The following is a 144,179-nucleotide window of genomic DNA, read 5'->3' as shown; positions in this document are numbered from 1 at the left end:
GGCAGTTCCAAAGAAGAATGGCACGGTTCGCCTTTGTGTTGACTTCATCAACGTCAACCAAGAAACACCTAAAGACAGCTTCCCATTACCTAGAATCGACCGATTTGTGGACCAGACTTGTGGTCACGAGCTCCTCTCCTTCATGGATGCATATAGTGGGTACAACCAAATACCACTCGCTGAGGAAGACCAAGAAAAGACCTCCTTCATCACGGAGCAAGGAATTTATTGCTATAACGTCCTCCCGTTCGGCCTCAAGAACGCTAGAGTGACGTATCAACGTCTGGTAACTGACATGTTCCAGGACATGTTAGGAGATACCATGGAGGTCTACATCGATGACATGGTCGTCAAGAGCAAGAAAGCAGGCGACCACCTCACCCACCTGGAGCAAGCGTTCTCTAGGTTACGCCGAACTCAAATGAAGCTGAATCCAGAGAAATGCCTTTTTGGAGCGTCCTCCGGAAAGTTTATGGGATATCAGGTATCACAGCGAGGGATCGAAGCAAATCCAAACCAAATCCGGGCGTTCTTGGACATGCCCAATGATAAATATAAAAATGAGTAGTTTACCTACGAAATGAACGTTTAAATCCAAAACGTAAGTAAACTAAACTATTCTTTTACGTGTCTTTTTATCAAATCTTTCTACTCTCGAATCTATCGAAATAGAATGGAGTAAAGAAGTTCGTTCCACTCCTAGTGCTCTAGCATGGATTGTTTTCTAATCTAACTAGTCGTTTTTAAGTCAATGAGAGCTTTACGAAAGGGATTATACTACGATGCAACTACCCACAAGATGCAACTAGTCGATTATCTAAATAATTACGGGAATGCTACGTTGATTCTATGATAAGGAGTTAGAGGGGGATTGATTCCACCTTAACTCAACTTGATCCACTAACGATGAATCGTCGTAATCCGAATTGAACTGCTTCGCAGAATAATTGGATATTCCTAATCCCTAATTACACATGGCATTTCTACCAATTCATAACTAGCATGTGAACAATTAAACCCATTCTCATGGTGAACTAATCATTTCTAGAGTGGAATAGAAAATACGACGATTCTACGATAATCGGAATCAAGCTTTCATCAAGGCTTCACAACCCCCTCTAATGGAGGTTTAGCCTTGAATCATTCCGCAATCATTTCCATTTATATTAAAACTAAACATAATATAAAGCATGGAAATTTACTAATTGAAACAATAATGAAATCTAATTGAACTACTGGAATGAAATAAGGACATGAATTGAAATGAGATCTAGAATGTAAATGACAAAATCGAAATGGATAAAAGATACTACTTTATTGATCTAATCAAATGAAGAACAAGATTCAAGGTTTTAATCTAACAAAATGAATTAGATTTGAAACTATACTTAATAAAAAACAATTAAATAAAACTAGATCTAGAAGCTATTTTAATGGCTACTTTCTATTCTAAGCTATCTACTATTATCTATCTATCGGCTACCATTAACAAAGAGCTAAGCTTTTGTTTTATACATCAGATCCAAAATCGTGCATGGGCTTGGAGCCATGGGTTGGGCGAGAATCGGGCCCAAACCCAATTCTTCGATCCAAAAGGCCTCTTCAGCTGCAGTTGGCTTCCACAGACTTTTCGTCCACTTCTGCTCCTCTGATTGGGTCAAGGCTTGGACCATTGCAAAATCTCTTTCCGAGCGGTCGTTTTGACATAAGGTAGGCCCAATTCGGTGGTCCGAGTCCAAAGATATGGCATTCGGAAGTTCTCGCTAACTTTTGCTCCTTTATCTCGCTAAAGTGGTACATTTCTCGCACATAATGGACTTTGAAGCCTTGAAATGCATAAAAAAACACGTAATCAGTATTAACTCTTACTTATTATTCACATAATTGGTCTAACAAAGTATGATTATTAAGGGGTTAAAACTACGAGTTTTGGGCTCTTATCAAACCACCCAAACAAAGCATTTTGCTTGTCCTCAAGCAAATATGAGAAATTAGAATAAGTGACAAAAATGGAGTTCTAACTACTTTCGTTTTGAGTCGCGATTGCATTGACCATATGCAACAAGGCCTTAAACCACTAGGAATTCCCTAGTGGATGAGTTATAACCTCGTGAGAGTTTTTCGATGAAGGTACTCACAAACTTCATCTATACTTACAACGACTAAGAAAATAAAACTATTGTTTCCTTATTCATGCTCAACTATCTATACATCTCTCTAGCAATTGAATAAGAATAGCCGATCAAAACCTAAGTTAATATATGCATAATAATCAATCATCTACAATAAACATATAACAATGAGTAATACTATGAAATGTTTAGCGGTCCGTTCGAAAACTTCGGAATAAGCGTCCTTAAGTAGGTTCTCACAATAGTAGTCAAGAAACAACACTCGATTTTTCCACTCAAGTTTAGCTACTCCGATTAATACGATGGGCACACTTTACCTTAAAATCTCAATGACAACAAGGAAGGGGTCGATCAAACACATCGCCACTTACTATCACACTAACCTATTCCTAATTGAGCTAGAGGTCTTTATTAGGTGTTTGAGGGATTAGGAGATGGTTTAAGAAGGAAGGAAATGGATATTCAAAAGGACAAGTCTGAGATAATAGAGTCTTCATATTATGTAACTTAGAGAAAACCTTGTTATTTACTTTTGCTTCTACATTTTGTTTCCATCCTTAGCCATATATATATATATATATATATATATATATATATATATATATATATATATATATTTTTTTTTTTCTTTGGCTTTTGACTCCCTTTTATTCTATTTTTTGGAGTTTTTTTATTTTTATTTTTTTATTTTTATTTTTTTTCTTTTCTTTGGATGGAAACTTCTTTCTTTTTATTACGGAAGCAACTAACCGATTTTTGTTTACAAGGCTTTTTCTCTTCTTCTTTCTTCATTCATTCTATTCTCGGACTTATTCTAAATTGGGTAGGTTGATTTATTTTTATTTTGTTTTTTTTTTTTAATGAGGGTAAAGGAATTGTGGTTTATGGAAGGGCTAATGAAAAGGCTCGATTAGGGCGACTAGCGAAAAAAAATATACTTAGGTGAATTTCGGCTATATCGATCCAAAGAGGGCCTAAATTCTCGCTTAGGATATGATTTAGTGATCAAGCAAGTGGGCGTGTGATTTCTCTATCCGGATTTTACTTCTCCCTTGTGTCATTTCTCAAATGTTTTCGGCTCATATATAAGGCTTTAGGCTATATTCTCACGGGATTTTTGTAGAATAAGTACTCTAGCCTAGATTTGAAACTTATGCTAACAATCATAGATACTCATGTAATAAATTCATAGATAGATGCAAAGATTATTATTACCTCATTATTAACCTAAGTTTCTAACAATTATTCGATTTGACTATGTGAGACTTCTAGATTGTTAAAAGCATGGAGAAATAAACAATACCAATATTCCTAAGTGTATAGCATAACTTATTTATTTATATTTTTAAATTTTTGAAATTTTTAACTAGAAAACAAATGCATATTATATATATTTATATCCTAGCAGATGTCATAATTACACGTGTTTCTATGCCCCCCCCCCAAACAAGAAGCATGTTTTGTCCTCAAAGCATTATAAATAAAGAGGGTAGGAAAAATACCATTAAAACGCGTGGAATTCAAATATATCTGCAAAACAAGGTTAGAACGTACTAATATAGGAAATAAAAACTGACGCAACTCTATAAGAGTTCCACCCATTATGGGGTTAACAGAATTAAATTGCTTGGGACATAAGCAGACACTAACAGAAATTAAAACTTACCTCCACTCCCGTTGTTATTCGTCATCTTCGTCATCCTCTAATTCTATAAAGAAATGAGGCTCCTTCGCGTCCTGCCATGCTATGACAATCTGCCAGGCTTCACGCCATTTATCATCTATGCTTGCTAACCTATTAAGTGCCACTTGGTCTGATGGGGTGTAGGGTGCAACCTGGTGAGGTTGTATCCGCCACCCTTGCCAAGTCATTACGCGGAAAGATCGAATAATACTATTGGTGGGTCGACCGTGTCTACCCTAATCCAATCCGTGAAAGCGTGTACAAAAAAAGCGAAAGAAAAACATAGCATAATCATTGAAACTAGAACGGCATAAGAAGGTACTTATGCCTCATGGTATGGGCTCGTGCTAAACTAGACATCAAAGTTCGGGAAGGTCATAGAACCGGCGTCCATTGGCTAAAAGCAAGGAAAACGCGCAAGTGGCGTCATTCACGTAAGAAAAGCGCCATTCCCTAAAATGTTTAGCATAATCCAAAACATAGCAGTTCCTATGTTCATGGACGGGGCTACCAAGGGAAAGCGTTATAGTCCCCCTTGGTCCTCTATCTGGAAAATGCCGCCCATAAGCCTCGTGCAAAGACTCATAAGTGTAGACATGCATATTATCGACCCAATAGCACCATGGGTCTTGTATCTCAAATGCATAGCAAGTCCAAGAACAAATGCTAGCAAGAACACGGTAATTTCCATTGGTTCATCGTCAATGTTGATGGAGAACACTTGTTCTCCATCCGGTCTCTCAAAGAAAATGCGTTATTATTATAAAAATAAGATGCAAGTCTTTGGAGAATAAAGTTCAACCGGTCTTACCATAAGAGGGTCCCGACCCAACGTATGTGATCACCTCATGAAACCAAGCACCGTAAGTAGTGCTTTGGAACAAATCTTGAAAGACTGTTCGGTATGATTATAGGAGATGTCATCTCAAAACTACGTTTTGGAATAGCTGCGAAAAGATCCGAGACTACTGTAGCGAAAAACTGGAAAATTTCTGGTCGTCGTAAGTCGGCTGGCGGCCATTAACTTAGAGCTGGCTTAGCTTCTTTGTATTTTGGAATTCAAGTAACTTAGCGGTTGGTCGCGCTCAACTAGAAGCCTAGCGCGCTCTGAGTAAATTTTTCTCGACGAAGTGTAGAGCGGCCTTCAACTAGGGCGCTGAGCTTCAACTAGCTGGCGCTCCCGAATTGCAGAAATGCGAAAATGGAGTCGAAACGTGGGAATCGCGGGTTTGAAGGGTGAGTGATGGAGTTTAGGTGTAGTGTGAGTTGTGAGGATAGATTGTATCAAGTTTATATAGGTTTAAAGTTGCTAGAATGGATCGGAAAGTTGCCAAAAATAATTTCGGCAGTTTCCGGAAATCCAAAAATTTCCAAACTCGAAAACGGAAACAACTCATATCCTGGATTCTAATTCAAACCCAGTATCTCTTATTTGGATTTTATGACTGAATGTACCTATTGAAACTAGATTTCATCCTACAATGATTCTCAATCATAGATATGCCTAAACGGCCAAATTTTCACCTTACTCCGCAGTAAATTCTAACACTAGGGTTTTTTATAAAAAATAAAGCGTGAAATGATCAAACCACCCCCAAACAAGTTTGGAAGGTGGGATTAATATGAAACAAGCACACAAACTGAAAATAACCCCTTATATTAAAATTTTCATTCGGAGGTCCTTTCACTTACAGAATTCAAATTACGAAAATAAAAATTACATTATAATAAAAACAACAAAAATAAATAAAACAACAACTTATACATAAAAATAACAGGACTATCACTGCTCATCCTCTCTAAACACCTCGCCACCGGCGGTGGCGGAGGGTCTGATCTGTAGTGGTGGCTCACGAGCTCCGAAGAGGTCGGGGAGGCGAGTCGTCCTTCGTCGGCGGCGGCTCATGTCTCAGAATTTGTGGTCTCGAGGCGAGTGCGTATGAGGTGGGAAGCGTGCTAGCATATCCACTCTAAGCGGGGGCTGGGCTTCCATCTCACCCCGCTGCCCATCTCTCATCCTCCCTGCGGGTGTGCGAGCTCGAAGTTGTGATGAATGGTCGCCTGTCGAGTCAGGAGGTCGAGCAGAGAGTGTTGAGTGAAGCGATGCCCCTATGAAGCATAGCCATGCGCCAAAGATCGATCCAACACCCTCGGAAAGCATCCGTATCAAAGCAAGTGGCGCCCTCCTCATCCTCCTCCGACTCATCCTCCTCCTCCCTCCTCCTCCTCCTCTCGGTTCCCTATCCTCGGGCAATTTCCAGACTTGTTGGACACACTCCCTATAGATACAGCGGGTTCCCGTGCGGGGTAATGTAAATCCTCTCGAGGCGGAGTTGCCTTCATCTTCAACATGATCTTAGTGATAAGCACGGGAAGAGGTGCCAACGACCTTCGAACTTCCCGATCATGTTCAAAAAAACTCCGGGATACGTAAATCGTACTTCGCTCGGAGTATCCATAGGGCGATGGAGGCAGGTCGGACCGATGTCAGCGACCTTGTCCTTGCCTAGAACATTCCGACCAATCCAGGTCAGGCTGCCTGGTTGGTTGGTAGTCGGAAGCCTCGGCGCCTGACAATGGGAGTTTGGATTGTAGCTCCCATTGATGGCGATAACGCCCATCAAAGGCTCAACCCGATCAAACGGGGATCCCGTGAAAAGCGGCATCAGATTGATTCTAGGCGGAATGCCTAGAATCTCTAACGATCCAGTAGTCAACTCCTCTCCTCTTCTTCCTCACCAACACAAAAATCTTACTCCCCTCCAACTCCCCGGTGTTATAGAACCGCCGTCGACCAAGTCTTCGTGGTAGAAGTCCCGGTCGAAGTACCACGGACTACTCAGTCTCTACTAGCCATTTCGTCACCGTGAAAAGCGGCGAAATGGTCGGCAGTGAACACTTGCTCCGGAATAATTCGGCGTTGTTGAGCCATATAGTGTTTGGAATAAGAAATGGGGTTTAAATAAGATGTGGTGGTGGTGGTTTTACTTGACCGACTTGAAGAACAGTGGAGGTGGTGGAGTGGTGGCGGCAGCACCAATTGGTTTGATTTTTCGGTGGTTTTTCGAGTTTTAAATTGGTGGAGTTTGTTTTGATTGGTGTTTGCAAACAAATATGGGTTGGGATTTGATTTTGGGCGTGGGTTTATGGTATTTCTTTTTAATTTGTTTTATTTTGTTTTAGGTTTTGGAGCTTTGGCAATGGCGGAATGGAGAAGAAGATCGCGAGTGTAGCTGAAAAGGTAAAAGAAGCTTCTCCCTTCCATGGGGGTGGTATGAAGTTGGCCCAAGCCCAAAATCGAAATTTTGATTTTTTGATTTTTTTTTCGCAAATTTCAAATTAAAATTCCCGCCGTTACGGGTCCGATTTTTTTGCGAATGAGATATGGAATTGATCAGGAGAATTTCCTATCCAATGATCCATAAAACACTCTATTCCGACTTCAGATGACATACGTGATAGTGTGAAAACGCCTCGAAATCGTCATGGCGTAAGTTTTCTTAAGCGAATGAAATCTAAATTAATAGATTATGTCAATCCGAATCGTACTACAATCAAACGGCCTAAGCAACTCTAATGGGTCATAAAACATTTTAGAACGGAAACACGAACAAACCACCCCCAAACAAATTTTTTTACAACGAAGCTTAGAAAATTTGTTTGTAGCAGTGGGTCTTTTAAAGTCAGATTCCCGAGACTTCCTAGAATACTATGTTTATTTTTATTTTTTATTTTTTTTATTTTATTTTTAGAAGGAAAAACAATAAGCAATAAAGACATAATTCACACCATAGAGAGACATGACTCAAAAATCCGAGAAAACATGCAAGAGTGGAAAACGTGAACTATGTGAACCGTGGACTTAGGATCCGGTACTTACAGCCACACACTCCATAGGGAGGGCCCGGTTACCTTAATGGTGCACTCACCAATATCTTGAAGTGAAAGGAAATGCACCAAACATAGAAATTGAGTCGTTTATAGTCCGATACTCAAGACTTCATCTAAAACATATGTATGAACATGTAGTTGATCATATATCAACAACCGAAATAGTTGTGGATCATTCCATAAATAAATATCACAGAAAACATATCCAAACACAATCAAACACCAAGATTTCCTACGACGCAGCCTAGTGGAATCCAAACGAAGTCGGATAACCCTATTGTGTAACTTATCAGGCACCTTCTTTTTACATTTTGAATGAGTGGGTGTTTTAGTAATTAAGTGTGGAAAAGTGAATGGTTGTGGAGAATATGGTGGAAATGGATAAGTTGTAGAAAGACAGCCTGTACACAATGAGGATGTGGTTTTAGCACCGAACTCATTCATTGTGTGTGTAGGGTCTGTCTCAACTCTGAATATGAAGGTGTCAAATAGTTTGTCCTTCTGAAATATACGTTTGCTAGGAGGATTTAAAAAATTATGAAGCACAGGAGAAACAAAAGGATCGAGTGCAAACTCGAGATTCCTTTGAAAGGGTGGAAGGAGGGGAATCGAGGTGGAATCTGTGCAAGTTAGTTCTTGATAGGGTGAATTGTCACCTACTTGAAGAAACTCATCAAATTCCTCATCTAGATTGGTCATATCCACATTACTATGGTAGTCCTCTACATCTTTGAGAAAGTCATCTATCCCGTCCTCATCAATATTATGTGTATTGACTAGTGTAGGAATGGAAATGGTGGAGTCTGACTTTCTAAAGGAAAGAATTGTGGGCATATGACTATCAGGGAACGTGTTGTTGAAATAATCTCGAGCAAAGCTCTCGATCATGCTAACCTCTCCATCCATAGGCTAATCGGATGGCGTGTCTTTGTTTTAAAAACATTGACTTCAAATGACAAGATGGCCAAAAGACATGGACATTGAACCATCACGGCAATTAATGAGCGCATTGGCGGTTGCCAAGAAAGGGCCTAAAAATGATCGGGACGAGTCGTTAGCGACTTCGTATCGAGGACTACAAAATCAGCTGGGATAGTAGAAATCTTGAACTTTTACCAACACATTTTCGACTACACCCTTAGGATACTTAATAGACCGATCGACTAATTGCAACGTCATTTTAGTGGGTTGCATCTTGTCTAGACCTATTTGTCTATACAAATAAAATGGGAGTAAGTTAACACTAGCCCCCGTGTCTAATAACGGTCGTCGTATAGGAATCTCCTAAGGTGCATTTATCTGATAGGGCGACCCGGGGTCCTTGTATTTAACAATTCCATTATGTTCAGATAAGGTTGGGAATTGTTCTGTTAAAAAGGCGTCTTTTGGTATATTGGTCTTACGCCTGGTAGTACACAACTCCTTAAGAAACTTAGCATGATGTGGTAGCTTTTTAATAGCTTCGAGGAAGGGAAGGTTTATAGTTAGATTCTTGAAAACGTCCCTAATCTCCTCGTAATTTGTATCCCTAGTTAACATGGCTAATTTTTGTGGAAACGGTGGTTTCACTCTATATGTAGCAATTGTTTCACCTGGATGTTTAACCGTGGCTTCGGTTTCTTAGGTTGTGGTGTAACCGGTACCTCTACATTGGTAGGCTCTTGGTTTCTATTTCGTATCTAGTAATATAGTAGGTGTAGGGACTCTTGGTGGGGTAACTATAGGCATAGTTACTTTGTTATCAACCACTCTGCCGAGAAGCGGGAGAGTGGTGATGGCATTTATCTCACCTACATTTTCATATTCATTACTAGTATTATCGGTTACCTCAAAGGCTGTGTTTGTTGTTTTAGGATTAGGTATTGCGTTACACGGAAACACACCTTTGGTTTGGGCTTTATCTTGAGCCAATTTGTTGGGTTAAATTAGTTACGGATTGTAGAAATTTGTTGGTTGGATTGAGCCATGGTTTGGAAAAGTTTTTGGCTCACTTGTATAAAGGTGTCAAAGGCGATCCGGTTGTCTGGGTGTAGTGGTCACGGGTGGTGTTCTTGGAACTATTTCCGTGAATTATTTATGGTGGATTTTGATAGTTATTATTTTGGGAACGATACCTCTATTAGCATTATAATTATTATAATTACCTTGACCTTGTGCTTGACCTTGTCAAGGTTGCACTTGGTTGTTATAATTATTAAAATTACCACGACCACATCCTTGTCGTAGTGGAGCTTGGTTAAAGCTCTGTGTTGGCCTAACATATTGATTATTGTACCCTTGAGGTATGGCGTTTTGGTTATTTCTCCAACCGAAGTTGGGATTTTTTGTCTCAAAGGCGTTAGGTTCACTATTAATGGAACAAGCTTTGTTCATAGGCTCTGAGGACGATGGGATTCGGGATGCTTTCGGGACTCAACGAAATTACATGGATTTGAATTTACATTCATAACGGGGATTGGCTTTTGTTGTACAGAAATGGCCTCTACCTTTTTGTGAGGGATTCAATTAGAGTTTTAAGCTCGGGATCTGATTTAACCTCAAACATCTTGGTAGCCTTAAGCGTGGAAGAAGAACTAGCGGAGGCGGGGAGTAATCGTCACTACCCCAATTATTATTTCGCTTAGTTTGGTCCTCTAAAAATTTATAAGCCTCAGGGGCTCCTTTGTTTAAGAAACTACCCCATTCATTATGTCAAGGACTTCTTTATGGTGATGTTGAAGTCCTTTGAAAAAAGCCGCGAACTAACGTGTCGTGTCTTTCGCTAAGTTATGATGTGGACACTCTATAAGCAGATCGGTGAACGATTCCAAGCCTCTGAAAATGTTTCATGAGGATTTTGTCGGAAGAAATGAATCTTAGAAAGCATCTCATCCGCCTTTAGGGTAAAATGTTCCATAAACAATTTGAACAAGTTTAGCCCACGAGTCCTGAGAATTAGGCTTGGGGCTTAACCAAGACGCCTTTTATCGGCTAAGGTGAAAGGGAAAACCCTTAATTTAATTTGTTCCGAACCAACCGTAGGATGGTGGAATGTTGTTAGGACTTGTTCAATCCTACGCATGTGTTGGTAAGGTTTTTCATGGTCTAGACCATGGAAAACGGGTAACAAATTAAAAATATTTGGAGGGATTCTGAAATCCCCCGCTGGGTTTGCTAGAACGATGCAAGATTTGGGGCTATCGCTCAAGGCTTTGTAAAAGTCGGAGAGAGGAGTCTCTCTTTCTTCAGCCATTATATCAGGTATGGTGTGTGTGATATTCGCTAGAGGTGTCGTGGGTGGTGTACTAGATAGACTTGATTGTTGATGTTGTTGTGTATTTACGTTCGGTGTTTTTGTTCGGCCAGACCGTAATCTCATGCAAGACTAAGTCGAGCTTAACTAAACATGCAACACTACAAACAATTACGATATACTAGTATAAACCTCTAACGAGGAGATCGCGAGGTGTGGAAGAAAGGAATACGACAAGGCCCTTGCTTTGCCTATGAATAGCGTCTTGTTATGCAGCGTGTTGTAATAAGAGATTAGAACACCGAAAAACTTGACAACTTCGAAGTTCAAATCAAACCGCGTGGAAATCACGGAATTTCAGAGAAGGAAGGCGCGCCAAGGCAAATTCGAGCTAAGTGAAGATAGCTGGTCGGCGCTCTCTTTGAAGCGGGTATTTCGGTGTATAAGCGAAGTCCAGTAGAATAAGATGGCGAATTCTTTCTCTTTGAAGCGTGTATTTCAGTCGCGTTTTCGGCGGAATTTTTCCAAAACTGAAAGCGGCAACCAAAGTATGAATCAAACAAGGGTGGGTGGGTGAAATGGGACTTAAAAATAACTAATTATATTATGAAAACAATGCTAAAGTGCAACTAAGATGGCAGCGGCGCCATTTGATAAATATAAAAATGAGTAGTTTACCTACGAAATGAACGTTTAAATCCAAAACGTAAGTAAACTAAACTATTCTTTTACGTGTCTTTTTATCAAATCTTTCTACTCTCGAATCTATCGAAATAGAATGGAGTAAAGAAGTTCGTTCCACTCCTAGTGCTCTAGCATGGATTGTTTTCTAATCTAACTAGTCGTTTTTAAGTCAATGAGAGCTTTACGAAAGGGATTATACTACGATGCAACTACCCACAAGATGTAACTAGTCGATTATCTAAATAATTACGGGAATGCTACGTTGATTCTATGATAAGGAGTTAGAGGGGGATTGATTCCACCTTAACTCAACTTGATCCACTAACGATGAATCGTCGTAATCGAATTGAACGCTTCGCGAGAATAATTGGATATTCTAATCCCCCTAATTACACATGGCATTTCTACCAATTCATAACTAGCATGTGAACAATTAAACCCATTCTCATGGTGAACTAATCATTTCTAGAGTGGAATAGAAAATCGGCGATTCTCTACGATAATCGGAATCAAGCTTTCATCAAGGCTTCACAACCCCCTCTAATGGAGGTTTAGCCTTGAATCATTCCGCAATCATTTCCATTTATATTAAAACTAAACATAATATAAAGCATGGAAATTTACTAATTGAAACAATAATGAAATCTAATTGAACTACTGGAATGAAATAAGGACATGAATTGAAATGAGATCTAGAATGTAAATGACAAAATCGAAATGGATAAAAGATACTACTTTATTGATCTAATCAAATGAAGAACAAGATTCAAGGTTTTAATCTAACAAAATGAATTAGATTTGAAACTATACTTAATAAAAAACAATTAAATAAAACTAGATCTAGAAGCTATTTTAATGGCTACTTTCTATTCTAAGCTATCTACTATTATCTATCTACTGGCTACCATTAACAAAGAGCTAAGCTTTTGTTTTTATACATCCAGATCCAAAAATCGTGCATGGGCTTGGAGCCATGGGTTGGGCCAGAGAATCAGGCCCAAAACCCAATTCTTTCAGTCCAAAAAGGCCTCTTCAGCTGCAGTTGGCTTCCACAGACTTTTCGTCCACTTCTGCTCCTCTGATTGGGTCAAGGCTTGGACCATTGCAAATCTCTTTCCGAGCCGGTCGTTTTGACATAAGGTAGGCCCAATTCCGAGGTCTGAGTCCAAAGATATGGCATTCGGAAGTTCTGCTAACTTTTGCTCCTTTATCTCGCTAAAGTGGTACATTTCTGCACATAATGGACTTTGAAGCCTGAAATGCATAAAAACACGTAATCAGTATTAACTCTTACTTATTATTCACATAATTGATCTAACAGTATGATTATTAAGGGGTTAAAACTACAGTTTTGGGCTCTTATCACCCAATCCACAGACAAAGAATCAGATTCAGAAGCTGTCAGGCATGGTCGCTGCACTCAACCGATTCATATCTAGGGCATCAGACAAGTGCCGACCGTTCCTGCAACTCCTCAAAAAAGGCAAGCAGCTCTCATGGAACGATCAATGTCACCAAGCTTTTTCCACTCTCGAAGAATATCTCACAACGCCTCCCGTCCTAGCCAAACCAACAGATGGAGAAACACTGGGGCTCTATCTAGCAGTATCGGACTTCGCTATCAGCTCGGTTCTCTTCAAAGAGGAGAACAACTCAGAGAAACCAATCTACTTTACAAGTAAGACTCTCACTCCAGCTGAAAAGAATTATTCTTACATTGAAAGAGCAGTACTTTCATTGTTGTATTCGGCAAGAAAATTCAGGCCTTATTTTCAAGCGCATCCAATCAAGATACTCAGTGACCTTTCGTTGAAGAGAATCCTCCACAAGGAAAATAAGACTACTAGAATGGCAGTTTGGGCTGAAGAATTGGGCGAACACCACATGGAATTCGTCCCCTGCACGTCTTAGAAAGGCCAAGTCGTCGTAGATTTCCTAGCAGATTTTCCCGTCGACGACCCAAGTTAGGAACCAGAAGCAGAGGTCGCACCCACAAAAGCAAACGTCAAAACAGTTTGGTCTCTCTTCGTAGATGGTTCCAGTAACCCCGGTGGCAGTGGCATCGGAATCGTTTTGGTATCCCCAGAGGAAGCTATGATAGAGAAGTCAGTTCGCATCGACTTTGCGACCTCCAATAACGAGGCGGAGTACGAGGCATTAATTATGGGGCTTCGAATGGCGCTACAGCTCGGTGTAAAAGAACTTCAAGTCTTTAGTGACTCGCAACTGATTGTTCGCCAGATTGCAAAATAGTACACTACCCACGAAGGTAACCTTTCTAAGTATCTCCAACTCGTTTATCATTTATTGCCTTCTTTTAAGAAAGCCACCGTACACCATTTTTTGCATGACGAGAACCGTCACGCAGACAATTTAGCTTACTTGGCCACTCAAACACTGAGCTGCGCCCCTAGATAGTTACTCATCGAAGTCGTTGATCGACCTGCCTACCAAGTGGAGCACACCCTAGCAATCAGCAATCTGTGCCCACTATCCGACAGTCAACTGACTCAAACATGGATGAAGCCCATCATAGAATACATCCAGCATGGCACGCTCCCAGAGGAGCGAACCAAGGCCAGACAAATCCTATATCAGGCACGCCGTTACTGCTTAGTCCAAGATAAGTTATTCAGGAAATCCGCCGGTGGTCCTCACTTGAGATGCATTAGTCCAGAACAAGGTCAATTGATTTTTGCTGAGATTCATAAAGGAGAGTGTGGAAACCATGCTAGAGGTCGCTCTTTGGCCCACAAAGCGATCTCCCAAGGATACTTTTGGCCTCGCATGCAGATCGATGCCAAAACATATGTCCTCAAGTGTGTAAAATGCCAAATATTTGGCCACAACATCATCCAGCCAGCTCGCGAATTGATCAACATCGCAAACCCATGGCCGTTCCACATGTGGGGCATGGACATTATGGGACCATTTATCCCTCAGAAAAGCACTAGTTTTCGCTTCGTCCTGGCGGCAACCGATTATTTCACTAAGTGGGTCGAAGCAATTCCATTAGCACATGTCAAAGAATCACATGTCAAAAATTTTATTTGGACTCACATCATCATCAGATTTGGCTTGTCACACACACTAGTGATGGATAATGGTTCCCAGTTCAAGGGCAAAACAGTCAAAGAATTTCTGGCCAAGTGGAAGATCGTTCATGCATTCTCCACTCCCCAGTACGCTCAAAGCAATGGCCAAGTAGAGGCCAGCAATAAAGCCATATTAGAGAATTTGAAGAAAAAGATTGAAAAGAACAAGAGCCAATGGCCAAACCAACTAGAGAACATTCTGTGGGCTCACCGTACCACAGCTCGCTCCAGCACAGGCGAATCACCATTCTCCTTATGTTATGGCATAGAAGTTGTTATTCCCACCGAGCTGACAATCACGACAACTCGATCCGAGCTTGTTGAGTCAGGACACAATGACTCAATCCTAGCTCGAGAGGTCGATTTGCTGGAAGAACGTCGCGACCTAGCAGCCATCAGAGTGGCATCTTACCAACAAATTCTAAAGAGGTCCTACAACAAATGAGTACATCCTCGATCTTTTCAACCTGGTGATCTAGTCCTGAAAAAGACTCAAGATGACTCCAAGCTAGCACCAACATGGGAGGGACCATACATAGTAGACCGAGTCGTAGGCAATGGGGCGTATTGGATCAAGACCCAAGAAGGGAAGCCATTACCACGCCCCTGGAATACTTATCTGTTAAAAAGGTTTTATCAATAGAAAGGCATTATTGTACAATTTGTGTTGTATTTTGTGTAAAGTTCAGTATCTTAATTATGTTTCTCTTATTAACCACTCTGTCCAAACGACATCAACGACGAAACCAAGTTCGAACCAGATGCACCACCAGTACAGGCACACTTTCAACACGCTCTCTGAAGCTAACAGGCTCCTTAGCCTCTCTGAGCCTCGCAAGTCGAGGACCTATACTTCTAGGATCGACTCAGCGAGAACGCTCTCCATGAGCAATACGCTTTCACAAGCTAAGAACGCTATCCGTGAGCAATATGCTTTCATAAGCTAACCTCGCTCTCAATGAGCAACACGCTCTCCGGAGCTAACAGGCTCCTTAGCCTCTCCGAGTCTCGCTAGTCGAGGACCTATACTTCTAGGATCGATTCAGCGAGAACACTCTCCATGAGCAATATGCTTTCACAATCTAAGAACGCTCTCCGCGAGCAGTACACTTTCACAAGCTAACCTCGCTCTCAACGAGCAACACGCTTTCCAGAGCTAACAGGCTCCTTAGCCTCTTCGAGTCTCGCTAGTCGAGGACCTATACCCCTAAGATCGACCCAGCAAGAACGCTTTCAGTAAGCAATACGCTATCCTAAGCTAACTCGCCAGCCATACAGAACAACACTTACAAGCAGAACACCTACTTAAGCTAAGCATCATACTTCTTAGCCACTCCACATCATTAACATAATAAACAGAATAATAACTACAAGCAGTCAAGCAAAAGTCCGCATTCCATATACATCCACCAATCGAACTGCTCGGCCAATGCCAGGAAACCAGTTCACAAATCCACCGATCTGTTGGGTCTACCTAGAAAATCCAGATCGGTTATCTGAATAAGTTGTAACAAATTAACAAACTGCCACCTTCATGGAAGCCAGTTCTCTGTATCAACTAAGGCAAACTGCTCAGGCAAGCCTGAAAATGCAGGTCTATTGTTTAAACTCATAGAGAGGGAGATAGAAACAGAAATAATTAAGCTTCAACACTTATAGTAGACAAGAAGAGGAACCACCGTCAAAGAGCAGCCACAACATGTTTGTCCTCTGGAGCAGCACTGGTTGAGGGAATTTGCCTTGTAGCCCGCAACACAACGCGCATACCCATTCCCTCACCCCCATGTGCCTTCTTCAACTGGCAATATTTCTCATCCAGTTTGGCATATTCAATACAGGCAGTGGTATACGTATCTTGCGCTTTGCGTACAACCCCCTGACATTGCTTGGCATACTCGGTGACTTCTGCTAACTTCCCTTGCAGCTCAGTCATCGTTGCAACCAGCTTAGCGTTTTCATCAGTAGCAGCACGGTACTTATGTGTCATCGTGTCCAGCTTCTTCTTGTCAACTCCCCACGCAGCTCGCACACATCCCAGCTTGACTCGGGAGTTGACATCAGTGTCAGCGTGCTGCATTGCGTTCTTCAGCTTGTCATACCCCGCCAGAAACTACAAGTACAAAATCAAGGTCAGGATCACTCACGGAACAGAACGGCAAATATAACAGATAAACGCTCACCAAACAAGTAGCCATGTCCATGGTCCCCAACAGCGTCTCCATATCTTCATCCTCAACCTCAGCTTTGTCGCCATCTAGCACGATCCCCTTTAGCAGACTGGTCACTATGGGCGCCGAATGGAAGCTGCAATCAGAGCGTTTCACCGCACACTTCTTCCCCGTTCTCCCCATATAGTAGAATTCGCTCCCCACATCCCCGATACGTGGGAGCGAACTCTCACCAGTGACGTGGTGACCTTGACCCAGATCACTAGCTCCCTCAGCATCCCGATCGATGTCATCCACCTGCCGCGCCGACCTGAAGACAATGCCACCCGTCGAGCGACCTGAACTCCTGGGTCGCTTGTTGCTTTTGGCCCCTGAAGCAACAACCTTTCTTTTGCCACGATCTCCATGCACATGCGGGCGAAACTCTATTTCCTCCATTATCAGAGGGGAGGTTTCTCTCAAACTCCCCTATCCCTTGACATATTTGCGACACCTGACCATAATGAAACCTACGCGCAAAAAACGACAGGACGCAGGCTAAACAAATAGGCAACAAGTTTTCTTTTCACAGAAAATAGCCAAACAGAGCAGCCAAACGTACCTGAGTAAAGCGGCAAAGCAAACGAAGCAACACAGTTGGGAGAAGAGAAGCTACAGCAACAGGAAGAGCAAATGCCTTTGCTCTTCCAAGAACACTCCTATTTATGATAAAGTAACGTATCTTCCCAAGACAGGTCATGCTGGCATCGAGACGCCAAACGGCAGGCCACCTGGTAGCCATCATTTCATATCTCCCAACCGCCTATATTCCTACACGTGCCACGCACGCATTGTAGTTCAAGCAGCTCCATGGTAGAGGACGCCCCTTGCGTCCTCAAGATATGTGCGACCTACAACGTTTAAATCAAATAGCAAGCATGACAGGTTAACAAAGTCATAGGTCGTCGAGATTATACCATCCGCGCAACAACTCGCAACGGTATACTCACTCTTACAGAATGCAATCACACATATCATACACGATCCTACTAGAACCAAGCAAGGTAACATATTGTCTATTCACGAAATGAGCGAACTGATGACCTCACAGAAGCTTCAGTTCGCAGACTAACCGAGCTGCTGAGGATACTCAGGAAATCCAGCTCAGTTAGCCACTAGTCATCATAATCGAAAACAAAGAAGAAAAACGAACTGCCCAGGTCACCCCAGGAAACCAACTCTTTTGTTTCAGGCCAAAGGCCGATTACAAACATAAACACAAACTATCATCCTCAAACAACATCACCGAAACTGTCAACAAGAGGGACGTTCAACACTTGTGAAGAACTCGGATCACCAAGAGACGCCACCACTCCCTCAGTTAAGGTCCCATCCAGCTCACCAGCGACCCGAGGCTGATCAGTCACCACACCAGTAGCAAAAGGAAGCACGAACACAGGAGCAATACTAGTATCTTCGAGTGAGCCGACCCCGCGTTCCCCCGAAGTTCCACATGCCTGTTCCTCTTGCAGATCGTCATATTTCTTCTCCAGCTCCTCTATCTCAGCATGAATGACAAGATAAGCATCTTTCGCCTGCAAGGTGGCAATTTTACATCTTTCAGCATAGGCGTTCGCTGTGGCCAGCTTGCCTTTCAACACTTCCACCTCATGCTTCAGCTCGACCGACTCGTTCACAGCAGACGTCCTCTCCAGCGTCAAAGAGGTAAGCTGAGGCTTCAAAGCATCCAGTACTTTCTTTTCAGACTGCTCCACCTCTTGGAGAGTTGAGAGCTCGTCCCTCAGCGTCTTGACCTCCGTCTTCTCCATCTCGGTGGCCCGAAAATTGTCTTTCACCGACGGTACCCAAAGAATGAGGCGGTTTACATATCGCTCCACGTTAGCGTCAAGCAAAAATAGGACGCACAGTAAACCAAAGGGATCTTAGTACACAAGGTACTTACCATGCACAGCGCCTTGTCCATCCCTCTGAGGTTCGATTCCAGCTCCTTGGAGTCCAAATCCTTTCTATCTCCATTCAGCGTCATCCCCTCGAGCAAACAAGCAACTATCGGTGTGGATATGTAGCTACAGTCCGACCTCTTCACATAGCGCTTTTTGCCAGTCACTTCATCTACATACATCAGGTTGCGCTCCAGCTCATCTTTCCCACCGCTGGAGTGACCTTTGCCAGTCTCTTTCATCACAGCCTTCCCCTTCATCTTCCCGGGAGTATCTCCAGCGACCTTGGTCTGAGCGACCTCCGTGGTCTCCTCACACAGTACGTTGAAGTCAGGCATCGGCCTCACCCTCGAGATGCGAGCTGCCGTCCCCCCGGTTCGTCCTTCACCACCAGCTCCAGAACCACCCGCAAACACGGTCTCCACTACCCGTGTGACCTTAACAGGCTGGGTCTCAGCATTGTTGCCCTTCCTCTTTGGCAAGCGACTCCTCTCAGGGATCTCAAAGAGAACTTCATCCAGATCGTAAGGAGCGTCCTCCTCACCCCTCCCCGACCCAGCCCCAGACGAACCAACACCTCCAACAAGTCGCTTCGGCCCAGCACGGCCCCGATTCTTATCTTCCCTCGTCACCAGGTCACTCCTGCGCTTTTCCATCACAGCCTTCCTCGATACTCCCCCTGTCACCTTACCTCGCGCCCTCGTCTTCTGCGCTACCCTTTTCTCCTTAATTGCAGGCCCTCCCCGTTCCTTAAAGAAATGCATGACTTCTGGCAATTTCACCCGTTTCTCAGCTAGAGTCAACTGCGCAAACCTCTCAATCTCCTGCCGATCAGTTTCCTTCTCTAGAGAGAGATCTACAGAGATAACAAAATAAAGATGTTAATGCAAAGCTCATCCAATGCAAGATCAGAATACCCAGATATAGTACGGGTACCCACCAATAAAGTCACATATCCTATTCTCCACACTGAACCCCCTAGCACAGAAGTTCCTAACCAACAACAAAGAATGTTCCCAGTGACCCACGTCAGCTCCCCTTTTTTCTCTCAGACTGACACATCAGATTTTACATAAAAAAATGAATTCTACGCCCTTTTTTTGCGATTTCAATTGTTCGTAGCCTATAGATAAGTAGATAAAAACCTTTCTTAAATCTTATCTCCATTCTTACTCCGTTCTTAAATCTTATCTCCAAACAAAACAAGAAGTTCTTTTTCATTTTAGTACCGTGTTTCAGATCAAAGGCTTAACGTGAATCTTGAAACAATCTCTTTTTTGCCGATTTCTAAAAAACAAAACCCCTTCTTTCCATACTCTCTTTTCAATTCTACACGACACCCCCAACTCAGAAAAAAAAAATTCATCTCTTCAAACCTCTTTCTTACCAACATTATTGAAGTTTTAAGTCTCTCTCACACACAAAAAAAGAGATGCATCGGAAATCCAAGAGGCGATTCTTTCCTTCCAAGTATATCTCTCTCGCTCCCACTAACCCCATTTCATTCTCTAATCGAATCAGAAGACGAACTCTGAAGATATGGAGAAAAAGAACACACTTTGAAGAAATTATACAATCTGTTCTTAAATCAGGTACTCTCTCTCTTTAATTGAACGATGTTTATAGTAGACATGTGAAAAAATAGATAAAAGGAACGCACCTCTATGTTGATAAGAATTCCAACCGACTTGGAGGCTTTGGCAAGGACCAGGAACTCAGCGAGTGTAAGGAGTTTGCCATTGTTCTTATTTGCTGGGTTTCTTGCCATTGTTCTTCTGGTACTGCTATTTGTGCTGGAAAAACAAATACCAAAATGAGTGTGAGAACATTCTTCCTCAAAACGATTAATGGCAGGAGGAGTTCGTGAAGGTGATCTACGATCATATTATGTGTATTTGGTTAGTTATAATCTTTCTCATTTTAGTTACATAAACAGGAGCGTGATTTATTTAGGTTGGAGTACTTATTTATGTAAAGCTCTTAATGATTTTCAGATTTAGAAAAAAGACAAGACATTACTTTTCCATCAGCATCAAATTGAGGATATTTTCTCAAGCACTAGTAATTACGTTTTGGCATCTTAAATAATTCTAGACAGGTATAAGCATCAAACACAAGTTTGGATGAGATACGAATATATTCATTCAAATACAAAATACCATTGATGAGGATGAACTTACGCTTTAAACTTTGAATTTCGCTTGCCGTTAGGTCAAATGAAAATTAAATATTCCTATCTTTGATTGGATTTCAGGGACCAAAGAAGCTCGGGCCATGAAAGTAGTCACTGCAGTTGTGTCACCCGTTAGATCTACTGAAGCCAAACAGAAAAGGAATTTCATGCTTTGACATTTGGACTGAGCAATCTATTGCATCAGCACCATCTCGGATTGCTTGTCGATAAAGCGAGATCATTTTGAAGCTGTGATAGACTCCACTTGCTCCATTGTGGGATATGACCAAGGGATCTACAAAATCATATAAACATAAGAGTGAGCTCCTTTATCCACTCAATTAGTTTCCTAAAAGAGCTGAAAATAAGTATGTCACCTCTTACAGCCAACATTTTCTGGTTATGTGCCAAGCAAGCTGAAGGAAAAGAACTGTTGCAAACATCAGATGAGATGATATGAGTAACGGTACTTCTAAAAGCTTCTACTGAGTATTTCTACAAGAAATATAAAGAACAAAACAATAAAAGAGTTTAATAGACACAACTCACCAATAGCCTCAGATGCAACGAGGGAAGTCTGCAAGCACTCCATCAACATCAAACTCTGAATTATCGACGAACTGCAAGTACTCTTTCGTGGGGTCATAGCTGTAGTTAAAGCTTCCAGGCATATCATTTGCAAAACCTGCGGCAAATCTCTCTTTCTCTCTCTAATGTTATCAATGACCAAAACAATCTTCAATGTCATGCTTCCGTTTTCTTCAATACCTAGAGGTTGTTATTGGCCGGAACAAGCTTCAATTTCACAGGTTTGTATCTACCGTCAAAAAAAGATGCTTCTTTCATTTAATTAGTATATTGGTTGATGTATTTTTCGTATGAAATTTATTGGCGATGCTAAGGGTTTGTTTCTGATATGCGTGTATTAAAAAAAAAGTTTTGTGAATATTTCATTCCTGTAGGGGCTGAATTATTAAGTGAGGAGTTTTAGTTAGTTCAGTTGATTGGATTTATAAGGGATGAATGATTCATTTTTTCTTATCAATATGTGTTACTACGATTGTTAAAGGACTTATGTGAATTTCCTAAGAAGAAACATTAAATACTTATATAGTTATATGGTCTTATAGCCAACCATCAGGTATATATTACATCAGTTACCAAAAAAAGGTATATATAATATCATCTTCAATACAGTCAGGTTATTATCTTTATAACATGACAACCACAATCCTTATGATAATGATAATGATAATAATATTATGGATCCCACGCCAAAGACCATAGAAAGGAAAGAAGCAAGTAGGACCACCCCTCCCCTCTTACAGGCTTACTACAGAGGTACAGACCCCATGCTTCCATTCTTGAAACTTCCTTGAAGTAGAAGCCTCAAAACCGATCTCAGAACTAGCCACACAATGCCAGCAATAACCATGAGTGATCGAACTCGATCCATGCGAGGTCACGCCTTGGCTCGGCATTTCGAACTGGACTAAGCGTGCAACCGTAATAGGGCTGCATTACCCTATTTGGTCCACTCACTCTCCATCACATGTTAGCATTCCCAACTCTATCATATGTGACTGTAATCCTTATTGTATCCGGCAACTCTTGGTGACGCTTTATGCGGTTGTTGTTGGAATGCTTCACTGCATCTTGTCAAGGGTGCTTCTGGCGTGTGTTGATCTGCGGGTGCTTGGACCGCAAGGTTCTCTGTTACTACTATTGTCATTGCAGGTGACATTGAGCACATTTGCTATCGTCTTTGCCTGAGTCCATACACGCTTATAGCTAAGCCGGATTGCACTTGGCTCTCGGTAGTTATTCTATACGGTGTGACTTCTCTTGAAGGTGTACTTCATACGGTACACGAAAGCGACCAAGACGGGTCATTGGGGCCTTTGCTTACGTGATGGCATTGTTGTTGCCCTTTCCTCGCCTGCGCATGCGCGAGGTACTTATTAGTTCATCTCTACAACTTAATCTCAGTGCTATTTCTAAGCCTCACGAAAGATCCTCGCTCAAAAGATGCTTCTCAAAGGTAGATTTACGTAATTGTGACCAAAGTTAGGGAAACGGATAATAGTATTTAATCGCTCCATATTTCATATAGGTACCATGTGCACCGGTATACTAATGGCACAAGTTGTGATCTCACCAATCGGCCTCGAAACCGAGGTATGTAGAAATCAGCTTGACTTTTGAATCCTCTAATATTTTTATCATTTAGTTCCAAGTTGAATTTTAGATGAATCACTAGACACGTATAATCCATCAGCCTCCATGTGTTTATGCACGTAGGATTTGTGTGCTTTCGAGCCTAGAGCTGTGATTGCTTCTATAATGGAGCTGTCAACTTGCAAGTATGCGCTCACACTTCATAGCCCAATGCTTTGCAAGCACCCGTAAGTCCCTTTCATCTCCTAATCCTTTTTATTCATGTTTAAACCTATCTCCTTTTTTACTATTCTCTCTTTCTTCGATCTATTAGATCCATATTGTTTTAAATAAAAATCAGTGACAATAATGGTGTGAACTAGAAATGATTAATTAATTAATTTATTTATTTATTTTGTTTTTTGGTTGGTTTGTGCAGGCAGTAGATTATGGTGTTCATAAGCTATGGGAGCCAACAATATCGGGGTATTAATTCCACTGCTATAATTTAGTCTGTCTGTTTATCAAATCATATAGCTCGCACTTTTAAGAACAATTTAACCATGATATCCTCGACTGCCCAAACTTAGGTTTTCAAGCAATTACTTGCTAACGAGTAAGAATGTTTGTTCTTCTACTTAGTAAGACTTACTAGGAGTACCTTACAGTGTGAAGTTATGATGATTTGCACTTAGTAGGAAGCATGTGGACTAGACCAAAATTTGGACCATACAATATTTAAAAAAAGGTTTGGTATTTGTATTCAAGCCAATAAATATAGTGAATGTTCTTTAGTAACATTGTAATATAGTTGTTCAATCTATGTCTCTATAGATGTTAAAGCAGAAATATGTGGGTCGACTGTTTTTTACCTCGAAATTTTAAGTCGTTTGTTAAAGGAACAAGTTGAAAGAGTCCCAATAAAACATGGGAAACTATAATTTATTTAAATTAGTAACAAATTTTCTTTTTCCACATTGTTTGCATAATGAAATTATTGGGTCAAAGGTCTAAGAATAGGTGTTTCTTTTTTCTATTTTTTTTTTTTGTTTAAAAAAAAATATTATCATTTGTAATTGTTATTATCACAGTTTAGTGCTTCAGTTACTTGAAAGTAAACAAAGTATCTAGCACTGAATATCCAGTGTTTGATCCTTCCAACCATGTATTCCAAGACTATTCCCATAAGAGACCTCAAGTTTATAGAAAACCTGAGGATTTGCAATACTTGTGAGCAAGGAATAGTGAGAGTTTCGATCACAAAAAATGAAAGCGTGAATCCCCCAATTTTTTAAGTTGGATCAGGAAGGACTCTTGGCCAACGGAAATTTGTTTCTCTTAGTGCCTAACTATTCACTAATCTCTGAACTTCATGCTTTAATTCACATGTAATGATTTCAAAATGGTGACGATATGTCCACAAGAGAATGTCCCGTGGGGTTGTCATTCCGAAAAAGATCCTTTAGTAAATTTTACTCTGTTCAGTTAATTTATAATTTGTTTCATTGTCATTTTTTTTTCTTTTTTTTAGTGAAGGTAAACCAGCTTTCTTAATTGTAAGAAGAATGTGACTTCCCATTTCCCAACTGATGCAAGAAAAGGAAAAATATGGAGTTTCAAACCATATATCAAGGTGACGGGTTGAGCTATAATCTTTAGTTATGCAACATGGGAATTACTTCCACATGCAGATGTTGATGCTGAATATTGCAAAGAATTTAGTGCACATTACGTCGTCAATCACTCAATCATGTGCTATCAAGTTGCAGTTATAGAAGTTTTGGCAGTAATTTGGCAAGATAATTGGAGAGGTTTTTCGCATCATGAAATTGGGTTGAAGACCCAGACCCTCATTCGATATCTGGTACACACGTAAACCCAGTAGGCCTGTATACTTTATTTTGCCCTGCGGGTAAGAAGAGAGAATGGAGAAGATAAAGAATTAAAGACAGAAAACTACCGTGTACAAGAAAAGTGCTTTCTTTTCCAACCCAACTCAAGGGATTAATTTTTTTTTGAATTATTCAGGACGTCTACACAGTAAGTGATTTGCAATTTGTTAGTTGTTCTTTGTTTTACGTGTTATTATCTTAAATAAGTTTGAAACTTCAAAGGTCATAACAGAGTGAACACGATCGGTCGCAGATTACTTGGCCGAGAAAGAAGATATTTCTATATATACATGTAATTGTTATTGTCACGATGAAAAGAAATGAGAGAAGGGGAAAAAAACTAAAAATTCACTAAATCATAAATGGACTTAATTTTACATGCTCAGAAGCATATGGGGGAGGATAGACAAGCAAACATAAAAAAGGCAGTGTGCTGCAACATATGCCTTTAGAAGCAAAGTGGAGATTTTAAACGGAATGGATCACAAATACAATAGCAAGAGCAAACGCTGGTCAAATGTTAGTTTTTACTTCATGGTCCCAGTTCTCAGAAGATGTAATAGATGTGCAACTGTATTAGAGAGCCACGAGGCATATACCTTCTGTTTCGACCCCCACCTACGTGGCAAACGTCCATTAGTAGGGGTCTCTATTTTATTCATTTAATCAACAGGGCTAAAGCCCAATTCGCAATATCATGGATCAATGTACAGGCCCATTAACTCATGTGTCTAAGGCTGAACCTTAGCCACATGGCGGTCCACTAATATACGTTGATTTATGTCCAGATTCATTTCTTATCAAAGAGATAATTATCAGTTGACAGTTATATTCTATCACAATTACTCAAGCAACAAGATTACTTGAGCTACAAGGACTCTCTACTCTACCTCTATAAATACCACATTATTTTTCATAAGGAACTACGTTGAAACTTGATCCCTAGAGAATAGATCTTGGGTACGTAGGAAGCCATTATTTGGTTCAGTTTCATCTCCCCCAACATCAAAATCCTCTATTTCTTAGTGCGTTCGTCACCATTGCTCTCGTTGTGTTGAAGCAGTTTATTGCCGAAACATAATTGGCTTCGCCCTGGGGAAAAAGAATTCATTATCACGTTAAACAATCAAGATGGTAAGCACGAAGAAGTAGACCAAATAGTCAACATATTCCTCCTACTAACAAGAATCGCAACCCCGAAATTCAAATCGGCCGATGCATGAACCGTTGAACAATCAAGTTGCTCTAGTAGTAGGATCAATTCTCAACATCCGATCAGAAGGCCAAGAATCCGCCCTCGCCTCCGCCTCCTCCAAGAAAAAGGCAAAGTACAAGTGCGCCACCCTTAACAACCTTGCAACAAGAAAATCGACAAGTCGGTAATCCTCCATGCGGTCCATTTGTCGTCCATGTCAATCCTTGGTTGACATGGATATGGACGGACATTACTCTCACGCCAACTAAGCGGAAAAGGTGATAGTAACAGACCAATTCACCCCTAATACGGTTGAGCGGGGAGTTACGACGAGTCAAAAATTTAAATAGGAACTTGAGAAGGAAGTTGGCAAAGAGGCAAAGGCCCGGTGGGCGATGTTGCAAATTCAACAACATCAAGGCTTACCCCGAAGGGGACGCAGCCATTCCAGGTGTATGGGACCGTCTTGACGATCCACTTCGTCGTCCTCGAAGAACGTGCTATTTCTCAAGCACAATCAACCCGATTGCACGCTCTAGGAGTAATGACCCTTTTACCCGCATTTATGGGGAGAATCGGATTGGCGGGGATAACTACTATCCTAGACATGTTCGATCTCAAAGGAAGATTTACCTCTCGAAGCAATTTCGGGGAAGACCGTCCTCCGAGATATGTCCGACATGATGGGAAGGCGGGCATCCCGCATAAAGCTACAAAACATGGAGAAGTGGTATAATTATTCCGACCACCCGCCAGGGTGACTACCGCCTAGACGACAGCCGGTTACAGGGATAGACAAAGACAATCACCGGTCGGAGCCGATCGTATGCGTACCGCCAAAGATCTCTAACTCCAATAAGAGATAATGGAAGGTATCCTTCTCCACATGGCACGACCGGCGCCCGGTTGTTCAAGCCAATACTTTAACTCTAATGACAACAACGGTGAAAGAGTTGATTGCAAAAGAACTTAATGATAGAGAGTCAAGGGATGTAAGAATGAAAAACTTGACAGTCAATGATGGCGTACTTTATAAGTTTTCGGTCGACATTCAAGAAGCTTACCACCATCCCGACTTCAAACAACCCGATTTTGAACTTTATGATGAGTCGGAAGGAGATCCTGGCTTGCATGTTCTATCGTTCAAAAATAAGTTGGTGTTATGGGGTGGAGATGATCCGCTCATAGTCCATCAACTCTAAAGGGAGAAGCATTACGCTGGTTTAGTGAGTTGCCTTCAAAATGAATTCACCAATACAATGAACTAGAAAATCAGTTTGTTAATCGTTTCCAAGACGCCAAAGAATGTCGACTCACTTCTAAACATCAAGCAATAACGTGACGAAAAGTTACAAACTTTTGTTACTAGGTTCCGGAAGGCAGCAGCACCACCGCCGCCGCTACCGCAAATGGCGATACAAATGCCTCCGAAAGAAAGCGTCACGGAAGAAAGTATAAGGAAAAACTTCATCCCAGATTGGACCGACTTGACAGGGAAGGCCGACCTCGCAGATTTGCGGAAAATCGCCATCCTAGACATGTCCATCCATACAGGGAAAAAAGGCGTCACAGAAGAAATTATAATGAAAACCTTCATCCTAGATTGGACCGACCTGACAGGGAAGGCCGACCTCGCAGATTTGAGAAACCGCCATCCCGCATGTCCCAGCAGAGGAGGATGGAAGGTGTCTGAGAGGTAACTAGAGGGAAGACCACAATCCCAGACAAACTACCGACCTAGATAGGTTGGTGACACGCAAAGAAAAAGACAATCTCCAGTCGGACCCAAAAGTGTGTACCGCCTAAAATCTCAAACTCTTGTAAGAGGTAATGGCAGGTGTCATCTTCCACATAGGCTCGACCGGGGGCGTCTGTTTGTTTAAATCTTCTGGGTGAAATGGATTTTACTCTTCAATACAATTTTTCCGACCATTTGGGAAAAATAATGGAGGCTTATATCGATGATATAGTCGTTAAATCGAACAAATACGGGTGATCATCTTTCCGATCTTTAACTTGTTTTGATAGGCTTAACAAGTATAACATGATACTCAATCCATGCCAAATGTTCTTTTGGGCCTCTCTTCGGAAAATTTCTGGGATACCTCATGACTCGTAGAGGTATTGAGGCTAATCGATCAAATCTGTGCCCGTTATTGATATGCCATCACCCAAAAAATAAGAAGGAAATTCAACGACTTACCGGGTCGGCTTGCCGTTCTTCATAGATTTATTTCTAAATATTTCGATCGTTGTCATCCCTTCTTCCGGACTTTAAAGAGTATGCAACTTGGAACATTAATTGTGAGATGACATTGCAACAACGAAGAAATACTTGGTTAGTCCTCCTATATTAACAAGTCCTTCAACGGTCAACCTAGTGGCATATAGCTGGCAGCTACATTGATGGAAAAATTTATGGAAGACGATACCGCCGCTAATTGGGGTGACGAAGACCGACATGAAAACGCAATTCCTAATCCCATTGACATATGGATTGTTTACTCGGATGGCTCGCATAGTAAATGGTCTGGAATTGGATGTGTTTTTGTTAAACCCGCGGAGAAAAGATTGGGAAATCGTGCGACTTGGCCGCGGCCGCTTCAAATAACGAAGCCCGAGTATGAGGTCGCCATTTTGTGCCTTGAACGGCTTTGACACTTGGGGTCGCGAAAGCTCGGTTATACACGGATTTCGCCTTGTTGCCAATCAGTTTGGTGGGTCTTTTGAAGCAAGAGATGAGCGTATGGCGGCTTATCTTAGTTTGATATGTAGTCTTGCTCGACAATTTGATAGCATCTCTATCACTCAAAGACCCCGAAATGACTTACGTCATGCAGATTCATTGGCTTATCTCTCCGCCGCCGTTAAAAGCGAAGGGTCAAGACACATCACTTTTGTAGTCATCTTTTCGTCAGTTTAAATTTAAACGTTTTACGCTCGCTTAGTTCATTACAATCATTACGAAAAAATCTGACGAAGTTACCACATTTAGCTTCGTCAGTTTACGTTTGAACGTTTTTTACGCTCGCTTAGTTCATTACTATCATTACGAAAAAATCTGACGAAGTTACCACATTTAGCTTCGTCAGTTTACATTTGAACGTTTTTTACGCTCACTTAGTTCATTACTATCATTACGAAAAAATCTGACGAAGTTACCACATTTAGTTTCGTCAGTTTACGTTTGAACGTTTTTTACGCTTGCTTAATCATTAATATCGCTACAACAAAATCTGACGAAGTTACTACTTTTAACTTCGTCAGTCTAAGTTTGAACGCTTTTAATCATTACTATCACTACGACAAAATCTGACGAAGTTACTACTTTTAACTTCGTCAGTCTAAGTTTGAACGTTTTTACGTTCGCTTAGTTCGTTACTATTGTTCAGACAAAATCTGACGAGGTTACCACGTTTAGCTTTGTCAGCCTAAGTTTGAACGCTTTTATGCTCGCTTAGCCTAATTTTGCAAAGTTAAGTATGCATTGGGGCGTTTTTCTCTCTACGATGTATGCATCTCGTTCTATTTCATTTCAACTATATAAATCAACAACATTGTCAGTTTTCCACAGGTATGTTATCTATCACAACAACAACATTCAATAGCAAACGCATACTTTATTTTTATTTATTTTTCATCAAAAGAATTGAAGTTTTAGCTCTATGGTATTACATTCACACAATTACCTAATCAATTGTCTCTGTCAATTATCTTACGGTCGCTCAATTAAATCTTCATTTTCTTCTTCGAAATCTGCATTCGCTTCGCTTAGCACTTTCGGTTAATTATCTTCCGCTTTCATTATTTTTTCTAAAGCATTGCGCCGCTCTTTCTCAACGAAACTTTCCGTCGGCTTCTAAGGCAGTGGGCCGATATTTCTGAGAGACACTTTTCGTTAATTTTTCTGAGCGAAAATTTTCTCCGACTTCTTTATTTCTTCTACGGCATTGCGGCGCGATCACCCTGAGCAAAACCTTTCTTCATCTTCCTTATTTTTTCTAAGGCCTTGTGCCGATCTTTCTGAGTACAACTTTCCGAGTTAAACTTTCCGACAGTTTCATTATTTAATTTCTTCTACTACATTACTTGACATCTTTTCTTATAAACTTTTCTCTGTCGACTCTTTGTAACTATATTTTGCTTGTAATTCCGCCATTTCAACCTGCGACAAAAATACAAATCTTTTCGTCAGTTTTTCAGACTTAACCACAATTTTACGATAACTGATAAATAAAAATACTAACATACATGTTTCATGCTGTCAATAATCATTGACACCGCTTAAAGTATTTTTCGAGTTCATCCACGGTGAACGACACTTTTTTTTTTAGCCATTGGTTTTGAATAGTCACCCGACATTCTCTATCATTCTTTCCTTTACAATCCAGTTCTTTTATTTTCCGCTTTTAGTTAACTATTTTCCGCTATCGAAATATGCATTCGCTTCGCTTAGCGCTTTCGGTTAACTATTTTCCGCAGTCATTATTTTTCTAACGCATTGTGCGCTCTTTTTCAACGAAAAACCGCCGACTTCTTTAATTCTTCTCGACATTAATTGATGTCTTTCTGCGCTAAACTTTTCACCGTCGACTCTTTATGAATATAATTTGCTCGTAATACCGCCGTTTCTCCGTGCGGCGAGAATTCGCATTACGTCACATTTCTTCGCGAAAATTTTTTCCAGCTTTATTATTTTTTATAAGGCATTAAGTCGAACTTTCTGAATGAAAAACTTTCAGAGTTAAACTTTCCGTCAGCTTCATTATTTTTCTAAGGCATTGTGCCGATCTTTCTACGAAAAATTTTCCGAGCGGAAATTTTCGTCAGTTTCATTATTTTTTCTATGGTATTGTGCCGATTTTTCTCCTAAAAATTTTCCGAGCGAAAATTTTCGTCATTATCATTATTTTTTCTAAGGCATTCTGCCGATCTTTCTACGAGAAATTTACCGACTGAAATTTTTTGACAGCTTCATTATTTTTTTTTTTTTCTCTAAGGCATTAAGCCAAACTTTCTGCGCGAAACTTTCTGAGGCTCGTATAACTGTTGTTTCTCCGTACGGCAAAAATTCGCATTACGTTAACTTTCTAAGCGAAAACTTTATTTAGCTTTTTTATTATTATTTTTTCTACGACATTGTGATCTTTTCGTTCAAAACTTTTCGTCAATATTTTTTGCCCGTAATTCCACCGTTTCAACCTACGACAAAAATACAAATATTTTCGTCAATCATTCAGACTTAACCAAATTTTTACGATAATTGATTAAAAAAAAATAATAAAAAAAAATACTGATTTGTCGAAGTTTTTTGCCACCGCTTTGTCCTATTCTCCGAACTTTCTCCGTCTTCTTCGGCAGCCCAAAATAACTCAATAATTGCGCGAATTTCTTTTGCTTAACGGACTTGCACTCCCGCGAACTTAATTGTGGGTTTAAGTACTACTTCATCTTCTTCGACTTTTCGTTTCAAATTCAGACACTTCATCCATCTCAAATTTCGACTCCTAGTATTTTTCGTATTTCCTTAAGCGGCGCTTCGACGCGGTTCAGATAGTAGTCAGATATGCGTCACCTTCTTTCCACCTCACCAAGTCTGCGATCGTCATCGAGTTTTCTTCTCGAGTGTTTTTTCGCCCGTATAATACGGTAGTTTCTACCTAGAAAAAAGCAGATAAAACCGGGTCAGATAGGTCAAAAATCGGGTCAGAAAGCTCAAATACCGGGTTTACTGGGCCAGATTAATGTAACACAGGTACGGTGCCCTTCCTTTGCGGGTGTTGCACCGTATATTGTTTGTTATTTCCTTTTTCCGCATGCACAATCCGGATTACACAATAGTGGTTACGATGCCCCTCCTTTCCTGGCGATGCACTAGATCGTGTTTAAAGTTTCAATTTTAACTTTTCAAACCGCCAGCACGTACAGCGTCTTCTTCATCATTCGTTTTCCGTCCAGAGCTTCCACATCAGTCTAAACGGCAAGCTCTCAACCAAACAATAAATTACACTGTTGAATCAAGCCATCAACGCAACAGGTGCGCGAACCAACTTCAGCGCACTACAGCAGTCACAACTGCTAGAACTCAGGATGGAGTAACATCAACATTTTTCCGACTCCAGATTTCCTGGACTGTTTGTTTCTCCTTGTGGTTCATCCGACTCTCTAGCATCACGAAGAGAAGCCTCGAGTCAGTTGACTCGTTTGCAAAAGGAAGACGACTACTAGCTCGTACAACATCGTCGGTTTCCATGTTCACTTTCACCGATCTGTTGGTCGTGTGGTAAGAAGACGATGCGGCGAGGGATTACCTGGAAGTAAAGGAGACAGAAGACGTAACGGACACGCAGCTTTTCTTCGTCGAAACTAATGGCCGGTTTGGATCGAGCCTCTCTGTTCTCTGTTTATATATTCTTTGAGCTGGTCCCGTATTTCAGTCCATGTGTAATTCTACTACCTAAACCAAACCGACTTCATGTACAAGACTTGATGATAAGCGTTATCCAATCCGGATTTAATTTAGGAGTCCTAGTTTCTGTAGTATTTTCACGTGACATCTTCTCATTATTTCGGACGTATCGAATTCTTATTATTTCGTTCCCCGTAATTCGCCGATTTATGTCCGTTCCGTCGGATAATTCGCGGATTTTTCTCCACAGTTTTCAACGGCCTACTCACTTTCGCCTTGTTACGAAATACGTTCGGTATTGTTTTCGGCACTCATTTTCTTTTTAATATTTTCGCCCGTATTTTATTTATGTGCATCTTTTATTCTATCTATGCGTTTTCGGCCGTTTTTTATTTAACTACGTCATTGCGTCCCGTATACGTTAATTTGAATTTTTTTCATTTCCGCTAATTCACGAATTTTTTTCCGATTGTCCATTTTCTTATCATTTACGTTCACCCGACACTTTGTTATTCCCTCCGCTTATTCTTTTATTATTTCACGTTTACCGTGAGTTATCTTCTCTTCTTTGCCATGTGAACTTTGTTCACCGACAAAGAGGGCGTGTTTTCGACCCCCACCTACACGGCAAACGCCCATTAGTAGGGTCTCTATTTTATTCATTTAATCAACGGGCTAAAGCCCAATTCGCAATATCATGGATCAATGTACAAAGGCCCATTAACTCATGTGTCTGCGTAAACCCAACCTTAGCCACATGGCTTGCCACTAATATCGTTGATTTATGTCAGATTCATTTCTTATCAAAGAGATAATTATCGACAGTTATATTCTATCACAATTACTCAAGCAACAAGATTATTTCGAGCTACAAGGACTCTACTTTACCTCTATAAATACCACATTATTTTTCATAAGGAACTACGTTGAAACTTGATCCCTAGAGAATAGATCTTGGCACGTGAGGCAGCCATTATTTGTTGGGATTTCATCTCCCCAACATCAAAATCCTCTATTTCTTAGTCGCTCGTCACCATTGCTCTCGCGTTGTGTTGAGCGGTTTATTGTCAAACACCTTCAATTCTTTCACTTAACCTCGCGGTCCGAGTCGCTGAAGCCGGATCAACTAGCTTTTTGGGGGTTGCGTGGAGTGCTCTATATGATGAAACAGAGCGATGTACTTGAATCTCTATACATATCCAACACAATACTTTGAGTCAACAAAGATCTCGTAGTAAGTTTTCATGAAGTCCACCTTTTCCGTGTCTCCAAGGCAACTTTGGTCGCCCATTTGGACCATGTGACAAACATCATGGACCTATTTGTAGTCACACAAATTAGTATCATAATATTGCCTATATTAAAGGGAAATTCGTTAGGAAAATGCGAAAGTAGTAATAGCTAAGATTTTAAGGGTAAAATGTGGAACTTTAGAAACCGACAGAGTTTGGCTTTTCAACCGTCCTATTTTCGCACCATGAACTAGAATTGAATAGAGTGATCCGTAAAACTCTTTTTCGATTAGACTATACATGATGAATCTTAATAAATTAGATAATCAACCGAGGAGCCAACCTTGGGACGAAGAAAAAATCCTACCAAGCCGATTTGCATATGTGCTAATACTCTTCAAAGATATAGGAACATTTTGATTCCATTCTCAAAGAGGCGGGGATCCCGACTTCTAGATTCCTCTTCCCGTACATCATCATGGCTTCATAGTTTAAGTTTATACACAAGTAGGGGTACAAGATATGAAATCCACTCCATTACATATATTGATGGATTTTTATTTGTTTGTTAATTAAGGTTTTCGATTGTTCGATTTGAAGAGGTTGATTTCCACGTACTTGAATCTGAGGCTTTTTATTCGCAAAGTCGGGAAGAGATTATAGACCGTGTATGCATTCTTCTTTGTAATAATGCGGTTTGTACTTATATATGTATATGAGTTAAGGGGTTGAATTAAAGAGATTGTAAATTCTTGACTGAATTAAAGAGATTGTGAACTCGCATGAAGAGAAAGACCACTTTGTTATTTGGAAACATAATTATCTTAATAAGCTTTTACCGATTATTGAAGTTCTTCTCAACCGGTTGAAAATTGTCTTTTTCGGCATTGATGAACTTTTACCCTTTACAGATATCTCATGTCATGTATTGTAGGTGGGGATCTCATTATACTCTTACTTCATTTTGTTCTTCCAACTCTTTCATTTAAAAAGTGTATTTAGTGTCCGGAAACTTTTAGACCTCCCAAGATCACGACTCATGGTTTCTTGGGTCAGTAAACTATCATGCAAACATACCTCTTTTTTAAGAAATAAATAAGGGGTAGGGTTAGACGGACCCTACCTGTATTCATTAAGATAATTTTACATATTGAGTCCCAATTGCATCCTCCTCTATCAGTACATCGAGCTCACTATCTAGAAGATGACCGAAAACCAACAAAGATGGAACATATTATATCACAGGGTCTGTCTAACCCTTGCTTATTTCTGATAAATTGACCACTTTGCTGATCTTTCAAAGTGTTTATATCATTTAAGGAGAAGTTCATCTTCTTCCAGCTCAAAATTTTAGTGAGTCGGGTATTTAGGGGACTTCATTTAAGGAGGGTATTTTGCGAATGAGGAAGCTTTTCAGTAGATGCTTTAGCTGCTGCAGCTCATGGTATTTAGGGGACACTAGCATACGTTTTTATTCATACCATAGTACCATGAGACAAACCAACTACAACTTATTTTAATAGACAGGTTTTGGTGTTTTTCTTTTTCATTTTAGTTCTAATCAATTAAATCCCGATGTTTTGTTTTGTTTTATTAGGTTCCATTACGATAAGTTTCTTTCACTAATTAATCTCTTTATCAAATCAGAATGAAGAAGCCCAAAATCAGCTGGCACATAGCCATTTGGTGCAAGTACATACTACATTACTACATACACCCTAAGGTATCAGCTATATCCCGAAAACAATAACATGGATGTACCGCAAATGATTCCATGATCAAGAGAAGGGTCTTAGGTTGGGCGGGCGGCATCTAAGTGTTGTTGTGTGTGGTGAAAACGAAGAAAACTTGCACCGCCTTCTTTGGGAGGGCAAATTCACAAGGTCCGCTGTTTCGAATTGGTTGGCGGGGTCGGTTCAAGTTCGGACTTGATTTCCACATGTTGAGATATGCTCTTAAGCTCTCCCGGTGAAGGCGACCACTAACTTTGGGGAGCGTCATTTGGCACCATTAAACAAAATGTATTCAAGAAAGCAGGAAAACTCTCTTAAGCTATTTCCTACCGATGCAGGCATGAAGATGAGATCTCAGTTCTTGGGGCATTAGTTCTAGATATGCTCAGCCCAAACCACCTTTTCAGGGAACTTGACTACCTTCCACAACCCAACAAGTAAAGAAAAATACTTATGGTTGCAGGGAAAGGACTAGGCTATGGAAATTTGCAACAAATCACAGGGCGGAATGTGTTGCTATTTTGGAAAGTGTTGAACATGCAGTGACTCATGGATGGCTACACTTATGGGTAGAGCCCGATCTTTGCACGCCAGCCATCGCTTTAAAACACAATCAGTACCTTGGAAGCTATGTATGGATGGAATTTTATCCAACAAAAGATGCAAACTATTTGCATTACCCACATTTGGAGGGAAGTAAATATATCTGCAGAGATTGTCGTTAATCGAAGTTACAAACCGTAATGATACTCCACCCGAAAAAAAAATACTAACTTATTGTATCTTATTTTATAAATATGGGCAATCATTGCACATTTAGTATATGAGGTACAATCTGATTTTGCAGATATAGATTTAGAACAAAACAACAAGTAAAAGCGACACCTAAGCAAAAGTTTCAAAGACAAAACATGCTAGGTTACCTTAGTGAAATAGATAAATTTTGTATTCAAACAATTTGTTTCATTCAATTTGAGCCCTCTTTTTAGTTCTTACTTTTGTTATTTGCCTACTTTTTATTCTATTGAGAGCGTGTCAATGTTTGGTAGATGGTTATATTATTCCCAAGATGCAAATATGTTGGATAACAGCGTTCGTTGTTGTTATTAGGGGACATTGTGCATTAAGGATTCGAAAAGAGAACAACATTATGTTGCTTTAAGTAATTGTGTGTATAGCTAGTGGATCGACTTTCTGTATATATGTCTTCTTATCTATTTCTTTATTTTATATTTACTTTGTTTTTTCCCAAGCCATTATTATATATTTAAGTGTTTCTGGTTAGCGTGTTAGTACTAAAATTGGCCTATTTCATTCCTTCAAGCATATGGTATGCAGATAGAGAGACCATTGTGCACAACGAATATGATTCGGTGGTATGTTTTGAGTGTTCTATTCCTTGATTGTTGCATTATATTTTGATAGTGAATTGTTATTTAGGACAATAATAACCTAGGTGACGATGATAAGAATTGTTATTTAGGACAATAATACTTAAAAAAAAATTAGAAAAATATAAACCTATCAAACAAAGTATATATATATATATATATATATAAACAGTGAATCATTAGCTATCAATATATATATATATATATATATATATATATATATATATATATATATATATATATATATATATATATTATTTATTCAAGTAGATATATGCAATAAAGTTCAATAATGCATAAACAAATTTACCGCACTCTTTCAGAACTCTCCACGCCTCAAGTTTCTCTTTCTCTTCCTCCTCATCATCCCAACCAAGAGAAACTTTGTGAACCTCATTAGATCGTGCATCATCTGAGTCAGACATCTCTCCTTTATCTCTCACAGTTCTAGCCGCTACTGGCTAACCAAACGCCCTAACAACTCTAGACCAAAGACTAAGAACGAAGTAAGAAACAGGAGTTCAACAATGGCAGAAAACTAACCTGAAAGCTGTTGGAGTAGTGAATGGTTTTTCTACAAGGCGAAGCAGCAAAATGACGTTTCAGAGAACCAACGAGATTTTTGATCAACCGCCCCTCCAGTTTCCAAGGCATCCTGATTACACCCTAGCCCTAGCCGCACACGGCTTCCAACAAACTGTCCTGCCTTTTCAAATCCTGAAAAAACGGGGTGGCATGTTTTCCCTGCAACTGCTCAGATACTCTCACGTGCCGAACACGTGTCAAACATCTACAACCACCGGCTCACACGTTAACACAGATCGTTCTCCCCAACTCGTTGGATATTTCCACATCCGGCATGCTCCACACACGCTACTGTTTTCTCTCAGCAGGTCGCTTACACGACCTACTGAGAGGGGGCTGTGTAGGGGAGTGATATCCTCTTTCAAGAATATCAGGCACGTACTCAGCATGGTGGAAATACCACACCGACTTAGGGAACCAAGTCGCATCTATGAGCTAAGAGAACGCTCCAGAACGGTGCGTATTAACACGCGAACCAAGCTATGACGTGACTCAGCTTTCCTGTCACAGCCTGATTTTCTAAACAATTACAAAGTGAATATTTGAAATATAAATATCTCAAACATCGCTATGTTTAATTGTCTAAAAACCCAGGCTATGACAGGGTGGATACAACACATGCCAAAACCTAAAACTCACATCATAAAAGAATCAACTTAAACTAAAATAATCTCCAAAATTTCTCAACCATCACTTTATTAAAAGACTATCTTCCATCCCAATAAAAACATCAAACAACTCTAAGAATAACAGTCTTCAACATCGTATTCTCATGTCATATGAATATGAAACTACGTTATCACATACTTCCAAAAAGAATCGGACCTAATAAAAGAAACTAACGGACTGCTCCAGGCAAGAATCCAAATCAAACGCCGTGGTTCCACTGCCTTCCACCTATGTTCCCAAGAACACACCCACGTTGCCAAAACAAAGCAAACATGGGTCAGCAAAATGGAATTTGCTGGTATGAGTAGACTAACCACACAAAAACAATGTCATACTTTAATTATCCAAACAATCACTTTATATTTTTCCATGACTTAATCATTCTCAGCTTGGAAGACAGGTAGTTCCGTCATTTCAACTAGCATAGTTTCTTCCCAAACAAAACTTCTATTATATTAACTTATTATAATAACTTGTTTTAATAACTAAGTAATTGAATTACAACTTACCGATATCCACTTCTGTATAAGGGTAGGACTGCGTCCCTGCACAAAAGATTATTAAGTCCTACCCTCCTACAAACGAAGGTAGAAATTTTATATAACATATGTAGATATCCCATAGGTATTCAAATATAAACCCAAGCACACTCGCACAATCAACACAATTTCTCTTATTAATTAATCAATTACTTTTCTTATACACCCACCATTTAGTACCTATGTACCTTAGGTCATTCTCGCCACATTCAAGGAATACCTAACCCTACATTCCCGTACACTCAAGGAATACAACTAACCCGCAAGGCGAATACCTTAGTTCCTCTCTAGGGCAGTTCAAACAATCTAGTCATTCATGGCACATTCAATGAATACCCGGGTCATTCATGGCACAGTCAATGAATACCCATATATAACGCTAACGGGCCATTTATGGCACATTCAATAAATGCCCACCTAACATATGACATCATCAGTCATAAAACCTTATTTCCAAACTTGAGGCGTGGAGAGTTCTGAAAGAGTGCGGTAAATTTGTTTATGCATTATTGAACTTTATTGCATATATCTACTTGAATAAATAATATATATATATATATATATATATATATATATATATATATATATACTTTGTTTGATAGGTTTATATTTTTCTAATTTTTTTTTAAGTATTATTGTCCTAAATAACAATTCACTATCAAAATATAATGCAACAATCAAGGAATAGAACACTCAAAACATACCACCGAATCATATTCATTGTGCACAATGGTCTCTCTATCTGCATACCATATGCTTGAAGGAATGAAATAGGCCAATTTTAGTACTAACACGCTAACCAAAAACACTTAAATATATAATAATGGCTTGGGAAAAAACAAAGTAAATATAAAATAAAGAAATAGATAAGAAGACATATATACAGAAAGTCGATCCACTACTTATACACACAATTACTTAAAGCAACATAATGTTGTTCTCTTTTCGAATCCTTAATGCACAATGTCCCCCTAATAACAACACTGGAACGCGTTATCCAACATATTTGCATCTTGGGAATAATATAACCATCTACCAAACATTGACACGCTCTCAATAGAATAAAAAGTAGGCAAATAACAAAAGTAAGAACTAAAAAGAGGGCTCAAATTGAATGAAACAAATTGTTTGAATACAAAATTTATCTATTTCACTAAGGTAACCTAGCATGTTTTTGTCTTTGAAACTTTTGCTTAGGTGTCGTTTTACTGTTTGTTTTGTTCTAAATCTATATCTGCAAATCAGTATTGTACCTCATATACTAAATGTGCACAGTTGCCCATATTTATAAAATAAGATACAATAAGTTAGTATTTTTTTCGGGGTGGAGTATCATTACAGTTTGTAACTCAGATTAACGACAATCTCTGCAGATATATTTACTTCCCTCCAAATGTGGGTAATGCAAATAGTTTGCATCTTTTGTTGGATAAAATTCCATCTGCCCTGTAGCTTCCAAGGTACTGATTGTGTTTTAAAGCGTTGGATCTTTGCAAAGATCGGCTCTACCCATAAGTGTAGCCATCCATGAGTCACTGCATGTTCAACACTTTCCAAAATAGCAACACATTCCGCCCTGTGATTTGTTGCAAATTTCCATAGCCTAGTCCTTTCCCTGCAATCATAAGTATTTTTCTTTACTTGTTGGGTTGTGGAAGGTAGTCAAGTTCCCTGGAAAGGTGGTTTGGGCTGAGCATATCTAGAACTAATGCCCCAAGAACTGAGATCTCATCTTCATGCCTGCATCGGTAGGAAATAGCTTCAGAGAGTTTTCCTGCTGCGAATACATTTTGTTTAATGGTGCCAACAACAGCTGCTCCCAAAGTTAGTGGTCAGCTTCACTGGGAGAGCTTAAGAGCATATCTCAACATGTGGAAATCAAGTCTGAACTTGAACTGACCCGCCAACCAATTCGAAACAGACCTTGTGAATTTTCCCTCCCAAAGAAGGCGGTGCAAGTTTTCTTCGTTTTCACCACACACAACAACACTTAGATGCCAGCAGCCAACCTAAGACCCTTCTCTTGATCATGGAATCTGTTGCGGTACATCCATGTTATTGTTTCTGGGATATAGCTGATACCTTAGGGTGTATGTAGTAATGTAGTATGTACTTGCACCAAATGGCTATGTGCCAGCTGATTTTGGGCTTCTTCATTTTGATTTGATAAAGAGATTAATTAGTGAAAGAAACTTATCGTAATGGAACCTAATAAAACAAAACAAAACATCGGGATTCAATTGATTAGAACTAAAATGAAAAAGAAAAACACCAAAACCTGTCTATTAAAATAAGTTGTAGTTGGTTTGTCTCATGGTACTATGGTATGAATAAAAGCGTATGCTAGTGTCCCCTAAATATCATGAGTTGCAGCAGCATCTACTGAAAAGAGCTTCCTCATTCGCAAAATACCCTCCTTAAATGAAGTCCCCTAAATACCCGACTCACTAAAATTTTGAGCTGGAAGAAGATGAACTTCTCCTTAAATGATATAAACACTTTGAAAGATCAGCAAAGTGGTCAATTTATCATAAATAAGCAAGGGTTAGACAGACCCTGTGATATAATATGTTCCATCTTTGTTGGTTTTCGGTCATCTTCTAGATAGTGAGCTCGATGTACTAATAGAGGAGGATGCAATTGGGACTCAATATGTAAAATTATCTTAATGAATACAGGTAGGGGTCTGTCTAACCCTTACTTATTTCTTAAAAAAAGAGGTATCTTTGCATGATAGTTTCTTTAATCCAGACCCTCAAGAAACCATGAGTCGTGATCTTGGGAGGTCTAAAAGTTTCAGACACTAAATACTTTTTTTAAATGAAAGAATTGGAAGAACAAAATGAAGTAAGAGTATAATGAGATCCCCACCTACAATACATGACATGAGATATCTGTTAAGGGTAAAAGTTCATCAATGCCGAGAAAAAGACAATTTTCAACCAGTTGAGAAGAACTCAATAATCGGTAAAGCTTATTAAGATAATTATGTTTCCAAATAACAAAGTGGTCTTTCTCACTTCGCGAGTTCACAATCTCTTTAATTCAGTCAAGAATTTACAATATCTTTAATTCAACCCCAGAACTCATATACATATATAAGTACAAACTGCATTATTACAAAAGAAGAATGCATACCTGGTCTCTAATCTCTTCCCCGACTTTGCGAATAAAAAGCGCCTCAGATTCAAGTACAGGGAAATCAACCTCTTCAAATCCGAACAATCGAGAAACCTTAATTAACAAACAAATAAAAATCCATCAATATATGTAATGGAGTGGATTTCATATCTTGTACCCCTACTGTGTATAAACTTAAACTATGAAGCCATGATGATGTACAGGAAGAGGAATCTAGAAGTCGGGATCCCCCGCCTCTTTGAGAATGGAATCAAAATGTTCCTATATGCTGAAGAGTATTAGCACATATGCAACTGGCTTGGTAGGATTTTTTCTTCGTCCAAGGTTGGCTCCTCAGTTGATTATCTAATTTATTAAGATTCATCATGTATAGTCTAATCAAAAAGAGTTTTCTGGATCACTCTATTCCAATTCTAGTTCATGGTGCAGAAGCCGGACAGTTGAAAAGCCAAACTCCTGTCAATTTCCTAAAGTTCCACATTTTACCCTTAAAATCTTAGCTATTACTACTCGCATTTTTCCTAACGAATTTCCCTTAATATAGGCAATATTATGATACTAATTTGTGTGACTACAAACAGGTCCATGATGCTTTGGTCACATGGTCCAAATGGAGCCCAAGGCTGCCTTGAGAGATTTGGAAAAGGTGGACTTCATGAAAACTTACTACAGATGCTGTTGACTCAAAATATTGTGTTGGATTTGTATAGAGATTCAAGTACATCGCTCTGTTTCATCATATAGAGCACTCCACGCAACCCCCAAAAGCGCTAGTTGATCCAGCTTCACTGACTCAGGACACAGGTTCGTGAAGAATTGAAGGTATATGCCTCGTGGCTCTCTAATACAGTTGCACATCTGTTACATCTTCTGAGAACTGGGACCATGAAGTAAAAACTAACATTTGACCAGCGTTTGCTCTTGCTATTGTATTTGTGATCCATTCCGTTTAAAATCTCCACTTTGCTTCTAAAGGCATATGTTGCAGCACACTGCCTTTTTTATGTTTGCTTGTCTATCCTCCCCCATATGCTTCTGAGCATGTAAAATTAAGTCCATCTATGATTTAGTGAATTTTTAGTTTTTTTTCCCCCCTTCTCTGTTTACTGTGACAATAACAATTACATGTATATATAGAAATATCTTCTTTCTCAGGCCAAGTAATTTGCAGACCGATCGTGTTCACTCTGTTATGACCTTTGAAGTTTCAAACTTATTTAAGATAATAACACAGAAACAGTAACAACTAACAAATTGCAAATCACTTACTGTGTAGACGTCCTGAATAATTCAAAAAAAAATTAATCCCTTGAGTTGGGTTGGAAAAGAAAGCACTTTTCTTGTACACGGTAGTTTTCTGTCATTAATTCTTTATCTTCTCCATTTCTCTTCTTACCCGAGGCAAAATAAAGTATCTGAGGCCCTCTTTGGGTTTACGTGTGTACCAGATATCGAATGAGGGTCTGGGTCTTCAACCCAATTTCATGATGCGAAAAACCTCTCCAATTATCTTGCCAAATTACTGCCAAAACTTCTATAACTGCAACTTGATAGCACATGATTGAGTGATTGACGACGTAATGTGCACTAAATTCTTTGCAATATTCAGCATCAACATCTGCATGTGGAAGTAATTCCCATGTTGCATAACTGAGATTATAGCGCTCAACCCGTCACCTTGATATATGGTTTGAAACTCCATATTTTTCCTTTTCTTGCATCAGTTGGGAAATGGGAAGTCACATTCTTCTTACAATTAAGAAAGCTGGTTTACCTTCACTAAAAAAAAGGAAAAAAAATGACAATGAAACAAATTATCAAAAATGCTTAACTGAACAGAGTAAAATTTACTAAAGGATCTTTTTCGGAATGACAACCCCACGGGACATTCTCTTGTGGACATATCGTCACCATTTTGAAATCATTACATGTGAATTAAAGCATGAAGTTCAGAGATTAGTGAATAGTTAGGCACTAAGAGAAACAAATTTCCGTTGGCCAAGAGTCCTTCCTGATCCAACTTAAAAAATTGGGGGATTCACGCTTTCGTTTTCTGTGATCGAAACTCTCACTATTCCTTGCTCGCAAGTATTGCAAATCCTCAGGTTTTCTATAAACTTGAGGTCTCTTATGGGAATAGTCTTGGAATACATGGTTAGAAGGATCAAACACTGGATATTCAGTGCTAGATACTTTGTTTACTTTCAAGTAACTGAAGCACTAAACTATGATAATAACAATTACAAATGATAATATATTTTTTTAAACAAAAAAAAAAAAAAGAAAAAAGAAACACCTATTCTTAGACCTTTGACCCAATAATTTCATTATGCAAACAATGTGGAAAAAGAAAATTTGTTACTAATTTAAAATAAATAATAGTTTCCCATGTTTTATTGGGACTCTTTTAACTTGTTCCTTTAACAAACGACTTAAAACTTCGAGGTAAAAAACAGTCGACCCACATATTTCTGCTTTAACATCTATAGAGACATAGATTGAACAACTATATTACAATGTTACTAAAGAACATTCACTATATTTATTGGCTTGAATACAAATACCAAACCTTTTTTTAAATATTGTATGATCCAAATTTTGGTCTAGTCCACATGCTTCCTACTAAGTGCAAATCATCATAACTTCACACTGTAAGGTACTCCTAGTAAGTCTTACTAAGTAGAAGAACAAACATTCTTACTCGTTAGCAAGTAATTGCTTGAAAACCTAAGTTTGGGCAGTCGAGGATATCATGGTTAAATTGTTCTTAAAAGTGCGAGCTATATGATTTGATAAACAGACAGACTAAATTATAGCAGTAGAATTAATACCCCGATATTGTTGGCTTCCATAGCTTATGAACACCATAATCTACTGCCTGCACAAACCAACCAAAAAACAAAATAAACAAATTATTTAATTAATTAATCATTTCTAGTTCACACCATTATTGTCACTGATTTTTATTTAAAACAAAATGGATCTAATAGATCGAAGAAAGAGAGAATAGTAAAAAAGGAGATAGGTTTAAACATGAATAAAAAGGATTAGAAGATAAAAGGGACTTACGGGTGCTTGCAAAGCATTGGGCTATGAAGTGTGAGCGCATACTTGCAAGTTGACAGCTCCATTATAGAAGCAATCACAGCTCTAGGCTCCGAGCACACAAATCCTACCTGTGCATAAACACATGGAGGCTGATGAATTATACGTGTCTAGCGATTCATCAGAAAATTCAACTTGGAACTAAATGATAAAAATATTAGAGGATTCAAAAGTCAAGCTGATTTCTACATACCTCGGTTTCTCGAGGCCGATTGGTGAGATCACAACTTGTGCCATTAGTATACTGGTGCACATGGTACCTATATGAAATATGGAGCGCGATTAAATACTATTATCCAGGTTCCCTAACTTTGGTCACAATTACGTAAATCTACCTTTGAGAAGCATCTTTTGAGTGAGGATCTTTCAGAGGCTTAGAAATAGCACTGGAGATTAAGTTGTAGAGATGAACTAATAAGTACCTCGCAGCATGCGAGGCGAGGGAAGGGCAACAAGCAATGCCATCACAGAAGCAAAGGCCCCAATGACCGTACTGGCTACTACGTGTACCGGATGAAGTACACCTTCGAGAGAAGTCACACCAGATAGAATAACTACACCGAGAGGTGCAATCCGCTTTTAGCTATAGCGTGTGTGGACTCAGGCAAGACGATAGCAAATGTGCTCAATGTCACTGCAATGACAATAGTAGTAACAGAGAACCTTGCAGGTCCAAGCACCCACAGATTGAACACGCCAGGGAAGCACCCCTGGACAAGCACCGTAGAGCGGCATTCCAACAACCAGCGCAAAAGCATCACCAAGAGTTGCTTCGGATACAATAAGGATTACAAATCACATATGATAGAGCTGGGAATGCTAACATGTTTGGAGAGTGAGTGGACCAAATAGGGTAATGCAGCCTATTACGGTGCACGCTAGTCCGGTCGAAATGCCGAGCCAAGGCGTGACCTCAAGTATGGATCGAAGTTCGATCACTCATGGTTATTGGCGGCATTGTGTGGCTAGTTCTAAGATCTGGTTTCGAGGCTTTCATCAAGGAAGTTTCAAGAGAATGGAAGCATGGGTCTCAGTACCTCTGTAGTAAGCCCCGTAAGAGAGGGAGGGTGGTCCTACTTGCTTCTTTCCTTTCTATGGTCTTTGGCGTGGGATCCATAATATTATTATCATTATCATTATCATAAGGATTGTGGTTGTCATGTTATAAAGATAATAACCTGACTGTATTGAAGATGATGTTATATATACCTTTTTTTGGTAACTGATGTAATATACACCTGATGGTTGGCTATAAGACCATATAACTATATAAGTATTTAATGTTTCTTCTTAGGAAATTCACATAAGTCCTTTAACAATCGTAGTAACACATATTGATAAGAAAAAATGAATCATTCATCCCTTATAAATCCAATCAACTGAACTAACTAAAACTCCTCACTTAATAATTCAACCCCTACAGGAATGAAATATTCACAAAACTTTTTTTTTAATACACGCATATCAGAAACAAACCCTTAGCATCGCCAATAAATTTCATACGAAAAATACATCAACCAATATACTAATTAAATGAAAGAAGCATCTTTTTTTTACGGTAGATACAAACCTGTGAAATTGAAGCTTGTTCTGGCCAATAACAACCCCTAGGTACTGAAGAAAACGGAAGCATGAAATTGAAGATTGTTTTGGCCATTGATAACATTAGAGAGAGAAAGAGAGATTTGCCGCAGGTTTTGCAAATGATATGCCTGGAAGCTTTAACTACAGCTATGACCCCACGAAAGAGTACTTGCAGTTCATCGATAATTCAGAGTTTGCTGTTGATGGAGTGCTTACAGACTTCCCTCCGACTGCATCTGAGGCTATTGGTGAGTTGTGTCTATTAAACTCTTTTATTGTTTTGTTCTTTATATTTCTTGTAGAAATACTCAGTAGAAGCTTTTAGAAGTACCGTTACTCATATCATCTCATCGATGTTTTGCGGTTCTTGTCCTTGACTTGTTTGGCACATAACCGAGAAAATGTTGGGGTAAGAGGTGACATACTTATTTTCAGCTCTTTTAGAAAACTAATTGAGTGGATAATGGAGCTCACTCTTATGTTTATATGATTTTGTAGATCCCTTGGTCATATCCCACAATGGAGCAAGTGGAGTCTATGCGACTTCCAATGATCTCGCTTTATCGCCAGCAATCCGAGGTGGTGCTAATGTAATAGATTGCTCAGTCCAAATGTCAAAGCATGAAATTCCTTTCTGTTTGGCTTCAGTAGATCTCACGGGTGACACAACTGCAGTGACTACTTTCATGGCCCGAGCTTCTTTGGTCCCTGAAATCCAATCAAAGACAGGAATATTTAATTTTCATTTGACCTAACGGCAAGCGAAATTCAAAGTTTAAAGCGTAAGTTCATCCTCATCAATGGTATTTTGTATTTGAATTGTTGGATTTTACCAATATCTCATGCATGATTCCTACGATATATACAATTACGCTATACCACATGCATAAAATAGTACAGCGGAAACATAAGATCGTACCTTGGTCACAGCTTTCAATTTGAAGTTCCAAGCTTTGATCTACAGGAGAAGATGGTGTTCTTGGCACACTCAAGATCTTCTTCTTCTCAACTTTGCTGGAGTCAAGTTCCAACCATGAACGGGAAGCAACCTTTGTTCACGAACCAAGAACCAAGAACTGACAATAGCTAGGGAGGATACCACCTATGGAATCTCCACAAATTACTGGCTTCTACTTTAGAAAATGTTGGAGGCTACCATTAAAGGAGAGAGAGAGAGCTTTTCTTGTTGTTGGGATTATCAATATGTGAGAGGTGGGGGGTCTATTTATAGAGGTCTCCCACCTCCTCAATATTGGATAGGATAGAGTCCTATACTCATCTAATATCAGATAGGATAGAGTCCTATACTCAGTGGTTTATCCTTATCTTGGTGGGCGTCTATCCAACCTTATTTCCAACATGAATGAATATATTCGTATCTCATCCAAACTTGTGTTTGATGCTTATACCTGTCTAGAATTATTTAAGATGCCAAAACGTAATTACTGGTGCTTGAGAAAATATCCTCAATGAAATGAAAAGTTGATGCTGATGGAAAAGTAATGTCTTGTCTTTTTTCTAAATCTGAAAATCATTAAGAGCTTTACATAAATAAGTACTCCAACCTAAATAAATCACGCTCCTGTTTATGTAACTAAAATGAGAAAGATTATAACTAACCAAATACACATAATATGATCGTAGATCACCTTCACGAACTCCTCCTGCCATTAATCTTTTTGAGGAAGAATGTTCTCACACTTATTTTGGTATTTGTTTTTCCAAAGACAAATAGCGATCGGGAAGAACAATGGCAAACTCCTTACACTTTGAAGTTCTCGGTCCTTGCCAAAGCCTCCAAGTCGGTTGGAATTCTTATCAACATAGAGGTGCGTTCCTTTTTTATCCTTTTTTTCACATGTCTACTATAAACATCGTTCAATTAAAAAGAGAGTACGATTTAAGAACAGATTGTATAATTTCTTCAAAGTCGTTCTTTTTCTCCATATCTTTGAGTTCGATCTTCCGATTCGATTAGAGAATGAAATGGGGTTAGTGGGAGCGAGAGAGATATACTTGGAAGGAAAGAATCGCCTCTTGGATTTCCGATGCATCTCTTTTTTTGTGTGTGAGAGAGACTTAAAACTTCAATAATGTTGGTAAGAGAGAGGTTTGAAGAGATGATTTTTTTTTTCTGAGTTGGGGGTGTCGTGTAGAATTGAAAAGAAAGTATGGAAATAAGGGGTTTTGTTTTTTAGAAATCGGCAAAAAAGAGATTGTTTCAAGATTCACGTTAAGCCTTTGATCTGAAACGCAGTACTAAAATGAAAAAGAACTTCTTGTTTTGTTTGGAGATAAGATTTAAGAACGGAGTAAGAATGGAGATAAAATTTAAGAATGGAGATAAGATTTAAGAAAGGTTTTTATCTACTTATCTATAGGCTACGAACAATTGAAATCGCAAAAAAAGGGCGTAAAAAAGGCGTAGAATTCATTTTTTTATGTAAAATCTGATGTGTCAGTCTGAGAGAAAAAAGGAGAGCTAATGTGGGTCACTGGGAGCATTCTCAACTACTCAGTATTAATGGTCTTAGATAGGGTAGATAATAGAATTTTCAATGGCCACGACTTGTTTTTCTTGTATAATCCTAGAGTGTATGAATCCGAGTTTAAGATGGACCCAGCTAGTAAGGTCACACATTATGCATCTTTCTATTTACTTGTAATGTAAAGGAGAACCAACAAATTCATAGCTATCTCTTTTTCATCTTTTCCTGCTTTACATTTTTGGGATATAGTTCTTGGGGGTCCAACAGAACTTCACGATGCATCTGGTTCCAAAGCTCTTCAAACGATCACGAAATCTCTCCTGAAACCAATCTAAAATCTCTGACTGCAATACATGGGGATTGTCATTCCATGTCTCTTTTAACATGGCACGACTATCAATTTTCTTTGACCTGCCCCCTAATTTATTTAGAAGATTACCAACCCGCTGCTGACCCAATGATTCTGCCCTCAAAATGCTAGCTGGCAGCGCTGCCAAGAACTGTTGGACAGATCTTAAGCATGGTAATACCTGGCCTTCTAGCAAAGCACAAGCAAATGCAGCCACTCTTTGATGATCATCACTCTTGATTGGCATAGTATGCAATGGGAGCTCCCATAGATGTGGACCAAATAGTGGACGGGCCCAGCACAAGACTTGGTCAGTAAAAGGGTCGTAATAAGGTTTTGGATCCTTAAGTCGGGTGAACGTGCATAAAGATCAAGAATATTTGACAAGCCAATCTGCTTTCACACTTGTTACTCCATGCATATACGGTCGTTTTGTCTGCAGTAGTTCACTGTAAACCAAGAACTCAAGAGATGATCGAGCTACGGATGACCAACGGTGAAGGAAAACAGTTTCTTTAACCATACAAGCTTGATAACAAACCGCATTAGCCTTTCTATCTCCACCTGTCGGCCCTGAAACTACTCGGTCACGCCTGGCCACCCTATCAGCCCAGCCAGCACAAATAGCTTGCCCCAACAGTTCCTCCTCATACATTGAGAGAGGATGCTTATCAGAAGAAACTCTCCAAGCATGTTCTACATCCTCAAGGGTTCCATGAGTCCATAAAAACTCTTCATGTGTAGATTTCTGATGAAACACTAGTCTAAGTAGCTGCTTCCTGAGTTTGGACATTTCCTCCATGGTCTTGAAGAATAGTGCATTCTCGTTGCAGAACTCCACAGGGCTCTCTGCAAGCTCAAACAATTGCAAAGCGTAAGCCATGCTCAAAGCGTCACTGCTCGGATTACAAAATTTGCCCCTGGCAACTTTGGCCACTTCTTTCAGTTTCTTCTGCTTCAGTTTCGCTTGCTGGTCTGGCCTTTTTTGGGTACCCGATGTACCAGAATTTTCATTTTGCTGTAGATCATTTTTATCACCACAGCTTGCCCCAGATTGCATTATAAATGGATTTGACAAGCTCAAAGCTGCAGCAGCAGCAACTGCATATCCAAAAACTAAATTTACTTTCGCATAACCTTGAAAATTCGCCAAAATTTGTATTACAGTCAAGAGCATCCTGGAGTGACGAGGACTCATAGGATACTGTGCCATGGCCTTTCCAAGGAGCGAAAGTCTTCCAAAGTTATCAAGCGCTTCAAGAGCTTTTAAGCAGCGTTCAGCTTCCAACAAAGCAGCAGCCTCAGGAGGAGACCAGTCAGTAATGACACTGGACAATTTCCACGAGTTGGAATCAATGTTTTAAATTTTAAACTACAAACGGATTTCAGATTCAAAATTACACGGAACGTATTTATCAAGTACAGCTGGGAGCAAAAGAAAAGAAAAAGATGTTACACTATCACAATTTCCAGTGAATAGTTCAATATTACTTAAGAGTTATTAAGTCCCAAAAAGAGCTTAATCCGACAACTTGTCCATATCAGACCATATGAAGCTCCCATTTCTAGAATAAGAACTACTTCACTTCAGCCAAGTAATCATCAATTTCGCTGGTGTCAATACTCTGCAACAAAACAAGATGTAAAAGCGTCCTACTACTGACAGTTGAGTATGTTTAATGGAATGCAAGTAAAACATCAGACAAATATATTTCAGAGACCAAAAGAAGCTCACCTGAAAGTTTTGTCGTTGCCAATTATTCCGATTTCAATGTTTTTGCTTGATATCTGCCCTTCAAAGCTACAAATATGTAACAAGAAATGAAACATTTATATAAGAATAATCTTAAGAATAAGGAAAACTATAATTAAGTAACCAAGTAGAAGCACACACATCCATTTTCTAGACTTGGCAAAAATAACTGTAATTTAATTTATAATAAGACGTCTTATAATAATTTAAAAAAAAAAAAAAAAAAAAAAAAAAAAAAAAAAAAAAGAGAATTCATCTAGAGAAAAAGGATTTCAGGGGAAAATGTGAAAAAGCACATCTAGAGAAAAAGGATTTCAAGGTTGTTCTAAAAAGGAGGCCAACAGCCCCTTCCTTGACAAATAATTGCGGAAGGTGGGATGTAAACAATTACCCTTCTTTGAGTGTCAAAATAGCTGTGTGGACAGCATCATCAAGCTCCATATTGTCTGTATACCTACAATATTAGGAATTTAAAGAAAAGTTAATCTCTTCTTACATATGCAAGGGAACTGATGAAGCTGTAGAATATAAATTACAAACAATAGCAAATAAAAACCCAGGAACAGAAACTATATACCTTTTCTCCAGAAATGTCTTTGCGTTAGAGACATTTTTCCCCATTGCTGATGCTTTCCATGAGAAGTACGGCCCAGATGGGTCCACCTACAGAATAGTGAAAAAAGTGAGAATTATCAATTACCGAGACAAATGAAACAGTAATATAATATGAAGTTATTGCGAAGACGGTTGAGAATCTGCAAGTGACATATCAAACTTCAAATTAACCAACGTTAAAAAGAAAGAATGTGTAATTGGGACCAGGTACAATGTTGTGGACCGCAAGGGTAGTACTGCTAAGTAACATGGACACTTCATACTGTATTCTCAAAAAAGTTCATGAACTCGTGTCTGACACACTATACGTACGATTTCAAACGAGGTTTTCTTTAAAACCCCACTAAGAACCAAATCTCTTAAAATAGTCATAACTACATGATATCCCGCTTGCATTGTATTTAATTTGTAAGGAGGCACTTATTAAGGTCTTGAGCCCCCCGACTTAGGTGTGTTCTACTTCATATAGGTTACTCTGTCTGACACTCCGTATCCAGGTTGGACACTGATACACGTGTCCGTGCCAATGTAACTTGGAAAAGAAGCATTAATAATATGCTGCTGGTAATATTGTCTATCACCACCAAGCACCGTGACAGAGTTCAAAGGTACTGGTACCTTGGATTGATTTTCAAGAGTTTATCATTAGATTAAACTGGAATATGAAAATACATGAACATTCCTAATAAACAGTCTAATTACAAAAAATTATTAAAAAAACAGACAAACAAACATTAATGATTACCCATTCCCTAAAGTAATCTAAACACATTAACCATTCCCTGTTAATCCAGTAAAACAAGGCTTTTACTAGTCAGCAGACAATAATATGGGGGAAAAAACATCTGAAATAAGAATTCACAGAAGTTACCTGATACAATTGAGGACCATTATCATCAAACCCAGCAACCAACAGAGAAACTCCAAAAGGCCTTACTCCTCTGCAAGAGAAAAGAACACGATTATGTTCCACCTCAGTACATTCCCATGATTCAAGCCATGGTCTAAATGCTCACATCAGGCTGAACTAATAGAGGAAAAATAGAAATGGAAATAAAGGAAAGGGCCAAGGACAAGGAAGGCATACACGATAGTTTAAGGACATGTATGCTGGTCTAAGATCCATAGCACCAAATGCCACAAAATTTAACAAAACATACATGGCAGAAGCTTATTTCATGATAAAGTTATTTCAGCTCCAGGATGTGCCATTTTGGACTGAAGATATTGAAATTATGTCCCTAGAGGCCCAGACAGTATTTCGTTCTATGATCAGAACTGATTGAAGGGTTAAGTAGTCATATGAGACAAGAATGATTAGGTGGACGGGAACTGATATTGGCAAATGTGTTGTCAACGTTGCCTGAATATTAACTATTCAATGCTCAGTTTTAAAAGATTGTGGAGAAACTTAAAGGAGTTTGGGTGATGTTCTGGGTCTTTGCAATTAGTGCATACGGCAATTAAAAATTAAGAGATGTCAAGAAATATTGAATGCCATAAATCAATAAACTTCTGCAAGGATTTTGAAGTATGAAAAGAGATCGTTACCTGATTGAGTAAACTCTTGCATAACTGCTGCAGTCTCCCTAACCAGTTGTGTGACAGGGATTGTTTCCTATTATCACATAAATTACAGTTAAAGAAATTCTGTAATGATAAAATAAATATAAATCGCCGAAGTATCCAAGAATGTTTTAGACTAGAAATACCGTATGCCTCAGGTTGGTATAGTTGTTTACTTGTTTTAAATCATTTAAAAGAGCTCAGATATCTTTTCCACTGACACCAATTTCATCAAAACGTGACAGGAAGATCAACTTTTGTGGTCATTCAAACTGTGAAAATGTAAAAATACTGTACAGACCGTTGAAAACAAATTTATAAAAAAAATCCCACCTCAATTTCCAATGGACCCTAGAAAGTAGAAATCATATATCCATGGATGTGACATTTATCCAAAAAAAAAATTGTTTCATAAACTCTTAGAGCCAAACGATTTACTTTATTTTACACTAAAAGATTTACCATAAAAATTCTTGCAACAAATATTTTTGTGAAAAGAAAATTCTAGAGGAATTCAATTTACTTTTAAGAAAAGACTATTCTAAGGTTTCACCATAAATCCCAGTATAGTTATTAACTTAGTATGCAAGAAAAGGTAAGAAGAACAAGAAGAATAAAATCGTACTTTGTATAGTCTGTAATATTGTTGTGCCTGCTTCCTACTTTTACGAACCAAAACTCGAGAATCTGGACCCATCCCACTGCAGATGATGCATGAACAACAAATCAAGAACTGAGTTTGCATATGCAGGAAAATATATAAATATATATATATTAACAGCTGAGTATAAAGAATATAGAATTAGCACTTTGGACAGTAAAGGATGAGTTATAAAATAGCCATCTAAACATTATAAGAAATTGACACCCACAGCATAGCCGAATGAGACCTCTGTCTCTTTGATACCCAATCCCATTATGTGGTGAATAAGCATAACATTTATTTATGAATATAGTCAATCTAAAAAGTGTATAGGGCAATTTGTCCTCCAGTATGAGAAAATAACAAATAAAAATGGGGGACATAGATGATTATATTAAGAGGGCACTGCTGTTAAACATATAGGGTTGAAGAACACAAATATGGCAGAAAATGAAAGTGATAACCAAATTCAGAGGTTATTGAGTAAGTTACTTTGTCTAGGTAATTGTCTTTGAGTGATGCTTTTACAAAAATTTCAAGCCTCTAAAGAACTTTTGAATGATGGTTATCCCATGATTCCTCTAGTCAAGCTCAAAGTTGACCATCCATTGCGAACCGAGATATTAATTGTTTTCTGTGGAATGTTCTCCTAAATTGAGATTCTAACTAGAAAGCTCTGACATAGAAATCCAACCTGTATACAACGCCAATATTTGTCGTCAAGGACTGAATCTTTTGAACCTGCAATCCATAAAATTGAACATCAGCATGTCAGCCCAGTTTGTTGACTGAACTTGAAAAATACATGATAGACTATACACAAATGAAAATTTCTGTATAAGATCAAAGAAATCGCAAAAAAAAAAACACTGATCATTTTTATCACTAAAATTTCGCCATTTATTTCCTCCAAGATACATTCTTGCTTACTTTTCTGCATTATCAAAATATCAAACATCCATAAATTGACACAATTAATCCCAAGAACCACTTCCAATGCATTATTACAAATCCATCCAAAGCATATGCCTTGAGACTCCTCTAAGGATGAGACTAGAAATAGCTAACTGAGGCCTTTAAAATTCTCTTTCTTCACAGACTTTCATCAAATCCAAAGACACTTGTAAGGAAACCCTATTTTAGAGTGAATGTGGCTTCCAAACCAAGTCACTATTCACTCAAAATCTATTCCATTAAGCTAAATCACACATACACACGAATAATTAGAAAAGTAGAGTAGAACTTACAGATGTTTCATCAACTAAAACCATTAACAGTTGCAAAACATCAAATGTACCACATTTAAATTGAATAGACTCAGAATGGTAATTCATAATCATCAACCTTTCTTTCTTGTGTTTTTTTTATCGTGCCATTATATATTTTTTTTCAACAATATTTTAGATGATTTTTAGGTGGTTCTTGCTGCTGGTATTGTAAGTAAATCTGGTAAAGGTGAGTTCTTTATGTCAATATATAGTTTTATAGCACTCTTTATTATTGGCAATTCCGTTCCTTTGGATCAATGCAATAATATTGTGTGAAATTAATGTAAATCACAAGTACTGGACGTATCACATAACCTCTTAGTGTAGAGAACTTTGATTGTACTAATTTGAGTGGATGTTTGGTGGATTTAAAGAAAAAATTACAAGAGTTAACAAAAATTATATAATTAATTATACAATATATAATGTCCATAGTTCATACTATATATGAGTAGGCAGAAGTAATATAGTCATAAACTCATAATGCTGTCATACATAACTAAAAGGTTGGTGTTTACCTTTATTTAGTTAACACCAATGGTTTAAACTTTAAAACCGTATTTTGTTAAGTCGTATCTCCTGTCCACATTGTTCTACATCGATTACTTTTATCATAAAATATATGTAAGAGAATGCATTTGTCATATTGTTTTGTTAAGTCTTGTCTCCTGTCCTTGAGTACCTTTTTGCGAGCAGAGGGTGGGTTGCGAGACAAGAAAACATCCAATGTGGAAAGGGCAACCTGTTAACAATAATTAAGTAGTAAAAGTTGTTGAGATGAGAAGTGAGTGGAGTTGAGATGAGAAAATTGGGAACTTATGAAGTCAAACAACGAGAAATGAAAAAAAAAACACGGTACGTACCTGTATCGAATTGAGTGAGAGGAGATATCAAGTGAGGAGAAAGAGAAGAGGGCGCGAGTTCCTAACGCGAGAGAAAGAGAAAGAGACTAGCGCGAGAGAAGAGTGAGGAGAAATCCATTTGTGCGAGAACGAGAATGAGGGCAGACAGAAACCAACCAAAATACTTTTTGGGCCACTTTGCCCCCCTGTCGGCCTAGAACGTTCGCTACGCTCACTTGATGAAGCTCATCACTCCAAGCCCACCAACCTGGAACAAGAGACTGCACATACTATGTTACCCATGCTAATCACTAATACAGTGGGATATAGAATGTCCCACAATTTTACCACACAAAAAAACCAAAAAACTAAACGATTTTAATCTTACAATTTAAACAGCCCTTATTGGTTTCCTTAAAAAATTTAAATCAATCCTACTTAAAAAAAATTGAATATTACGACTCCTACAAGGAGAATCATTCAACTCAATTAGCTTGTCATTACAAAAACCTTGAACTCAATTAGATAATTAGCTTCACAATTTGTTCATCTCATTCTACAGTCGGAATCCTTGGGATACACCCATATGTCGTACAGACAAGTAAGTTGAGTGATTTAAACTGTCGAGTCACCCTAATTACAATATTCATCATCTCCAGAGGACATTACGCCGACTTTAAAGACCTCACATACTTGAACTGATCTAACAGTTCTGTTCTGCAATTCGACTTTGTGTTCAGTATGCATGTCAGTTTCTTTGATTTTCACATGCCGTTACAGAATATATATACTAGAGATGTATATACCAATCACAAAATATATAAATTTATATCAATCTCACAATTCAAGATTTGTATAACATATCTTACACCTCTACCTTCTAAGATACACCAAATTATTTGACAAGATAGCTATGGATTTTGCCACAGAAACCATGGTTTAATCTTGTTGTATGCAGTAACGTCCACTAACCAACTGTGTGTCTGATATACCAAAAATCTAGTAGCAGACCTTTACCATGTTACAACTTACAACTACAGAAGCTATAATAAGAAATCTGATCAATAGAGCTTTACCTGCTGTATTACCATCGGCATTAGCCCCAAAAACAAGTTCTCACATTCAGTTTCCAGTTTCAGTTTAACTTTATTGATATATATGAGTTGACAGACATCCCTGTCACCATAAGAAAGAGAATAAAAGTCAGAAAAGGAATAATTGCTAAAAAAGAAAGGCAACAATGCCACACATTTGTTGAAGAGCTTAGCAAACCTTTTTTTAAGGGAGAGAGCTCAGCGTCCTACAGGTAAGTGTTGTACAAAAAAGTCCAACTAAATTCTGTCATGTATTTCTCTATCTTCTTCTACTTTGTCTCATTTATCACACAACAAAGGACTAGTATCTGCAATCCTCTATTTCATATTTTCATGAAGCTGTATAATATAACCTATATATGGGAAGAAGAAGAAAAGATAAAGAACTTGAATCATTGAATAGAGGACGGAAAACAACTGAAAGATAGACAGTTAAACTAAACCTGCATACCTAGGGCTGCCAATCACCGCTACCTTCAGATCGAAGCATGTTTGTACAGTAAAAGTTCCAACTGGAGGCACCAGTATTAAGTTTTCAACACAGCGTGATTATCGAATTTTACACAAATCCCTCCACCACTTTCTCAATTTACTACTTTCCAGAAAAACAAAAACTGATAACAAAATTGAAGTCCATTAAAATGCCAGAACTAAACCAGTTCAGCCTCCAGAAAAAATGATTTTCGCCCGTACTCTATTCTCATCTTTCATCCAGCTTCAATGCACTGAAGCTATGGATCTTCATTTTCTGTATGACCTTCAAAACTGTGTAGCAGTAACCTCACCTACCTTCTGAAGGAACACATGTCTCATCACATCTTTTCAAAATTGTAGGTCAACATGCTACAAGCTTACCCATTTACCACCAGAGGGCCACAAAGAATATGATACATAACTTGCAATTAATCTCTTTTTTGTACAACTAACTATACAGAAAGGAACTAAGTCAGTGAAACCAGTCCCTTTTCAGAAGTATCATACAGTGGGAACTGATAAACCTCCACCCCTGCTCCTTCCTTCGTATCCTCCATTACAGTCTGCTTCCAAGGAAGTAAACCAGAAAAACAAAAGATATTCACAGTGTTGACAATATCTCTGTTAACTCCGAGGTGGATCGACGCTAACTCCCAACTTTTCAAGATTCTTCATATTACATTTTAATAGAAAGAGCAAAGGTGGATTGAAACAATGGGAAGCACCAACCTTTGCATGCTTTAACAAAGTGTTCATGGGATAAGCTGGTGGAGAAATGTGGGATGTTCCATCTGCATTTTCCTGATTCTCACTTGGTGGAAGTTTCACGTGTCCTCCACTTTTCCAATCGTTAGAGAGACCATTCAGTTTGTGCTCGTGCAACTTGTCACTAGCCAAACTCTGTCTTCTGAGCGCTTCAGGCATATAATCAAGAGGATTCAAAGGCATGCAGTCAATATCCTACATTGGAAAAAAATTAATTCCCATAAATCACTCTGTTCTACCTGAAAATTATATTTGCATATTAAAGATAATTTTCTCCTCTTTTTCTAATAGCTAAAATGGGTTCACTGATGAAAAGGTGAGTTATATCAATATCCAAAAGACAAAAGAGGGAGATCCTCCCAACCTTTTGCTTCCTTAGCAAAGCACCAAGGAAAACAAGAGAATCCGAAGTTAGAAATTAAGACTACCAAGCAAGTACAGCAGAGATAGTGATGACAGGAGTTACTGAGCCGTGACTAATATCAGGAGGTGACATCTTGCAAACAGAAAATAATAACACTTCATTATTACATAGACCTACTTTTAGCTTCTAGTACATAAGATATTTTAGATTTTCAACATTGGCACTACATTTCCAAGTTGGAGCAGAAAAACTTAGATTATCTCTTTAATGTCATTGACTCATCTCCATCATGTAGCACCACTTTCATTTTCCATCCTACCACCTCGAAGGGGACCAACAACAACTACAAAACCAAATTTCACTAAATTAAAACAGTCATGCTACAAAAGCTGTCCCTATCAATAATTAAATCCCCATTACCCTCAATGAGTATATATCTCCATATCTCTCCCGTACATGTGTCAAGTTTCATGTACCTAGAAATGTTCCCCTGAAAAATCTTGATTTTCGGATCTTTCATCCAGAATGTGGCAAAGGCCTAACTACCATGTAAATTTGTTGTCCGGTATCTTGGCTTCTGCTTTCTGCTATTGTCAGGAATTTAGGATCAGAATTACATCACATGGCATATATGACATGACAATGTGCTACGATCTAGGTTCCCGACATATCTTTCCAAGTTGATTATATAATCATACTCATATTTCTCAATAATTTGTATATATACCCGAATCAAATTGATATAGGATGAGATACATATACAGTACTAAAACAAGGTAAGCAAATGATCAAAGGACAGAACTCCTGACCATTCTAAAACACTTCTAAACCAAGTTACAAGCTGATGAACTTCATAACTCTTGGAAATAATAAACTATGGGAAGGTCTTCTTTGACGGGACTTCTAAGGTAATAGTGCAATACTTTTATAAAATTCTCTTTCGTTCTTGTGATGCCAACCCACAAACATAATCTTAATATATCACGGATAGAACTTACTTTAGTAATACTCCCTGATAAATTACTACCCTTCTATTTATCAGCAAGACAAGAAAAGACATGAATAATATGCAAAAGCGGTGAGGGACAGCATCAAATCATCAGTAGGATATCAAATACACCATAACATATACATTGTCTCATATCTACAGGTATTTTAAACAGCATCAAATCATAAGTAGGATATCAAATAATCCATTTTATTCATATAATAGAATTAACAGACTAAAGCATAAGCCCAAATTGCAAAGTGCTGATTAACCAAATATCACATATAGCTTTAATAGTACTCAGGGATGATCATTAAGAATATTTGCCATATCTACCAACTCCCTTCTTAGGGTAAACTGAACTAGAACTGGACAGATACTAGGCGCTGATATCAGTACAGCGTAAATGGAGCCCATAAAACTTGTTAAAATTACTTTCTCATTAGGTTGATAAAGAGCATATTGACCAAGTCCAAAAAGCTATGCAACCAATGATAATAAATAACAAACATATTCCCATGACAAGTTCTGACCCTAGTTCAGGTCTGTCAAATTGAACCCGGCACTTGTTACGATAAACTGTTAGTACTTTCCTGTCATGTAATTCTCTTGTCTTTGGATGCAAAGCAATAACACAATTACCGACTATTGGAGGTTGAGCAAGATCTGCTGGAAGTTCATCCTTTTTCGAAGAGCGTAGGTCAGTGTAATGTGTTCTGACAGATTCACGATACTGCTCTAGTTTCTCCTTTTCTTCATGTAGAAACTGTTGGGATAACCTCCGAGGTTTACCAAGAGAGCTGCAACAACATACACGCGCTATATATTAAAAATCATAACAGAATCAACTACAACCATAAGTCCATAACCAAAATAAGCTTAAGCTTAGTCAAAGATATTAAATAATGATTCAAAAGACACTACCTCCTTACGTGTCAACCTCGGAATATGGCCGAAGCCAACATGATTTAAGTACTCGACAAACTCCCTCTTAGCGAACCACGGATAATCTACAGCACTGTGGAACCACTCGAAAGCACACCATCTGCGTAAAATTTGAGATGAAAGACATCTCGAAAGTTTTTCCTGCATTTAAAATTGCGTGGATATAATTTAAGATACTCCACGATAAATAATTTCTGTATGTGTGAAGAAACACATATAATCTAACCTTGAGATCAAGTGCTCTGTTATGAAGTGATTGAGAAAAGTTATTAGGTCGATCATTTCCAATATTCTCGGGAGATTTCAATTCAAACCGCATCAATGCTTTCTTACGCCTACTCCTGAGTCTGGTTGGGAGACTAACTTGGTTTGCGCTGGAAACTTGTACATTTGATACAGCTGAACTAGCTACTAGTTCCTAGTCTGAGTGAATTAGTATTTGAAGAAGATCTTTCTAGAGGTTATTCTAGAATGTACTAATCTACCATTCTAGAGTAATATTATATTTTTATTTCTCCAGTACAAAATGGTTTGCTATAAGTAATCTATTTATTGGTTATGTCTTTTCTACCCAAGATAGTTGTTTTCTTTCATCCTACATTAACATTTCGAATTAACCAGGTTGCGGAAGAGACTTTCCCTACCACTAGTGATGATGGTTATGGGGATTTGGGTGGTTTTCCCTATGCTTGACGAGGGACAGAGTCAAGTTATTTTGTTGTATAGGGTGAATCTATCTTAATTTGTTGTATAAGAGAGGTATAGTTCATTTTGGTTGTATAGAGGGAGCTCAGTTCATTTTGATGTAATACTTTCGATGTAATTGAGTAGCGATTACTTTAAACATTTTGTGGACATGTATATATACATCATCTGTTGTGTATAAGGTTGGTTTAATATAGATATGGTTGTTGGAAAATGTAGGATATGAGCTACGTGAGGTTATGACATGGGTTTTAAGTATAAAAACGTTGATTAAACAAAGGAAACTCTGCCAAAATTTCAATAGAATTGTGATAGTGACTGCCTCGAGATTCATCTCCACGTCCTCGGGATGTGTGATGGGTTTCGGGGCGTGACACACAACCACCATGGAAGCACAACTACAAGCTCTGGTAGATCAAGTCAAGTTCCTCCACGAATCATTCACCACGCTCCAGCAAAAGAACTAAGCTATGCGCGGGCAAACCATTTCCAACACCAACAACGCGTGACTCGGACGCATATCGACAACAACGCAGTCACAAACCTCACTACAACCACTAATCAACGTCTTGACGATCTCACCCAACGACTGGACAAAACAGGCGAAAAAGCCAACACAGGCTAGCCACAACCATCTCCGAACTGGGGCTAGTCATTGCCATCTAAACATGTTCAATTCAGTTATCACGCTCTATGCACCTCCAGACTTACTACCGTTAGTTTGTACTCACTCTTTGGTGTTAGCACAAATTTTTTACAGGTCAATCAAGCTCCAAAACTGGGGCTAGCTACAGTCATGCCAATTCAAGACTAACTATCAACTATAGTGACGCCCCCAAAAGGCTAGCTTTCAACAAATCAGCTTGACGCCCTGCTAAGGATCAAGTTCGAACTCCACGACTACTGATGTCGATTGCAATCAAAGGATTTCAACGGAAACAACCATAGTGGCCCCCAAAAGGCTAGCTATCAATATAGTGACGCCCCAAAAGGAGTCATAGTGGACGCCCCAAAAGGCTAGCTATTAACTATAGTGGCGCCCAAAAGGCTAACTATCAACAAAAACGCCTAAAAGGCTAGCTATCAACCATAGTGGCCCCAAAAGGCTAACTATCAACAAAAACGCCCCCAAAAGGCGTACAAATCAACTTAACACCAACGCCGGGCCATTTTTGATTCAACCGTAATTACCACTCAAAGGCTAATTATCGGTCAAATCCAATCCACAATTACGATCTACGCACTACGAGCCACGACATATGATTTACGATCGCACTACACCACGAGCTCTACGATCCGTGACACTACGACGCATAACCTACCACATTAACTCATAACAAAGCTCTAAACAACAAAGCGACATCCGTTCTACAAAAGCGAAAATATTTTTGCAACAATCTCCATTTTTCAACCAAGTAAGACACGCGGTCTCATTTATTATCTTTCTTTACACCACTTTTCTACAAACGGTAATATAAATAAAGGGGTTGTGGTCACCCTCCCTCTCTCATCACTTCGTGTGGCGGACTTCACGGTCCGATTCCAATCCAAGTCGGCACCCGACCACCACAAGCACTATTTCCTAAGGTCGTGGAAATGTAACCATTTGCGTCTACTGATCAACAACAACATTAATGAGAGACTTTACTCTGTAACAGTCTCCAGGTCTTTACTTTATAACAGACGCATCTAGAAAGGGAGGAGATAGCTTGACGCCTATAAAAGGGAAGTTCCATCTTCTCCACAAGAGGTTGAATCTTCAATCTCTAAGGAACTACGGTTGACTTGATTCGAGTCTAACCAAAGACTTGATACGTAGGCAACTCTTCTCCAAAGAAGAGTGCAGCCACTTCTCCATCAAACTCGATCTCAGGTTGAAGGTACGGTATAAATCCATACCTAAACACATGGTAATCACGCTTACCATAAGATGGGAAACTATGTCTAGACTACAAACAATGTTCTAGTTCAGATCTATAGCGACCTGATGAACATTCCTCGTCTTAACTATTATTTCTCATGATTATGAGATTAATCAAAGAAGTTAGTATACCGCAATTGCAACAACATATGTAGCAACTTGTCTCATGTAGAGGCATTAGATAATCTCTAGTCGACCTCCTTATATCAGCCGCTCAACTCCAAAATGCCTATTTCTCAAAAAGAAGGGCTTAGCCTTTAGAGCGAGGATTGGGCGAACTTAAATCAGAATACCTTTCGCTTCTTCTGTCGGCTAATTCAACAATGTCAGCTATTGCCCTTGGGCTTGGGCTAGGAACCAGAGAACGGAGAAGATCTAAAAGAATTAGCTCGGGTTAAAAAAAAAAAAAAAAAAAAAAAAAAAGTTGTTCATTTGACCTTACACTCTTGATGGTTGAAAGTTCACACGACATGCTCACATGATTAGTAATAGTACACGAGGTTACGAGCTATTTTGGATCTCATGCACGTGCATGATCAGTGCCTTCATTGGCCTATGCTTTGCTATTAATACTTTTGTCATTTACAAGTATCACTTTTGTGAGTTAAGATTTGGACCATTTTAATTTGCAATTATTTCTCATGGCATCATTGCTATTAATACTTACAATGAACTGAATGAAGCTTTACCGAAACCGTTGCCATCAAATCTCACTATATTTAGTTTTGGTTTTACACGCAACCATACATGCCTTACGTTGCTACTTTTGTTCGTTGCAATATTTTGTTGTGCTTAACAGAGTGTCTGTACTGAATGAAGCTTTACCGAAACCGTTGCCATCAAATCTCACTATATTTAGTTTTGGTTTTACACGCAACCATACATGCCTTACGTTGCTACTTTTGTTCGTTGCAATATTTTGTTGTGCTTAACAGAGTGTCTGTGTAGTATCGTAAACTCTAGTTCTGCAAATAGCATTCTAACTATTACTGGAGAAAATTTCACTGGCGAAGCTTTGTCGACCTCGACAAATACTTGGTCGACCTCGCCAAGTATTCATTGTTCTTTGATCAATCTTAATGGTCATACATATCCTATTTGCTTTGCATGACGAGTCAACTCCGTTAAGAAGCCAATAAATTTGACTGGCTTCACTAATTCTTATTATATTCCAATTTAGCATTCTCAATCGTATGGCATCCAGTACTCACACCAGTTGGGAGTCTACCATTTTTTGGTGCAGGAATAAGAATGAGCATGCTATTTCATGACTACGACAACGCTACCGTTGTACCAGTTCAATTTTTACATAATGCGATATTGTAGATCTCACAAATTTGAGACTACGACTAGTTCTAAGAATCACTATCTACCAATTGATCCGGTCAATTCTCCGTCCAGCGCGACCTCACAATTCTAGTCTACTATTGTTGTTTCATGGTGTAGCTCAATCTATTACAGATCGATATGTTGGAGGTCGTCGTCGGTCACATTATCAACCCATGTCAGGTCTCTCGAACTTTAAATTGGAGGCCAACAAAAGAGCGTGGATCGACCTCGCCAGCTCAGAGATGGCATTGGTCAGAATCTGACATGGGCTACCACTCATCCAAATTTGAGTCTCTTTTGAGCTTGAAGTTTTTTGAAAAGGTCGTCTTACAACAAGAACTAGGGGCTAGCTACACGCTGAACTGGGGCTCACAATAGACATACACGCAATTCGATCTAGTGAAGGTCAATCAAGCTCCAATGCACACTGGGGGCTAGCCACAACCATCTCCGGTCTGGGGCTCATTATTGCCATCTAAACATGTTCAATTATGTTATTATACTCTATGCATCTCCAAAATTACTATTGTTAGTTAGTACTAACTCTTTGGTGCTAGGTCGCATTTTTTACAGGTCAATCAAGCTCCAAAACTGGGGCTAACTATAGTCACGCCAATTCAAAGCTAGCTATTAACTACATCTCCAAAACAGAACACTCACTCGAACTCGAACGCTCCATAGAGCTAAAACGTTCTCTACAGCAAAACGCTCACTCGAGCTCACATGCTACTTAGCCTTAACACTTCTCGCTAGTTGGAGACCTATATTTCTAGGGTCAACTAAGTGCAGAACGCTCTCTAAGAGCAAACCATTCAAACGAACTCAAACGCTCTCCAAAGCTCAAACCTTTTGAATGACTAAACGCTCACTCGAGCTCAGGGCTACATAGCTTAACACCTCTCACTAGTTGAGGACTTACATTTCTATGATCAACTAAGTACAGAACGCTCTCTAAGAGCACTAGGCTCCCATGGGCCATATCACTCACTTGAGCAAAATGCTCACTCGAGCATAACGCTTACATAAGCGCTAAAAGGTCCCTTGATCTATTGGAGCAGAACGCTTACATAAGCGCTAAATGGTCCCTTGACCTACGCTCATTTGAGCAGAACGCTTACTTAAGCACTAAGGGTCCCTATACCTACGCTCACTAGAGCAGCACGCTCACACGAACTCCAACACGCCCTAGAGCAGAATGCTCTTTTGAGCTACAATCTTCTCACTAATTAATGACCTATACCTCTAGGATCAATTCAGTGCATAAATCATAACGCTCTCTTGAGCTACAATCTTCTCACTAATTGAGGGCCTACGCTTCTAGGATTAACTGTGATCTCCAAATCAGAACACTCACTGGAGCAACACGCCCACTCGAACTCAAACGCTCCCTAGAGCTAAAATGTTCTATACAACAAAACGCTCACTCGAGCTCAAGGGCTACATAGCTTAAACATTTACACATCTAGGATCAATTCAATACTGGTCAAAGCAGCATCACTTGCATCTTCAATCATTACGTGCCCTGCATGCTTCCCACGTGTGGAATTAATCTTTCATCAGATCGTCCTACAGAATAGGAACGATCTAATGAGAGGGGGTTGTGTGAGGGACTAATATACACAACCAATGTATATTATACACGTGTCCAGCACAACTCATCATAGAATCATACCAAGACCTCAGCCAGGTCGATTATACCAAGACCTCAGCCAGGTCGCTCATGATCAAGACCTCAGCCAGGTCGCTCATGGTCAAGACCGCAGCCAGGTCGCTCATGGTTAAGACCTCAGCCAGGTCTCATAATGCTCAGAAGATGGAAAGGCAATCGTTACAGCAATTCTGTAACAGCAACCATGCACTCATTTATCCTCCATTCAATCTCATTCAAGTCTCACATTAAATGAGATTGACCATAGGTCATGTGCTATAAATCACGAGGGAACTACCAAAGAAAGGGGGTTCCATGCTCACATTCTCTCCATCCCCAACTCAATCGCTCAGCATGAACTACGTCATGACTTGATTCCAGTTCACCAGATAACTGGATACGTAGGCTGTTCGATTATTCAAATTCAGTCATAACATCACCAAACCAACATCTTCCCCCTCTTCCTAGAGTTGTAAGGTTGTGACCAAAACACACATTTACACCCACCTATAGGAGAAATCATTATGTCATTAATTTTGTTCCCAAATTGCCCTTATCCTGTTGTCCTTTACAAATCACATATGATATTTCAAAAAATTTAAAAATTGAAATTAAAACTAGAAATTTGATATATTTTGAAATTAAAATTCGGAATATGTTATAAAATACATGGGTCTATATGGATACCCACCATTAAGCCCATACGGAACACCTCCTCATATGTTTCCTGCATCTATTTTTGTAATCCTTGTATCTTTGAAATGAGGTTATCTACTTATATATAAAAATAACCTCCTCGCTACACACTTCTATAAATAAGATTTATTTCTCTCATTCTCTTCATTATTCATCTACTTTAGTTAGTGTAACGCCCGTATTTTAAAATACGTATTTAGTTATTAATTAATTAATTTAATTATTTATATAAAATCTGTTGGATTGGATTTGGGATACGTGGGCCTGATTTCTGGGCCCGAGTTCGTGTTGGGCTTGGGTTTCGAACCCAAGTATATAATCACATTGTTCTAGAGAATAGGGTTTTTAAGATAATAAAATAATGAAAATAGAGGCAGAGCTAGAAACTTGTTTGCTCGAGCGTTGGAGCGCGACGGCTCGGACTAGGAGGGATTCGTCGGGTTTTAATACAGGTGAGTAGAGTTAACTCTCACCACTACTAGAACTATGATTTTCGTCTGTTTAGAATTTCTTAATTGTATGGGTCCATATAAACCGTTATTGTGAGTAGTTTAGTTTTCTTCTTTTTTCTCGCCTATAGTATATAGTGTCTATATACGGAGATAACAGTTTTACTAGAGTACAAGGTTCGTTAAAGTTTTCTCGCTCTTCATCGTCTGCGATCATTCCGCAAGTTCTTGTTAGTCCGGTTAGCTTATTGGGTCATTGAAGCCCTTCCTTAAAACCTGTTGGAACGGTTCAAGTTGTGGAGCTTCGTTAATGGGGTCATGCGAGCCTGTTCCAAAGAAGTTCGGAACTGTTAGTGTTGTGGTTATTGGTTGATGGAGGTCGGGGTTAAGTATTGGAGGTTGGTTGTCGGTGATGGGATGAAATGTTCAAGCTCTGTAGAAGGTCGCTAATGGCGGCCGAGAATCGCCCCGACCATGAACGAAATCCTATTGAATTGTTTGAACTATTTTGGTTATTGGTTGTGGAGGGTTGATGGGGCTGCCAAAGCTCGGAGAGAAGCCATTAATGGCGGCGGGAATGATTTCGAGATCTAGTTTGGTGAAGTTTGGATTCTAGGATTTGAAGTTTTTGCCTTAATTAAAGTGGTAGGGGTTTGCAGAGGGGTTAAAACCGCTTGGTTGAATTGGGTGGTCGATTGGAATTTTGTGGTGGCGGTTTTGGTGGAGGAGGAGGAGAATTGGGGAAGAAGATGACATTGTGTAATGCGGGCTTGGGCCTGGGTCGGTTTCTCTTGGGTTTAGGTTTGTTGGTTGGGCCAAAACCTTATTTTGTTTGGGCCTTTTCTAATTGGTTTTCTTTGGGCGAACCAAATTAAGTTTTGGACCAATTTGGTTTAGTTCAATGGGCGGTTTATTTGGTTTAGTTTGGGCCCGGTTTAGGTTAAGTTGTGGGCGAGTTCAGTTCAAGTTTTTGGGCCTAAACACTAGTTAGTTATTGGGCCGGATTAATCTTTTGTTTCGGACCAGTTTAGGTTAAGTTGTTTGGGCTAAAACTAATTGTTTTTCTTTGGACCAGTTTCAAGTTAGTTTTGGGGCGGTTCATATAACTTAAAATAGATCTAATTGGGTCTTTAAATGTTCAGACTTTCGGGTTCTAAGGTTTGGGCTTGGCCAGTTGGGTCCGAACCATGACCTTAGCCATGAGCCATGCACATTGACTTTAGCCCTGAACCAGGGCTATGACCCTGAACCTGTCGAACATGGAAACGACAGTTTGACTATGACCATGACATGTTGACTTTGACCGTTGACCATTGACGGTTGACTTTGAATGTTGACTTTGACTGTTGACGTGTTGACTTTGATCGTTGACTGTTGACTTTGACCTTTGACCGTTGACTATGAAATGTTGACTTTTTCCAGGTTTTTCACATATTTGATTTTATGGACAAATGTAGTAATAAAATATTATCGATATTGAATAACCTTGTTTGTCATTATCTAATTAAAATTTGACGTAAGTAGTGTGTAAAGCATATGAATATTGGCACGTAACTAGAGGGGAATTCTGATAATAAGAATTTGATATATATGTTTTTATGAGTATTAAATTATATACGGACTTAGATTCATGAACTTTGATTGTGGACTGTTGACTGTTTAATTATACTACGTTTTATGTTGTATATTGTATGGACAAATCCAATGCTAAAATGCTGTGAAAGCTTGCATAATTGGTTAGTCATTATCTAAGAAAGATTTGACATTGATGTTGTGTATTTTTGACACGTGACGAGATATAAACTTTAGGAGATATAATATTCCTAAAATGCTATAAAAATGTAAGTGATACGTTTGAAGCAATTGTGACATTATATAAGATGTTAGGATATATATATATATATATATATATATATTAAATGCAATAGTTTTGGAGAAATAAATGCATAAACGCTCCATTATTATATATGTGAGATGCTACTATGAGGTAGTATAGTATTGGTGAATATTTTCCCACGGGATTGTGGCGTAGTGCAATAATATATTGGCACGTGAAAGAATGAAAGTGGTTATGAGATATAATTGAGATATTTCTAAATATTGTGGCTTAGTACAATAAGGTATTTGACCTGCACGTGATATAGTGGAATTCTTATGAGTCATAAATGTATGACACTTGAATAAATTACGTAACGAAAATCCTAGAACCTAGCTACCACAACTCATGTGTTTTGGCTCTTCTGGCGTTTCAGTGAATCTGAATGGCCTTCGGGCGTAAGTAATGTGATTGGCCCTTATGACGTTTCAGTAAAGCTGAATGGCCCTTCTGGCGTAGCCGAATAGTGGCTTGATTATTCCGTTAATAAAATAGAGCGAGACGCTCTATTTTATGCCGAATAGTGGCAGTACTTACATAATGGCTTCCGTGTGAGGGTTACCTGGTGTGCGGCATCTCGCTCAGGGTGGTTACGTACGGAGTGGTTCATTATGTAAGGGGAGACATGTGGATGTACATGTTCGGCGTTGGGTAGCGATTGTGGTAGCCAGGGAAAACTAGGTAAGACATAGATACGACGTGATTTTAGGGACACGCAAAAAAAGCCTTAATTAATATAATTATGGTAATATGTTGGTTAATGATATATCTTTAAATATATGATTGTATATGACTTTGCAGAAGGGTGGGTCAAACTAATTACTTGGGCAGAGACGACCCACTCTGTAATTGAGCATGGAATGAGGTAAGTATATAATATGCTTGAGTGATTATAGTTTAGTTCGAACCTAAAGCCTCGATGGAGGAACTACATGCCTTATTTATGATGCATTATGGTTTATTGTGTGGTTAGTGGGAAGTTAAAGGCCTCGGTGGAGGAACTACCGCCTTTTAATTATTATACTTAAGGATGTTGTATTAGTCGTTGAAAGTTAAAGGCCTCGGTGGAGGAACTAAGCTGCCATTATGGATTGTGTATATATTTGTATAAGTATATGTTGTATTTTAGAGCTACTCACACCAAAGATTTTTATAATCTTGACCCGATTTGCATGTTTGCTTATCGGGTGTGTTCATTAAATGAACATAGTTGATAAGTCTCGAGGAGTTTAGTGTTGAAGAAGATTGGTTCTTTGGTTGTGGTTTTGCGTTAGCGTTGCATCTCGGGATAGGTTTTGTTTTCCTTGAGGTGATATAGATTTTCAGTCTAGACAATGTTATTTGTATTTTCATTTGTAATTTTAATTACAGAGTTATTGAAAAGAGATTTGTAACCTAATCTTATTTGTGAATTTTTGTAATGAAGAGGACTTTTGTTTAAGTTAAAATTTTTTATTGGTTTTTAATTATCCGCATATTTAAACTGTTTATGGGTTTTTGGAAGTTGAGAGTGCGTCACACATCGGAGATCGAAGAGTCGGGAACAAATAATGTTTTTTTCGAATTCTGTCGAAATCCGGGGCGTGACAGTTAGTGTAGTGTTCTCTCTAAAACTAGTTAATTTTAACATAATATATTTTTCTACCTTAATATTTAATAATATTATTTCGATTTCTTTAAAAACCAAAATATTTGACAGAATTGTGATGTTTCGTTCAAACTCACCAATAATGTCGATTTGGAATTTTGCCAACACTGCAAATTCACAAACTATGTTATTGTTATTGAAATAAATCAATTCGACATTTGTTGATTCCTTCTTGTCTCAATCAAAACTATAGATCAAATAAACACTTTACCGGAGGTTTTAACAAATTGGTTTAAATCTTGGAGAAAATCCAAATTTCTTGGGGGTGTGATTTTTGGTCGAGTAGAATCATACAATTTTTAAGTTAATATTAATTTCTCACTATGATGTACATTGGGCTTCGATAATACTTTCAATTTGTTTTTCCTGATGGAATCTGTTATTTATCAACTACATGGCAGGCGTATAACAAAATCTCATCTATTTAAACGGAAATGAAATATGGTTGAACAATAATAAAATGATCCGGGCAAACTAGTCAAGTCAACTTGGGTTAGGTCAAAGACAACTCTTTGTCTACTTTCGGAGTGAGTTCGGCAGTTGACTGTTGTAACTTATTGCTAGAAAGAAGTCAAATCCCCAAACAAATCTTTCTTCAGGTTTGATTTTTTACCCACTCTTTCTTTCACTCACATTATTTGTAATATTTAAGCAAGGTTTTAGTGAGTCAATGATTAATTTCACGTCGTCAATCACTCTATTTTAACTTATCCTTTAATCTTAGTAATAATGGATGTATGTGACAATATCTGCTTATGCACTGTGTTTCATCTCTCTTGTTGGTGCATTCTAGTTAGACATTCCAGAAGATTCCTAGATGCTGAAACAACGTAACATGTCAAAGTATTGCATTATGTTTTTATAATTGTTTTCTAGCTTCTTCCATGCTCATAGTACACTCTAGGCACTATATTACTTGTTGGCTTCAGAGGTGGCTCAAGGCAATCGGGGGCCCTAAGCAAAGTCCCAATAAAATTGTTACATCTTATAGATCGATATGATTTGTTTACGTTATTTCATATGAATGCAAACGCTTAGTTTATTTAACAAAAAATTTAAAAGATAACAATTGTTGTAAAAATTGATCCTAACATTTTCATTTTTCTTTCTTGAATAGTCTCTCCCGCAAACATTTTTTTTTATAACAAAAAATTTAGAAGATAACAATTATTGTAAAAATTGATCCTAACATTTTCTTTTTTCTTTCTTGAATAGTCTCCCCACAAACATTTTTTTTTATATAACAAAAAATTTAGAAGATAACAATTATTGTAAAAATTGATCCTAACATTTTTTTTTCTTGAATAGTCTCCCCCACAAACATTTTTTTTTATAACAAAAAATTTAGAAGATAACAATTATTGTCAAAATTGATCCTAACATTTTCTTTATTCTTTCTTGAATAGTCTCTCCACAAACTTTTTTTTTTAATTGAATTTTATTGATAAAAATAACAAAAATACAAAGTGAAGTAGAAACATAGGAGTGTTGTGAGGGAGATCCTCACATACAGAGAGATCTAAGACAAAACACCATAAATACATGAGGAAGAGTGGAAGAATAAAAAAATATCCTACACCTATAACATCGTAGCAAATCATGGCCAAACAACAATGTCACAAACTTGAAATTTCAATAAATTTATTTAACAAAGAATTACACAAGAGAGAGAGAGAGAGAGAGAGAGAGAGAGAGAGAGAGAGAGAGAGAGAGAGAGAGAGAGAGAGAGAGAGAGAGAGAGAGAGAGAGAGACAGAGAGAGAGAGAGAGATTCTACACTAAATTAAACAATATAGAAAAACCAAATAAGGCAAAAGAATGATATAAATAATATTAAAGTGTTGGCTTCAATTTGGTAAATTGTCATAGGGTGTTGAAGAAGTTTAATTAGTTATGGAGGCGGGCCTGTTTATTTATTGGAGAAGGCGAAAATACTAGGGAAACGATGGGGTTTAATGCGATTTTCTAATTTCCAATTTTCCAATGTAAAACCGTTTATCTAACAGATTAAAATAAATAAAAAATAAATAGTGAGCTTTCCCTTGGACTGCGGCCCTAATCGGTTGCTTATTTTGCTATAGGGTAGAACCGGCCCTGGTTGGCTTGCTGTTCGGAGCTATTTTTTCTTGTCATTAAATTCCGTCATTAGAAAAAACCATTCACCCATTGCATGTTTTTCACACTATCACAGGAGTTTGCTATTTTTCGATTGATAGAATGGCTGGTGCTGATATTGTCGCTGAACCTTTTGAATGGGAGTTCAAATCCTTTGAGGACCTATCAAGTTGTTGTGGCTGCAACTCAGACTATGGGCATTGGTAAGGACGGGAAGTTACCGTGGAAGTTACCGTCTGACCTTAAATTCTTTAAAGAGGTTACAATGGTTACGTCAGATCCTGGGAAAAGGAATGCAGTCATAATGGAGAGAAAGACATGGGAAAGTATACCCCCTGAAAAAAGACTTTTGCCTGGTCGTCTAAATGTTGTGCTTACTCATTATGGGAGTTTTGATATTGCTACTGCTGAAAATGTTGTCATATGTGGAAGCATGACTTCTGCTTTGGAGTTATTAGCGGCCTCTCCCCGATTGTCCGTCAATAGAAAAGGTGTTAAGAATTGGTGGTGGCCGATATTGAAGTAAGTATGTTGTTACTTATTCCATTAGTGTGGACGACAATATCTTTTCTGTTGGGAGAGATATTGATGAACTTGATCGCAGGGGGCGCTCAATGCTCCCGAATGTGATGGCGCCCACATAACGTAAATCTCGACTAGCATTGAATGTGACACATTTATGCCTCCAGTTGATCATTCGATCTATCGGCCATGGTACTCTTCTTTCCTATTGGTAGAAAACAACATTCGCTTTCATATGTTTCCTATATTCGTATGGTGAGGCGATCTGCTACTGAACTGAATTTACTTTTAACAATGGGGATATTAGCATTGTCACCAAGGCACGGCACGGGTTTAAAAGCGGTGTATTTGAAAAAACTTAGTTCATGTTTTAAACGGAACGCGCCGGAAAAAAAAAAAAAAGCGTAAAAAAACGTGGGGCATAAAAAACGGGTTTAAAACGGTAAAACGGGTTTAAAACGTATAATACGTAAAAGAAACGGTAAAAACCGATGATAAAGAATATAATAGATAAAGAATTTGATTTTTTTATAAGAGTGGAAAAAAAAATTGACACATAAAATAAAAATAAAAATAATACAAATGAAAGAAAATTCAAATACATGAAAGTATCAAATTATCATTACTCATCTAAATACTAGAAGTTTTAGATTCAGTACCAAAACACGACTCTAAATAAGATACTACTAATTACCAACCATAATGGCATAATCAAGTTCTACAAATAAGTTAATAATTTTAAAATTTCTAATTAATTATTAATAGTCCAAAGTAAAATAGAACTGTCTCAATAAGTCAATCTAACGCCCACTCTTCAAAAAGGTAAACTCAAAAACTCTTTTTTCTTTTTCGTGTTTTCTTTTAGATTTTTTAAAAAAAAAAAAAAAAAATTTAAATGGGAGATTTTCAAAATCTCGGGTTTTAAACGTTTTTTTAAGTTTAAAACGCGTTTAAAAAAAGAAAAACCCGGATTTTAAACCGGAACCAGACGCCTTGTAAATATCTCGGGTTTTAAACGCGTTATTTAAAAAAAAAAAAACGCCGAACTTGGTGACAATGGATATTAGTAATGGTTCAAATTCTGTTAAACTTGAGGTTGATAAATCCTCTTCCCTGCCAAAGATGATCTTTGAAAAACACGAGGAATACATGTATCTCAAATTGGTTCAAGATATCATCTCAAATGGAATTCAGAAAGATGACAGGACAGGAACTGGAACCCTATCAAAATTTGGTTGCCAGGTTTGGTCGTCAGCATAAAATATATGGTTGCTATTTAATTAATTGTTTGGTACGTAATAAATTGACTGATATATTTTATTTCTTTGCTTCTGTCTTCACAAGATGCGATTCAATCTGCGGAAGTCTTTCCCACTTCTTACAACAAAGGTTTGAGCTTTTCTTTGAAGTTTTCATCATTAACTTGCTTCATACATGTATTACAAGATTCCTAAATGTGGTCTCACCAAACCACGTGTTTATCTTTCGATTATAAATCAATTATCTAGTTTGTGTTGATCCATCTGGTGTCTTTTTGCTTATTTAACACCCCCTTCAAAAAAAACACACACACACAAGTTAAGTAATCTTTGCAGGACATGGCATTTGAAAGGTTTATGCTTAAGCTAATGTTTGGTTACTCAGAAAGTTTTCTGGCGAGGGGTAGTTGAAGAACTTTTGTGGTTTATCAGTGGTTCAACAAATGCAAAGGTAATATCATTATTATGAAGTTTGTTACAAAATCCTATGCTTTCTTTTTGTGTCTTTCTTCCATAAATATCTCGTGTGAACTGTGAACTGTGAGCTTATTGATGCTTGTCATTAGTTTGAAGCTTCAGAATGACTTTAGTGTACTTGGCCCAAATTTTCTTTCCACTATATTTCATTTTAAGTGAGTTCATTTTTCTTTTTTGAGCTTAACTATAGCTTGTTTTCTGTTTGTGATGTCTTGGAAGTTCAAATTATGCAAAGTAAGCCCTCATGTAATATTAATGTCAACAGGTTTTACAGGAAAAAGGTATTCTCATCTGGGATGGCAATGCATCCAGAGACTATCTTGACAGGCAACTACTTGAGCTATTGCACACTGCTTTCTTTATTATAGCACTATAGCAGTACTCCCGCGTAACTCAATAGTTCTATTCTCTTCAGCATTGGTTTGACAGATAGGGAAGATGGTGATTTAGGCCCCATATATGGTTTCCAATGGAGACACTTTGGTGCCAGGTGAGCAACCCGAGTCTTTTGTATGTTTTCACTTTCCTATTTGCATGGATCCTCATAAGGAGTTACTTTTTACAGGTATACTAACATGCATGCTGATTACACTGGCCAAGGGTTTGATCAGTTGCTGGACGTGATTGAGAAGGTAAAGAATAAGCCTGACGACCGGCGGATTATTCTGTCAGCTTGAATCCGGCTGATCTCAAATTGATGGCCCTTCCACCTTGCCACATGTTTGCACAGGTTATCCCTGCTGGACTTGGTCATTTTTCTAGGTTATTACATTGATGTAAATTTTTACTTATTGTTTCCTTTATTTCTCTCGCCTTTTGGCAGTTTTATGTGGCCAATGGAGAGCTATCATGTCAAATGTATCAGAGATCTGCAGACCTGGGTCTTGGTGTGCCTTTCAACATTGCATCTTATGCTCTTCTCACATGCATGATTGCTCATGTTTGTGGTATGTGTTGTTCATCTTTAAAACCTGAATTTATTTTGTCAGCAATTTTAAGCTTATTGCATGTTCCTGATCGGTGCGATAACTAATGATGTATCACAGTATCAGTAGTATCAAGAATTATTTATGGGAGTCCCCGAATAATCGACTTTAGAATAGCCAGGCGTGGCCTCTTTTACAATGATGATATTGCATATGTAATGTTGTGTACTCTTTGCACTCTCCTAATAATCACACATCTAAAGGCAGGCTTGGTAGTTTTGGTAGAGAACAAGTTAACGAAAAGGAGAGAGGAAAGACATTGGTGTTGAAGAGATCCTTTTCTCCTTTCCCAGTTTTACTTTTTGTCGAAAGTACACTTTTGATTGGTTTTGTAATGTGATAATTTTCATTAGTTACTTCAGAATTGGCTTTGTTTTCCTTCACTCCCGGATGTTGTTCCCGGTGATTTTATCCATGTTATTGGGGATGCTCATGTCTATAAAACTCATGTGAGGCCTTTGAGGGGAGCAGCAACTTCAGAGGCTTCCTAAACCATTCCAGTGAGTAATAAGAATTGATCTCAATTAATCAATTGAAATCAAGAATTGTTGTCTATTATTGGAAGCTCACCGATAAGTTTTGTTTCTACTAATTTTAACCCGATTCTGAAGATTAATCCTCGGAAGAAGGACATAGATTCTTTCACTGCGCGCTGATTTGGAGCTAATTGGTTATTATCCTCATCAGAAAATAGAGATGCAAATGGCAATATAGAACTCTAATATCTTCTCGAGGGATGTACTTGAAGAAACTCTCTTTCTTATTGCTACCCAAGCAAACTAGATCATAGCTTTTAGAGGTAAGGTAGTAATACTGTCAATGTTTTTCTATTCTATTTGAGCATCTATCTTAGTTCCTCAAGAGCTATCTCAAGCTACGAGGCTTAAATACCTGAATGCCGGTTAGAATGTATGTATATTTCTTTTCCATGAATATTCTTAGTTTCTGATATTTTTTCAATGAATTATTAGTTTCTGACAAACTTAGAATTTTTTTTTTGAATTATGTAATCATCTAAATTCTGGAACTGATTCTGGTCGTGTAATCACATGGATAATATTATCCTCATTGCTGATTTCTAGTCAGTCAATAACTGATTTTGAATCAATTTAGATCGCTAATCTGGAAAAAGATTCAATAGTGAGTCCTTGTTGTAGTGCTATGAAACTATGACAATATAAAAGACACTACAAGTTAGCCGTACAGGTTACTCGTCCGAGTTTTATAATGCTTGATCTGTGTAGGCTGTGCCTTCTTCTAACTTTTTGAGTTGTGTAGTTTACAGGTTATTCACTTTGTTCATCCATTGATGTTCCCAGCATACACTATTCGGATTTTGTTGTTTTTATACTGTTGCCCATTTTATACTGATTCAAGATTGAGTAGATCAACCCTTGTACATCTTGTGCACCTTACTTAAGATATTCTAGACTTCTATCTTTGTATTCCCAAATAACAATTTAGCTGTGCGCTATATTCTGTAATTTTATAAACAACTATTGTTATAATATTCATGTGGAGGTCAAAAGTAGTTGCACTTTCATCACTGAAATTGTAAAGTCAAGCTTTAGTGATTCATTCTTCAACATTATGTTTTCAGGTACACTGCTATACAGCCATACAGGAATCATTTCTATTGACTGTAAAAGTAAGAAATAGCGCACGTTTGAAGGTGATTCAGGATTTTTTCTATGTGCACTTTCATTTATGACCTAATGTAAGCAGCTCTTTTTACTGCAGTAATTCTGTTTTCCCAGGTTGTTTCAGGATTTTTTTCTGTGCTACTACATTTATGATAAACCGAGCAGCTCTTTTTTACTGCCTTAATTCTGTTTCGTCTGGTTGTTTGTGCTACATCGTAGCCTATATTTGCGGTTGTTTGCGCTACATCGTAGCCTATATTTGCTGAAGGTTATAATTTTCTTCCTTCATGGTGTTGGTTGGACTTTAGGCCCGTTGACATGATCGAGAACCTGGATTACTTGGAATGTGCTTTGAGAAAGACCACTTCTTTTTTTTTTTGGTGGAAATAATGGCACTCCCAAAAAAGGGCGTTTCCTTGGAAGAACCTCTGGTAGTTCTCCAGGGCATCAACTGTGATACCTAGATGATTTAGAAATTGTTAGCTAATTTCTACTTTCGTTAGTTCACTAGAATTACGTATTAGCTGATTGTAACTTTGCCTTGATTAACTAAAATTATCTGACATGTGCTAGCCAGAAAATTTGTAGAATACTTAGATATCTGACCTGATTGCATGAACATTGTTCAGGGTAAGAAAAAAAACAGAATAGAATTAGCGAATGGGGTGATTTTATCACTGGGCGGTCAGTCAGAAACCAACTCCTAATACTTAGAAAAAAAGAAAAGATATTTCTCATATATTATTTTTTGCAATTAAGCAGTGCCCGAGTGTTTTTCCTCCAGAAGTGTAACTAACCCTCCAAGCGCAGTGTCAGGATCATCATTCCTCATTAGCGCTTCAGCAACCTCTGCTGGAGTGACATTTGTTATCTCCAGTAGCCGTTCAATCTCTTCAAAACTGGGTGATTAGAAACCTCGAGGTAGTTGTTGGCAAGAACCCTGAACCCACATGGATCACAGTAGGACATATGGATGTGAACGTCCATGCGTCCAGGGCGTAGCAAAGCAGGATCAAGTCGGTCTTTGTTATTAGTTGTGAACACGATAATTCGTTCGTCTCCACAGCTTGACCATAAGCCATCGACAAAATTGAGCATCCCTGAGAGTCAATTGCTGCCAACGCCACAAGAAATTTGTCACTTTATCAAAAGACGAGGATAAATATATGCATGGGATGAATATAAAGATCAGAGCAATAGTAACAAAAATACTAACTGGATTGTGATTGTCGTTGTGCTTTGGAGCTCCATGCTTTCCTTCCTGCGTTACTGGTCTAGTTTTCTGAAAATCAAGAGAGCAGTCAATATCTTCTACCACAAGTATTGATCGATTTGCTGTCGAAAGCAACAATCTCCTAAGCCTGGAATTGTTCTGAATATCTGTTAGTTCTAAATCATAAATGTCGAAGTTCAAGTAATTAGCCATGGCAGCAATCAAGCTTGATTTGCCAGTACCAGGAGGTCCATACAACAGATAACCCCGTTTCCAAGCCTTCCCTACTTTCTTGTAGTACTCCCTCCTCCGAACAAATCTCTCCAAATCCTCCGTTATCATCTTCTTCAGCCTGTCGTCCATTGCTATCTTATCGAACGTAGCAGGGTGATTGAGATTAACCGAACTCCACGCACTTCTGTAATATGTTGGACCATCAGAAGACATTGTGTGAAGCTTAGCAACCCTGTTTTCTTCTTCAAGGGCCTTCGCTACTTTCTTTATGTGAGGTAGGTAAGAATCCAATACCATCTCTCTATGTTTCTTGTGGAAACTAAGTTCATAGCATCGAAGTTCAGACCGTCTTTTTATATTAGAATCGAAATCACTAGCTGTAGGCGTAATTTGAAATCTAGTCTCTTTACTCTTATATCTCCAGTTAAATCGAATACCTTCGAAAACATCTACTAGTTCTTCTAGTTTCCCCATGGAAAATACATAACTCTTGTTGTTTTTGTCTTGACATACTTTAAACCTCTTTGTTGAAGCTAAGCTTTTCGAACCTAAGTAGGTTTCAGCAGCAACATAGATATTGTTAGTTGTTAGATCACTGTATTCTTCAAACACCATTGTTATTTGAGAAGAGAAATGATTGAATAACTTTCGAAGATTTTTTACCACGAAACCTTTGAAATTGAAACCAAAAGGAGAGAGTTCGTTGCTGATGGTTCGAATCATAATCGCCATTGCTATTGCAGATCCTGTAGTTGATAATATCCCCTTTGTTGAATGATTTTTAGCAATAGAAGAAAGCATGGTGTTGTTCATTTTAAGAAGAAAGAACAAAAAGAGGCCGGAGTTCTGAACTTGGAGAAGTATATAGAGAGACAAAAGAGATCACCCAAAAACAAACCAATGGAACAAAAGGCTCATACAGTTAAGACAGCATAATAGCAGCCATCATAAGTAAGAAGTTCAAACTATGGATGTCACTCAAATCCTTTCACTCTCATCCAATTATGTATGTAATCTAGAAAAAGGAATAGTAAGTAAGAGCATCTCTAGGTGGTGGTAGCATACTCTTCAAATTTGAAGAATGCTACCACAGAATCTGATAGCAAATTTCGACCAACTCTAGGTGGTTAAAATGCGGGTCGCGAAAATTCATTGGGGACCCACCTGCTGCGACATTAGTATCGGGCGCAAATTTAAACACAAACTCTAGGTGGTCGAAATTAGGTGGTAATAAAATTCATTGGGGACCCATCTCGCGACATTTAATCTGGCGCTACGCCCGGTATTAATGTCGGCGACATTACCACCGTCCGCCCCAAATTCAAAAACTCACGTAACTAATGTCGCACCAAATTGAAAAAGTTAAAAAAATAACTTTGCGCGACAATAGTAGTGGTAGCCCCATTCTACTCGGGTCTCGGGTCAAAGTCAAAAAACTTGGGGGCGACATTTGCAATGGCGCGACGACATTACTAATGTCGCCCAAGATCCGCATCCAAATTGCCAAATTTGCTATAACAAGATCGCGAACAAGCGGTGATGCACTACCTAATGAGACCACCTAGAGTTGGAATTCCGGGAAAATTCGGCGCATTTCTTCAAATTTGAAGAATGCGACCACGGATACGTCGACCTAGAGATGCTCTAACAGTGCATCACTTTTCAAACACTTAAAAACACTGGTCTACTTTTACCTCCAAAAAAAATTGTCTGCTTCTCTTCTCTTTCTTGGACCTCATCTTCAACTTTTGCATACTTGTTAGCAAGAACAAATTTTTCCATGTTACAATGACCAAAATACCCCAACTGACACTAAATAATAAGTAAATATGAACCTGTTGTTGAAGATTCACCTTAAACCCTTAATAAACCTTTCCCGCCAAAACTTCCATACAAACCCCCACTTCATTCAACACCTCCAAAACTCTAAAACCTTAAATTCTATAATTTCAGTCCACCCCAACATCGTAAAATCTGGATTCCTGAATCATACCATTACAGCAAACCATCTTCTGAACGCCTATGTAAGACTTGAAAATATTAAAGATGCTCAAAATCTGTTTGACGAAATGCATGATCCGAATGTCGTTTCTTGGACATCTCTCATGTCTGGTTATATTAACAGTAGAAAACCTCAAAAGGCTCTTGGGGTTTTTGAAATCATGTTAAAACTCATGTTTTGCCTAATTCGTTTATGTTCACTACTGTCATAAATGCTTGTTCCATTCTTTTCGGACGTTGAAAATGGTAGAAAAATTCATGCCCATGTTCAGATTATTGGCTTAAAAGGTTTTGATACCATGGTTTATAGGAATGTAGTTTCTTGGACTTCTATGATAGCAGTGTATCGCATAGAATGCATTAGGGGATAAAGCACTTTTGTTGTTTAGGGAATTTATTGTGTCAATGTCGCCGAATCATTTTACTTTAGGAAGCATTATTAGTGCTTGTGCAAGCTTGGGTAGGTTAGCTGCAGGGAAAGTGACACATGGAGCTGTATTTTACCGTGGTTATGATGGTAGTAATGTGATTGCGAGTACACTGGTTGACATGTACGCCAAATGTGGTTGCATTACATATTCGAATAAGGTTTTTCGGATGATTCAGAACCCATCTGTTATTCCATATACATCAATGATTGTGGGAGCTGCAAAGTATGGGCAGGGGAATTTGTCACTAGACCTCTTTCAAGAGATGCTTGAAAGGGGAATTAAACCCAATGATGTAACTTTTCTTGGCGTTTTGCATGCTTGTAACCATTCAGGTCTTGTTGACATAGGCCTTGAATATTTGAATTCAATGTACACAAAGCATGGGATAGTTCCTGATGCAAAACATTATATCTGCACTGTTGATATGCTCGGTCGCACAGGTAAGCCTTTGATGAAGCTCACCAGTTGGCTAAGACTATTCGTACAGAAGCCAAAGAAGCAGCATTGTTGTGGGGTTCACTTCTATCGGCTAGTAGGACTCATGGAAGGTTAGATATCACTGTTGAGGCTGGACAAAGGCTAATCGATTCAAACCAACAAGTTGCAGGTGCATATGTGACAATGTCAAATACATTTGCAAAAATTGGGAAGTGGGATAATGCCTATAAAATACGGTCTGAGATGAAGCGACATGGTATCCGAAAAGAACCTGGGTATAGTTGGGTTGAGATCAAAGATGCAACTTACATATTCTATGCAGGAGATTTGTCTTCATGCACGCAAGAAGCAGAAATCGCGACTGTATTGAAGGAACTACAACTGAGAATGAAGGAGAGGGGGTATGTAAGTGTTAGCAAAGGATTAGTGTTTGTCGACGTTGAAGAGGAAGCTGAAGAGACTATTGTTGGTCTCCACAGCGAGAAATTGGCGTTAGGATTTGCCTTGATAAACATTCCCAAAGTGGTGACAGTTAGAGTGATGAAAAACTTGAGACTGTGTTGGAACTGTCACGAGGCCTTCAAGCTTATCAGTGACATTGTGGAAAGGGATATTATCGTTAGAGATTTAAACAGATTTCATCATTTTAGGGACGGATCATGCACTTGCAGGGATTTCTGGTAATCGTACATGTATCAAAATTGTTAATATGGGGGAAATGGTCTTTACCTCGCACAAGTTCTAAATGTGGCAGGTACTCGAGGGCGCTTCTCACACAAGATAAACTGGTGAGGATCAAGATATTAAACAGCTCTAATTGCCTCTAAATGTATATTCTGCAACAAAGAGAGAGAAAACACTAGTCACTTGTTCTTCAACTGTGATTACACGAGCAAGATACGAAAGGAGGTAATCAGCGTACTGGGATTCCAAAGAAATGTACAAGTCGCACATGAAGAATGAAGATGGATCTTAGACACAGCAAAGAAGAAAGAACACTGCTCTGAGATCTTTAAGGTATGCCTAGCCACCACTCTATATTGGACTTGGAGAGAAAAGAACAGCAGAAGATTCAAAAAAGAGGCTATGAAAGAACTCTATGTAAGGGGTTGATAATAGAGATCAAAAGAATTCTGCAGAACAGGATTACTAGGATACAAGATAATCCTAGGAATAGAGAACTTAGTAGCTGACTGAATATCTCAGTAAAGTTCAAACTCCCTGATCTCATCTCCTTCAAATGGGAGCCACCAGATCCAGGAATACTGAAGCTTAACACAGAAGGGAGTCTCAGACATGATGGGGTTAGTTCAAGTGGCACCATTAGAGATCATAATGGGGACACAAGGTTAGGCTATACAACAGAAGGAGGATCAAGGTCTGTTTTAGCGCAGCAGATAATTGCAATTTTGCAAGGGCTGAGGATATGTGTTTAAATTGCAGGGAAACATGGAAGATGCTTTTTCCTTGTATGACCAAGCCATAGCAACTGAGAAAGGAAAAGAGCAGTTGCAGACGTTGCCCATGCTATTTGTTCAGTATGCACGATTTCAATATCTGGTAATAGATGCTTAACTATATCTGGTCGGTCTCCTTTGAGGTGTATGCATTACATAGGGGTTAAATATGATTGTTATCTTTTATTGACCATTTCTCAGAATCAATTTCACTGTTAGCTGTAGTATAGAACTTCAGGGTTTTTTTTTATGATAAAACACAATTCATAAATTAGTGAAATGATTACAATAGGTTACAATGTGGTTTTGTAGCTGCAGTATAAAACTTAAAATAGAAGATTGATTGCATCTTGTTAGAATGGATTCAACTATATTTGTTAAACTGGCCAATAATCAGTTGTGGATACCTTTGCAAGATGTCAGCAAGAATCTAAAATTAGGAATTCTACACATATCTCTCTCTAAAAGTGAAGAATCATGAGAAATATTTCTCCTTTTCGTGTCAGCTTAAGCATAAATAGCTGACATCATGTGCACTCTGTATAAACTGTTAAAATGAAGAATTAAATAGATAAATGACTAGACGACATATGAAACTGAAGAGCAAGTAGCATGCCCTAATTGCCCTTTAACTGATCTAGGTAAGTTCTTCTATTGCTATATTCAGTAACTTGGTTCTTTTTGTTTGTTGGTTGGGATTTTAAAATTGGCCTGTGGATTCCTTGTATGATTATTGGTTGAAATAATATGTAAAGAAAAAGACAATATATATATATTAGTTTTTAGTTTGTGTTTCTCTGAAGGGTATCATCCAAATTCTGTTTGAACTTTGGAGTACTATTTCTTCCTTCAACCTAGTTGCAGTAAATTTCTTTTTCAACCTATAAAGAAGTAAAATTCCTTCTCTGAGTCTGAGGGACATGCATTTTGTTCTGTTTTTCTCTAGAGTAGCTTAGAGAGTGAGAACCAATGCCGTTTCTCTCAGATAGTGGTGCTATGCTTAATCACCTTTGGCATAACCTGATGTTCCAGGATTTTTGAAGTTCTGCTAGTATCTCCTGTAGAATTCATAAACCATTTTGCTTAGACATGACATTGGAGTAGAACTGATGGCTATAGTCTGTGGTGTTGTGGTTTATTGTTTCCCACAGTAACCAGCATAACACTCGTTTCACTTAATTTTTTTACCGTATACTGTAGGTTGCAGGAAATTTGGAGAAAGCTAGGGAAATTCTCGATGGAGCTCTCGAGCACGTGGAACTCTCAAAACCTTTTCTAGCGGTTTGTTACCTACCCCCTCACTCAAACACCTCAACCAATCTTTATTTTTTTTTATCACTTTTAAGATTTTTCAGTTTTCACTCTTTTAACCACATTACCTTACTTGCCTGAAATTTGCAGGCTCTAATTCATCTAGAATCAGTTCACTTGGTTCCAAAGCGAATCAACTATATAGATTCATTGGTGGAAAAGTTTATAGTGCCACAGACTCCAGAAGAGCTACCCAAATTCTGAACGAAATAGAAGATATTCCATGGATTGTTGAGGATGAGGTGCGAGAAATATGGGAGTTGAAACAACAACTTCAAGAAGTGCTAATTGACCATGTTTACAGGGAGGCCAACAGAGCAGCGGCTTTTCTGGACTCTTTGGGTAGTAACATCTTTACTAACCCCAAAACGAAGGAACTGGACAAAATCCTTGAAGAGCATAGGAATGGATTACAATATGTAAGGCTAAGATTATAAAGCCATAGATAGAAGTTGCTTTTGAGGAGGGATTACCTGAGAAAGACCTGATGTCTTCAAATGTACTTGTAAAGATTTTTTCGAGTTAATACAAAACTGCTTGCTTTTTTTGCAAAAAAAATATTTTGTTAATGTCTTCATCTTTGTGTTAATACTAGAACTTAGTCCTGCACGTCATGATATTGTTGATGCCTCACAAGTTCACAACTCTTTTTGGCTGGTGGTATGCTATTGAGCCGTCAACTTGCCCTTGGTTGTTCAGAAACTACATGCCATTTTTATGTTCTTGTGACTCTCAAATCAACCTGGAAATGAAGCTTTAAGAAAGCAGGACATTGTTGTCAGTTCCGTGGAGTACAAATTTTACAGGGTAGGCCAGGCCAAGCACAGTGAGATCGGACTCACCTAACGAAGTTGAAATCATTTACTCCGGATTGCCGTCAATTGTATACAGTAGATGTCTTGTACATGTGATGTGAGAAATCAGGTTGCATTGACTTAATTTGGCTTCTACTTAGACGGTTGTACAGTTGTACCTTCAATTGGTTGTTGTTCTGTTCTCCTACACGGTTGAAAAGTACTATATGAAGTGTTTAGGATATCCATGGCAGTGTTGCCATTGTTTTTGTTCTTTGTTATTTTCTCTGAAGAATGTACCAATAGTAGATATACTTAAAAGCAAAACATTTAATATACAAATCATGATACATTGTTTTTTTTTTTTTTTTTTGGTGCTGCACCTACGTACCCTGGAGGCCAGGGGGACATAAACCCTGCCTCACTTACTGGGATCAAGCACACGTAGTTCTAGAATTTAAAACAACCAATACAAATTAAAACCCTGCCTCCTTCTCTTCTGTTTCTAAGGCAGACGCAATGTTCTTCTGCGTTTCTTTTCTTGCTGAGCATGTGCAGACTTCCATGAATACGCAGTCTCATTACCGCAATGAGGAGGAGGCTCGGAACATTCTTTCTTGGACGGGGATGGATGTTTGCTGGATTAGTATGTAAAATACTCGACATCCTTCTCGAAACTTGCAACATCATCATCTTCAGTCGTAGTATCACCGTGTTGAGAAGGGTTGTCGTCCGCCAGTAGATCACTGACGTCCATCATTATATCACTGAGTAATTGGCTGTTTGCTGGATTAGTAAAATACTCCAAGGGGTTCTCGAACGGCTCGAACCTTGTAATATCTTCAGTCGTTGTATCACCGTGTTGAGAAGGCTTGTCGTCCGCCAGTAGATCACTCAGTATTTTGCGGTTTGCTGGATTGTTTAAATTGTTCAAGGCCTCCTCCAATGATGCCGCCTCACACTGATCGTCAGACGCATAGGTTCTTCTGCGTTTCTTTTCTTGCTGAGCATCAGTTTCTAAGGCAGGTGCAGACTTTCGGGATGAAGATACATTACCCCTCCCTCTCTTGATCCTACATAGAACCCACGATTCTTGATCACATGGATGTTCTTCGAACATGTACTCATGCATTATCCAGCTACCAATAGCATCTTTTTGGGTACCAGCATCCAAGAAAAAATTCAATGTTCTCACAAATCCGACGACCTTGGACTTATTAACTTGATATCCCGTAACCTTTTCCATTAGCTAACCAGGTTACTACACCGTACCGTACTAAGCATCGCGTGTTCTGATTATATAGAAATCTACTAAAGCACATAAATGATGCACTTCTAACGAACGTTGGAAATATATTTGATAGGAATTTCTGGATTTTCTAGATCTAGATATATCGATTCCATTTCTAAGTTTTATGATTTCCAAAAGTTTTTTGTCTTTGAGGCAGAGGTATTATATAAAATTTCCATTACAGTTCTTTGACCTGCTAATATATTTGTTGTCTTGATTGTCTAGAGGCCAATGCATTATATTTCAAAGACATGCTATTGCATGATGGACTTGAATAGAGGTAACTCTGATGTGCACCCTCAGAACTTTTATGCATTTCATGTGTCATTTTCATTTTTATTTCATGGTATTATATATAACATTTCTCTATTTCCTTTATAAGTTCTCGATTAAATGTGTTTGCATCCACTTCTTTACACGAAATAGTGCAACAGAGAATAGTCCTACCAGACATGATTGGAGAAACAGAGTTTAGAAAAGCGGTATATGATTTTGTTTGAAGTTTATGATTTTAAGTAATGCATGATAAAATGTAGTATAAGAGGTATATAATTGGTCCATTCCCCGGTAGTTTCTACATGTATAATTGATAGCCAAATAAAATGTGTATGCATGTATAAAGTCATTCTATTTTAACGTTTTCCAGCATAGGTTGATGGATTGATGTCAAATCATTTTATTTTGGTAGTTATAATAAAGTGGTTTATAGCAACACAAGTACACTCGGGTGTTTGAGCTCAAAGCAAGCTTTACCCGTCTACGCCACTTTGACTATTGGTTTGAAACAAGATTGATTGCAGAAGATTCATCACTCATTGTTCTTAGTTATGTCATTTTTATGAGGGGGCTTTACTTTTCGCTGGGGCTGTATTTACTCCTTCATATATTATTCCCCTTTTATTGCATTTGACGCTCTCGCGTTAGATAGATCCAAACAACTATAGTTTCTTGCCTCCCCATTTTTTAATCCAAACCAGGTCAGGTAATTTATTATTAATTAAATCTAAGTTTTATGTTTATTGATTGGTCAGTGATTCATCTGATAATATTAGCATTGTTAGATTTGATTTGATTTGATATGAACCATTTAATTGAATCTCTGGTTGAAGGTCTTTTTGTTTATGAGTCGTTAGTTTTGCATGTTGTTGTGAGGAGGCTAAGGATGTATTTTTTTCAATTGAATATTGGTGACATTTGCAAAAACGATATCAATTACCTCATCACGATTAGGAGTCAAAGAAGAAACCGAATACCGTGATATATGTTGGTAGTTGAAACATAAATGTTTTCCTGATCCTTTTCAGGCAGGTTGTGCTTTGGGGTAATATGGCTTACTTTATTATAACCAACAATTTATTCGTAGTGTGCTCTTAATTTACTGTAAGATTCAGATCAGTGTTACCAGATTCACTACTTCCATTTTAAGGTGTTCCAGTTTGTACCTACCCTTTTAGGTTCTGTACGTGCATCGCCAAGTCTTGTGCCCCCATGACCAAGAGAAGAATAACAGGAAAACAGAGTAGCAAAAGGGGAAAAAACACCGACCTAGAGACGCTGTAGTACTATATCTGCTCCAGTCCGTCCCTCTCCCTCATTCCCTCAATGTGGTGGTGAATATCAACTCCCATCCTACTGCCTCCATCTTTAGCTGGCGGCTGACTTTTAGGGGTTTGGGTCAAACAAAGGATGATGATTTAGGTTATAGTTTTGAAGTTCGAGTCAACACTAGATTTTTGTTTTTTACGTCATTATAAGCACATTTGAATAAAGCACCGGGTCTAAGCCCTTTAGTGCGCAAACCCACACATTTTAAGCCAAAAACTTCATAGATAATATTTGCAGAGCGAACTATGATTGCATTCACGCTAAAATTGATTCAGTTTAATGATAGTTGTTTATGTTCTTCTCCTTTTGTCATTTGCATTGGTGTTCCACAACTTGAGAAAGTTACAACATTACAATTTTCTCATTTCTCTTTGATGCAGGCATGCTATTTAGCACTGAGAGGCTAAGAACCAAAGGTATAACTCATAGGGTCAAATTGAAGAACTATTCGCAGGTATCCTATTTACAGTTATTATTACTAATTATTAGTAATTACCGAGAACTGTGTCATACTGTCATTATAGCTGTAATATTAACACCATATTAGTTATTGTTTTTTGAAAAAGCAGCAGGGTTTAGTAAAATTAATGTCAGTCTTTTGTGCATTTTAGCAAGTGTAATCCTACTTTCATCTTGTTTTGCCAAATTAGATACCTTAACTTTTTACCTCATCTTTGCTAATCCTGCTCATCATCCATTTTGTGATAGGGATGACATTTTAGCTTTAATATATGGCCATGGAGAATAAGTGGTCTCTTTTGTTGAATGCAAGTATACTTTTTTGTTTTTTTCTTCTTCTTCCATTTTGTAATGTACATTCGGTTGTCTAATTTGGATAAAAATGCAAGTCATTAGTGAATGTCTAGCACACAATGACTCTGGAAATTCCTTTGAACTATGTTTGATTAGCAACAAATGTATTGGGGTTTATATGAGAAATAACAAAGAACCAAAGTCAGGTAATAGTTGTTGGATTTTAATCTTCTTGACCTTTTATGTATTTTTTCCTACCTTCTCTAAAAGACATTATGGTATTCTAATGCATATTATGTTCTAAATTGCAGATTTGTTGGTTATTTAAAAAGGTCCGTACAGATGACGATGAGGAATTTCAGTGCTACTTGGCCAATGTTCAATATAAACTAAAGGATAGTGAAAAAACTATTCGAGAAGGATTTGTAAACATTGGCAGAATTGGTAAGCCAAATATGTTCATTCCAATTCTTAGAAAAGTACGACCTGAAGAGAAATGTCATAAATTGCCAAATACATGTGGTCAACAGGATTTGGTCTCTAGGGGCAAAATCGCTGAGATGTCTCTACCTAGAACTAGATCATTTTATTAATTGGTAATAATAGATAAGTAACAATCAACAAAAGGGTCTCGAGGAATCTAACTTGGTAACTAAGACATCCCAGCTAGGTTCATACCTCTTAGCTCACTATGTGCCATGTTCCTTAGCAAGGCAGTAAGGTAAACAATCAAATCCCAATTATGATTGTTTCAACATATTGGAGCTCCTGTAAAAGACACTGCCTTGGGATTTCAATCCTCTAAACAGAGCACTTGCGGAAGCCCAATCAAGGAAAAATCTCTTGACATCTTGGATGCTATTTCTGAGCATGCACTGTTTCTTTGAACTTTCTTTTCTTTTAGAGTTTATTTTATATTTTTTGTCTTTATCTCATGATAAATGTGTGAGTGGACCTTCATATTGGGCAGAGACAACGAAAGAGTTCATTGCAAATTTGTATCTTAAACCCGGCCAGAAAGTTCTTGGTGGTGGTTGCTGCATTGGTGGAGAAGATTTTTACGTGTATGAAAACTTCAATGTTGATTTCATGGGGATGGATCTTGAACGTGCCATTGGATGCAAATGCTCTGTTGAATTTAATGTTACTAAATGTATCCAAGTGCTTCATTGAAGTTGATGTTGTTGACTGTATGAAAAAAACATACCCACATACAAATGTGTTAATATTTGTACCAAAGTTTTTTTTTCTAAAGATTTTGTAGAAGCAGCCCATACAAAGGACTTTATACTTTATGTTTTGTTAACTTTCTTCTTGGAGGAGATAATTACTTAAAAGAATGTTCATTGAGAAGTAAAGAAAATAGCAGATCGTCTAGGAAGGTTGGGCGTTCACAATGATGATGGATTCGTAGTATATGGCCCATATCTTGGTTGTACCTTACTGCAGTCCTGCCTATAGAGTAAACTGATGTAAGACTGTAATTAAATGGAAGAATAATTGTGAACAATTGTGTTACTGTTTAATGTGACATTAGTTTCTCAGTCCTTAAGTGTATTCTCACACCTAAATAAGTATCTATTTTTTTTACGGTTACTTTTTCTGTTGTAATTGTGTGAAAAGCTGCATTTTTGTTTCTTTATCTAGATTATAGATATTGATTTCATATGTGGGTTAGAGAAAAACGAACTGAAAAATACATTGAAATGAGTCAGTGCATTTGTATTCGTTAGACTCTTATAATATAGATACATTTTCCGTAAGCTCAGACAATGTAGCCATATCAATGGATATATTTCGAAGTTCATCCTGTCTGTCTAAAGTGTATTTGGGGTGCCTTCGTTGGCCGACACACATAATGTTCCTACTATATGGTGCATGTATCATATAAGATGTGAAGAGGGTTGAAATCAGGGCCGGCTCTGAGATTGTGGGGGCCCAAGGCAAATTCTTAAAAAGGGACTAAGTAACCTATTATTTATGCTACAAAAATATTTTAAATGCCTAATAAGCATCCAAAATTATTTAGTGTAGTTGGTTGCTATTCTAATTTCTCTATCTGTGAGTATTTTTGTATCCAGATCATTTGATATATAGTAGATAAACCCTGCACCAAGCATGAATGGGGGCCTTATTATTGGGCTTTGACTTCTAAAGCGTCACTTAGTTGGCCTTACCCAGAGCCGGCCCTGGTTGAAATGCATCATATTTCACATAAAACACTATGGTTAAATATGAAACAGCTTAACTTTCCTCTTGCTAATTATGTTCACATTCCCTTTAAAAAGTTTTGTGTATCGTCCATGTGAAAAACACGTGCATTTTTGTTATATAGTAGAAAGTTAATGTGAGTGTTGTTGTTAAGTTAGTGGTAGTGGTTTCGCTATTCATGAATGTTCCATCTCCGTGGTGGACATTTTGGTCACACTGTGATATTGACCAGTACTAATTTAGGCCCAGTCAAATTGGTCCAAATACCAATTAGTACGTGGCCGTTTCCCTGGACTTTGGGGATAATAAAAAACAATTCATCACCTGGGCTTCAATTCAATTTCTTTCCAGAAAACTTGAAAAACAGAACAGCTCTCGTTTTCTCTTCTTCTTCGTTTTTGTTCTGAAATCAACAGAGAGGTAAACTTTTTTAATCTTCCTCTAAATTTCCATCAGTATTATTTCACCCATGTTTAATAATATTGTTAAAGTGTTCTTTTATGAGAATCTAGGGTTAGGGTTATTGTTTCTTGTGGTTTAATTGCTTAGTATTTGCTGTTATTTCATCTTTAAACATATTCACACTGTAGATTTCATCTCCTGTTAATCTTTTAGTGATTTCATGTATAATTTCTTGTGGTTTTTGTTAGTTTTCGTAACGTTGTAGTTTATTTCAACTTTATTATTATATTTGTTGTTGGTATTTTAGTTAATAACCCAAGTAACAATGAGAAGCATTTAACAAGATGGAATGAAACCCACCAATCTCTCACAAAACTGTGCGAGCTCAGCTTCAAACTTGGGCACATGCGCATCATGTCTAGGGGACTTCTTGAAACTAAGAAGAAAACCAAAATGAGTCAATCAATAAAACCCATTTCGTAATAAGAAGGAATATTGTGAATTTTACCTCTCTTTAGCTTGGGATCATGAATTTTAGGGCAAGGTCCTGACACACCAAATGAAATTAATTAAACACAATTTAAATTCAAGAAAAAGTAATAAAAATGAGTGTAACTGACCTAGATCACTTTTGGTGTTGACGAAGAAATTGTGAGGGCAAAACCAGACCATATAAGATCCACAAACATCTCTGTCATCCCAACATATTTCTCTATGAGGTTAGATATTTTTATCCCTAATTATCATGACATCTCTAACCAACTAATAATTAGCATGAGAGGAAGTTGAAACTCATTCTCATGGTGAATGAACTACCCACTAGAATTGAAACTCTTAAAATACAATTATTTTATACTAACACATCAAGTCTTCATTAAAACTTTAATCAAATCCCTCTAATGGAAGTTTAACTATGAATCATTAGACTATCATTGAATAAATAATAATAAGAAGAAGACATAGTAAAAGAACTACTGGATTAAAAATAACTTGAATTGTATTAATGGTGGCTAGGCTAATAAAACATAAAACTAGGTTTAGACTAAATTAAATAACTAATGGGAGAAAAAGAGGGAAATTATTCTAACTAATGGGAAGGGAGGTGTTTTTGAGTTTTACCTTAATCCTCTTTATATAAGAGTAGGCTAGGTTTAAAATTTTTGTGCATGGGTTTTGAAGCTATGTTTTAGGCCATTAAATCAAGCCTAAAATCTAATTACTTAAGTCCAAAAAGGATTTCTTTGTTGGAAATTACTGCAACAGTTTTTTCGTCCGTTTTTACTCTTTTGATTAGATCAAGGCCTGGACCATTAGAAAACTCTTTCTGAGCCAGTCGTTTTGACATATAGTAGGCCCGATTCCAAAATCTGAGTCCAAAGATACGGTCTGCGAAAGTTTTGTTGACTTTTATGTTCTATTTCTGTCTGCGTTGATTTTGACTTTTCAGTTTTTACTGGCTTTAGAAAGGTTTTTTTCTCTTTGAAAATTGGGTTTTAACCATAAAACTTCTTAGCAACCAATCTTTATTTCTTTTTCTTGCAAAAATGACATATTTCTTCACATAGTTAACTTAAAGATCTGAAATACACAAAAGTACGTAAACAGTACTAATTCTTATTTATTATAAACATAATTGGTCTAAATGTAATATTATTAAGGGGTTAAAACTATAGTTTTGGGTTATTATCAGTAGTTGTTAAAGTGTTATGTTTGACGTCATATTTGTTTGCCAATTTCTTGTTACACTTGTATTTTAGTGTTCAACAAAAATAAATCAGGGAGCTTCTTTGGTCAGACGACTGCAGAAGTAAATTAAGAAGATGCATAGCCTTTAGGGGGAATGAAACTGTGGCCTCTACATAAAGATCGTTGATCTTAAATATCTTACCTTGGACGGCTAATTTGAAATAGATGGATATTGTTCACTGTGTGACGTCATATTCTCTGACTATACTACACCATAACAAACTATTACTAACGACAAAAAACCGTTGCGAATCATTTTCGCAACGCTTTTTAAGCGTTATAAATAGGGTGTGGGTAAAGTGTTGGAAATGTTTGCAACGGTTAAAAAATGTTGCAAACCAAATTTTCCAACGATTATTAACTGTTGCAGAGTGACAATTATTAACGGTTAAAAAGCGTTGCAAACCAAATTTTCCAACAGTTATTAACCGTTGCAGAGTGACAATTCCTAACGGTTAAAAAGCGTTGCGTAGTTTGATTTGTAACGATTATTGATGATGTTTTAATATTTATTTTTTGCTTTACAACGGTTTACAACCGTTACTAATGTGTTGATATGGTAAAAAAATTATTTCCTGCACTAAACCTGCACCTCCTAGTTTCATATAGAAGCAAATAAAATTACCAATGTTTTTTCATACCATTTGACAAGTAAAATAAACACAAGCAAACACCTGAAAAAAATATTATATTCATTGAACCATATATATAATTTCAAAAGAGTTTTGAGGGTTACAAATTTAGATTTATTAAGGGTTACAAATTTCTATACGATTTTCCAAGTAATCCTGAATCTTCAAAATGCAATAACAAACATTAGCGACGATGGCTTCACTCAATATAAATCCTAGCGCCGCTCCACAAAGCCCATCTAATTCCAAAAAATTCACAAAACAAATAATGAACTCAGAAAAAACAATCATACTAATTAAATTCATACAATTAATTAAATACTTGACCACCACCACTCTCCCCTAAATATAGAGCATTTGTTGTCTACTCTCATATCTCGACGACATAAACAATGATTACATAAAATTGGTGCATATAAAGAAAACCTTGTAGTTACTTGACGAGTTGAAAATTGAGAAAATGGAGTGGGGTTTAAGTTTTACCTTGGTGAGGATCTTGAGGTGAGCATGACTCATCAGATTGGGAAGCAATTCTTTTGGCCTTTCTGTTTTTCCCTTCATAAAATTGATACCCTACATAATACACCGAACTACATAATACACCGAACGACAACAAAATGATCTATCAAGCTAAGAAAGAACTTGCCCAACGTTTCCCATACCTACCTATATATTGATTCCTATCTCTTGAGAATTGCACTAAAATGTGGGATTCAATGGTGCAAATTCCCTCATGCAATCAAACACACCCTTGTTCTCAAGCCACTTTATAAACAAATCAGGAGAGGACACAAAAGCAAATAGATTCTTATATCAACGACTCATTGTATATTTAGAACATACCACTTTTTACTTTCAAACATAACTTCTCATAAGTCATATCAGAACTCCATACACATGTGACACCATTGCCGAATACCGAATACCGAATACCGAATGAGAGAATATTACATTAATTATGTATACACCCAGGCCTTTTCTTTTCACAAACAGTGTTAAATTCCTAAGAAAGAGTTTGGAAAAATAGATTTGGGAGAAAATGGCAAAATTTTGCCTCAGCCTGCAGTTCAAACAAGACACTATAAAGCTCATTTACAAACATAATTTTGCATATGGTAATATGATCACATGGCAATCTTCTAACAAACAATGGTGGAGAATCTCAAACGCTACTACATAAAACACCATTAATGCCCTATGTCTCGGATCTGTTATTCGTCATACCAAACAATGTGTAGCATTCATTCAATAAGCTCCTAGCGACGTTTACAATTAATGACTTCTTCTTACTCCTAAAAGTGAATCAATTGTTAAAACTTATAAACATGAATTCAGTGCATGTGCCTGTGACAAATATTACTAATCGATAATTTCATTGTTTATATAGACAAGGCAAACATGTAGACATGTTGTATTTTCCGCTAAGGGTGGAATTCGAGCTAAACAAGCCGAGCTTTACCATGCTCAAGCTCGGCTCGCCAATTACACGAGCTTTAAATTGAGCTCGAGCTCAGCTCATATAGTAAACGAACGAGCTCGAGCCGAGCTTAAACAAGCCAAGCCTAAGCCGAGCTCCGAGCCCTCGGTTATTTTACACTATAAATATGCTATTTGAACTAAACGAGCCGAGCTTCATCAAGCTCATTTGTTACACGAGCTTTTATTTGAGCTCGAGCTCGGCTCATATAGTAAACGAACGAGCTTGAGCCGAGCTTAAACGAGCCAAGCCCAAGCCAAACTCCGAGCCCTCGGCTCAAATTCCACCCTTATTTTCCGCTAAACATGGGAAGTTATCAAAACAGGAATTTGATAATAAGGTAGCAAGAAACTACTTGCTCATTTGTTATTTTGTGCAGCGATGATCCTCCCCCGATATTGAGCTAACAATCTAATTAGAAACAAAAAATATAACAAATATTGAGCTAACAATCTAATTAGATTACTCGAAAATCAGTATATGCAGATAAGAAAGTTAAAAAGTAAAGATTTGGAAAAATTTACCCTAAAACTCAAATGACGATATTCCACTCCTCGAAGGTTTAGGGGTCTCGAAGCACACCTGACTACGGGAGAATTAAAAGGAGTTAGACTTGGAAAACTAAGGGATGGAATGGGATTGAAAACTACGCAAGGTGTATAGCTAAGCAGGCCTTGGGTATCAAGTTTCGATATTCTTGGAGTTCATATTTAAGGAGGTTCAAAAATATTAGATGAAAAATATATCCTTTCTCCACTATTTTTGGTTGTAGATGCATAAAAGGTGCGGGCAACAGTCTATATGCATTCATTACCATTTCATACATTGATCACACTAGTTATTCTGTTCTACTGCTTCGCATAAAAAACAAGCATAATTCAATTTGAATTGCAAAATGCACTTTAAAATATTCCAACACACAACCAGTTATATATAGAGAGAGAGAGTGAGCTCACATCCATGGTGCGTCTTCAAACCTTGATCCTTCAATCTACAATTGTCACCAATAGGAAGAGTTTTAAGTGGAACCTACAGCATACAACATCAAATTTCAGCACAAAATCCAACCTTGAACTGAAATAAAAAGGAAAACACATCGGGTTTGATAATTTACTACGTTACCCTTTGGAATTTAGTAGGTATCTTTCCTGGAATCACCAATAATAGTGTATTTCAATAGGGTAGCTCCAAGCCTCGAGTTGAAGAGGTTATCCTTAGCATTCCACGTCTAATATATTTGAACCTCAACCTACAACTTCCTCTCCACTTCACATCAAATAGACCAATTGCTCTATATCGAGGAAAAAAAATCAGTTACCATAATGAGTTGATTAGAAGGGACAGGTTTTAGACTGTTCACATTTAAACATTGAGTGATTGAGATAATATTAAACAGTACGAAAATCCAAAGACTACCTGCTAGTATGCTACCATTTTGTTCATAGTAGTAGGTATAGGAACAAATGAAGAGTCCAGCCAACATCCAATAGCTGATAGAAGTACATTGCATACGAGAGTATGGCACAGAGCAGTCTGCAGATCGCAGCTCAAGCAACTGACTATGCCGCCAAAATCCACAAAAAGCAAACAAGGTCATAAAAAGTGCTAATAGCTAAGGAAAAGATAAACAAAAGATATTGACTCACCTACTTAATCATATACAGACGCAAACGAGCAACTAGTTACTTCATGTTCTATAGGACCAATGAAGTTGGATAACAGCAGGGTGATAGGAGAAACACTGTTGACCACGATTTCAAGAGAGAGAGAGTTGTACAGGTAGAAGAGAGTACACGCGGTTCAATAAAATATTATGTACATACAATTCAACTAAAAAAAACGATCAAAATTTTAAACCAAAACAAAGTTTAATTTGTGATAAAAATCTCAGTTGGTAGTAAATAAATATCGTGAAATATGAAAGCCTACTACTTCGATTTGCACCAATCAAATCAAATATTTTCCATGCCCCTCTCTCTGTTTGTTCTCTCCGAAGAAAATTTTGAGGGTAGAAAATAGATTATAGAAGCTTCCCTGCTATCTCATGAAAATTTACTGCAACAAACTGAGTTGTGCACCATGGATTTTCTCTCGTGCAGAAAAGAAAACATAATTTTGATAGAAATGTATGCGTAATATATTTATCCCACCAAGGACAACACCAACAACAAAACCCCTCTTTTATTGCTAACTGCCCCAAGTGAGAAGCAAACACCAGCCAAGCTACGCATTCATACAATCAAACACATAAAGAGCAAGACAAGCTATTTAGAGAACAACCAACAAATTATAGTGAATCATCACAAATAAACAACACATAACATAAATAACGTATCCAACCCTCTCAAACTTAATTGGCAAGAAGTCTACTAAGATTTACTCAGAGGAGTAGGAGTGTGATAGACAAACATAGGTCAAATACTAGAACTTTCGAAGTATAAACTAGAAATTCTTACCAGATGAGAATGAAGAAAATTGAAAAAGGAATCAGAAGATCTTGTGAAGCACGAAACGAGAAGAACACAACCTGATAAAGCACACACATTGATCTCTTAAAGTTTCGGTTCGAATTGCAGAAGAAAGTTTAAGCCTAACCCTTGAGCGCCGACGGTTTGAAGTTGGTGGAGTGTGTGGGCAGAGAGGGAGGAGACTGGAGAGTGTAGCGGCGGTGAGAGAGAGAGGAGAGAAAATAAAGTTATGTTTTATATTTCAAGTTTTTAATTTGTAATACTTCTTAAACGATTTTTAAGCGCTGGCAATTAATTCCTGAAATTCACCGAAATAAAGTAATGCTTTATAACATTACTAACGCTTATATAGCGTTGGCAACTTGCTAACGGTAAATAACCGTTTAGGTGTAGTGCCACTTGGATTAATAACATCAAACTGAGCAATGAGAACTCGTACATACCACCCATAAATATCTGTCTAATATAAAAATGTTCACGGGTCATGAACATCATATCAACATACTTAAAATATCTATGGTTGAAACATGTACAGTTAGAATGGGCAATAAATCTTAGAGATAATTTTTTTGGCATGACTTTGAATCTAAACAGCAGTTTTGGTACCCACGTACTCTGGAAAGTCAAGAAAAACAATTTAGAGAGATGGTATGGACGTGGAACAAAGCTGCCAGAGATTATCAGCTCATATCAAATGCTGCTTTCTATTCGACGCCAAGCTCGACCATATAGTTTCAGAGCGTCGAGAAACTTCCATTCACTGTGTGACGTCATATTCTCTGACCACCTGGATCAATAACATCAAACTGAGCAATGAGAACTCATATATACCACCCATAAATATTTGCCTAACATAAAAATGTTCACGGGTCATGAACATCATATCGACTTACTTAAAATATCTATGGTAGAAACATGTACAATAAGAAGGGGCAATAAATCTTAGAGATAATTTTTTTGGCACGACTTTGAATCTAAACAGCAGTTTTGGTACCCACGCGCTCTGCAAAGTCAAGAAAAACAATTTAGAGAGATGGTATGGACGCGGAACCTTTGTTCCAGAGATTATCAGCTCATATCAAATGCTACCTTCTATTCGATGCCAAGCTCAACCATATATTTTCAGAGCTTCGAGAAACTTCTTATGCTCTTCCTCTGTCCGTCTTTTTCGCTGTTTAGATATTGTGTATGTCTTTCTTGCCTACTCAAATAGAAAACATAGAATGAAACGTTATTTAACAAATATCTAGAATGTTTATTGAATGACTGCTTACATCGTACTTGAATAGCTAGGACATGGAAAATGTAATACCTTAGGTGCATTTTCACCTTTTGTCGTATTCATCTCCTTTAACTATTCATCTCCTTTAACTGAGTTACAGTTACAGACTGGGTTTCCATATCCGAACCCATCCGCAAACTACTTGTGACAATGGTTTTTAACTTTGTCCCTTCAGCTTGATCCTATATCCAAAGCAGGAAATAGCTGGGTTCAATAATCAACTCAAGCATAAATAAAGTTTGTGGAATCAAGCTCATCGCCTGTGTCGTTGTATTGCAGAACCTTTTTTCTGCCTGATTTGCCGTGGCTAACACACCTCTGAAATAATTATAGCATATATACTGATATGGCTATTGAGAAACAACCCACTAAGATATTTCACAATCCACTGGCCACTTATAATTTTTGTAGAATGAAGGAGATAAATTTGGTGTCAATGATACTTAGAACACATGAAAAGAGAAGTGGTAATAAAAATAAATAAATAAAAAATAAATAAATAAAATAAAAAGAAGATGACTAACCAATGATGAAGTACTTGCTGAAGGTTACCAAGTCTAAATCTCCTGTAAGAGGAATAACATTAATGGATCCTATAAGAAAAACTTAACAATATTACATACAACAGAATCATAATTTATAATGGCTCTTTACCTTTAATACGGAAAGCAATGCTACCATTGGACACGTAGGGCTGAACCAAAAGCCTTTTGATATTAATCGGAAGCTATGCTGAGCATTTGAACTTCAATCCGATATTGGAGCTCATCATAGTAGTTTCCATTCTTGAGCCTTTTTTGAGTCGCAACAACCCAACACTATGACACCCAAACATGATCAAACCGACCATTTCCAACTAAGTTTTTGTTGCTTAATATTTAAAAAAAAAAAAACATTGTACTAATTGTTATCACCGTTAATGATCAACAATAGCATCCGTGGCCTGTGCTAATTGGATATTTACCTGAGTTGTCATCTTAGAGTTCTAATTGGACTGTTCATGGAATGATTCAAAACACCCAGTCTTCAAGGTTTAGGACAAACAACACAATCTCTTTGATCATTGGAAGAAGAGTTATTGTTGTTGTTTTTCATCTCTTCACATGTGTTGCCAAGGCGTTCTGTTGATATACACACTGAGTCATCTTTTACATTCAGAATGCCTGTTTATTAAACTATTTTCACTATGATAAAAATTTGAAGGTTTTCTGGAAAATGCTGATTTATGGAGGTGTTTTTGTCACGTATTGCTTACAAATTAAATGGCTTTGTTACTGCCATTTTGATTGATTATTGTCTAAGTTCACTCCAATTGCTTATACACTTCTCCTCTTCTCAGCTTTTCTTTTGTTTTCCAAGTTTTATGCTATTGAGATGTAAAGTTTCTTATACACGTGGCTTCATTTATCCATTGATTTGCATGGTATAATTTAACCTGCAATAAAACAAATATTTATTACTATAAGGAGGAGGAGCGCGAACAACTTGTTTATATAGTCCCTGAAATTATGAATGATAATTCAAACTCCAAATCGACTGTATATAATCATAAGATGTCAAAAGTTGCATACCAAATATAAGAATACATACAGCTAATAATGTGTGTTTCAGATTTATCGCAATGTACATTCTAACTTTCGAACTCTCTTCAAATTTATTGCAATGTACATTCTAACATTTTCAACAACTGTTGGAAAAAAATCACAAATGCAAAGAACCCCTTCACTCGACCAAAGAAATTCTCCAGAAGCCGTCCATTTAAAAAACAGTCTCAATAAGATAAAAAAAACACAACACAGCCAAAGAAAATAAAATCTTGACAAATTTATTGGGTATCACGCAGAAAAACACCACACAACAAATACACTTCCTGTTGTAGTTAACAAAAGATGTCCAAGGCATGGTGATATATTCCACTCAATATCTGACACCCAGAGTACATGACATAAGCTCCAATTTTTATTTTTATTTTTGAAAACCCAAGTCACTCAATTATAATGAGCTACAACAAATCACAGAAAGCTAAGGAATGAAGTGAAAATCTCAATAAAGAAAAATTCAAAAAAAAAAGGCTTCATAAATCAATTGGAAATCAACATAAAATCACCAAAGATAAAAAACTTGCACAGCCCCATATACTAAAATTAGCTCAGTAGTTAACACTATTGAAGATTGAAGAAATTTTTTGAATTAGAAGACAAAACTTGTATATTTTAGAAAATAAGCTCAACCTAAGCTAGAAATAAAAGTCTTTTGACGGATTTGAAGATTTTTGGATCAATCGAGACATAGCACAAATAATTCATTGAAATAGGTTTCTCTCTCTTTTTTTTTTTGAAAGAATGAACTTTCATACACCATTTTTTGTCGAGGATGAATTTTTCAAATTTTGGATGAAGAATAGAGAGAATGTAAATCTGGAATTGAATACTTAATTCTTAATCTCAATCCGTAGGAATGTTGTTTTTTTATGAGAGAAAGAAGACCATTCGGTTGTTTTTTTAGGGGGAAAAGGGATGGGTTTAGAAGGTTTTATAGGTCTAGAATAGGGGCAAACAATTGAAAATACAGAAATAGGGCGTGGAATTCCTTTTTTTCCTGCCGAAACCAAAAAAAAAAAAACTGATGTGTCCACGTTAGAGAAAAAAGGGGGCTAACGTGTCCACATTAGAGAAAAAAGAGGTGGTGACGTGTCTTCTTAGGAGCATTCTCAACTGCTCAATATTATTGGTCTTTGATATATATTTCCACACTTCAATTCGGCCATACAAACATACTACACAGTACAAAGCCTACTTTTCAAACTTACGAAAAATCAAAAGTAGGTAGAAAGCCTACCTTTCATCTCGTATACTTTTCCCATATGTAACAGACAATCATGCTCATGACTTCACAACCATGTCCCATAGGTTCTAAATATTGATATATAAACTTAGTCACTGAATGCAAACACACTTGAACACCAAAATAGATTATCCAAGTCTAAAAATGTCGATATATAAGTAAAAATAAAGAGATTGGAAGTGTCAATAAACTGAATTCAGGAGGCTCACACTAAGAGTTCATCAAGAGGTTTACACTTGAACTCTCCACCCACCAAAATAAGATTCATTAGATGTCATCCCCAGATGCAACACTAAATAGTTGCCAACTCTCACAATGCATAGTTTAGTGCTTGAGGCAAACTCCACAACACATTGTGGTACACAAACTTCAACTATCCTGTGGCACCCTTAATCAAATACTTAATAAATCAAATGCCCAATATTTCTTATGCGATTTAGTGTAGTGTACATGTAGAAGTTTCAAAACGTGAAGCAACACATGGAAAAAGTCCAAACAAAACATTTATGAACATAAGAAAACATTGACACACAAAAAAGAAATTTAACCAATTGCAACCAAGAAGAAAGAAGAGTTAATCTACCTTTTGATTCTTCGGCACTTTCAAAATTCCTTTTGAAAACCCCTCGGTCTGAATTCTTCCGCATCTTCTCCCCACAATTCACAATAGTCAAATTGATAAAAGAAATTCAATTAATGTTAAAAGAATGATCGTCGAGTTAGAAACCAAAAAATACTGAATACCCATTGAATCCCCGTATCAACAAATTACCCCATTACATAAAATTTGAGACTGTAAGAAATAAAAAAAATGGTTAAATGCACATTTAGGGGGAAAAAAAGCTCAAAAAAAGTTAAATGGACGTGAAAATGGCAAACAAATGTGAAAGTAGCTCTTATTAAGCGAACATATAAGCAATTTGAAAAAATCATAAAATTGCACAACAGTCATGCCTTGATAGCATCCTCACCTGATGCTTTGCTTGATGGTTTGCAAATTCACTTATTGCTTCAACTGCTATGTCTTGTGCTGCTTTCTCTTGCAAAGCTTGTTATTGCATGACTCCAGCCATTTCCTTCTAACCATGCAGGTGAATCAAGTAGTGATAAATTATACAACACTACCAAGTACAAAATTTGTGCAATAGAAAATGTAACAGAAAAATATGAGTGTGAAGAGAACCTCATTTCATCCACTTGAACCCGTCAATTGGTGTGTATGCCCCAGCCTTATAGGATGAGTGGGAGCATAACAACAATTGAAATATCCTACGCTAAGAAAACACAAAAATAACAAACCAAAAACCCGTAAACTTACGACTCCAATACAATTAATATATAACCACCCGTAAAATCAAATAAATAGTAGCACGAGCAGAGGTAACAAAAGAACAAAGAACTTATAGTGTTGTTCCATTTGTTCATCCATTTATATAAAAAGAAACTTAATGTATCAAAACCACATGATTTCCTGTTTTTTGAGTTGAGTCCGTAAGCGGGTGTCCGTTTAAGAGCCCCACTATATAATATATAACATCTTATAAAGAAACAGGTGATGACAACGCACATAGCTCTTGTAGTCCATGCAAGGTCCTGAATGATATCCAAAGTAGCATGCAATATAAACTGGTGTTGGTGAGCAGCTTCTTCTTTCTGTCACAGGATTACGGGGCCATAAATCAAACACTCATTCGGAAGTCTAAATATATTTGAAAGCATTACGCATATAATCTGCAAGGAAGTATAACATGTAGTTACGACCTTCCCAAACAATAATTGGAACTCCATACCTAGTTAAGTGATTGATAGCATACTTTAGGGGCGAAACCGAGTTCAGCTTCGTAAATAGGAATGTCATTTCTGTTGACAATTATAAAACATGTTGTACTTGCCATCACACCCAAACTGCACTGCCATATAAATAAATAAATAAATAAAATGATATAAGAAAGTCCTCATATTTGCAATGGAGTCATTAGTATACGTATCAAAAAAAACATTGACTGATACGTGGCTACATATCCTTGCCTCAAATAATTTTCTCTCTTTTAAATTTACATTTGCCGAGCAGACCCAACCCCAAAGCAGGCAATGGCGGAAGTGGAAAGCAAGAAAACCCTAACCCTAGCTGAGGTAAACAATCTTAAATCTAATAATTGTCTTATTGTTGAATTAGATCGGTTCAAATTTACTTTCTCTGAATTAGTCAACTGAGTTTACTTTTTTTAACCGAGTGTAACTGGATTGAAATGTTTCGTAAGATGATCTAGATTTAATTCATGATAAGTAATTAGATTTAGCCAAACAAATTGAAATTATGTTCTAGCTCAATGCACTATTCTAGTTGTCATTTTGTTACAATTATTTCTGTTAGAATCATCTTGTGATTCAAAACTATCGTTGCAGTGTTATTTGTACAGAAATGTGCATGTTTTGTTGTACTTTTTTTAGAGTGCCACGGGCATACTGCTCTTAATGGGAGTTTCTTGTGATTTAGTTTGTCCAAGGAAATTGGTACATTTGTAGTAGATATAGTTAACCAAGTTATTGAGGAACAATAACTGACTATGCATAGTGTATTTGTTTTTACGACTTATACATTGATATTCGAATGTCCCGACTGCCCATGGGAAAGTTTCAAATCCCCAACCATCTTAATTCTAAGCATGTGATTAAGAATAGTTATTAGATATTGACAATGATTCACTATTTTACCTATGTGTGAATTGGGATGCTCTATGCTGTTAAATTTTCGTTTTCAGTTTTGAGTAGTTTTTTTTACGGACTATGAGAAGGTATCTAATTACTGACATCTAACTTTGCTTTTAATAGAGGGGAGGAATATTATGACACGCTAAATTGACAGAAAAATGGCACGCTTTTTGTGGAGCACGTAGATAAGAGTTATGGGATGATTCTTTTTTCAATTACGTTCTCCACATCTTGCAGATCATTTTCACGAGAAATTAGCCCATTTAGATGTTTCTAAGACTCTAACCTTGCCAAAAGATCGTTGCAAAATTGAGTAATTGTGAGCCATTAGATAACTCCTAAAGGCAAGGTTAGACATTTCAATTGGGTTGAATTTTTGTGCAAATGATCTTCATAATGAAGAGAACTTCTTCACAAAAAATAGCCCTTGAACTCTTCTCCATGTGTGCCCAACAATGCATGTCATTTAGTTTGTCATTTTTTCGGTGTAGCTTAATACCCCTGCCCTCTGAAAAGTACCATTTTAACTTCTTATTTTGGTACTCTGTTGGTTACATGTCATCAACAATAGTTTTGTCTGCGAAGATACTTAATAGGTCATATCCTATTCCGTTCATAGTAACATTGTTCACTCATCCAGCATTATTCGCTACCACCAAAAGTGGAGAAAACGGATCCAGTTGAGAGTCCTATTGAAGCAACTGAGGTTGAGAATACAAAGTCTGTGGATCCTAAGGAAGTTGTTCCTGAGAAAATTGATGAAACTCCTCCGGAATCGGTAACCGCTGAGATACCCAGTGAAACTACTCCCGAGGAAGTTGTGACTGAGAAAACTGAAGAATCCCCACCTGTGGAAGAAAGTAGTGATCCTTCTGAACCCGAAGCAAAGCCAGAAGAGTCGGGTGATCAAGAAGTTGCGGAAGAAGAACGTGAGATAAAGGTATCTTTAGCAAATTCATAATTTGATACTCCCTGAGTGCATTTTCTTTTTTTTTAAACATACATTACTTACCCGTCCCACAATGTTTTCATGATATACACTGTCATTAATGTAATGTTTAAAATTCCAGCTTGAGACAGCACCAGCAGATTTTCGTTTCCCGACTACAAATCAATCAAGGCATTGCTTTACCCGCTACATTGAGTATCATAGGTGAGGGAAGTCATTTTGTAGATTCTACACCTAGTTTTGTTTAAAATTCAGCTCAATTTTGCCTAATTTTTTTCTTAAGAATGTGGTTCTGACTTGAAACTGCTCGTCTTTTCAGGTGTGTAGCAGCAAAAGGGGATGGTGCTCCGGAATGCGATAAGTTCGCAAAATACTATCGTTCCCTTTGCCCTGGTGAATGGGTACGTTCTTTTGGTATTAATAAAATATTTGGCAGCTTTCTAATAATGAGCCATTGATGATCACAGAGTATTGTAGTATTCAGATTTGTTTGATGCTCATATAGAACTATGTTGTTGTGTCTTGTTATACTCATCTAACTAAATCAGGTTCTCTATTAGTATATTTCGTTGCTGAAATTCTGAGAGAGCCATGCACATCCATAGGGAAATTTACATTCAAAAAGCAAAGCTTTTGCTGAGTATAGAGTTTCAGCAAAACACTGGGATTTTGATCTAATAACTATAATTGGTGCGTGGCTCACCAACAATTAGCATGAATGCGTTTCTTCTTTCCTCTGCCTCACACATGTAAAAGGAAACTAAATCAACGTTGCGGATAGAAAAAAAGTCCCCGCGCTTTTAGGGATATGTAAGAACTTTAGAAAAGCTTTACATGCTTAGAACAAAATATTAAGTTAATAAAAGAAAATACATCTGGTATATTACTGAAATATAATGGCATTCAAGGTAATTCAGTTTACAATGTTTTGTCGACAATGGCACTAATGATTTCCCTAGGAAAGGACATCACGTTTATGCTATTGTGTTAATTGGTTGTATGTAATGACAGTCTTTGACTGTCACTGCTCAGCAGAATTATCATAATTTGGCCAAGGTCCAGTCTGATCCATTTATACAACTTTACAAGTATGTTTATGATCATTAGAATAGTTTTCTAACGTGATCTAGATTTTGTTTCTGTTACGTAGTTCAGAACTTTTTGACCAATGTGTCCCCAAAGTTTTGTTTTCCCTATGTAGTTCCTGCTCAAAACGGTTTTATAAAAGTTCACCTCTCTGAAAGAATTGTTTGCCACTGTCATAATGCAGGTAGACAGATGGAACGAGCAAAGGGAGAATGGAACGTTTCCAGGACCTTTGTAAACACATTATTGAGGAGCTGTGCAATTGACGTGATACTTCTCAGGAGGCGTTTCTGAAATGGAGAATTCATGAATGTCAGGAAGAGTCCTATTTAAACAACTTAGTTAATAAAACATCTTGCTTGTTGTTGCTACACCAGATCTATATAGAGGATCAGACAAACTACCGCTGATGCCAATCACCGCTTGGTTTATGCATTCATTTTGTCATTTTTTAATTTTGGTTTGTTATTAAGCAGTGAAGGGAATTGAAATGAGCTATTACATTTTAGTACTGCAAATACAGGGTACTTTTTGAGTTTTTTCTACCCACATTTCAAATAAAGATGAGCTGAATCTTAAGGTCATTGCTTTTTTGTTTTGCTGTCTCAATTTTGATAAGAAGTCTGTGGTTTGCGCAAATGACCTGTTAATATCTTGGATCTCATATCCTTTGACAATTTATGCTCATTTAAAATGTGTGTAACACAATGTGTTATACTGAATGTATGACACAAGCCACTAAAGTCGTGACGTGGAAAACAACCTATAGAACTTGTTGGACTGGTAAACTAGATAAAAGAGCAGTCTTCCTTCATCAATCACCACCACCTCCAGCGCCATCATCGTCAGAATCGTCTCAAATGGCAACCACAAGAGACTTACGTCATCCTCATATCTATCTTTTTCTCTCTCATTCTCTTTATTCTTAGTCTATGCATTTTCTTATTTTGGATTTTAAAATTCCAGAGGAAGTGTGGAGTGGGAAGGATGTGAACCTTTCCAATTTGAAGGTGTTTGGTTGTGTGTCATATGTCCACATTAGTGACCAAGCTAGAAGCAAACTTGATGCTGTCACTAAAGTATACCTTCATCGGCTATGGCGGTGATGATTTTGGGTATCGCTTTTGGGATGATTAAAATTGGAAAATCATTCGTAGTAGAGATGTTGTGTTTAATGAGAAGGTGATGTACAAGGATAGAGATGAAGCACAAACCAAGAAATCGGTTACAGAGAGTGGCACAGAGTATGTTGAGTTGGAAGACTTTGATGTAAGTCGTGGTATAGTGGGATCCCCACAGTCAGAGGATGACAGTAGTAGTGACTCAGATAATAATGAGGATACTACACCACCGAGTCCATCTCCACCTTGTGCCCCAAGGAAGACATCCAGGCCACCTGTACCAAGTACAAGATATTCAATCTCCACCTATATGAATTACTTGCTACTTACTGACGGTGGTGAGCCTCAATGCTATGATGAAGTATTAGAGGCGAGTGATGCAAGCAAGTGGGAGCTTGCTATGCAAGATGAGATGAAGTCCCTCATCTCTAATGGCACTTGGGAGTTAGCCAAGCTACCCATGGGCAAGAAGGCTTTATATAACAAATGGGTGTTTAGAGTCAAAGAGGAACATGATGGTTCCAAGAGATACAAAACGAGGCTAGTAGTCAAGGGCTTTCATCAGAAAGCAGGTGTTGACTTCACAGAGATATTCTCCCCAGTGGTGAAACCGAATACTATTCGGTCAGTGCTAAGTATTGTTGCAGCAGAAGATTTATATCTTGAGCAGTTGGATGTTAAAATTGCATTCCTCCATGGTGACCTAGTTGAGGAAATTTACATGCAGCAACCGGAGGGTTTCATCAAGAAGGGTAAAAAGAATATGGTATGCAGGCTCAGAAAGAGCTTGTATGGTTTGAAACAAGCCCCTAGGCAGTGATATAGGAAGTTTGATAACTTCATGCAAGGAAATGGCTACTATAAGTGCAACACTGACCATTGTTGCTACTTCAAGAGGTTCGACTCCAGCTACATCATCCTATTACTATATGTTGATGATATGTTAGTAGCGAGTTCTGATATGTCAAAAATTGAGAGATTGAAAGAGAAGTTGGCAAGTGAGTTCTCTATGAAGGACTTGCGTGTAGCGAAACAGATTCTAGGGATGAGGATCAGAAGAGATAGGCAGAAAGGTATTCTGGAGTTGTCTCAGGCTGAGTATATTGAGAAGGTATTGAAGAGGTTCAACATGGGTGGTGCGACATGTGGGTATCATGTGGGAAGAGAGCCGAACGACCTGTTGAAGTCGGTTGGAAGCAACTCGAGCGACCTAGTGAAGTCGTCTGGAAGAAGTGAACGATCTGCTTGGATAGTTTGGATCCATTTCATCTGGATTTTTTCGAAATTTCGATAGTTGCTCAATATTTCGGCCCAAAGCCCATTTTTCTCACCTTTCTCTATGTGTACCTATATAAAGGAAATAGATTAGGGTTTTGAGATAAATTTTGAGAGATTCATTTCATGGGAATTGTGGGAGCCCTATTGAGCTAGGGTTTGAGTGAGGCTTCTTGTTCTTGATTCTAGTTGACTCTTGTAAACTCTCCAATCTTTACTATAAAGGAAATTCGGCTCTTGTGTGGACGTATGTAACATTTACCAAACCACCTTAAATCTTGTGTCGCTTTGCATTTACTTTTATACGTATTGCTTGCTATTGATTGCTTGTGGATTAAGTAGTAGCCTTTATTGCTCTATCGTGTTTGTTATGATAACTACCAAAGTCTTGGGTAGGTGATTTCCTTAGTGTGAGCTCTAAAAGAAATCATTTGGGATAGAGAGTAACTAGGTTGAGGTGTGACTTCCTAGTGAAATCTCCTAACAATTTTTTAGGTTAAGGCATGGGCCACAAAACCCTTTCCATTTATGTGGTTTTGTTTCCACACGACACTTTTCCTTTCTTTCTATGGGGCAACCAAACGCATGAAAAACTATGGAAATAGTGGACCACCACTAGGGCTGAAAATAGAGCGGGGTTGGGTCGGATTCCCACTCAAAACTCTTTACCATACTAGTGTACTGCTAAGCAGTGGGGGCGTGAGTGGAGAGGGTGAGGGAGAGGGAGGAGTGGAGATTGAGAGTGCGTGGAGAGGGAGAGGGAAAGAGAGACGGAGAGGGATGAAGAGAAGAGAAGAGATGAGATGAGGACAAACAAATAGAAACCGACCAAACATTTTTTTGTCCATGTACCCCCGCCCCCTCTTTCTGCCCAGAACATTTGCTTCGCTCACTTGATTAGGATCCATCCGGATTCCGATCGGATTTCGGATATCCATATCTATTAAAAAACACAAAAAATACACTATTTTAATTATTTTCATATATAAATATAAGATATAAATTAATTTCTAGGCATCAAAATATAAATCTTGTTAAAATGATTCGGGTTTTCGGATATTCAGGTCGGATTCTAGTCACAAACATAGAAACCATATCCATTAAAATGGATTTGGATATGGTCGGATTCAGGTTGAATCCCGTACCATTTCCAGCCCTAACCACCACCTCTTTCCCTTTCCTTTCCATAGTCTTTCCGTTAAAACAGACACACCTAAAGACCTTGAGAGGATTTTGTGGGCTTATATAAAGGAGTGTACTGCCAAAAAGGAAAAATCAAACAGTCAACACGAGTTTCCCTTTTGTTTTGTGATTTACTAGGCGTGCTAACCAGCGATTTCCGCTATCAAGTGACCCAAAACTAAAAGTGGAATTCGGGCTAAAGTAGCCGAGCCCGAGTAGCTCAATTATTTTACACTACAGATATGTTATTCGAGCTAAACGAGCCAAACTTCATCAAGCTCATTTGTTACACAAATTTTAATTTGAGCTCGAACTCGACTCATATAGTTAAACGAGCGAGCTCAAATTCCCAATCACTATGCAACAAAGCACAACGTGCATCATTTATAGACTACGAAACTTGGAGGGAAAACTCTAGATCTACCGATGGGTTTGTACGTGTTTTACACCATAAAATTAACATAGGGTCTAGATCTGCCTCATATTCACACTTTTTATGTATTCCATTGTTAAAATATTTGTTAGAAACTGAGAACCATCCACCTTTTAGAATGTGTGAAGTTTACAATACAAACATATAAGGAAAACCGATCTAGCATAAGATGTTAGCTAATTTTGTTGTTTTAGTTATCACAGTCCGACCCGACATACTTTTCTATAACTGAGACCGATTCAAGCTGATAACTTTATTGTTTTAACTGCCACAATCCCCGGCGAGTGATTTGCTAAAACTCAAATCAAGCCCAACTTTTTAAAATAGAGAATTGCATAAGTGGAAAGCAAAAAAAAAACCCTAACTCTAGCTGAATCACCCTCTCTTCTAATTGTCGTATTTGTTGACTTAGAACGATTCAAATTAATCTTGAATTAAATTTACTTTCTTCTTAATTAGTCAACTTACTTTAGTGTGAGTGTAACTGGATTGAAATCTATCTAAGAGATCTATAACTAAAACTCCAAAGAAAGATAGAGAGATCGATGTGCAAAACCCACAAAGTTTAGTGAACAGCTAATAACTTATAAATAAGACAGTGATATGATGTGATATATATACACTATCTAATTAATCAGTAAGGATAAAAATTACTTTTTTTGCAAGAGGTAAAACATCAGCCAAATATCTAAGTTAGAAAAAAAAAATACTTAATCTTTTGATTTCAATTTCATTTGTTTTTAGATTGTGAGACAAGATAACAATGTTATTTACAGAAAGGATGGAAGTTAATGGGATAAAAAAACAAATTGACAATGAAAAAATGATTAAAAGACTCAATCTATTGATTTAAATGTCATTTGTTTTTAGATTGTAAGACAGTGTAATGAGGTTTAAAGAATAGATTAAAGTTATTGAGATAAAAAAAAATGACAATAAAAGGACATAAATAAGATTTCGCACGTTTGTGAAATTATTTGAAATAAGTTTCATCTCGATTTGAAATATCTTATCCGTGGTGAATGAGTTTAACATTTTAGGAAGAAGGGGGTTATCGGACAAAACCAACTTGGTTGGTTTAAATCTGTCTGTCTCATCTCTTCATACATTTTCTCTTTTTTGTCTCTCTCACTCTCCCTTTTCCTCTCCCTCTCCTTCTCCATCTCCACTCCTCCATCTTCCTCTTCCACTCCGCTCACCCCCACTGCTTAGCAGTATACTAGTATGAAACTGAGAAGATGTTCCACAATGTCGATTCCGAACAAGTCACGGATGTAATCAACTTCTTTAGTCATCCATCCATTATCCATTAGCCGTGTCCTTTTACTCAAATCAAAATTACCTCACTTTTATGCGGCAGGCTCAACAAGTACAACACAAGATTTCTCCTGTTTGTAAAATACTTCGAAATCATAACATTGTCGACTTAATTACCCTGAATGCCATTATATTTCAGTAATTGGTTGATTTAGTTTCCTTTTACATGTGTGAGGCAGAGGAAAGAAGAAACACATTCATGCTAATTGATGGTGAGCCACGCGACAATTATAGTTATTAGATAAAAATCCCAGTGTTTTGCTGAAACTCTATACTCAACAAAAGCTTTTTCAATGTAATTTTCCCCATGGATGTGCATGGTTCTCTCAGAATTTCAGCAATGAAATATACTAATATAGAACCTGATTTAGTTAGATGAGTATGACAAGACACAATAACATACTTCTATATGTGCATCAAACAAATCTGAAAACTACAATACTCTGTGATCATCAATGGCTCATTATTAGAAAGCTGCTAAGTATTTTATTAATACCAAAAGAACGTACCCATTCACTAGGGCAAAGGGAACGATAGTATTTTGCGAACTTATCAACTGGATCCGTTTTCTCCACTTTTGGTGGTAGTGAATAATGTTGGATGAGTGAGCAATGTTATTATGAACGGAATAGGAAATGACCTATTAAGTATCTTCGCATACAAAACTGTTGTTGATGACATATAACCAATAGAGTACCAAAATAAGAAGTTAAAATGGTACTTTTCAAAGGGAAGGGGTATTATGCTACACCGAAAAAATGACAAACTAAATAACATGCATTGTTGGGCACACATGGAGAAGAGTTCAGGACTATTTAGGACTATTTTTTGTGAAGAAGTTCTCTTCATTATGAAGATCATTTGCACAAAAATTCAACCCATTTGAAATGTCTAGCCCTGCATTTAGGAGTTATCTAATGGCTCACAATTACTAAATTTTGCAACGATCTTTTGGCAAGGTTAGAGTCTTAGAAACATCCAAATGAACTAATTTCTCGTGAAGATGATCTACAAGATGTGGAGGACGTAATTGAAAAAAGAATCATCCCATAACTCTTATCTACGTGCTCCACAAAAAGCGTGCCATTTTTCTGTCAATTTAGCGTGTCATAATATTCCTCCCCTCTATTAAAAGCAAAGTTAGATGTCAATAATTAGATACCTTCTCATAGTCCATAAAAACTAAAAAACTTTTACTCAAAACTGAAAATGAAAATTTAACAACATAGAGCGTCCCAATACACACATGTGTAAAATAGTGCATCATTGTCAATATCTAATAACTATTCTTAATCACATACTTAGAATTAAGATGGCTGGGGATTTGAAATTTTCCCATGGACAGTTGGACACTCGAGTATCAATGTATAAGTCGTAAAAACAAATACATTATGCATAGTCAGTTTTTGTTCCTCAATAACTTGGTTAACTATATTTACTACAAATGTACCAATTTCCTTGGACAAACTAAATCACAAGGAATCCCCATTAAGAGCTGTAAGCCCGTGACACTCTAAAAAGAGTACAACAAAACGTGCACATTTATATACAAAAAACACTGCAATGATAGTTTTGAATCACAAGATAATTCTAACCGAAATAATTGTAACAAAATGACAGCTGGAATAGTGCATTGAGCTAGAATAGAATTTCATAAAATATCAATTTGTTTGGCTAAATCTGATTACTTTTCATGAATTAAATTTGCAGCAATGGATGAATCTATCGTCTAATTAGATCTAGATCATGTTGCGAAACATTTCAATCCAGTTACACTCACAGTTAAAAAAAGTAAACTCAGTTGACTAATTCAGAGAAAGTAAATTTGAACCGATCTAATTCAACAATAAGACAATTATTAGATTTAAGATTGTTTACCTTAGCTAGGGTTAGGGTTTTCTTGCTTTCCACTTCCACCATTGCCTGCTTTGGGGTTGTGTCTGCTCGACAAGTGTAAATTTAAAAGAGATAAAATTGTTTGAGGCAAGGATATGTAGCCACGTATAAGTCAATGTTTTTGTTAAGTCTACACGACCGGTGAGAGCAAATTTGTTAAAGTATTTTTTTACTATTGACTTATTTTGACTATTATTGGTTTTATGAATGCTAGTCCTCTCAATGCGCTCACGCCGATTGGGTATTTCTTCAAGAACGTCATATTTCATGATATTACATTGGTATGTGCTGGGTAGAGCATGTGTTGGGTGTTGTTGTTGCTGCTGCTGCTGGTAGGTGGAGTGTGTGCTGGGTGCTGCTGGTGGGTGGAATGTGTGTTGGGTGCTACTGCTAGGTGTTGCAGTAGTTGCAACTAGTAGATAAGCAAACTAGTAGATTACAACATAACGGATCTTTAGGTCAAATGGTATAGCACTTGGGAGATTGCATCTTTATTTGTCCCAAGGTGGTGGTGATTCGAATCTACCAAGATCTTTCATTCATTGGTCTTTTATTATGTAACAATGGTGTTAATGGATAAAACTATATGGTTGAATATGTTTTTAGTACTATTTTGCCCAATAGTATATAAAAATTATTTAGTATTGTGTATGTTATCGTTGGCAGATTGTTGAGAATTTCGCTGAGAGTGATCTTGTTTATAATTTTTTTTTTGGTTTTTCTTATAATTTATTGAGTTTGAAAAAAACACAAAAAAAAAAAAAACAAAAAGTTGAAATACTACTTGTCGTGGGAAAAAACCACACAAATAAAACCATATACAAATAAAATAAATTTACAAATAAGAGTAGCTAACATTTTTAAATCTTAAATATTTTAAAAACACGAAAAAAATGAAATATTTGCCGCGGCAAATTTGGACAATCAAACAGCTGCAAATGGTTGCAAATCAGGACAAATGATATTTACCACAATATCATTAAACAGTGGTAATTTAATGTGAGTGTCCTTGTTAAGTTAGTGGTAGTGGTGTCGCTATTCATGAATGTTCCATCTCCGTGGTGGACATTTTGGTCACACTGTGATATTGACCAGTACTAATTTAGGCCCAGTCAAATTGGTCCATATACCAATTAGTACGTGGCCGTTTCCCTGGACTTTGGGGATAATAAAAAACAATTCATCACCTGGGCTTCAATTCAATTTCTTTACAGAAAACTTTAAAAACAGAAAAGCTCTCGTTTTCTCTTCTTCTTCTTCATTTTTGTTCTGAAATCAACAGAGAGGTAAACTTTTTTAATCTTCCTCTAAATTTCCATCAGTATTATAACAGTGTATTTTCCATCGTAATAGTGTTTTTATATGTATAGGTAGACCTTGTGGTCTTGCATAATTACATCGGTAACTACTGTGTATGAATCACTTGTGTTTTATATTGACCCGGAGTAGTTGTTACCTTTCCTGATTAAATAAATATTTATAAGCATAATGTGTGTATCTCATCATGTCATAATGTTCATGGATTTCTGTGTTTATTGTTTGTGTACTGCGATATTCAGTGATTAGTGTTTTCTGTCAAAAATTATTTAGTGTTTATTGTTTGTGTACTGCGATATCTCGTTATGACAAAACTGTTGTTGATGACATGTAACCATTAGTGTACCAAAATAAGAAGTTAAAATGGTACTTTTCAAAGGGCAGGGGTATTATGCTACACCAAAAAAAATGACAAACTAAATGACATGCATTGTTGGGCACACATGGAGAAGAGTTCAGGACTATTTTTTGTGAAGTTCTCTTCATTATGAAGATCATTTGCACAAAAATTCAACCCATTTGAAATGTCTAACCTTGCCTTTAGGAGTTATCTAATGGCTCACAATTACTCAATTTTGCAACGATCTTTTGGCAAGGTTAGAGTCTTAGAAACATCTAAATGGGCTAATTTCTCGTGAAAATGATCTGCAAGATGTGGAGAACGTAATTGAAAAAAGAATCATCCCATAACTCTTATCTACGTGCTCCACAAAAAACGTGCAATTTTTTTGTCAATTTAGCGTGTCATAATATTCCTCCCCTCTATTAAAAGCAAAGTTAGATGTCAATAATCAGATACCTTCTCATAGTCCGTAAAAAAAACTTTTACTTAATTGAAAACAAAAATTTAACAGCATAGAGCATCCCAATACACACATAGGTAAAATAGTGCATCATTGTCAATATCTAATAACTACTCTTAATCACATGCTTAGAATTAAGATGGCTGGGATTTGAAACTTTCCCATGGGCAGTTGGGACACTCGAGTATTAATGTATAAGTCGTAAATACAAATACACTATGCATAGTCAGTTCTTGTTCCTCAATAATTTGGTTAACTATATCTACTACAAATGTATCAATTTCCTTGGACAAACTAAATCACAAGGAACCCCCATTAAGAGCTGTAATCCCGTGACACTCTAAAAAGAGTACAACAAAACATGTACATTTCTGTACAAAGAATACTGCGCTGATAGTTTTGAATCACAAGATGATTCTAACAAAATAATTGTAACAAAATGACAGCTGGAATATTGCATTGAGCTATAATAGAATTTCATAAAATATCAATCTGTTTGGCTAAATCTAATTATTTATCATGAATTAAATCTAGATCATCTTGCGAAACACTACAATCCAGTTACACTCACAGTTAAAAAAAGTAAACTCATTTGACTATTTCAGAGAAAGTAAATTTGAACTGATCTAATTCAACAATAAGACAATTATTAGATTTAAGATTGTTTACCTTAGCTAGGGTTAGAGTTTTCTTGCTTTCCACTTCCGCCATTGCCTGTTTTGGGGTTGGGTTTGCTTGGCAAGTGTAAATTTAAAAGAGAGAAAATTATTTGAGGCAAGGATATGTAGCCACGTATCAGTCAATGTTTTTGTTAAGTCTACACGACCGGTGAGAACAAATTTGTTAAAGTATTTTTTTACTATTGACTTATTTTGACTATTATTGGTTTTATGAATGCTAGTCCTCTCTCAATGTACTCTCGCCGATTGGGTATCTCTTCAAGAACATCATATTTCATGATATTACATTGGTATGAACATGGCTACATATAATTGCATGATATTCATATAATTGCATCAAGTCTTTTCACTTAATCGCTCTCTCTCTCTTCAAATTACACTTGCGGTGAGCATACCAAATCCAACCGAAGCGGCAATGGCATAAGTGGAAAGCAAAATAAAACCCTAACCCTAGCTGAATCACCCTCTCTTCTAATTGTCGTATTGTTGACTTAGATCGATTCAAGTTAATCTTGAATTAAATTTACTTTCTTCTTAATTAGTCAACTTACTTTAGTGTGAGTGTAACTGGATTGAAATCTATCTAAGAGATCTATAACTAAAACTCCAAAGAAAGATAGAGAGATCGATGTGCAAAACCTACAAAGTTTAGTGAACAACTAATAACTTGTAAATAAGACATATATATATATATATATATATATATATATATATATATATATATATATATATATATATCACGATTGAGGCTAAGATGACATACTTAGCGTGACATACTTAGAGTGACATACCATTGTTCACGTCCTAAAAGCCCAGCCCACGAACCAACAAAACACAAAACAGATTTTTTGTTTACAAACCTTCGTCAAACACAGTTCAAACTCCAAACTCCAAATTCAAACCAAACTCCAAAAATTCCACACTCTAAACTCCAAATTGATCACCCCACTCCGGCATCCCACTCCGACATCTCCCGTCATCGTAAGCTTGAAGAGGACAGGTTAGTTACTTCCCTTGTTTTGGTATTTTTCGAGTTTTGATATAGTAATGGTATCAATGTTTTGGTATCAATGTTCACGACATTTGGAGTACCAAAAATTGAAATGAGAAGGTTAGTAGCCATTAGAGATAACTTTCAGTTGATATATATTGCATGAAAGGTTGATATATAAACCATTATTTCAAAACTCCGGCTACTATATCAAAAAAAGTTTCATGAACAAATCTTGTAAGCGAAAATGAGAAGGCTATTGTATCACCTTTCCCTTGTTTTGGTAGTTTTCAGTTTCAGTTTTGATATACTGCTATTGTATCAATCTTCAAGCTTGCCAACTAACCTGATATAAGGGATATACGGTTAGGCTAGTACTATATCAAAAAATGTGTCAGTAAACTGAAACCAACTTAGTATCATCAACAACCACGACAAACTTCGCCGACGCGGCCTCAACCATTTTTGTTCATAAACAACAGTTCAGGTGAAGATAACTCATGAAAGAAAAGTAGGTGTCAATATTTGAAACAAAAATACTTGATATATGTACACCAAAAAAACATGACATTCACTGGCTCCTTTTGATGATAATTCCAGCCGGTGATTGTACTACTCTCTTTAGCAACAAGATCAACAACACTTTTCAAGCCAACCTCGGATGAAAGCGTTGGCGGCGGCGATCGCGAGATTCGAGCCTACTAGAAACTTTCTCTCTAAGACACTTCAAATCCACGTCGAAGTTTCATAACACATTCAACACACACTCAGCGGATTCATAACGGATAACCGAAAAATTCAGCGGATATGATTCAACAGATTCATAACATATTCTTAGCGGATAACCTAAAAAAATTCAGCGGATAAGCATTCAGCAGATTCTTAACGGATAACCGAAAAAAATTCAACAGTAATGTGATTCAAATGATTCATAACATATTCTTAACAAATAACCGGCGGTTATACCATCCTCTTCAAAACCATCAAAAGCACCATATCACCTTAATTAGGTATTTGATAATCTGAGGATAACCACTAAAAGCATACACACCAACAACAACCTCAAAATGAGCATGCCGATCCGGTGAATAAATGAATCGGTCTTTATCTTCCCTTTGCGCCAAATGGAAACTTCACTTTCGGTTGATTACGCCAAAAAGAATTTGTGGATGGAGTTAGAGTCAAGGCCCGCATTTAACAACTTCCATAATTTATCTCATCCTCCCATATAAAATATCTACATCTATGTTCTACCGGTAAATGATATGTATTTCTTGCGCAAATGAAGAAACGCCGTTCAGGATTCAACTCGGTTCTTGAAGTTCTATGGAATACGGTGCTTCCTGAGAATGGACACTTGCTCTTATTCATGGATGTAGAAATACTGAGAAAGTTTAAAAAGGCGATTCTTGTAAAATTCAACATTAGACTAGCATGACAAGGGAGACTACCGCAGATTGGTGAAAGTAATAAAATTATTTTGATAAATTTGCCAATACAAATTTGCTTCTAGAATCAATATGCCTTAAAATTTCATAAATATATAGCATTTGGAGTTAAATAATTTGAAACCAATTTACCGGCATCAACAATAGATTCCGTTTTGATATTAACACCCTTATCCGACTTCCCAATTTTCGTATTATTAATGAATACAGATTGAGACCCAGACGATTTTTTAACTGAAAAGTCACCAAATTGAGGATTGCACCTTAGAAAGAAACTAGGGTTACCACGAGAAATAAGATTAAATTCAGCACTCATAGATAAAGGGGCTGAAATAGGTGAACCAAAAGGACCAATACCAGTTTTGACAACAAGACTGAATGGGTTCCATGAATCGTTTGGTTTGTAGACTAGTTTTAAAGACGATATTGTTCAACTACAGTCCACACTCTACAGCATCAAATGTCGTGAACATTGATACCATTACTATATCAAAACTCGAAAAACACCAAAACAAAAGAAGTAACTAACCTGTCCTCTTCAAGCTTGCGATGACGGGAGATGTCGGAGTGGGATGCCGGAGTGGGGTGATCAATTTGGAGTTTAGAGTGTGGAATTTTTGGAGTTTGGAGTTTGAACTGTGTTTGACGAAGGTTTGTAAACAAAAAATCTGTTTTGTGTTTTGTTGGTTCGTGGGCTGGGCTTTTAGGACGTGAACAGTGGTATGTCACTCTAAGTATGTTACGCTAAGTATGTCATCCTAGCCTCACCGATATATATATATATATATATATATATATATATATATATATATATATATATATATATACAATCTAAGTAATCTCTAAGGATAAAATGACTTACGCAAGGAAGAAAGAAATAAACCGATTATATATGATAAGGCCTTCACAAACTATCTTTAACCTTCATTCTCTACTTGTTTCGTATCAATAAAAAAAAGAATCGAACTTTTGCGAGAGGTAAGTCATCAGCCAAAAATTTAACTTTGAAAAAAAAAAACTTAATCATTTGATTTCAATTTCCTTTGTTTTTAGATTGTGAGACAAGATAACAATGTTATTTATGGAATGGATGGAAGTTAATGGGATAAAAAAAAACAAATTGACAATGAAAAAATGATTAAATGGAAGTTAATGGGATAAAAAAAAAACAAATTGACAGTGAAAAAATGATTAAAAGACTTAATCTTTTGATTTCAATGTCATTTGTTTTTAGATTGTAAGACAGTGTAATGAGGTTTAAAGAATAGATTAAAGTTATTGGGTTAAAAAAAAAAATGACAATAAAAGGACGCCAGCAGGACCTACATCTAATGTCTGAGTTGAGAATGCTTTATACCATCAAGGATGGGGTGTGCAATATATTTCTTAACCTTTATAGGAAATGATAATATTTAAGCTCAATTTCCATTACTTAGCTTTGTTTACGGTAAAATAAACTCTGAAAGGCAATACTTAGGCACCAATTCATCATAACACATGTAGAAACTGCATGTCCAATCACGCCCCAGTGCCCCACTTCACAGCAGTATACTAGTATATTTCAGAACAAATTCTGAAATTTATATATATATGTAGACACTTTTCATGAGATTTTGAAATATCTCATGAATATTTAAAGAGAGAAAAATTGGCAACGAGTCAAAAGTAGAAAAACAAGCAGAAAAAGTCTCAAAACTTCTCCGAAACATCATAGAATTCTCTGTTGACATACACGTGTTACGTTCAACAAACTGTAAGTAATATTTATCATTCAAGTACTTTTTTTTTTCTTTTTACTTCGTAATACTTGAATAGAATACATTGTGTTTTTTTTAGCTTGTATGTATTTTTATAAGAAGTTGTTGTTTTAATGCATGAATGTGCTTGTAGAAATGCTTATAAGACATTTTTTTTTATAAGAAATACATACACCCAATGACTTATGTAGGAATGGGGTCATTCCACAAGTGGAAACGTAGAATGAGTATTTCTTCTTTGTTGAATTTACAGGTTTGAACCTGTCTGTTATTCCCCATCGCGTTAACTTGACTAAATTTACATGAGGTTCGTGTCTCGACTTTTTAACCACCAGACCAAAACTATAGAACAGAAAATCATGTCCCTTCTCCAAGAATCAACTAAATTTGATCATCTCATTCAAATCCATGCTTACGTCGTCAAAACTTCTCTTAGTGAAAATAATTTCATTTTAGCTAAGCTATTAGCTATCAAATCTTTTTCTTGTTCGTCGCTTAAGAACTTGCAATATGCACGGTCTATTTTTGATGAAATTCAGTCTCGGATACTTTTATATGGAATACTATGATTCGAGCTTACTTAAATGTCCCAAACCCCAAGAGTCTTTGTCCTTTTTTCTTCCAAAATGCGGCTTCGAGATGGTATTGTTGTTGATAGTTTCAGCCTTTCTTTGGTTCTTCAAGCGTGTGGGAGATCTGTAGATTATACAAGTGGTAGAAGGGTACACACCCATGTTGTTAAACTTGGATTTGCTTCGGATTTGTTTGTGCAAACGGCTCTTATTGAGATGTATGCGAAGCTTGGTACTGTTGACGTTGCAAAAAATATTTTGGATGAAATGGATCAACCGGATATGGTTTCATATAATGTCTTGTTGGTGAGTGTGTTGAATTGGGAAAGTTGATTTAGCTCGTCGGTTATTTGATAAGATGCCGACTAGGGATTTGGTTTCTTGGAATACCATGATCCATGGATTTGCAACATGCGGTGATGTGGGCTTGCTAGGCAATTGTTCGATATGAGTTCGAGAGAGACTTGGTTTCTTGGAGCTTCGATGATTGCGAGCTATGCCAAAAGCGGGCAATCTAATGAAGCATTAATACTATTTCATGATATGCAGTCACCAATGTGAGACGATAGAGTGACCATGGTTAGTGTGTTTATGCACTTTGTGGCGACTTGGGTGCATTAGGAATGGGTAAGATTGTCCATGAATACATAGATAGAAATAAAGTTGAGATTGGCGTGAAACTTGGGACTTCTCTTGTGGACATGTATGCAAAGTGTGGGGATATAGAGAACTCACTCAAAGTCTTTAATGGTATGGGTGTGGAAGATGTCTTCACTTGGAGTCTTTGTGATTATAGGACTTGCTAATCATGGATTTGGGGAGCATGCACTTGATTACTTAGCCAAGATGATTTATGGAGGAATTAAACCCAATGATATCACCTTTATTGGTGTGTTAAAAGCATGCAGCCATGTTGGTCTTGTTGATAGGGGTTGGACATATTTCACATCGATGAAAGATAAATATGGTGTCGATCCCTAAGATTGAGCACTATGGATGCATGGTTGATCTGTTGGGTCGAATAAGCACCTCGAGAGGCAAGAGAGCTTATTAGAAATATGCCCTTTGCTCTCGATGCCATTGTTTGGCGGACCTTCCTTAGTGCATGTAAAATTCACAAGAACATGGAATTAGCGAAGAAAGCCAGCATTAATCTTCTTGAACTAGAACCTCATATGGATGGAAACTATGTTCTATTGTCAAATATGTATGCTCAAGACAAGAAATGGGATGATGTTGTGAATGTTAGGAGGAGGATGAGAGATAAAACATTCATAAGATTCACGGGAGTAGTTCTATTGAAGTTGATAATGTGGTTTATGAGTTCATTTGCGGTGATAGGTCACACCCCAAGTCAAAGGAGATATATGAAATGTTGGTGAGATGATTGATCGGTTGTATATTGTGGGATACAAACCATTGATATCTTGATCTTGCAAGATATGAATGACAAAGCAAAAGAACATGCATTGGCTTATCACGGAGAAGGCGGCATTTGCTTTTGGACTTTTGAGCACTTGCTCACTGGGTCTCCAATACGGATTGTAAAGAATCTCGAGTTTGTGAAGATTGCCATTTGGCCTTCAAACTTTTATCTGTCATCTATGAGCGGGAGGTAATTGTTAGGGATCGTAACCGTTTTTTCATCATTTCGTTGGGGGTCTTGCACTTGTAGGGACTTTTGGTAATACCCACTTGCATGTTAATTGCATTTGCATTCCCCATAATTCTCTACATCTAGTTGCAGCCTAGAATGTAGCTATTGGTGTGTGCTGGCCTGCTGGACCTACATCTAATAATACGAGTTGAGCATGCTTTTATACCATCAAGGATGGGGTGTGCAATATATTTCTTAACCTTTATAGGAAATGATAATATTTAAGCTCAATTTCCATTACTTAGCTTTGTTTACGGTAAAATAAACTCTGAAAGGCAATACTTAGGCACCAATTCATCATAACACATATATGTAGAAACTGCATGTCCAATCACGCCCTAGTGCCCTACTTCACAGCAGTATACTAGTATATCTCGGAACAAATTCTGCGAAATTATTTGAAATAAGTTTCATCTCGATTAGAAATATCTTATATGAAATTGAAAAGATTCCGAAAAAGTCATAGATGTAATCAACATATTTAGTCATCCGTCCATTAGCTGTGTTTTTTACTCAAGTCCAAATTGCCTCACTTTTATGCGGCGGGCTCATCAAATACAAAACAAGATTTCTCCCATTTGTGAAATACGTCGAAATCATCCTCATCTCGATTTTTAGGGAGTGACACATATTGTGGAGTTGTTAAAAGCACAAGAAAATCACCACGTAGCAAATGCCCATTAATCCATTTGGTTTCAAATTTGAAGTTTTCAACTGACTTTGCAATGTAGCAAAGAAGCTCAAAACTAGCTATGTTTTCAAAACTAGAGTTCGCTAAACATACGAGGAAATTGAACAAGCAAATAAACGGTTGACTCACTGATCAATTAGTTCATAATTGTAATCATCACCAACTATATTGTTGTCGTTACTGCAATCCCCATCTTGCTCAAACACAAGGATATGTATGAGTAACTAGTATCGACTTACCTCTTTAACTTCATATATTTATGATCAACAACAACTTTACTTTTAGATGGCGACTCTTAAAATACAAAACAAGATTTCTCCCATTTGTGGAATACTTCGAAATCAGCCTCATTTTGATTAGAAATATCTTGTATGAAATCGTGAAGATGTTCCGCAACGTCCATTTCCAAATAAGTCGATCATGGATGTAATCAACATCTTTAGTCATTAGTCCATTAGTCGTGTCTGTCTACTTCAATTAAAATTTTTAGGTAAAATGTCTAATAAAAGCTCATGATAAATATCAATACTCGTTAAAATTTCATTGAGAGCTGATGACCATTAAAAATTACACCAATGTGGTCTTACTTGTTTAAATTTTATGACACTTTAGCAACAATTTCACTAGTGAAAGTTAACAAATATAATTATAACTTAGGCCAAAATAATCAACTTTGTACGGAGTAAACTCTTCAACATGTGGCTTGAAGAAATCCAGTATCTATCTATGACAATATAACAATATGATGCCCTAACCAAATTGCCTTCATGAGAACACCTTAACCAAATAAAAAACTCTTATTGCTTTTTAATCCTATTTAATTAGAAGACATGCATACTTTAATTTGGAATTCAAGGGGGATGATTTTGTAATTCTAATTAGGAAGTGGAATGGCAAAATAAAAAGAAAAAAAACGATCAACACAAGTACATAGGGCCGGAGGGGTGCTACATTATTATTCCAAAAATGAGATACGCTATTTTATTGAATTTGGCAAGGATATTTCTATTCCAATATCCAAATATACTAAAACATAATCGGATCGGAATAATTAGATGTGTTTTCAAAATCCGATCTTATTTGATTTCCCATATTTAACATATCATAGTTGTCTATATACTATAACTAAATTAGAACAACAAATAGGCACAAACCAAATATAAGTTGTAAATTTTTTTCTAACCGTGTCTCTTTCTTTCACAATTTCAAGCAATCGAGATCGTTTTTCTCTCTATTTACCAAATTAATACATTAACGTGTTTAAAATAATGCTTCTTGAGTGAATGTGTTGAATGGACTGAGTTTGCTGAATTAATACATAAAAATATTCAAAATGGTTGTTGAATAAATGTATTAATTTTTATTTTTTTTATTGGTAAAACATTAACTATATTAACAAGAACGGTACGGTTGTGTAAAAGATTTATCAAGATTTATCAGAAAGTGACTCTCCAGGAAAGATCGGGAAAAAAATAACTCATAACCATTTTTTTTTAATCACTCACAAGGGCGGGGTAGATGGAATGTCAAATATACCCTTGATGCAAAATTAAAAGTGACTCGAGTAGATGAAAAAACAAGTATACCCTTAGTGTGAAAAAATAAATGATTCGACCCAACTGAAACGACCCAGTGTATAGTATAAACAATAATTGTTCATACTTATTTGGGTATGAACAATCACTGTTCGTACCTTAATATAAGCTAAGAACAACCACTGTTCTTACCTTAACATAATATATGATCAATAATAACACTTATTAGAGTATGTACAATAATTTTTCATATTTATTTGGATTGTTCATACCTTAACATAACATGAGTTATGAACAATGAATAACACTTATTAGAGTATGGACAATAATTTTTCATATTTATTTGGATTGTTCATACCTTAACATAACATGAGTTATGAACACTCATTGTTCATACCAATGTAATATCATGAAATATGACGTTCTTGAAGAGATACCCAATCAGCGAGAGTGCATTGAGAGGACTAGTATTCATAAAACCAATAATAGTCAAAATAAGTCAATAGTAAAAAAATACTTTAACAAATTTGTTCTCACCGGTCATGTAGACTTAACAAAAACATTGACTTATACGTGGCTACATATCCTTGCCTCAAACAATTTTCTCTCTTTTAAATTTACACTTGCCGATCAACCCCTACCCCAAAGCTGGCAATGGCGGAAGTGGAAAGCAAGAAAACCCTAACCCTAGCTGAGGTAAACAATCTTAAATCTAATAATTGTCTTATTGTTGAATTAGATCGGTTCAAATTTACTTTCTCTGAATTAGTCAACTGATTTTGCTTTTTTTAACTGAGTGTAACTGGATTGAAATGTTTCACAAGATGATCTAGATCTAATTCATGATATGTAATCAGATTTAGCCAAACAGATTGATATTTTATGAAATTCTATTATAGCTCAATACACTATTCCAACTGTCATTTTGTTACAATTATTTTGGTTAGAATCATCTGGTAATTCAAAACTATCGTTGCAATGTTCTTTGTACATAAATGTGCATGTTTTGTTGTACTCTTTTAGAGTGCCGCGGGCTTCTGACTCTTAATGGGGGTTCTTTGTGATTTATTTTGTCTAAGGAAATTGGTACATTTGTAGTAGATATAGTTAACCAAGTTATCGAGTAGCAAGAACTGACTATGCATAGTGTATTTGTTTTTACGACTTATACATTGATACTCGAGTGTCCAACTGCCCATGGGAAAGTTTCAAATCCCCAGCCATCTTAATTCTAAACATATGATTAAGAATAGTTATTAGATATTGACAATGATGCACTATTTTACCCATGTGTGTATTGGTCTGCTAACCAGTCATTCTAAAGGTTGAGAAACTTATGTTTCTGAGACTTGAAAAGATGATAATCTGCTTAGCAATCAATTTTATCAATACAATTACCAACTCAAGAAAGGTTGTGTACCATTTTTTAAAATTAGTCCCATCAGAAGTGAAAACAAACTTAAAACAGCAGGTGTAAGATATGAATTTTCCCTAAAGTATAACATCATCTGCATATGCAATCACACAACCCCTCTCTCCCATAGTTAGCAGTTTGGCAAGGTCTAGTAAAAATGATAGTAATTCAAAAATCTCAAGAATATTCGGCAATTACAAACGAAATAGTTCTGTACGCTCAAAGGAACATGTCATAGTAAGTATTAACACTTAACTAGTGCATATGAGATGAGAATATAAAAAGAAAAAGGAAAAGATTTTTATAGATATGTATACCTGTGAAACTTTGTGTAGTTTGCTATAGCGAGGAAATAATACGTGATATATACAATCCAGGAATGATTTGCAAAGTTCGTGTATTAAGTGTTAATAAGTCAATAATAGAAGATTGCCAAATAGGACCACTCAAACGTCTAGCAGCTAGGGCCAATCTTCATTGTGGACTAACAGATTGTAAATGCACAATAGGAACCCTCCCTTTAAGAGTATTCTAAATTGCAACTGATTATAAAGTATCAAGACTACGGTACTATCAAATACTTCAGTTCTTCTACGTATAAAGTGATAAAGATTGTTTTTGGCAATAGATGCACAGAATGTACCTTTGCGTGTATGGAAACGGTGGGTTTGCAATTCTTTCCCTTGCAGTAATCTCTGGGAGCTCTTTTAGATGACAGAATACTTAACGACGATGTTATTTTCCTTCTCATCGCCCTTCCTATCCATTGAATTATTCCTAGTGGCATTCTATAAACTGTTTACATAATAAGGATTTGTGTGTCATATACACCTGTACATATGATTCAACTGTTCATGCATAGTATCCATACTACTGTATTGCTGGAGGTGGAAACTGGAAAGTAGAGGTGGTGAGACCTTACTAGCGTGTCATGGGCCTGGCCTTTTTCTGCATCTGTAATCCGTGAGCGTGGCGAACTCTTGAGGTCGGTTTGAAAAGCCCCACTAAAATCCCGCCGTTGGTGTGCATGTACCCCCAAACCAAAAAAAAAAACCTTTCCTCCCTCCACAATTTCTCTCCTTGTCTCTCACCTCATCTCACTTCTCCTCTCTAATTTCTCATCTCCCGCCCAGGAAAAATTCTTTGGAGAGACGACGATCTTTCTTGTTTTGATTTCATTGAAGAAAAAAATGTTAGCCCAAGTCAATTTATTCGGTTAATCGTGACTCGGAGTCAAGGCTCCATTACTTCCATTACGTTTCCCCTTGATGCTTCTGGTGATGATCTCCTTGTAGTTGCAGAGTGGTATTTTTCACTTTTTTTTATTTATTTTTAATTTGGAGAGGTATGAGTTAAAATATGTGACACTCCATGATCCCTATGTTACAATCACAAACTATTGGATATTGTTTGAAGATTTAAAAGAAGTCATTGGTAGTTATGCTTTACTGAGATGCACTCTCCAGTAAACAGAATGAAATGTCCAAAACTAGCTAGATACAATATCAAACTATCAACTACTGCGAACTGTCTAATTGTCTAATAGAGAAAGTTTTATTGCATACATGCTAGCTCTGTAGGTCACAAAACAACACTCTTTCCTTCTTGAGGGCTGATGCCAATTGTATTTATTACGAATAAACAGAATGCCAATCGTATTTAGTACTTCTACCCAAAAACAAATGTATATATGGAACTTGGAAATAACTAACTTATGAAACTTGCTGAGTTTTATTCTTGTACCAGTGTGTTATGCACTTTTCAGGTGCCCTGGTCTCAAGCATTTCGATATAAAAAATCCGTCATCATCTAGATAACAACTACACTTTCTTAGTTAATCTAAACCATAGATAAAAAGTGTTCACTGCATGGTTGTCTGTGTGTTCTGTTCACTTCTGCATGATTTACTTATATGTGTTCTGCCTGAGGAACCAAGTTTGTTTCCCGTGTGTTATATGTGTTATGTTGCGTTTTATATGTGAGGAAACATTTGGTTGCTGCCGCAAGATGGCAACTTCTTCAGACCTTCGGCCCAGCATAAGCAGTCCCATCACTCCGGTCTAAACCTCTGCCTAGCCGGTTGGTTGCATTCTACACATACTACTTGCTCATTAATGCATAATAAAAATATCAATTGTACTAGCTTGGGAGTCCCTATACATCTTGTTTTATTAGCTTCTTGTTAGCGTTACAAATGTTAATACACGACTGTTGGTTCAAGTAAGCAATAAAATAACCGTAGCAAAAAGATTCAATCAATATTGTTACACTTGAATAAACTAGACAATGATATAGTCTATTTTTCTTAATTTATCGTCTAATTATCAAAAAAATTAATCAAGTTGTGGAAATAAATAAATAAATATAATCGAGTGGCGGAATTAACGATTTTAGCGAAGGGGGCTATCTTGGGACAAAACCAACTTGGTTGGTTTTTCTGTCTATCTGTCCTCATCTTCTCTCTCATTTTTTTTTCGCCCAAATACCTTTCTTCTTCACCCATCTCTCTCTCCCCCGCAGCTCCGCTCACTCCCCACTGCCATGCAGTATACTAGTATATATAAAAAAAGAGTACCAAATAAATGATATACTACGCTCACGCCCCCACTGCAATGTTTTACATTATGCCGAAACTTCTCTCTCTCTATAAAGGCATGAAGGGTTTTTCTTTTTTATTTGTTTTTGTTTGATTGAATAGATTTCAAAACCAAAAAAAATAAAAAACACGTGTTAAAAATAAGTACTAAAAACTTACAATTCAAAATCAATGGACTGCAAATTGTGAAATTTCGTTGCTGAGATAGATTGTTTTCTTCTTCCTGTCAATGAAAGGTTGAGAACTTGTGAGGGGCTTCGGGGGTTTGTTTCTTTTATGCCTTCTTCGGAGTTACTAGCTGCTGCAGCAAAATTAACAGAAGCTACGACTGAGCTAAGGGACGCTGAATTTGAGTTCGACAATGATTTATTTATTGGCCCTGCACCACCGGCTGTAGCTGCTGAAGCTGCATCATCAAATGAGGAAGAGCGTTTTGAAGAGGTATTGAAATCTGACATTTATAAATCGTCAAGAAAATTTTGTCATGTTCATTGGTCAGAGTCAGTAAAGTTCATATATTGAGACATGGTAGGGGAGGAACATTCCTATTGCTACACACATATTTGTCATCACCCCCAAAATATTGCAACTGTAGTATGGTCATTTGCTTTTGATGATAATAATTCTCTTCCTACATCACTTTATGGTTATATGAACGATAAAGTCATGTTGACTTTGTTGTAAGTCCTTATCCCGCGGTGCATGTTTGATAGTAGCATATGAGTATTTAGTACCTTCTTTGCTTTATTTGGTTGATCAGGTGACAAGAATTATGGAAGTCGAGACTGGAAGTCCATATGATTTGCTTGGAGTGAATCAAAACATGTCTGCTGATAACATTAAGAAGAGGTAAGTCAGCAAGTCTGTTACATGTTACTGGATCATACATACTGTAACGTGCGGCTTTGGATGCTTATATATTTTGAATATTTAAATAGTGTATGTTGTTTTAATACGTGTTTGTTAAAGAATATATGTGTCCTCATTATGTGGAAGAACCATGCCATAACTATGTCCATAAGGACATCGACTCGTGAACTGATAAGGCAATAAAATTCGTCTTGTAAATTAAATGACGACACAAGTTATATCCTTGTAATATGTGTTCATGGTACTCATCATGTCAAACAAATATATTTTTGCAAAATTAGATACAATCAGAACATGCAGTAGATGTAAATAAGAACACATGAATGGAGTAGTAATGTGTGTACATAGTACACTCCATTTGAACTTTGAAGACATTTTGTCATTAGAGTACTGTGCTTTGATGTGGAAGCACTCTCTCTCTCTCTCAAGCCAATGAAAGAAGTTTGTCGCGTGTGCGATCTCCAGCTTTCTCATGATTGAATCTTAGGGCGGACAAGTAGTCCCTAAAAGCATTTTATTATAATAACTGAGTTTTCCAACAGAAAGTTTCAAGGTATCAGCAATTTCATATTGCTCAATGATGATAACTAGTGTTTTTTCCCTATCATTTTAATTTAGGCGTTAGTGAATGGGCTGCATGTTCTAACTTGATAGATAATATTTTGAATAGGGATGATATTCTTACTGAAATGTTTTTCATGCTATCTTCTGTCCAGGTACTGGAAGCTGTCACTTATGGTCCATCCAGACAAGTGCTCTCATCCACAGGCCCATCAAGCATTTGTTAAGTTGAACGAGGGTTTTAAAGAATTGCAAGATCCAGATAAGGTAATTCATAAATCATAGCTGTTTGCTCAACCTTAGAGAAATTAGGCGTGGTTTTGTTTTGGAGGGAGAAGAATACCATACCTTAGGAAAATGCAATTTTAGAAATTGATGATGCTGTTTAACCATGACCATGATCAGAGGTCCTCTAGTTTATTTAGATATTTAGTACACTTAATCTATATCTGTATCTGCTAAGTACGGCCGGTTTTCTCTTACTCTGTAATACGTGGTGATTGCAACAATGGACATTTGGGTTTCTGTGCTCAAATGCAAATATGAAATGAAGGGTGTGCTGTTGCAGGACTATTATAAATAGTATAATTTATTAGTCATATTTTTGGCTTTGGTCAAACTTGAAGTATTATGTTGTATAGTTTTGCCCTGATGCGCTGTTAATTCCAATTTTTGGTTATATGTCTCAGCGAAAAGCAATGGATGACAAAATTAGACTAAAGGAGGAGCAAGAGGAATTTAAGGTTATATTTTCTTCATGCAGGCTCTCTTTGTTCTTCTTTATATGCTGAAGAATTGCCATTCACTTGCTCTTTTTACTTTCACTTGGAAGTTGTCTTTCCTTTACAGAGGTTTTCTATTTTTTTTTTCCAATATTTCTCGAGTTATGTTTTTCCACCATAGTACATAGTTGTAAGCAGTTAGGTGGGCTTATAACATGTATATAATCTCAAATGAGAAATCTTTAGATGGTCTGTGAGGGAAGTGGTGTTACTTATATTAAATATTCTTTAAAAATTAAAACTAAAGCGATGGAAGTAGCTTATCATCAAATGCAAGATCCCTTCAAAGTATATATTGTTATGTTATTCCGTTCTTTAGTTTAATTATTTTGTTTGACAATTTCTAGGCTGAGCTAAAAGTGATGCGTGAAGCCTCACAGTGGAGAAGGCTGTAAGGTTAGCTGTAACTTACTATATAGCACGCTTCTCCTCCATTTTTGTTTTCTAATTACAATATGAGACACCAGGATCACTCTACTCACATATAAGAAAGGGTGTATTGTGTTTGTTATATACATAGGTGATGTGACCAAAATAAACTAACTAAATTTTCTTAGAGTACAAGTGGTTTCAAAAGGTTTGAGCAGCACGTAAAGTATGTCATAATTTTACCAAAATGTAGTTTTGTTCATTTATTAAGCTTACGAACGTTAGAACAAGATCTAGGAGTTATGAGGATTCCCATCAGTAAGACGTTCTTTGGTCTTAATTGGTGTGGCTTCGCTAGGAAATCAAAAGCTTTGTGTGTACCTGAGAGGATAGGGGTAAAATTTGGCTTGCTTTTGTATAGTGGCTGTGGGACTTCTGGACTTGGATCTAGAACTTGGTTGAGATCAGGTGGGGGGAAGAAGGAAGGAACAATATCAGGAGTAGTTTAGTGGATGTGGGGAGGCATGTCCATAACCAACTAGGGAAGAGGACAACAATGAGGGGTCTTCCTTGAAAAAAGATATGGGAAGTTGAAACACCTGTTTCAGCTAGTTTTTGAAAAAAAGGCTATACATTGTTCTATCTCTTCATAGTTGAATGGCTGGACGTAGGTTGTGGATTTTCTGCTCATATTCTTCCTGTTTTCTCGGGAACTAAAGCTGCATGCTTTTGCGGCAGAGAAAGCGATGGGGTTTGTGGATGATCGCAACATTTATAAAGCTTTGCTAAACATGAAGGTTATTCAGTATGATGGAGAAGAGGAGGGGGAGTGGACGAGGACTGATTATGTACGTGAGAGGCAGCATGGAAGTGGGGTGGGGGGTGATCTGACTTGCTAGCTGCAGTGCTGATTTTACCACATTGGTGGTGGTTTTAGCCCGTTTGTTTCTTTTTCTGTTTTGGCTTTTTCGCATTTAAGTATTTCTCGCGTGTGGGTGTACTGCGGTTGGGGGTTCTGGTCCTTGAAAAAATAGCATTTGGCTATTGATCTTCCAAAGATACATCAATATATTAACTTTTATTGATGATAGGAAGGTGTCAAGTGGGGGGTGTCAAGTGGCGTGCTGGTTAAGACTTGGGAGGTTGTGCCCAAGGTCTTAGGTTCGATTGCCACCTTCACCGGGGAAATGAGGTTTTAAGTGGATAAGTGAATAAAGTTCTAACTATCAAAAACAAAAAAATGATAATAGGAAAAAAAACTGTTGTTGGACAAACTGCTTTTGGATCTTGGTTTTTTAGTTCTTATGGAGATCAAGGTAGTTGTTGCGAATAGATCCAGTGTTGAGTTCTTAAAATAGAGCTGACCAACTATTTCGAGGAAGTTGCCAAACAGAAGGTAGATCAGCTTCGTTCATTGCAATATTGGCGATACGTAAACATGCCAAAGGCTTGGTATAGAAAGGAGGGGGTGTTTAGAGGTTCATATTTGGGACAACTGCATTTAGGATAGCGTAGTACTAGTCTAGATTATTAAGGGAAACCCTATGGAGATCACATGTGCTCACATAGACTACTAGGAGCATCTCCAGTGGGTCATTTAGAATAGCTAGACACAGGCATATAGGGATCTGGATAAAGGCATATAGAAACTTGATGTATCAAAAACAATGGCTTTAGACCTTCAGTAAATGAAATGAAGGATTGTGTGTAAGCTTTCACAATTGCAGCTTTTAGTCCTCCAGAAATTTTTCCTCGCACTGCAACATGTTTTCTCTTCAGAACTATTTTATTTCTTTGTACTTTTTCGCCAATATTTTGTGCAGACGGTGTATTTGCTTCTGTTGCATTACAGAGTTCAGTATTTTACCGAGTTTGTCACTCATGGCACATAGCTGTATAGATCCGTATTAGACTACCAGTTACTGTCTGAAAGACCCTATTGTTGACATGTGGGTATGTGTTCAATTGCTAGGTATATCAATGGAAGGTGATGATGAGCTTCTTGCTGAAACAAAAATGCCTCCAAAGAGAGACGAATGGATGACAACGCTTCCTCCTGAAAGAAAAGTCTGTAATCAAATTCAATTTTGTTCTGATTGTAAATCTTCAGTTAGTTCTTTGCGGTATAACCTCTGTCTTAGTCCAGACATATTGGCAACTGAATATTTGTTTGCTTTCGTGTTCCATTCGTTTCTCAGCCAGGTGTTACTGTGCATTCTGCTACGTCTTTTAGTCGGACTAATAAAGAAGGTCGAGGCGATACTAGTGTTTGGACAGATACTCCAGAGGACAAAACCCAGAAAGCAAAAATGAAGTAAGTACATTTCTTGGTGCTGATTGTGTTAATATCCTGTGGTTCTTCACTTTAACATGTTCTGAAAGTTGTTAGTAAAATACATCTATTTCTGTATTGCAGCTATTTAGAGGCTTACAATGAAGCCGCAGCACTTGCTTCCAATGAGGAAAAGAAAAGAACTAGTTCTGATGCAGATTTGGTGGACAAATACAATATCACCAAACGTTCTAAATCATTGGTGGAGAAGCACCAAGAAGAGTCGGCTAACCGCCGAAAAAGAAAGTCCAAACAGGAGAAAACGAAGGAAAAATACTTAAAAGAGCAAAAGGAGGAAGAATGGGCAGGGAAACACCCTTGGAAGCCTTGGGATCATGAAAAGGATCTGACAGCAGGACGACAGAACGTCAATCTTGATTCAGAGAATATGGTCAAAGGATTATCTTCACGATTCTCAGGAGGGAATGTACAGAGAAATTTCTTGTAGGCGAGGAGGATGACTTTTGTGCTTTATACTTGAGGCACTTCAGGACATGCAATGTTGGACTTCACCAGCATGTCTCGCAATCAGCCTCAACCGTGATTCGTAAGGAAAGGAAAGAAATAATGCCAATTCGTTAACTTATGTATACTATGTACTAATATGATGTTGCAGACATTTCAATTCAGTGTAAAATCAAGTTTTGCAGTGAAGATATTTAGTACTCAGCCATGCTTCTATATCCATTGCGGGTCTGAGGATTATAGTGTGAAATAGAGGAAACTGAAGGTGGTAATCTATTTATCAGAAAAATTGCAGTCATGAAGATTTCCACCCAGTATTTAGGAGGTACATTGCAATGAGCAATCATAGTTCTTGCTAGTTCTAGTAAATGCCTGTGTTTCCTCTCAGCAATGTCGTTTTGTTGAGGAGTGTGAGGGCATGAATATTGAAGTGAAATGCCATTTTCGTGAAGAAATGATTTGAAAACTACACTTTTGTATTCTCCTCCGTCATCACATCTAAATACTTTAATCTTTGTGTTCAACTGATTTTCTATATTTGACTTGAAAGTTTTAAAAACTGAAAAGACTTCAGATTTCTTATGTAATGGAAAAATCCATGTGAACTTGGACCAATCATCAATAAGGACCAATAAAGGAAACATAGTAAAGAAGGATAGAACTAACCCACGTGACCCAGCACAGAAAAAACCTCCGAAGTCAATTCGAGAAAGCCATATAAAGATGGAATAGAAGAAGGGCCCCAAACGTCACTATGTATTAACTGTAAAGGTCTTGTAGTACAAGTACTTGATGATGTAAAAGGTAACATAGTACTTTTTTCTTGCTTACAAGCATTACAGAAAGACACAGAACCACAATGACCACTTAACAATATTTTATTTGCAGACATAATTTTATACAATGTGGAAAGAGAAGGGTGTCCAAGCCTTTGATGCCATGTGTTGGCATTTGTCTTTGTTCCAGAGAAAGCAAGAGAAGGAAATGAAACTTGACCAGAAGAAACATTGAAGCAAATAGAAGCTTTTGGAACAGATGAAATGGTTGAAGAGTTGAACTTTATTGGATATAGTCCATTCTTAGTTCTCCCTTGTAAAATAGTCTTGCCCATGACATTGTCCTTTGCCACAAAATGATTTGGACAGGAAATCATAGAACAGTTATTATCTTTAATAAACTTTTGAACAGATAGCAAATTTTGAGAGATTTCTGGAACATGAAGTATATCATTCAAATGAAATTTAGATGTAGGAGTATCTAAAGTAGTTGAACCTATATTTGCAATGTGAAGTCCTTGGCCATCACCAACTAGAACTTTATCATTTCCAGAGTAAGGATGATGAAGAGTGAGATTGTTTAAGTCTGCAGTGATGTGATTTGTGGCTCCAGTATCAGCAATCCACTGAGATTCAGATGAAAGAGCATAATCTGATGTGTAGTAGGAAGCAGGTGAGTTATATTGTGTGTTAGGAAAATAGTCTTGTGTATTTGAGTTTCCAGTTGAACTTGAAGCTTTCTGTGCTGCCATTGCTTGAAGTTTTGCTGGTGGTTGACGTCCAATATAGGAATGATTCATACGAGTATAGCAGTCGATTGCTGAGTGACCAAGCTTGCCACATATTTGACATTCAGTTCTGCCATTTGGATTAACAGCAGGATTGCAAGTCTTCTGTGTGTTCTGATTGCTTTGAAAATTTCCTACTCCTCTGTTAAAACCACCACGGCCTCTGAATCTTCCTCTTCCTCTATAATTACTTGAGCCACCTCGATAAAAGTTCGAAGAGGATTCAAAACTGCCAGCATTCCTTGTAGTAGCAAAGGCTTGAGTAGAAACTTCATGAGCAATTTTCTATCTTTCCAGAATGTTAATTTCTTCACTTAAGAGTAAACCATACAACTCATCAAAGCTTGCTTCTTCAGTTCTAACTCGAAGAGATGTTGCAACTGGATCATATTCACTTGGAAGACCTCTTAGAACATGCTGAACCATATCACCATCAGTTACTATGATATTTGCAGCAGCTAAACCATCACTTATTGATTTGATCTTCTGTAAATAGTCATGCATATAACCATTTCCCTTTTTGATCCCTTGTAGTTGATCTTTAAGTTGATGAACACGAGCACGAGTTGCTAAAGCAAAACGCTTTTCAAGCACACTCCATAACTCAGCATCTGAATCAATATGTAGAGAAAAAAGACATTTTTTCTGCTTTTCACGGTCAGAGCGCGCCCGCGCTCATGGTCCAGTGTGTTTTAAGCGACCCAAGACGGAAGGAATACCGCCAATCCAGCGCTTAGGTCATTTTTGTAGGCTTATTCAAGAATAACGCGATTTTGGTTTTGGTATAAAAACAAAATCAGTTTTTTGGAAAACCTAACTTTTTCCAAAAAAAAGAGAGAGATTAAAGAAAGCAATTTTTTTGTGAGTTGAGTGTTCATTCTTTGTGAAAGTGAATTGAGAGACTTGTAATGTTTTACTCGGGACATCCAAGAAAGCTTGGAACTCGCGGTGTGGAAGTAGGCAAATGTCGAACCACGATATATCTCGTCTTGTGGTTTGTTCTTCCTTTACATTAATTGTTTTACTTTATATGCTTGTTATTTGATATCGGAAGTGTTGGGATATTGCTTGGTGGTGTTGAAGTCTTGTCTAGTGTGAATGATCGATCTTTGTGTAGGATTGATCCGTTTGTTGTGGGTAACGTTGTTTCCGCGACTTATATATTCACAACAATTGGTATCGAGCGTAGGTATCTGACCAGGATTTTGAGTTTAGTGCTCAAAATTTGTGTAGACAAGGTGTTCGATTAAATTCCGAGGTGAAACTGTTTCTTTTGAGTTATTGTGTGTAACTTGAAAGATGGCTCCCAAGATGTCAAACGCAAGGTTTGAAGTAGAGAAGTTTAATGGGAAGAATAGCTTTGGGATTTGGCAAGTCCAAGTAAAGGACATCCTTATCCAACAAGGTTTGCACAAGGCTTTAAAGGGGATTAAATCTAAGGTGGCAAGTATGAGTAATGATGATTGGGAAGAGTTCGATCTTCAAGCTTGTTCATTAATCCGGTTATGTCTTGCAAATGAGGTTATGTATAGTGTGATGGGAGAAAATACCGATATTACCGCTGCCGATATTTGGCTCAAACTAGAGTCTATGTATATGACCAAGAGCATGACGAACAAGATGTACCTTAAGAAGCCGTCTTTATCGGTACATGATGGTCGATGGTTCAACGATGCAAAGAGCACGTTAGTGAGTTCCGTCGACGCCTAGCGGATTATTTGAATGTTGGTATGAAGATGGATGATGAGGATCAAGCGGCATGTTTAATATTCTCCTTGCCGAAAAGCTATGAGCATCTAATGACTACATTCATGAAGAGAAGTCGCCGGTCTTGACGAAGTTCAAAGTGCACTTTTTCTTATGAGTTGATGAAGAAGACACGTGTAGAGAATAGCATTGATGCAGTCGGGGGGCTAGTGGCAAGAGGAAATTCTTATGAACGTAATTATTCAAGTAATGAGAATTCTAGGTCCAAGTCAAAGAAGCATTTAAAACATGTCTGAAGGCTACAATTGCAATGAAAAGGGACATTATGCAAGTAATTGTCCTCACCAAGAAAGAGAACAAGAGAGATGGTCAAGAAAGGTAAGGCAAAAATTGAGGCAAATTATGCTTCGTGCTCAAGATGATGATCAGGTCTCGTGTGTCCACACAAGACTATATGACCGAAAAGTGGATTCTTGATTCCGGATGTTCCTATCATATGTGCCGAATAGAAAGTGGTTTACTTTATGAGAGCATTGATGATGGTTCCGTTTTAATGGGTAATGATGTTGCTTGTAAGGCGGTAGGAATTGGAACTATACTGGTCAAGATGTATGATGGTGTAGTGAGGACTTTAACCGATGTGAGACATGTTCCCCGAGCTAAAGAAAAGTCTTATTTCTCTTGGTACCTTGGATTCCAAAGGCCACAAGTTTTGCTGAAGGTGGAGTCCTAAATATTGTTAATGGCTTTAGTTGTTATGAAGCGGTCAAAAATATGGAACCTTGTATACTCGATAGGTAGTACGGTGATAGGCGATGTAGCAGTGATGGGTGCATGTAGTAATGATTCCGAGTGCACTCAAGATATGACATATACGTTTAGGGCATATGAGTGAAAAGGGCTTGTCCGAGTTGTGCAGGCGGTGGTTCTTGAAGAACTTGAAGAAGCCAAGTATGGGGTTATGAGCATCAAGTCTATGGGAAGCAAAGCAGAGCCAAGTTCAAGTCAAGCAAGCACACGACAACGAGGCATCCTTGATTATGTGCATCTACGGATGTTTGGGGACCCTCGGTGGTGGCTTCCAAGGGAGGTAACCGCTATTATGTCTCATTCATTGATGATCATACTTTTCGCTATGTGTGGGGTGTATATGATGAAATCGAAAAGATGAAGTGTTTGAGACATTTAAGAAGTGGAAGGCAAGCGTTGAGAATCGCACGGATAGGAAGGTAAAGACATTACGGTCCGACAATGGTATCGAGTATACCTATGGACCTTTCCAAGAGTTTCTCAGGCGAATGGAATTGCCGCATTAATCGGACAATCGAGGGCACGCCACAATGAGAATGGAATGGCAGAGAGGATGAATAGAACTTTGCTTGAAAGGAGCAAGATGTTTATTGTCTAATGCCGTCTAGGCAAAAGAGTATGGGCGATGCAAAGTGTCCATGGCGTGTTACCCGTGATAAATAGGTCACCGCATACAAACCATAGATTGCGGGACACCCTATGAGGTGTGGTCGTAACCCGGTGATTATAGTATTTTTGCGAGTGTTTGGATCGACGGCTTACTACCATGTGAGGGACGCAGAAGCTAGATCCTAGAGCTAAGAAGGCCATATTCTTAGGGCTTCATAAAATGGGGTAAAGCGGATACGATTTGTGGTGTCTAGAAGACCACAAGTTCCCCGGTCGCCAGAGATGTTACCTTTGATGAGACTTCCGCGGTTATCTTTGCAGTTCGAAGTAGAGGCGTAATGGCGAAGTCCATAGAAGTTCAAGCTTGAGCTTTGAGTTGTCCGATGCGTGAGATGACCGGTTAGATCATGATGAGGTACCAAATCATGGAACCACACAAAGAAGGAGAAGAAGAGCATGAGCATCCTTAACTTGTAGTGGTGACCCAGGCCACGAGACAAGTTAAAGAAGTGCACAAGTATGGGCATGGAGAAGCCGTGAAACACTATGGAGGTGGATTTAGTGGCATACGACGAATATCAAGATGATGAGCGGATAGCTTCAAGGAAGTCATTTAGAGATGCTCATTCGAGATTGGTTGGTAGCTATGGAAGCAAAGAGATGGAATCTCTTGATAAAAATCACACATGGGACCTAGTTTTATTGCCAAAAGGCAAAAGGACTATCGGCAAAATGGGTGTTCGAGAGAAGAAAGAGGTCCTTCCCCGAACCGGACAAGATCGGTGGGTACAAGGCAAAGTGGTAGCAAGCGGTTTTTCACGAGGAAGGGAAGGAGTCGAATCACAATGAGGTATTTTCCCGTGGTCAAACATAACGCCCATCCATTCGTGTTATCGAAGTCTAGTTGCTCACTTCAACTTGGAGTTAGAGCAACTTGATGTGAAAACCGCTTTCTTGCATGGGGACTTGGAAGAAGAGATCTATATGAGACAACCGAAGGGTTTGTCGTTCTTGAGAAAGAAGATTATGTATGCAAATTGAATCGGTCACATGCGGGTTAAAGCAATCGCAAGCAATGGTACAAGCGCTTTGACACATTCATGATGCAACATGAGTACACCCGGGTAAGTATTTCCGCCGTGGTCTACTTTAAAAGGCTTCGTGGTAATGACTTCATCTATCTCCCCGCTTTATGTGGATGACATGCTTATTGCTTCCAAAAGCATGGTGGAGATAGACAAGTTGAAATCTCAACTTAGCTCGAAGTTTGAGATGAAAGACTTAGGTGGAGCCAAGAAGATCTTTGGGCATGGAGATTTGAGGAGATAGGAAGAAGTTTGACGGATAGTTGTATCTCGAAGAAATACATTCGAAAAGTAATTTTCGATTTGGTATGGAGAATGCAAAGTCGGTTTCTACTCCTTTAGTTGGGCATTTTAGGCTTTAGCCTAAGTTCTCTCCTAGTTCGATTGGAGGAACAAAAAGCGTATGGCTAATGTTCCTTATGCAAGTCGCCGTGGGTAGTTTGATGTATGCTATGGTGTGCACACGCATGGGACATTTCCGTGCGTTAGTGTTGTAGCGGTATATGGCAAATCCCGGGAAGCAAAGATTGGGAGGCGATGAAACGGGTAAAAAGGTACTTGAAGCGGTACTTTGGATGTGGGATTAGCTTATGGTGGAGGCACTTGTTATGTCACTGGGTTTGTGGATTCGATTATGCAGTGATCTAGATAGACGACGCATCGACTCACCGGTTATGTGTTTATGATGCATGGTGCACCGGTTAGTTGGAGGTCTATGCTACTGTGCTAGCAGCTTTTCTTTCATCTACTACCGAGGGCAGTATATGGCAAAGCAAAGAGGCGTTGAAAGAGGCACTATGGCTTCGAGGTCTTCTAGATGATTTGGGTATTGAAGCGTAATGTTGTCATTGCGGTATTCAGGGATAGTCGAGTTATTCATTTGGCGAAGAACCTGTTCATCATGGTAGGACCAAGCATATTGATGTCCGATATCACTTTATCTGGGGATGTCGTTGAGGATGGTGATGTAGCACTTGAGAAAGTAGACACCCATGACAACCCCCGCCGATATCTTTGTGAAAGTTGTCACCGGAGTTAAGTTCCAACTTTATTTGGACTTGCTCCAAATCCTACATGTTTGAAAGAGCCCCGGGCATGGGCATAGCCGCCGAGGGGATCGCGAAGTCTTCCTTCTTCGGAGGTGTTCCTACCGGATGTGATCTTGTTGGATGTGTTCGGCTTGGTTTTATGTGTTAAAACCTCACCGAGAATGGAGAAATGTAGAAAAAAACATTTTTTCACGCCGGGCCGGGCCGCCGCCAAAGCGACCCGCTCATGGTCCGATGAATTGAATTAGCGGCTCCAGGAAAGCGCCGACCCGCCATGGTCGTTGTTTTAAGCGACCCGCTCGGAAGAAGCTACCAAGGCCAAAGTCATTTTTTGTGGGCTTTCCGCTCAAGAATCAGCGATCCATCCGGTAAAAGCTTGGAACTCGCGTGTGTGGAAGTAGTAAATTGCCGAACCACGATATATCTCGTCTTGTGGTTTGTTCTTCCTTTACATTAATTGTTTTACTTTATACGCTTGTTATTTGATATCGGAAGTGTTGGGATATTGCTTGGCGGGGTGTTGTCTTGTCTAGTGTGAATGATCGATCTTTGTGTAGGATTGATCCGTTTGTTGTGGGTAACGTTGTTTCCGCACTTATATATTCACAACACAATACCTATCACATAAGGGAGAATAGATTCCGAGATAGCTAGTAGCATTCATCCATATTAGCAAGGTTTGATCTTGTTTAACCCATTGTAAATACTCTGGATTTTCTGTTTGTTGACCTTCATCATTGATGAGAAATTGGGGTAGACATTTACTTGAACCATTAACAAAGCCAACCAGATTGTTACTTTTGAGGATTGGTTTGAACAATTGTTTCCAAAGTAGAAATTTATCTTTAGAAAGTTTAACAGGAACGAATTGAGAGATGTTGATTGAGTTCATGTTAGTTGATGATGAAGTCATAATATAAAAGAACAAGAATCAAGAACAAGATATGTTAGTTACAAGTTTGTAGAGTAGAAGCTTCTATTGTAACTGTTTTTGCTAAGCTGGCATGGACTTAAGTCAATAACTAATTCTAGTTTATCTTCATTGTAGTATTTACTCTAAATAATGGCCATCTTAGTTTTTCGTCTATTTATTGGAGTTTGAGAGAAATTGTTGAAAAGTGATTGAGTCTCTTACATGTTCTCTTCTTTTTGCACAATGAGTTGAATGTGACTATATGTTTTGTTGTATAGCACAACACGTTAAATTATTTGGTCCAATGTAACTTTTGGATTTAGTTAATTCCACATTCTTTCTTTTTGTGGCAATTTCATTTGAATCTATGCCAACATTATCAACAATAGATTCATATACAACATGAAAGTGAACTAAATGTTTTCTGCCGAAGTGAAGGCAATGAGTTCAAGATCACATTCAAATCTTGCCATGTCTTCTTCATCTAAGGAAATCCATGCTTCTACTCCATCACCACATTTGGTATCCATTAAAATAAAAAAATTCTTGGGAAAGTCGCAATTAACGGTTGATATCCAAATAGGCTTTCCCCACCCAAAATCAGCTTCATAGAAAGGAAATCTGCACCAGCTGGTAAACATGAAAAGTTCTAGTACACCTTTGACTTGTTGTTCATTAACCTCTTTGAGATGATTCCAGTACGCCGAAAGTCCATCACCTTGAAGATTTCTCACAAATTCCCCGTTAACTTTGCTTACAGCTTCCCGCATCTGGCTCACCAAGCAATGCAATTCTGGAGGGCTCTCGGTTCTTAATGTTGCCATTGCACCACTAACTAGATTGCCGAAAACAGATTAGACAGAGGTGGAACCATTCTCCAACGTAGATTAACCGCATGGTTCGCCACGGTTACCGACTCTACAGACCTCGTTCGCATTCTAACAAACTTCATGGCACACCTCCAAATGAGTGCAGAAACTGC

The 144,179-nt window shown here is 37.6% G+C and overlaps 2 protein-coding genes, 4 long non-coding RNA genes and 6 pseudogenes across 12 annotated transcripts; 5 read left to right on the top strand and 7 right to left on the bottom strand.

The window, feature by feature from the left end:
* Positions 1-40,302: 40,302 nt before the first annotated feature.
* Positions 40,303-45,417, bottom strand: LOC147472609 (uncharacterized). The gene is made up of 3 exons (XR_015210756.1): positions 45,383-45,417; positions 45,012-45,307; positions 40,303-40,664 (listed from the first exon to the last, which is right to left on the bottom strand). It is a non-coding gene; the product is annotated as an uncharacterized LOC147472609 (long non-coding RNA).
* A 3,842-nt stretch (positions 45,418-49,259) lies between these two features.
* LOC147472608 (ATP-dependent RNA helicase DEAH13 pseudogene) lies at positions 49,260-50,829 on the bottom strand (annotated as a pseudogene).
* Positions 50,816-55,770, bottom strand: LOC147472607 (proteasome subunit alpha type-2-like; annotated as a pseudogene). The gene is made up of 9 exons (XR_015210743.1): positions 55,294-55,770; positions 54,741-54,787; positions 54,029-54,104; positions 53,389-53,455; positions 52,709-52,776; positions 51,800-51,885; positions 51,614-51,676; positions 51,205-51,270; positions 50,816-51,094 (listed from the first exon to the last, which is right to left on the bottom strand). The product of XR_015210743.1 is annotated as a proteasome subunit alpha type-2-like (transcript).
* Positions 55,771-57,907: 2,137 nt separating this feature from the next.
* On the bottom strand, positions 57,908-61,343 carry LOC147472606 (uncharacterized). Its single transcript, XR_015210744.1, has 4 exons — positions 61,013-61,343; positions 60,766-60,927; positions 60,484-60,641; positions 57,908-58,684 (listed from the first exon to the last, which is right to left on the bottom strand). It is a non-coding gene; the product is annotated as an uncharacterized LOC147472606 (long non-coding RNA).
* A 10,109-nt stretch (positions 61,344-71,452) lies between these two features.
* Positions 71,453-77,130, top strand: LOC147472605 (putative bifunctional dihydrofolate reductase-thymidylate synthase; annotated as a pseudogene). The gene is made up of 13 exons (XR_015210741.1): positions 71,453-71,461; positions 71,556-71,657; positions 73,249-73,702; positions 73,777-73,946; positions 74,735-74,936; positions 75,039-75,083; positions 75,339-75,404; positions 75,696-75,757; positions 75,846-75,920; positions 75,996-76,160; positions 76,254-76,376; positions 76,806-76,916; positions 76,994-77,130. The product of XR_015210741.1 is annotated as a putative bifunctional dihydrofolate reductase-thymidylate synthase (transcript).
* A 1,193-nt stretch (positions 77,131-78,323) lies between these two features.
* Positions 78,324-80,618, bottom strand: LOC147472604 (AAA-ATPase At3g50940-like; annotated as a pseudogene). Its single transcript, XR_015210746.1, has 2 exons — positions 79,259-80,618; positions 78,324-79,167 (listed from the first exon to the last, which is right to left on the bottom strand). The product of XR_015210746.1 is annotated as an AAA-ATPase At3g50940-like (transcript).
* Positions 80,619-81,212: 594 nt separating this feature from the next.
* On the top strand, positions 81,213-85,719 carry LOC147472603 (pentatricopeptide repeat-containing protein At4g15720 pseudogene; annotated as a pseudogene). Its single transcript, XR_015210745.1, has 3 exons — positions 81,213-83,936; positions 85,034-85,114; positions 85,235-85,719. The product of XR_015210745.1 is annotated as a pentatricopeptide repeat-containing protein At4g15720 pseudogene (transcript).
* A 3,493-nt stretch (positions 85,720-89,212) lies between these two features.
* LOC147472602 (uncharacterized) lies at positions 89,213-90,938 on the top strand. The gene is made up of 3 exons (XR_015210749.1): positions 89,213-89,793; positions 89,899-90,031; positions 90,558-90,938. It is a non-coding gene; the product is annotated as an uncharacterized LOC147472602 (long non-coding RNA).
* A 1,130-nt stretch (positions 90,939-92,068) lies between these two features.
* Positions 92,069-107,980, top strand: LOC147472601 (uncharacterized). 2 transcript variants are annotated; one of them, XM_086588475.1, is made up of 7 exons: positions 92,100-92,218; positions 104,202-104,284; positions 104,721-104,782; positions 106,002-106,301; positions 106,432-106,514; positions 106,630-106,711; positions 107,581-107,980. In XM_086588475.1, exons 3-7 carry the CDS (start codon positions 104,741-104,743, stop codon positions 107,632-107,634), a joined length of 561 nt encoding a protein of 186 aa, XP_086444601.1. In that variant the 5' UTR covers positions 92,100-92,218; positions 104,202-104,284; positions 104,721-104,740; the 3' UTR covers positions 107,635-107,980. The 2 variants fall into 2 exon arrangements, with proteins under 2 accessions (XP_086444600.1, XP_086444601.1); XM_086588474.1 differs by lacking the exon at positions 104,202-104,284 and having other exon boundaries at positions 92,069-92,218.
* Positions 107,981-115,760: 7,780 nt separating this feature from the next.
* On the top strand, positions 115,761-135,762 carry LOC147472599 (uncharacterized; annotated as a pseudogene). The gene is made up of 9 exons (XR_015210747.1): positions 115,761-115,906; positions 130,318-130,522; positions 130,842-130,930; positions 131,668-131,779; positions 132,202-132,255; positions 132,642-132,690; positions 134,636-134,730; positions 134,862-134,977; positions 135,080-135,762. The product of XR_015210747.1 is annotated as an uncharacterized LOC147472599 (transcript).
* Positions 123,671-129,794, bottom strand: LOC147472600 (uncharacterized). The gene is made up of 2 exons (XR_015210748.1): positions 126,430-129,794; positions 123,671-126,343 (listed from the first exon to the last, which is right to left on the bottom strand). It is a non-coding gene; the product is annotated as an uncharacterized LOC147472600 (long non-coding RNA).
* A 7,585-nt stretch (positions 135,763-143,347) lies between the features above and the next one.
* On the bottom strand, positions 143,348-144,134 carry LOC147472598 (epi-neemfruitin B 7-O-acetyltransferse L7AT-like). Its single transcript, XM_086588480.1, is given in 2 exon segments — positions 143,348-144,053; positions 144,056-144,134. Coding segments are annotated over 2 exon segments (522 nt in total). The 3' UTR covers positions 143,348-143,610.
* Positions 144,135-144,179: the final 45 nt, after the last annotated feature.

Source organism: Coptis chinensis, unplaced genomic scaffold, assembly GCF_015680905.1.
Source record: "Coptis chinensis isolate HL-2020 unplaced genomic scaffold, ASM1568090v1 utg9485_pilon_pilon, whole genome shotgun sequence".
Taxonomy (NCBI): domain Eukaryota; kingdom Viridiplantae; phylum Streptophyta; class Magnoliopsida; order Ranunculales; family Ranunculaceae; genus Coptis; species Coptis chinensis.
Note: the sequence above shows the minus strand (reverse complement) of the source record. Positions and strands in the feature narration are given on the sequence as shown.

Coding starts and splice junctions, on each gene's coding strand:
- LOC147472601 (XM_086588474.1), top strand. CDS start 104,741: ATGGCGGAAGTGGAAAGCAAGAAAACCCTAACCCTAGCTGAG. Junction 104,783..106,001: donor AAACCCTAACCCTAGCTGAG/GTAAACAATCTT, acceptor TCACTCATCCAG/CATTATTCGCTACCACCAAA. Junction 106,515..106,629: donor CGCTACATTGAGTATCATAG/GTGAGGGAAGTC, acceptor TCGTCTTTTCAG/GTGTGTAGCAGCAAAAGGGG.